Here is a 120203-nt window from a genome sequence, read left to right on the forward strand (position 1 = left end):
CATCATAAGCTCAGTGGTTTGAGCAGTGGCCTGCTAAACCCAGGGTTGTGAGGTCAGTCCTTGAGGAAGCCCTTTAGGGATATGGGGCAAAGAGATGTCAGGGATGGTGCTTGGTCCTGCCCAGAAGACTGGACTAGATGACCTCCTGAGGTCCCTTCCAGCTCTATGAGATGTGTGTGTGTGTGTGTGTATCTCACGGCCTCCTCAGGGGGAGTCTTCCCCACCCTCCACAGACTCTGCCATTTCCTGAGCTTCCTTACGATGTTCTGTGCTTTGTGGCACTTCTCTAGCTCTCTTGAGAGTGTCATTCTCTCATCACAGCAGGCTAGCCACTGCCCTTGAGGGCCAAGCAATCCCTTCCAGGCCCCACTCTGGCACTTACTAGCTGTGCAACACAAGCATTGATACCCCCTTGCTGGCATTCTGTGAAAACCAAATGCAGCCCTAGCATTAGGGGTTGCAGTTCCCCTGGGAGTTGCATCTGTTTGTCAGGCCTCTGTTTGCTGCCCAAGGATGTGGGGGCAGAGCCGAAGTAAATTAAAATAATGGGACTGCTTTATATTACATGTGCCTGCCAGTTGTTTCTTGACAATATCCCATTTTCCTCCCTCTGAGCATGTAAATCACACTTATTTTGCACCCTCACTGAACTCCCAGGAAGTTACATTCTTTACCACTTACGCCCACCTGCACCGGTTGGCTGATCACTGTATTCCTGAGGTGTAACTTACATCAATTTACATCACTGCCCAATTTCTCTAGGAGATTGTGTGGGAGATTTACACTTACTGACTACAGACTGAGCGTGACTGCATTTGCTCCTGTATCTAACTGAGATAGTAAAGGCCTAAGTCTGCACTCAGAGGTGTGCATATATTAATAATAGCAATAATACCTAGATTTTATGGAGTGGTTTTCATCATTAGTGCTCAATATCCCATTTTACAGATGGGAAAACTGAGGCACAGAGCTGGGGCAGTGGCTTGCCTAAAGTCACCCAGCCAGGCCAGGATAGAAACAGGAATAGAACAAAGGTTTCTTGAACCCCAGTCCCACACTCAAGCCATTAGGCCATACATTCATCTGACAAAAGGTGCCTTTGCCCACAAAAGCATACGCTCCAAAAAAATCTGCTAGTCTATAAGATGCCAAAGGACTTCTCATTGTTTAGGCCACACATGCAAACATCATTGATTTTGCTGGGACTTTTGCTTGTGTCTCTGAGGGCAGGTTTGTTCTTTCTAGTCTCTGCTGATTGTTTTCTGCCAGATTTTGCACTGTTGGTGTTCATTAAACAAGGGATAGTAATGAAAGTGGTATATTTTATCAGGCTAAAGAAATTAAGCCTGATGGATCCCAGCTTCCTAGTTGTTTGACACACTCTGACCAAGGGTTGCAGGCAATAATGCATAAGGAAGACATAAGGGTTTGACTGGTAGTCTAGGCAGGACAAGATTTTAAATGTCTTGTTAAAACCAATTGCACTGAAGCCAAAATGGGTGAGAGTTTGCAGGTCTGGAGCTGGAGCCTGGGGAAGAAAGGATGGCAGAGGAAAAAGCTGTATGAGAAGACTGAGCTGCAAATGCCTTATCTTTCCTGGGAGCAGCAACAGCAGCTGTCTAAAAGCCTGCGGAAGCCAAAGCAGCAGTGACAGATTGTTTTATAAGAATCTGGAGTGAGTCCAAAGTAATTATAGCTCCAAATTCCAGATCTACCTTGGTGACTATTTCTGAGAGCACAATACAAATGAACACCTTTCAGGAGAAAAAAAGTAGACCCACTGTTTGGTTTGGGTGGCATCTGGAATTTTTTTTAGCAGCAGAAGTTTTAGAAGGCTGTACCTTTTCTTTTAAGTTTGCTCCACATGGAGGCTTGCAGGGATGGGGGGTTGCTGCCAAGCTGTGACAGTGTGAGAGGTTTAAATCATTCATGACTCAGTTTCTTAAAGGGCTCATTGAGGCCTTTTGCCAGTGCCTTCATCAGCACCAGCCAAATGAGAGCAAACAGATGTGAGCGAGCCTTCAGTATGCAGGTAGGGGAGTGAAATTGCTGCTACAGGTCTTTGGGTGCAAGAGAAAGAGGAGGCTTGAAGAGATGGGATTCCTTTTAGCATAAAGGGGAGAGGGGTCATGTGGCACCATCACTGTCAGAGGAAAAAGGTACATTACACAGAAATGGGACCTGGGATCTCCTGCCTCCTAATCCTCCAGGCTCTCACATTGACTCAGTGAGGTATGACTGCACCACAAACTGTGATTGATTCAAGTCGTGTGGCCACACAGCGGACAACTTTTGTATATGGACCAGGCACACACACACTTGATTGCTTGCACTGGTGCTACACATACAAGGAATGTTTGTGCTGCTGCAAAGTGCATCTGACAAAGTGGGTCTTTGCACACGAAAGCTCATGCTCCAAAATATCTGTTAGCCTATAAGGTGCCACAGGACTTCTTGTTGTTTCTCCAGGTTGTCCAGATCATTCTGAATTAGAATCCTATTCCCCTCCCAGCTTGGTATCATCCACAAATTTTATAAGCGTACTCTCTGCAGCTGCTGAAGACATTAAACAGAATTTGTCCCAAAACTGATTCTTGTGGAACCCAACCCATTATGACCTTCCAGCGTGAGCCATTGATAACCCCTCTCTGGGAACTGCTTTCCAACCAGTTGTGCGCCTATTGTCTTGTACTTTCACCTAGGTTGTATTTCTCCAGTTAATGGGAAGGTCATGCAAGACTGTATCAAATATCTTACTAAAGTTTAGATATACCACATCTGCCACTTCCCCCTTAGCCACAAGGCTTGTTATCCTCATGATTTGTTCTTGACCAGTCCATGCTGACTATTACTTGTCACTTTATTTTCTTTTAAAATTATGTTTGCAAATGGATGTCTTAATTATTTGTTCCATTTTTACTGGTTAAAGTTAAGCTGGTTGTTTTTGCAAAGTGTGGTGCACCACAGGGCCATATGCTGCCATCCAGTGCAATGCCCTTTGGGAAATTTTTGCAATGGATTGTGGGATAGAAATGTCTCTCCCAGGGCTCTGTGAGCTCTAAGAATTAAACTCCCATCATGAAAACTTTCTCCATCCCATAATACCATCTGTACTGCAGAATTTTCACACCTCTTTTTAAAAATCCAACAAACCTGTAGAGCACTTTTCTGTGTCTGCCATGTCTGACAGAAGCAAGGAGCCCGCAGAGTTCTGGGCTGTTGTAATGAATGTTGCAAAGACAGGGAGCGTGATTTTCCTGTAGTTCCACATCCGCAGAAACAGGGCCATCCTCACAGTTGATAGGGCTCTATGTAAGTTACCTGAGGCCACTTTCCTTCCTCTCCTACCAAGCTTCTGCTGCGTCTCAGCTCCACTTTGCATGCTCCCTTTACCCTGTTAGCTTCTTCTGCAGCTCAGGGCTTCCTTAGGGATGAAGCAGAGCTGCAGAGGCTGATGGCTTCTCCCTGCCCCCAGTCTGGCAAGAGGGAGCTTTGAGCCTAGTACCCGGCTGACAAATAGGAGCACGGGGAGCAGGCAGAGAGGTGGGAGAAGGCAGCCTTGCTGTCAGTGGCCAAGAGAGCAGCCAGGGGAGGGGCTAGGCCAGAGATGAGCTAGCGGCTGGTGGTCAGGGTCGTCCTTAGGCACATGAGCACACATGGCTGCATATGCCTAAGGGTGGCTCTGCACGGTATGCATTGCAACAAAGGGGGTCATGGTGATTTCTTGGAGGACAGTTCGTTGATGCACACAGACCAGTCAACTTAACTTTAACCAGTAAAGATAATGGAGTGAATAATTAAGACATCCATTTGCAAACATAATTTTAGAAGAAAATAAAGTGACAAGTAATAGTCAGCATGGACTGGTCAAGAACAAGTCATGAGGATAACAAGCCTTGTGGGTAAGGGGGAAGTGGTAGATGTGGTATATCTAAACTTTAGTAAGATATTTGATACAGTCTCGCGTGACCTTCCCATTAACAAACTGAGAAGTACAACCTAGGTGAAAGTACAAGACAATGGGTCCACAAGTGGTTGGAAAGCAGTTCCCAGAGAGTAGTTATCAATGGCTCATGCTGGAAGATCATAATGAATGAAGTTCCACAAGAATCAGTTTTTGGACAAATTCTGTTCAATGTCTTCATGAGCAACTGAGATAGTGGCACAGAGAGTATGCTTATAAAGTTTGTTGATGATACCAAGCTGGGAGGAGAATAGGATTCTAATTCAGAATGATCTGGACAATCTGGAGAAATGGTGTGAAAGAAATAGGATGAAATTCAATAAGGGTGAATGCAAAGTGCTCCACTTAGGAAGGAACAATCAGTACCACAAATAAAAAATAGAAAATAGCAAACTAGGAAAGAGTACAGCAGAACAGGATCTAGGGGTCATAGTGGACGGCAAGCTAAACACGAGTCATCAGTGTGATGCAGTTGCCAAAAAAAAAAAATGGAATAATTCTGGGGTGTATTTTCAGGACTGCTATAAAGCAAGGCACAACAAAGTAATTCTTCTGCTCTGTTCTGCGTTGATCGGACCTCAACTGGAGTATTATGTTCAGTTCTGGGCACCATATTTCTCAAAAGATGTGGACAAATTAAAAAAAGTCCAGAGAAGAGCAACAAAAATTATTAAAGTTATAATAAACATGACCTGTGAAGGAAGACTGAAAGAACTGGCTTTGTTTACTTTGGAAAAGAGAAGACTGAGAGGGGACATCACATCATAACTTTCAAGTACCTAAAAGGTTATTATAGTTATTCTCCTTAACCTCTGATGATAGGACAAGAAGCAATGGGCTTAACATTACAGCAATCAAGGGTTAGGTTAGACACTAGGAAAACTTCCTAACTGTCCAGGTGGTTAACTGCTAGAAAAAATTGCCTAGGGAGGTTGTGGAATTTTCATCACGGATGATTTTAAGAGCAGTTTAGACAAACACCTCTCAGGGATGGTCTGGATGTTGCTTGGTCCTGCCATGAGGGCAGGAGATTGGGCATGGTGAGCTCTTGAGGTTTCTTCCAGATCTGTGATTCTATAAAAAATTAGTTCCAGCTTGTTAGTGACCCAGCATCGTTAAGAACCCTGGATTGTTATAGATTCCTTCCTGTCCAGTGGATTACCATTGGTAATGTAGAAATGCCAAGTGATTCTGGGGGACCCAGCGTATCCTTTGCTCCTCTGACTTATGGAGCTGTACCCTGGCCACCTCAAAAGCACCAGTGAAAGCTTCAGCAGGCGCAGAATGATTGTTGGATGTTCATTTGGTAGGGGAAGTTGGCAGGTTTACTCACTAGACTGGATCTCCTTGAGCAAAATATCCCAATGGTTAGCTACTCCCTGTCCTCTGAACAGCTAGGCACAAGAGCCATTACAAGAGCCCAGCCACAGGAAATGGGTAAAGGCTCAGCTGGGGGAGGCAAGCCTCAGCCCTGCCCCTTCTGACCTGAACCCCCAACCCCTTCAGCAACCTTCTGCCCCTTCCCTCACCATGAAGCCAAGCCCTCCCAGACCCCAGGCTGATCCTTTCTGGCCACTTGAAGGTCCAGGGCTGCTGGAGTGAAGTCAAAGCCTTACTGAGTTGCTGGGGATCCAGGCTGTCCTGCTGAGAACCTAGCCTTCCCCGGCAACTGGAAGTGTAGGAAGTTGTGGGAAGACAAAGCTTTCCCTTGCCTACATCACCTGCCAGCCATGAGCACAGCATAGGACTATGTGGTTAAGGGAGATTTTGAAAGAGCACTTTAACAGTCTGCCCCATTGGTGTTCTGTGTGGGACTGTTCTCGGGCCCTGGCGCGTTGGGTGCTGTTAGAAATCATGTGGTGCGTGCTGTAGATTTATAAATATGACTATTTGTTTTTCTGAGCCAATATACTGGGGTGGGCAATAAGCTGCAGGCGATTCACCAGGCTTAGCCCCAGGTGGGCCACGGACACTTCATTTACCGGTGCAGGTACATCCACTTGCAGCTTCCATTGGCTGCGGATTGCTGTATTCTTCCCAGCAAATAGGAGTGGCTCCGGCCTGCTTCCCACCCAGACCTGGCTGCCCGGAAGAGCAGTCAAACATGCCTGGGGAGCAGGTTTGGGACTAACCTAGGTAGAGCAGTGCTGCTCCGACTTTGTTACTGTCACCCCAAGAACCCCTCTATGCTGGCGGGTAAAGGGTTCACTGTTCTGTAGGGTTCTGACAGGCCAGACAGACTCCTTACACCTCTCATCCTGCTTTCATCGTATATATCCAGAAAGGCCACACGAGGTGCAAGGGATTATGTAAATGTTCTGAAAATATCTCTCAGGGTAGGGGTCAGCTACCTTGCCGAGGCGGAGTGCCAGAATTTGACCTTTTGATCCCTATGTAGGGTCCAAGTGCCCGAGATACTTTTTAAAGTCACTAATAGTCCTACTTACAACAGCTTCCTTAATACATAAATAAAGATGCAGAGTTTTACTGTGGAGGTGGCGGTTGGTTGCACTAGCTGGTCTTTTGTTAATCTGCAAGTGGTCTGGCTTTGAGCAAGCTCCCAGATGCATGGGGACGGAGGGGACAGGTCTGAGCTAACGCCTTGTGTGCCAATAAAAATAGGCTATGTGCCACAGGATCCTGAGCCCTGTCTTAGGGCATGTGTCCCAGCAGGTTTGTCACACAGGTTTTGCCAGCCAAAGGGATGCAGATGCATCTATCTGACTAGGTTAATATGTAAATTAAGCATCCAGAATGAACATAGGAGAAGCCCATTTTTCACATGGAGTCAGCAGGGGGACGTGAAGACAGCTTGAAGCCTGTACCTCCTGAAAGGAACTTCAAAAGTCAGCCTGGTTCTAAGGACAAATACAATGGACTTTGGGATAGATGAGGAAGGTCAAAATCCTCCTATGATTCTCCAAAGAAACAAAAAGCTTTTTGCATTCATGAAGAAGGAATCCCAGCCATGTTGGCTGATGAAACTCAGACATTATGTTAGGTGAGAAACTGCTTGTTTAGATCATAAGAAAGGTGTTATACTATTGTTTTATTTGTAAACATTTTTTTCTCCTCTTATTCTCACCTGGGAAGTTAAGAAACCTATTGATAAAGCCAGGCAAATACTCAGAAATCACCTTCTACAGACCAAACAAAGAAGACAACAGAATACCACTAGCCATTACCTACAGCCACCAGCTAAAACCTCTCCAACACATCAAGAATCTACAACCTGTCATAGATGACAATCCCTCACTTTCACAGTCCTTGGGAGGCAGGCTTGTTCCCATAATATAAGAACTGGAGGACACCAAATGAAATTAATGGGTAGCAGGTTCAAAATTAATAAAAGAAAGTTTTTCTTCACACAGCGCACAGTCAACCCGTGGAACTCTTTACCAGAGGACGCTGTGAAGACCAGGACTCTAACAGAGTTTAAAAAAGAGCTCGATAAATATTTGGAGGTTAGGTCCATAGATGGCTATTAGCAAGGGGTAAGGTATGGTGCCTAGCCTTTTGTCAAAGGCGGAGATGGATGGCAGGAGACAAATCGCTTGACCATTGTCTTCGGTTCACCTCCTCTGGGGCACCCGGCACTGGCTACTGTTGGCAGACAGGGTACTGGGCTAAATGGACCTTTGTTCTGAGCCAGTATGGCCATTCTTTTGTTCTTATGCTCTTGCTTACTGACATCCCCCCAGCTTGAGGCAAATTCTCACCAACTTCACACCCCACAACAATAACTCTAATCCAGGAACCTATTTCTGCAACAAACCCCACTACCAGCTCTATTCACACATCTACACAAGTGACACCATCACGGGACTTAACCACATCAACTATTCTACCAAATATTGGAGGGGTAGCTGTGTTAGTCTGGATCTGTAACAGCAACGAAGGGTCCTGTGGCACCTTATAGACTAAGAGAAAAGTTTTGAACATGAGATTTCGTGAGCACAGACTCACTTCATCAGATGCTGGTCTTGGAATCTGATGAAGTGAGTCTGTGCTCACGAAAGCTCATGCTCAAAACTTTTCTCTTAGTCTATAAGGTGCCACAGGACCCTTTGTTGCTATTCTAGCAAAGGCTCATTCACATGCACGTCTACTAATGAGCCATCATTTGTCAACAGTGGCCACATACATTGGACAAACAGACTGTCTCTAGCCAAAGAATAAATGGACTCAAATCAGGCATTAAGAATGGCAACATTCAAAAGTCAGTGGGAGAGCATTTTAATTTTGTGGTGAATTACAAGCTGATAGACCTGGCAAATTCATGTCAAATTTACTACATGCAGCTCAGGGTCAGGTGTATTTTTGTCCTTCCTAGTCTTTTAAAGTAACATGACACTCTAGTGTCCTGTGGGCTGTAATACTTTGGTCTCATTTTGGCTGATGGGTTTAGTGTTTGGGTGCTGGCTGGTGGCCTGTGATGTGTAGGGAGTGAGCCTGGATCATCTGCTGGGCCTTTCTGGCCTTATACTTTATGGGTATAAATTCACTGTTCACAAATAACCTATTTACCCAAAAAATGTGCCTCTTTGTAGTGTGGAGGGGCTATTATTAATCATGGATAGATACAGCTCTTCTCAAAGGCATGGCACAGCTAGACAACTTAAAAGATTTTGGGTGGCAGAGCTCCACAAACCAGAAAACCTTGACAGCAGCCAACTGCCCAGCTCCCTCCCCAGCCAGGAGCTACCACTGAAGGTAGTAGCAGCAGCCGAAACAGGCGGAGGCAAAGGGAGCATTTGGCCAGGGGGCCAGGTGATTTAAAAGACTGGCAGGGGACACTTGCAGTGGCAGCACAGTGGGCTAAGGCAGCCTCCCTTCTCGCCCTCAGTGTGCACCACTCTCCAAAGCAGCCAGCACAAGCCCCTGGGGTCTCGTGGATATGTCTCCATGCGCTGTCCCTACCTTTAGCATTGACTGTACGACTCCCTTTGGCCAGGAATGGCAGCCAATGGGCGTTGTGGGGGCAATGGCTGCAGCTGATGAGATGCTCTCTCTTAGGAGCCACTGCCAGATGAGTGTGCTGGTCGCTTTCAGGAGCTGCCCAAGGTAAACACTGCCCCACTCTTCTCCTCGTACACCCGAGCCCATTGCCCCATTCCAAAGGCTGCACCCCCACTCCCTCCTCCCTCTACTCAGCCCAGAACCTGCACCTCGCACTCCTCCCAGTTTGACACCTCACTTTGCTCCCACCTGCAAACTCCTTCCAGGAACCTCACCCCGCATCCCTCCATGAGTCTGACCCTGCACTGCTTCCAGCACCCAAACTCCCTCCCTCAGCCAGCATGGTCCAAACGTCAGGCATGGCTTGTGTGTGGGTAGGGAGCACAATTACTCTTCTGCCCGGGCTGAGTCGCTGCTGGGGCTTAACAGTGAACTCGCTACCAGGCTTGACAGGGGCCCTCCCTCGTTAGGTTCCAGAGTTAACGCCCTAGCCCGGGACGGGAAAGAGCTCCGCCCCCAGAGTTCCACCCCGCCGCCACACTCCGCATGGCCCCCGGCGCGCGCTGCCGCCTCCCTCTCCCTGCCCGCTGATTGGGCGGGGCGCCGGGGTGCGCGCGCCGACTGGAGCAGCAGGCTAGGTTGCGCCGTGTGCCTAGCGAGCGGTTGCGCCGCGCTCTCTCCGGTGGTAATCGGTAGGAGGGGCGGCGGGGACCGTCTGCCGCTGCCAGCAGCCCCGGAGCACCTGCCCGGCCCCAGCCTCCCTCCCTCCCTCCCTCCCTGCCGGCCGCCGAGCGCGTCAGCGGAGCAGCGCAGGGCGGCGGCGGCGGCGGCGGCGGCTCCGGCTCCATCATGTCGGCGGGCGGGGACTTCGGCAACCCGCTGCGGAAATTCAAGCTGGTTTTCCTGGGCGAGCAGAGCGGTGAGTGACCCGGCCCGGAGGTCCGGCTTCCCGCTCGGGGCGGGGCTCGGCCCCGTGCCCCCCCCCCCGGTGCTCCCCCAGCGCGTCGGGCCCCGCCTGCTGCTGAGCGGGCTCGGGTCGCTACCCCCCTGCCTGGGCCAGACACTCCCTTGTGTCCCCGTCCCGTCCCGTCCCCCTCCCAACGGCCACCGCCCCCGGTGCACCGTCGGGCCCCGCCCGCCTGTCTGAAGGGGCCTCGTCTCCCTTCCCCCCGAGCCGGAGACCCACGTCTCCCACTCCCTCAATCCCATCGGGCCCCGCCTGCCTCGGGCGGGGTCGGTCCCCAGCCCGGCTCGGTACCCCGCAGGCCTTGGCCTCTCCCTCGGCGGTGCAGCGCTGGCTCCCCTCGCCTGGCCGTGGCCCCCGTGTCCGTGGGGCCTGTACGCGCCCCTGCGGGAGTGGAGTTTGTGGGGCCCCCGCCCCGCTAATCGGCCTGTGGGGCAGGGCTCGGTGCCAGCCCGGGGGCTTCTCGCTCTGGGCCTTGCTGCTGGGCCCAGCCCCATGGGGAAAAGTCACCCGGGTGCCTCTTCCTGGTGGTTTGCTTCGAGTGCGGAGGAGGAGGATGGGCTGGGCTGGGAAGTTGCCCTCTGCCTCCTGCTACCTCCTTCCTGAGTGGTGATCCCTGCCCCGTTTCAAAGGGGGTTGCTGTCTGAGAGAACATGCTGGGTTATGTTTCATATTTGGCTGTGATTTTAATACCTTATCTTCATTCCCCTCTCCTTTATAAAGTAATGCAGTTAGTGTTTGCTCGAGAGTGGGAAGTGAAGGAGAGAATGAGAATGGCCAGTATTCCTCTGAATCTGTTTTAATACATTCATTCTGTTTGGTAGCGATAGGGAGAGATTGCAAACAGTAGTAGAGACAGTTGCTGATTCATATGAGCTGCGTGTGGTTAGTTTCCTGGGGACCGTGGAAGCAGAGATTCATAAAATTAGTAAATACTGATTTTTTTTTTGTTTAAAGAAAATTGCTAATTACGTTCCAGCAGTGCGTCTAACATGTTGCTTATCTAATCCAATAAATGAGAATTCCCTCCTTCTCTTTGGTGGCAGAAATCATAATGCCCACTTCCTTCTCAGCAAAAGGCCCTTGCTCGCTCACTAGTTTAGTACAAAATCCTATCTTCACTTCACTGTGAGTGGATTGCTTCATTAAAATGTATTGTCAGCATTTGTAAGATGTACTGTCGTGAGACACTTTAACTTGGGGGGCAGGTGAGAGCAGAATAGGCTCTGTCCGTGGGTGGGGTGGAACTGGCATCTGCTGCCATAGCCAGCCAGCGCTAATGCGGTTTGACATCTGCCTGGAAAAGGATGATGTTCATCCATGAAGGATTCCATTTACCTTCTCTGAAATGACTTACATTTTGGTGTTGCTTCAGGCTACTTAAACTGTCTCGGTAGTGGGAGACTGCCCTTAAAACAAATGGAGCCATGTATGTGGTCAGTTCTCTGCTCCTTTCCTTTGTTGGGAGAGATCTCTCCATATTATGCTCCTGGAGTGAACATCATACACCCAACTTGTCTGTCTTTTTGGGTAGGTAGCTGATGCAGAAAGTGAGGTGCTGCCTTGCCAGCCATTTTATGACAATTTCAGGGGGGAGTGTTGAGTAAAGACACCGTTCTTACCAAGTGAATATTGATAAAAACGAATCTAAAGGGCTTGCTGCACACCCCTGGGATGCTGCTGCCTGTTTTATTGTGTAGCTGATACCGAGTTTGAAAGTAGCCTTTTAGCAGGGGTCTCCAAGGAAGATTTTTAGCTTTTAGTACTGTTCAATAGATCTCAGTAGTCAGCTGTTTAGTTGACAAATTAATTTCTCACATTTCAGTTCTAGTCAACATGCTGCAGATCACCTAGTATCTAAATCCTCTAATCCTATTCATTATTTTTTTTAACTAGAGCTAATCATATTTGTACCAGACAGGTTTACATGAGTCTCATTGCTAATATCAGATGTATATTTTGGAGAGATGATCATGGGTGCAGTGTAGCAGAATGCTACCAACTAACTCATGCTTCTGACGTACTTGATTAAATGAGGTCCTCATGCACAGTGGAAAAATCACTACTTTTTCCATGCTGTCAAAGTGAGATTCAGGCAGCTCCACGCCATCTTGAGGTAATTGTGTATGAATTATAATTTTTTGTTTGTAGTCTGTTTGACTCTTCAAGCGCCATATGTAATGGTAAATAGATAAATGTGCCCATAGGGGTGTTCTGTGCAATGAAGGCATGCATCTTTCATTATGCAGTAACCCAGTACTGTGAATTTTAATATTGGATTTTGCTATCTTTTAGCTCATTCTCCTTGTCCTTTCAGTGAGCAAAGGTGCAGAGAAATATAGAAAGAAACAAACCCTTGTATAACAGCAGCATTTACAAATCAAAGCATCTGTTTAAAAAACACAGTTGCAGCTGGACTATCTTTTTCATTCCTGTTCAGCTACATCAATGTCTGTCTTGTTGTAAGGCCATATTTAAAGGTATCCTAGGCTGCTCAGCGGAGAACAGACTGCTGCTTTTTTGCATTGGTTTCTTTCAGTCATTTCAGAATGGCAAATTAAATGTTATGGAGGGCTCTGCTGCTGATTATCCAGAGCAGCATGTCAGGGCTAAGATCAAGCCTCTTGTGTGTGCTTCATTCACTCTTTTCAATAAAAGTATGTTCTTCTATTTGGTGATTCTTAATTGGAATTTGTTAAAGGCTTTAACAGCTTGCACAGTCGGTGTAGCAATGTGATACCTTTCCATATTAAAATGGATATGTTTGTGGAGATTTTGGTTTTAGATGAGACACAGTGAAGGAAGTTGGCATCATTTACTGTTAAATCACATTTGTTGTATTAAACAATATTACAGAAGCTTTCTCCCAAGGCATGTTTGCTTGGACTGCAGTGATTCTTCCTGATTATGCTATTTATTCCTTCTCTGCCGCAGCTTCTCCTGCTGTAGCAACATGCTAGTGCTGATTTTTTTTTTTCTTTAAAAGATGATAAACTTCCATCTTCTCCTCACTTCCCGTCTCTTCCTTACATATGTTGCCTGCCATTCAGGCTTTAGTTGAATCAACACCATGAGAGCTCTGCATGCTGTAGTGTAGAAGAAAAAGCTGCTGCAGTCTTTGCCAGTGCTGATCAGTCTACTGATGGTGTGTGTTGGCTGGATGACATAAGGTCACTTGCAGCTTCTTTCAGGTTCTATTACACATTGCTGGTTCTGATCTGAAATACATTTTGTTTCCAAACTAGATTAGCAGTAGTTGGTGCAGATGCTGTGGATTTGTCACAAGCTTGCAGTTTGTTCCTTGTGCAGCTAAAAAAGACCTTGTCTTGTACTGATTAGGATATAGAGACACTCTTATTAGGATGATTAACAATGAGCAAAATTTAACTGATGCTAGTGTTAATTGAATCTTTCCATGATTGTAGTTTACATAGCATTCCGGAGTGTTAAGTATGTTAATCTGCCCTGAAAAGACAGAGCTTTGTGCTGAGGGCTTAGATGCAGTACAGTAAAATATATATGGTATCTGGATTTTTGTTGTTGTTGTTTGTTTAGAGAGATCTTAGTACCTTTTTAAGCTTGCTTTCTTTCAGGTGATTTCCAGACGCCTTCAGGTCTTAATTTAATACTTGTTATTTCTGGGTCAGGTTGCCAGTGAAAGTGGCAAAAGCCTCCCTTATTAAAATAATTATAAATAAAGTTGTGGTGTGTTTGAAAACTACAGAAAATGTTCAGTATTTTTCGTCTTCGTTTTTGTCTTTCTTGTATGCCCCTTCTTTTGTTCTTGTAAGTCTCCAGTTCCCTCCCGGCTTGCTCAGATGGAACTGTATGCCAGTGGCAGGTAATAGAAGTATAACTCTTGCTGATTTCATTGCATGTATTTATACTGAGAGATTATTAGAAGTGAAACCCGGAGGGCATCAATATAGGGATAGCAAACTCAAAGCAAGAAATCACTTGCTTTGGTATGTCTCATGGGGTGGGGAGAGAATGTCTGTCTGCCTGGATGCTGCCCTGCAATGGAGGACCTGAAAAATCAACTGTATTCATCTGTATCTGTCTTCTAAAACACTTTATCACCACAGCAGGGAATTGGTGTGCAACAACTAAGGCCTTGTTTTCAGCAGCAAATATACTTAACTGTTTCGAAATGGCTTAACAGTTGGGTTAGTTGATATGGTGCCAGTCAGGGTAGAGCAGGTTGTGTTGTGGCTTCTGTATCAGCTAGCCTTAGGACTGGAGGCCTGATTATGACTACCTGATAAACTGCTGATCACAGGTGTCCACCAGCTGCTGAAGACAGTATTGCATGTAACTTGATTCTTTCCGTATGGTTAAGCTTCCAGTGAAGACAAGTCTGAAGCTCAATGAGCTTGCCTACCAAGTATTAAAATCCTGTTTTCATCTCTCCCATGTTTATTCTGTTTTAATCAGGTACAGAGGAAGGGTGGTTCAGCAGTTGGGGCAGAAGTCTGAGATGCAGATGACCCAAGTTCAGTTCTTTATTCTGCCACAGACTACTTATGTGACCTTGGCCAAGTCATTTTAAACCACTTGTGGTTCAATTCCCCATCTTTCAAATTGGATAATAGTACTTCCCTACAGGTGTGTTGTCAACCAAGGGCTGGTTTCTATTTAAACGGATACAGCTGCCTCATTCAGTAGAGTTAAATAGTTGAGCTTTCCATAACCCTAGTGTAGACACTGCTAGGCTGAACGAAGAATTCTTTCACTAACCACCTCTTGAGGCAGTGGATTAACTACTGTGATAAATTAACTTTCTGAAGCAGTAGCAAATGTCTACATAACAGTATAGCTGCAGCTGTGCAACTGTAGTGTTTGTAGTAAAGACATATCCTAAGGACTTTGAAGTAGTCTGATTCTGCTGCAATGAGGGCCATGTATACTATATATAATCTATTGGGAGGCTTCATTGGGAAATTGATCTAGTGTTTGGATCCAAAGTCAGTTGCAGTATTTATTGAAATGCTCACTACAGAAAGGATAGCGATTAAGTAGACTTCCCTGTCCCTAAAGGGGAACTTAATTGTTCTTAAAAATATAATTGTTCAAGTTTACTTTTGTTCAAAGCATGGTGTAGACCATGGGTGTCCAACCTTTTGGCTTGCCTGGGCCACATTGAGTGAAGATAGTCTTGGGCTGCGTACAAAATATATACTATAGTTAATGAATATAAATCACATAATAATGTTAAAAGTTTACGATCTTGTGGGGCCGCATGCGGCCCGCAGGCAGCAGGTTGGACACGCCTGGTGTAGACTATTTAGAAGCCTAATCTTTGCCCCATTGCTGTAGGCAGTGGGAATATGTTATCCTCATTTTGTAGGTAGAGAAATTAAACATAAGAGAAGTATTTTGTCTAAACTTACTTGGCTAATGGCAGAACCAGGATTAGAATTAGGGCCCATAGCATGCTAATTGCTTGCTTTTTCTTCCAGACTATAATGACTATTAAACTCCTTAAGGATGATAGGTAACATTACATCTGAACACAAGAATAAACAGTCTCTTTTTCACTTGCCTACTAAGACCTGGCTTTGCCATTCCTTCTTACTTCTAAAAACTGACCTTACAAGCACCTGAGTTGCCTTATCCTCATATGTGGGCCAGGTCCTGCGATGTGTCCCATTGCAGGAAGAGTGCATCATCTGGCCCAAATGGAGTTTTTCTGCTCGCCTTTTACATGTGACTGCATCCTTCTTTAACCCTGTAATATCCGAAAGTCTGTTGTGGTCTCTATCTCTACAACCCTTACCTTTGAGGAGAAGTTAGCTAGTGGCAGTTGGTTTGATGCTGGGAATATTTATTCCAAGGGGAAGGTGAAAGCCCCTGAAAACACCTTTCCTAGTATAAAAGAGCCTAGTGAGTGTCCAAGTAACTACCTGAACCTACTTCATTATTTGAGCCCCCTGCAGATCTGCTTATGTTCGCAACTGGACTTGGAGCCTACTATTCCTGTGTCACGCTTTTGGCTCAGTGACATGCCTCTCAGCTTCTAAACTGAGGAAAAATTATTTGACTGCAGGTCTTCACCAGGATAATGGCCCATGTTTTAAATTGTGATGAATTTTGAACACTTGAATACAATAGGACCCCCTCTCCCCCGAGTGACATGTGGGTTGTGTTCCTCACAACCCCTGCATAACTCATCTTTCACACAAGTCAGGGGAGACAGGAACCTGGGGAGACTGTTGCTTAGAACTGTTGATGGGAACCCCGGGGGAGACTGCTGCCTGGGTCTTGTCTTCCCTGGGCTTGCAGGAGGTGGGAAACTGATCAGCCCCTGAGGGCTGGTCAGTTTCCTGACTCAGAGTAGTGGGGAGGGGGAACCAGGTGCCTGTGCAGGGTAGCTGGGAACCAGGCTGGTCAGTTTCCTGGGCCCTGCAAGCAGCAGGGACCTGGAAGCCAAGCAGCCGCTTGGTTCCCCTCTCCCTGATGCGGGCCAGAGCTGGGGTGGGCTGGTCAATTTCCTGACTCTCCACCACTCTGGGAGCCAGGTGCCCTTTCTCTCTGGCTTCCCCCAGTGGTGTGGCTGTCTGCCTGCCTGCCTGGCTTCCCTCAGCTGGGGGAGCCTGTAGGGCAGACAGCCACAGAGCGGCTTTGAGTTGTGCTTCATTCGTGTTAATGGGAGTTGAGTGCAACTTGAAGTCATGCATTTTGAGGGTTTACTGTAGTCTGATTGTATGGCTCTTTAAGGGCATTATAAAGTGCGTGATCTATGTTTTGTTCTGCATACCATTCTGAATTCTGCTTCGCTGCTGGTCAATGTTCCCTCCAATTTTTTTCCATATTGTGCTCACCAAGGCCTGTGGGAATGTGCACCATCAGTAGAAACACATGCTGCCAGTCGTGGGAGCCCTGCTAATCAGCTGGGTGGCATTTGAATATTTTCTGGGTAGCTGCCCAAGCATACAGTGTACAAGGAACACTGGTGCTGGCTGATTGTTCACCCCACCAAATCACTGCTATAGCCAGAAGTTCAGCCTGTGCTGAACCAAGCTTCCAGACAGTTAAATCTTTTCAAAGCTTATGCCCAGCCATAGCTTACACTCACATAAAACGGCCTTGGGAAAGTTCCTTCCTCACTGCCATTCCGAACATGTGGTTGCACAAAGGAAGTTGATACTTGTTTTGGAATGTTAAAAATAGCCAGTCAACAAAAAGGAAAGCAAATCTAGGGCCGGTCAAAACTTACTGGTTCAAAGTCTGTTGTACCACTAAGGGGAGGGAATCCCAAAAGAACCCCAGAGTGTTAACCCAGTGACTCTACAGCAAGAGCATCTCAGTCTGCATCATCTGGAAGACAGGCTAAGGATTTTGTCTCTGACCATTGAGAGAAGCAGATAACTAGTAACTTGAAATGCACCTGTGACTGATCAGAAGGCTAATGGAGAGCTCTGAACTCCAAAGTTCCATGCTTACGGCAGTCACTTGTCACTGCACAGTCTTTGGCTGGCCTTCAAGAAATAGCTCTTGGTAGAGTGCTGGATAATAGTCTGTCTTGGAAGAGGCATATAAATGGATGGTCAATGTGAAGTTTATACCAGAGATGAGCAGTTGCAGCTTCCTGAGTCAGAATGCTCAGGGCCACTGATACCAAGTATTTAGAAACTTTGATAACTCTAATAAGCTATACTCCAGGCTGTAGAATAACTTAGGCATTTGCCATATTGTAGGCTTTGCGTAAACAATGCAAAATGAAGTCAGGAAACAGAGGTTAATGATGGACAGAGCATAAACTCAAGCGGCCCTGTAAATAACATGTAGTTAGTACATGTAGAAAGAAGGAATTGTGTGATAAGCCTGCAGCTGCAGCTTTTCTTACTGACAGTCTTTACAGTTTATGGACAGTTCATAATCTGTGCTGTAGTTTTTGTAACCAGTCCTAACTAGATCAGGACCCCCCTCTTTAAATACCCGTCTGAACCCCCGTCCCCTCACTCATGCACCTGATGAAGCAGGTCTTTGCCCACGAAAGCTTATGCTCCAAAATATCTGTTAGTCTATAAAGTGCCACAGGACTTCTTGTTGTTCTTGAAGATACAGACTATCATGGCTACCTCTCTGATATAGATCAAAGTGCATGAAATGCTTAATACTATTGATTTGTGACTATGTACAGTGGATATGTAGTATGCCCAGTACCCATCACGTAGTTCGATTGAATGCTAATAAAAAAATCTTGCAGTCTGGGCTTGAACTGATTTCTTGGATTCTCAGAACTGGAAGATGGGTTCAGGGTAAACCATGTGGAAGACTGCTTAGAGCAAAACCCAACACATGCCAGGTTAACCATGCAGGCTGATAGCCTGTCTTCATCCATGGGTAGAGTCCTCTGCTTCAGAAGTATGTGCAAGAAACTCTACAGTAGGAAGTTATGGGATAATCCATCCCACAGAGAAAACTTCTTCAGAACGTTCCTTCATTCAGAGGTTGGTTGTACTCTGAAACATACCGATCTTTCACCGTCTTGCTGCTTTTATTTTGGATGTTATTGCCAATGTCCAGTTATTTTTTTTGTCCTACTGTGCCTTTTTAACAGTGTGTTTTGTGCAAATGAATTCCACAAACTGGACCACTGTATCAAAAGATGGGGGAACTCTGTAGCTGGCATAGATGCCAGCAGAGCTCATTCCTCTAAATGGTTCCCCTTGGCAGCAAGCACAGTTTGCATCCAGTTAGGTTTGAGTTGCAGCCAATTTACTTTCTCTCTCGAGCACTAGGAAAGTAGTTGAAGCTATAGAGTCTGTATTAGATGAAGAACGTATGAACTCTCCCAAAGGAATAACCTTATTGGCAAAGCAGTGAGCACAGGGACAAGCAGTCAGTAGTAGAATAAAACTGTTGTGATCCATATCAGTTTCCTTGCTTCCAACAAGATCCTGGATAGCTGTTGTGGAAACTGCACCTCTGATCAGTTTTCTTTTCCAGAGGTTGAGAAAGCTCTGAGTTGCAGAAGCAGTGGAGCCATTTGCCATCATGGGAAGACAGTACTGTCTCAATTTATTCTTGGAAGACTTTTGTTGTGGCTAAGAGGACAAAGTAGGGTTGGGTCCCACTTTTTTTCCCTGCAATTAAGAGACCCCCAACCCATCTAATGTGATCCAAACCAACAGAAATTTCAGCTATGTTCATAGGAAGAAAAAAAACAACCAGCTTTCAGCGTGTGTAAGAAAATAGTTAGAACGTAAACACTTTATTAATTGGTATATAAATGTGAATAAAAGACTGAATCAATGAAAAATGCTGACGTTCTTAAGCCTTTTCTTGAAGGAAAAACACAAGGCACGTGAATAACATAAAGAACCCATCTCAAAGCACAAGAGAGCGACTTCGACATGCAAGATCTGTTCTTCTGAGAGAATCTCAAGCAGTGTGTGAACAAGTATTGGGCTGATATATGTTCTAATATTCAAAAGGAGTCTGATTTGGGCAACGTGAAAACTATGTATGATGGACTGAAGAAAGCACTCGGACCAAACATTACCAAAGTTGCCCCACTGAGGCATTTAAATGGATGGGTGATCACAGGCAAAAAGCTGCAGATGTCCAGATGGGTGGAACACTACTCATGTCTTTATTTCCATGAACGTACAGTACAATGTGAACTTGACAACCTCCTCCCAACCCTTCCAGAAATGTCTGAGCTAGATGCAGAACCTATGGAGGAGGAGCTGTCCAAGCTCTTGATGCTCTCTCCAGTGGAAAAACACCAGGAAACAACAGAATCCCAGCTGAAGCCCTGAAAGCAAAAAAGGCTGTGCTCATCCAGTTCCTCTGTGGTTTATTCCTAAAATATTGGAGAGCAGGAGATGTCCCACATGACACGAAGGATGCAAACATCATCACTCTCTATAAAAACAAAGTCGACAAGGGTGACAGTAACAAGATGCCTCTGTGGTTGTTGCAGAGCATTACAGGAAAAGCATTTGCTCGTGTCATTCTCAAACACCTGCAAAAACTCGCAGATCGAGCCTATCCAGAGAAACAGTGTGGGTTCAGGGCTGGCAGGTGGTCAGTGGACATGATTTTCTCACTTTGACAACTATAGGAATAACGCAGAGAACAAGGAAAGCCGTTATTCATAGCATTTGTGGACTTGACAAAGGCGTTTGACACAGTTAGTAGATAGAACTGTACAGAATGTTAACCAAGATTGACTACCCACTGACCCTACTCAAGCTCATAACATCCTTTCATGAAAACATGAAAACAGTGCAATATGATGGATCTACATCAGAACCATCTGCAGTAAACAGCAAGTCAAACAAGGGTGTGTTCTTGCCCCTACTCTCTTTGGCATATTCTCAATTCTACTAAATTGCACATTTCAGAACTTACGTGGTGATGTATTTCTCCACACAAGATTAGATGGCTCTCTCTACAACATGGTAAGACTCCAGGCCAAAACTGAAGTCAAGGAATTCCTCATTAGGGAACTCCTCTTCGCAGATGATGCGGCTCTTGTCACTCATAAGGAACACACGATACAGTCACTGAAGGATTCTCTGTCCAGAGCCTGCAAGTTGTTTTCCCTTTACATAAGCATGAAGAAAACTGTTATAGTCACCCAAGGGATACCTCAGCGACCCAATGTCATTCTGGATAACAGCCCATTAGATGCGGTTCAACAGTTCTGTTACCTTGGGTCTGCTGTCACCACAAACCTACCTATGGATGAAGAACTGGCCATCATGTACAAAACATGCATGGAAGAATCCTAAGCTGACAGTGAAAACAAAGATACTAACCTACCAGGCATGTGTACCGAGTATCCTGCTATATGGTTCTGAGGCATGGACGGCCTACTTGAACCAGGAATAAAAACTGAACAGCTTCCATCTTTGCTGACGCCACATGTTTGAGTATCAATTGGCAAGGTAGTTTCAAATGTAGATGTCCTGTCAAGATCTGGCATACCCAGCCTCATAGCGATCCTCAACAGCAGAAGAGTACTTTGGCTTGTTCATGTGAGAAGAATGGGTGGTGAATGTCTTCCCAGAGAAATCCTCTTTGGTGAACTGTCCTGTGGGTTGAGAACAAGAGGAAGACCAAAGCTAAGATTCAAGGATACATGCAAAAAAACACCATGGAAAAAATTTAACATTGATCCAGAATCCTGGGAACCTACATCATCAGATCAAAATACCTGGCAACGATTGCTACGACAGAGCACATCATCCTTCTGATAGCATATGTGCAAGCCACGTAGAAGAACTTTGTCTTAGAGGGAAAAGATGTCAGACTCAAGAATATAGAAATAGACTGACATGTGGTTATTGCAGTTGACCGTGCAAATCTAATATTAGATGGGTAAGCCATGAGAGAAGCTGTAGACTCACACTGCCCATAGATCCTCACTGCCGCTGCTAATCACCCTTTCTCGAGACGAAAAGGAGCCATATTATTATAAATGTGACTTCACATACATTAAAACAATAATATATTTCAACATGTTTAATTATATGGATGAGCCTGAGACCAGCAGCCAATCATGCTGTGCCCCTCTTTTGAAATTTCATGCCTTCCGGAGGAGGTGAGCCCCCAGCTTTGATCTTCCCTCATCTTGTGGATGTCTGTGGTGGAGGCAGGAAAGAGAGAATAAAATTTATTGTAAATGTGAAGAGTGTATTCTGCACAAGGTTTGAGTCTCATTGAGAGAAGCTTGCGGTCTGTATCTAGCAGAGGACATTAGAAATGCAAGTAACTGGAAAACGCTTTCTATTACAGGGACAACTGCATCACTCAGTAGCCTAGTCCCTTATACATAGGCAGTTCTGAGGAAATGCGGCTGGTCAATTTGTTTGTGTTTAGCAGCATTAGTCGGCTTTGTCTGTGGCATGTAGTCCACAGCACGTTCTACGTCTTCTTTCTTGTAGCAGATCACAGTGGACAAGTCCCAATACTGGAGGTTTGGTAGCTTCTTTTGGTATGTCCCGAGAGCTGCGGTCACGGACTTGTTCTGGCTTCGCATTACTGAGTTTGCAGCAGCAGCTTTTAAATAAAATGTGTCCACAGCTCACTCAAAATGGCTGAAAGTGAGTAAATCAAATGCTTCCTTCTGCAGAACTGCTCTGGAGACTTCTGGGGTAGCTTTACCTTAGCTTTGCCTGCTGCTACAGCAGATCATCCCCATGCACTTTTGGCCACCTCAGGCAAGCTGTGAAGCAAAAGAAGGCTCCAATTAAAAAGGCTGAACAGACCAACAATCCCAAATAGGTCTGACACACAACCTCAGTTAGACCCAGAGCTTTCATCTCTGACCTCATGAAAGCCTTGCATTGAGCTTTCTCAGGGCACGCTCCTCTCATTTCCAGACCAATCCATCAGTGAAGTACTGAATTTAGGAATGAGTGCTGAAAGTTGAGGCCACTGGCTGGAGAGCTGTGGACACATGAATTACTCATAAAACTTCCTTAGCTTCCTTTATTTCAAATTTTGCTGCTAGTGCCTTTCACTTCGGATCATAAGTTTTCCCTGGTAAAATTATTGCTCCATCCTGGCTTAAGAACATAACATAACATGCAATCAACCAGTGGAACTCTTAGAGGATGCTGTGAAGGCCAAGGTTTCAAGAGCTAAATAAATTCATGGAGGATAGGTCCAGCAATGGCTATTCGTCAAGATGGGCCAGGATGGTGTCCTAGCCTCTGTTTTGCCTGAAACAGGGAATGGGTGACAGGATAGCTCACTTGGTGATTACCTGTTCTGTTCATTCTCTCTGAAGCACCTGGCATTGGCCACTGTTGGAAGACGTGATGCTGGGCTAGGTGGGGGGAAGGATAGTTTAGTTATTAGAGCATTGGGCTTGTAAAAAAAGGGTTGTGAGTTCAATCCTTGAGGGGGCCTTTCAAGGGTCTGGGGCAGGCTAGAGTTTAAAAAACCATCAGGGATGGTGATAGGTCCTACTCTGAATGTAGGGGACTGGACTTGATGACCTCTTAAGGTCCCTTTCCATTCTATGAGATATACATATTGCCATGTATAAATGGACCTTTGGTCTGACCCAGTATGGCCATTCTTCTCTTCATTTGAGAAGGAGCTTCTGAACCCATAGGAGTACTTAGAAAAACATGAAGGAGCAGACTAGAGTACTGTACTAAATGAGAAGATCCAAGATATTTCCCTCAGTTTGAAAATGCCTTGTTGTATTGTAGGGAAATTACTACAATATTTGTGATGTGGTTTTGTAGGGGCCCTAGACACAGACTGGGACTCTGTTGTACTAGTCACAGCACAAGTACCTTAGCTACACCTACACTACCAGAGCTCAGAGAGCTACTCATGAAACCACTCGCAGCAGCTGAGGTGGCTGTGGGAGAACTTGGAGGGAATCCCATGGTGTGGGTCTGCCCTCCCATAATGCTGCTCTGAGGGATACATACCCACAGCACATTGCTGAGCCTGTCCATGCTGATGCCACAATCTGCCCCTCTCCCTCCTCCACGTGTGGACATGATCTGTTGGAACTTGTAATCCAGAGAAGTCTGTTCCTGGTCAACTTAGTGCCCTATTTGCTAATTTTGTTGTGTGTTATGGAAATGTGCTCTAAAAAGTGCTTTGAAAATTATTTGGAGATCCTGTTCTGTGGTATTTGGATAAAGTTAGCCCTTTGCCCTGGAAGGAAATGGACTCCAGAAGGACACTCTGGATAAAATCAGTGGAGTATCTTTAAACAGGCAGCTCAGCCTTTGACTGACTCTCATAATTGAGTTTTTTTGCACACAACTTGTGTGAGAACCAGTGAAACATTCCAGATCAGCTGCTAGCCATGGCTGCCTGATTCCTGGTTTCAGTGTGTTAGCCTCTGTCTTTGCATTTCTCTCTGTGTTCATGAGATAGCACAACAGCCCTTAAGGGCCTCAGCTGACTGCCCTTTGCGCTACTTTTTAGGTCTGTGACGGTTGTGCGGAATGCAAGCTGCTTGCATTACCTTGGCAGAGAAAGGGAGGGGGAGGAAAGAGTTAGTTGAGTGCCTACCTGAGACCCCTCTGAGGGGTGTCAGAAGTGCTTGCTGTGGTGGGTAATACTTTTTGACTAGGGGGCACTCCAAGAACTTTGAAAGTGGTCAAGGGCTGCACTCTTCTGTGATACAAATGGAGGAGTTGGAGGGTCTGGATGGATGTTGGGTGCAAAGGGAGTTTGGGTAAGGGAATGGGGTAGCTCAAGGGGGTGTGGGGTCTGAAAGAGGCCATTGTTACCCAGGACATGGGTTTGGGTTGTGACCTACGGCAGGAAGGGGTTGTGGTCTAGGGCAGGGGTTTGAGCTGTGACCCGGGGGAGGAGAGTATTGTGACCTGGGGCAGGGTCTTGGAGGGGGTATGGGTGCGGGAGGAGGGGCAGAAGGTTTGGTTTATGCAAGGTAGGGGGCAAGGGGTGGGGGGAGAGGGAGTATGTGAGGAGCCAGAAGCAGGCTCTGGCTGGGAGTCTTACCCGTGTGACTCTCAGCATGTAACCCAGCATGTTCCTGAGGCAGGCTGTCTACCTTCTGCGGCTCCGATAGTTAGCAACTGCTGCCTGCTCCATGTGGCTCTCTGTTCCAGATGCCAAGGGGAGAGGAAGGCTTTGTACACTAATCCTGCCCTCAGCAAAATCTCTCAGGTCCTATTGGTCAAAAACTAGCCAGTACAAGAGGGCAGGAGCAGTGCATGAAGCTGCCCTCTCCTCCCAGCTTCCAGAGCAGTGAGCTACGCGGAGCAAGAAGCTGCTTAGAGCAGTGACTGGCTGCTCTGTGCGTCTGAGCCAGATCCAGTGGCTTGGCGGGTTGAATCTGCCCTGCTCCACTGCAGTATAGAATATTTCAGTGATTAATGCGGAGTAGGTGCTTATCTGAAATCTGGACTCAGGTAGGTGAGTCTGCTTTTGTTTGCTCTGTCCAGACTACTTGCTTTCAAGGAAGCATTTGTTTTTCATTTCAAGACCGCGTGCTGAGAGAAGGTTATGTCAACACTGCCCTTCTAACACCCTCTCCCCCACAAAAAAGTACAGCTTGGGTTAGCTCACCTAGCTTAACAGGATTTTGGAGCATAAGCTTTTGTGGGCAAAGACCCACTTCATCAGATGTGCGTAGTGGAATTCCAGAGGTGTGAACGCCAAGAGAAGAGAAACTGTCCAAAGACTCTGCCTTTGCTGAAAGTGGCCTGGAAAAATGAATAGCGCAGGAGGGTTGCTTTGTGCCTTCTAGGATGCACTATAGCAAACAGTGTCTTAATCTTTTTTTCTCTTATCAAAGGGAGTCCATTTTAAGATTGCTATGAATATTCATTGAGCCAAATGCCATCCAGCCCTTATGACTCTGGAGTTCCATGAGGCACGTGTAGACCTTGCTTATTCCAAGAATCTCTGGATCGGTTGTAGGACCCAGTGGTGAGAAATTGACAGAGGTACACACTGTGCAAACTGTGACCGCTTTTCTTAGCTGCATGGTTATGAAGTCACAGCTTACTACTCTGAGGGCAACATCATCTGGGCACAATGACATTGGATCTACAGGGAAGAGGTTTGTGCCAGCTATTAAATAGACCAAGGAGGTGTCTGGGGAACGTGGGTAAATGGGTTTAAAAGGAAGCAACCCTCCCCCTGTGTAATTAAGCTTTACTTTAGCTTCCCTTTCTGGAAAGGCTGCATTTTGGCGGCTTTTAACAAGTGTTTTAGTCTGTGCTTAGTTACGCTGGTGTAGCATTAACTGGTCTAATTGATTTTTCTGTGTTGCTGTGGAATTGCATCATCTAAGTTAAATATCTCTGTGTGGCTTGTAGCTGAAGACAGAATTGTGTGCAACTGTGGTTTTTTCAGTGCAGTCCCAGGGTGCTCTCACAGTTATCTGTCGCCGGTTTGGCTCCGTGAATGCTATCCAAGGTTTCCTGGCATTGTATATGGTAAATGGCACTGAACGTTCATTCTGCGCAATCTTCTTGCCTGTCCTCTTCTGAAACTCCAGTCCAAATACATCATAAGACAAAGCTAATGCAAATGTTATTCTGAATACGTCTCATGTCCTTCCTGCCCAGCCCATAAGTAGTCTGTGGCTGTAGCAAGGGTTGGAGAGAAAAGAACCACTGTGGCTATGTCTGTAGTTACAACGGTTTTGGGTTGTCCATTTCACCTATGCTAATGAACCAGTGAAAGATAAGCTGTGATTTGTACACTTCTGTACTTCCACAGGTATCAGAGCATGCGTACGTTTGCAGCACTTCAGTCTCCACCGAGAGCAGTGCCTCTAGGACAGGTATTCTATGGTTCAGCTCTTCCCCATTTTGATGACGAGCCTTGGGATTGAGAGGGAGAGAGCGTGTATGTGTGTGTTGGACATCCTGCATAGCCCTTCTGTCTCACCCCAAACACTGAGCAGCTCCTATAGCTCAGCATTGCTCCTAGCAGGGAAGTGTTTGCTCCCTGGAGCAACCATTGTCATCTGGCCAGAGAACTGAGCACTTGCCACGAAAACAGGAAGGGGAGGGGAGCTTCACAGCTATCTGGGCTTTATGGGAGGAGGGGGGGACATCTGTTTACCTGGTGTTAGAGCAGCAGAGCTGCTGGTCAGAGTGGTCACCTAGACACTATGGGATATCCTCCAGAGGTTAAAAGCTATGGAGATGGAAAGAGTATGTCTTCACTTGCATGGCACAGCAAAAGCATGGAGGTGAAACTCAGAAGCTTTACTGTAAAAAGTAATTGGCACATGTAGACGTTCCCAGGGATGGGGGGAGGCTGAATTGGGAAATTCTGCAGAGGAAGGGTTAAGATCAAATGCTTGTCTTTCCATAATTGGCTAGTGAGTGGTAGGTTGTATAAATTGGAGGCTGGGATTTAGAAAGGAAGTGGATGCTTATATAGCTATCAACATCCAGAGTGATCAGAGTTAATGATGGCAAGACTTTTTTACCTGGTGGGAGCTGGAGGTTCTCAGGCCTGTTTTTCAAGCAGGAGGAAAACTGCTGCAGGGTAAGAGGAAGGCAGTTGGTTGCTCGTGAATAGGGATGGTTGGCAATGACCAGCCATGGTGGGAGTGAATTTTAATTGCTGGTAGCAAGAAGAGCAATTTGCTTTGTACAGGGAATATCAAGAAAAGATTGCACACGAATTATAGAACAAGTATGAGTCCTGGTGCCAGAATAGTCTTTCATGGTACCTGTCAGAGTATCTTTTATCACCTTTCTGAAATATTCTGGTATTGCCACAATACTCACTTTGGGTACGAGATATAGTTAAGTGATTTGCACATTGTTGCTCAAGTCAATAGCAAAGCCTTACTTTCCTCTTGTGCTTTCCACCTGCAAGACTGCTGAGCATGCTTTCAATTTGCGTTCAGAAAGTGCTAAAGAAAAGGCTGAACAGATACAGCTGTGATTTACTGATTTCACTTGGAAATTTGCAAGGTGGTGAAAAAGGGGGATAATGACCAGATACCTCATTTATGTTAAGGTAAAACAGCAAAGCTGTGGGTGAAGTTGTCTGGGAGAATAACCTTAATAACAAAGCAAAAGAATGGAAACAACTGCTAAATGTTTTGCTTCCGAAATGCCACCCACACGTCTGTCTGCAAGTTCATCCTGATGGTTCTCTGCCTCTGGACATTCCCGTCTTCTAAAATCACTTTCAGGGCCTGTGGAAAGTCCTTGCATGTCAAATACCATGATGTTATGAGGAAGGAATTTCTCCCAGGAGACAGATTTAATCTGCTGTGTCTCAACTGTTGCCACTGGACAAATGCTTGATAATGACCAGCCTTGAGGAGCAAGGGGTTCTGCCAAGCTATTTTTCTCATATAACTTTTGAGATGCAATTGTGGGTATTCCTTTATGAGGCCTTATTTCTGCACCATCTATCAGATAAAATGAACTCTAGCTCATTAAATTATGTAAATGAAGTTATCTGTTGTTCACATTCAAAAAGAGAAAATGGAGCACAAAAAAGGGTATGGCTGCTTTTTGCCAGCCCATCCACTTGAGAGCAGGAAGGAGGTGAAAGGGTGGCAAATATAAGCCTTCTAAATTGTGTTTTTCACAGTCAGCTTATCTACAGTCCACAGCTTCACCATGTATCGGAGGGGTAGCCATCTTAGTCTGGATCTGTAACAGCAACGAAGTGTCCTGTGGCACCTTACAGACTAACAGAAAAGTTTTGAGCATGAGCTTTCATGAGCACAGACTCGCTTCATTAGATGCTGGTCTTGGAAATCTGCAGGGCTAGGTATAAATAAGCCAGAGCAAGGGTGGGGATAACAAAGTTAGCTCAGTCAGCAAGGGTGAGGCTTACTACCAGCAGTTAGTCTGGAGGTGTGAACACCAAGGGAGGGGAAGGTGCTTTTGTATTTAGCCAGCCATTCGCAGTCTTTGTTTAAGCCTGAGCTGAGGGTGTCGAATTTGCAGATGAATTGTAGCTCAGAAATTTCTCTTTGGAGTCTGGTCCTGAAATTTCTTTGCTGTAGGATAGCTACTTTTAAGTCTGCTGCTGTGTGGCCTGGGAGGTTGAAGTGCTCTCCTGCGGGTTTTTGTATATTGCCATTTCTGATGTCTGATTTGTGTGCGTTTATTCTTGTACGTAGAGACTGTCCAGTTTGTCCAATGTATATAGCAGAGGGGCATTGCTGGCACATGATGGCATAAATTATATTGGTAGATGTGCAGCTGAATGAACCCATGATGGTGTGGCTGATCTGGTTAGGTCCTGTAATGGTGTTGCTGGTGTAGATATGTGGGCAGAGCTGGCAATGAGGTTTGTTGCATGGATGGGTCCCTGAGTTAGAGTGACTGTGGTGCAGTGTATAGTTGCTACTTAGGATTTGCTTCAGGTTGGCAGGTTGTCTGTGGGCAAGGACTGGTCTGCCTTCCACAGCCTGTGAAAGTGGGGGATCGTTGTCGAGGATGGGTTGTAGATCCCTGATGATGCGCTGTAGAGGTTTTAGCTGAGGACTGTAGATGATGGCTAGTGGTGTTCTGTTGGTTTCTCTCTTGGGCTTGTCCTGTAGTAAGAGGCTTCGTGACACATGTCTGGCTCTGTTGCTTCACCATGGTGACAATGATCTCTGCCTGGAGATTGGTGTTTGAAAATTTTACCTTTAGAGCTGAAATGTCTCTAAGACATGGATAGCTTGGTCTGTATTGGAAACGAAATTGATCTGAAGAAGTGGGTTTGTCCCAAGAAAGCTCATCAAGGAATAAATTATTTTGGTTAGTCTTTAAAGTGCTACATTTCTGCTGCTTTGTCTTGTTGTGTTTTACACTAAACTCTTCTCTTGAAGCACTTGCCAGTAAGACTTCAGAAGAAGCCTCAACCTCCTGTTAATGTCAGTAGTGCCTGAGGACCAACCAAGAGTGGACCTCTGGGCTATGTGCTGTACAAGCACACAGTAGTAGGCAGGCCCTACCCCAGAGAGCTTACAATTGAAAGAGACAAGACATGCCCTAGGGGGAAAGGGATACCTCACAAGCAGTGTGGTGGCTGTGAATTTCATGCTACAGGTTGAACCTTTCTAATCTGGCATCCTCAGGATCCAACTGCTGACAGATGAAATTTTACTGGACCGCAGGAGGGTAAGTATTGTCTAGCAGCGTAACCAACACTTCCACTGTTTGCTGGGCTCTTAAAAGACAGTTGGGGTAAATTGCAGCTAAATAACAGCACAGAACACTGAGAACCAGGACTGGTGGCTGTAAACAACCTTTATGGGATCATGGGAAACTTGGCCACACCTGTTTAGTGGTCATCCGGCTAACTAAAATCATGCCAGATTACAGATGTTGCCAGATGAGAGCATTCCAGATTAGAGTTTCAACCTGTAATTCCATGACTCTTGGGACAGGGCTTAGTTCAGAGGCATAAGATGAAGGGAAGAAGGAGGGTGATTGGGCAGGGTAGGGGAGGAGTGCAGCTGAAGTGAAGAGAGTGAGGAGGTAAGATAGAAGGTTGGAAGAGACAGACCGTTAGCACAGGGCAGAGTTAGGTTGAGAACTGTAGAAAGTTCTCTGTCCAAAAGTGGCTGTGTCTGCAGCTGCTCTGACCAGCTGGAGTCTCTGATTGGCTCTTCTGCATATAGTTTTCACCAGGGCTATGTGTCTGGAGGTAAAGGAGATGACATTGGATCTCATTCCTGCCCTTCTCCCCCAGTGGAGTTGGTTGGAGGGAGTCTTAAATACAAACTACCCCAATTGCAGTGAATGCTCCTTGTGCTATTTTAGAGAGGCAGGCCAGGGAGAAAAGGTGGATTTTCATGTGAGATTTACAGTTAGCCTTTTCCACGTGGCAGGAGGGACGGAAGAAACCGGTATGCGAACAGTGATCAGATGAGGAGGAATGGAGTGGAGGCCAATACTAGTGAACAGGAAAGCAAAGTCTATGAGTGATGCTGGAGTGAATCATGAAAGGCTTGAAAAACCAAAGACCGCTCTCAGATCCTGGCACAGACTAGTGAGCCACTGGGATTAGAAATGGGGTGTTGCGGCCATGCTGTGCTCTTTAAGTGAGCAGGATTCTGCATGTGCTGTAGTCTGCTTTGTTCACCAGGATCTTTGCCTTTAAAGATGAACTGCAGGGCTAAAAATGAACCATAGATGTCCTGGTTTTTAAGAACATAATGTAAGAACATAAGAATGGCCATTACTGGGTCAGTCCAAAGGTCCATCTAGCCCAGCATGCTGTCGGCCGACAGTGGCCAGTACCAGGTACCCCAGAGGGGGTGGACCAAAGACAATGATCAAGTGACTTGTTTCCTGCCATCCATCTCCAGCCTCTGACAGAGGCCAGGGACACGATTCCTACCCTGTGGCTAATAGCCTTCTGTGGACCTAACCTCCATGAATTTATCTAGCTTTTCTTTGAACTCTGTAGTCCTAACCAGGAAGAAGTAAATATTAGTGCTTACCCTGTCTCAGTGAAATCTTACAGAAAATAAGACTAGAGGTATCATCAGTAATCCAGGGCATGGCTCGTAAAAAAGATGGCCATTTGCAGCCTTCACTGTCATTTTTGGCCATCAGTGTGCTGTGCAGTCACCCAACCAAATACATTGATCTGTGTTTCAGGGGTCCCTTGAGGCTCATAGCCAGGATCAAGGATCCGTTGTGCTGTACAAACAAAGCATGACAGTATTTTCTTTGGTGAGCTCAGCCTAGTATTGTACCAAGATTTCTGTGCTTCATATTGTTCAGAGTGTTCTGTTTCCGCTGGCCACAAGATTAAATGATCGTTAATCCATATTTAGTAATAACTTCATTTTCATTTAGGTAGAGATGAGAAATCCTAGAAACTGGACATGAGGAAGGTTGGCAGAGAAGACCTAGGCAGAGGCCATGGCCTTTTGCTCATGCTTGGCATTAGAAATGGCCAGGGTCAGGGGAAGGATATTCTAACGGGTAATGTGCTAGCCTGGGACTTGGGAGGCCAAGATAGGTTCCTTGATCTGCTCTTCATGTGTGACCTTAAGTCATTTTAGTTTGTAGAATGGGGCTAATGCCACACTTTCCCTGGGAAGTAGGGAAGGGATAAAGATAAATACACTAAAGATTATAATGTGGTCATGTGCTGTGGTAATGGAGATCACATAGGTACCTCAGAGATAGGGTCTTCATCCTACCTTCTAGGAATCCCCAGATGGATTTGTTGCTTTTGTTCCATACTTTAGAATAGATCTTCAAATCTGGTGGATGATAATCACAAGGCACCTTCACAAATGGCTGGTCAGATTAAACCGATTTATAGAACAAATGCAACCTAAACATCTTTCATTGGTAGCCACCATTTATTTCCATTGGTTCAACTCGTTGGAAGATGCAACCCAACAATTCCTGGCATATTCCAGTCAATTGTGACTTTTCCCATGTTGTTGTTAGTCCTGCTTTCTTGCATGCTTGCAGCAAAGATGCCTTCATTTGTTTAAAAGTACAGCACTGTGTATTATCACTAACAAGCAGTACCTGAGAAAACTATTCAGTATTGGAGGCAACATGCTCCATTCTTTCAGGGACTTAAAGGTGAGAGTTTCCAAGAGCTGGAAGGAACAAACAGAAATCTGTAACGTAACAAAGCTGTTGAAATCTGTGGGTGTAATGTGAAGGAAAGCCATACTATTTTAGGATTCCTGCAGTATTTTAATTGTACAGAATCAGCCTCTGATTTAATCTTCAGCATAAGTTGCACAGCCTCCCCTATGAGTCCAATACCGGATGTACATGAGTTCTGACTGCCCTATTAACCCCTAAATTACCAGAAAAAAGGTTATAGCTATTTTTGGTGACATAAGGAGGTATGTTTACTCGTTTTCTCCTCAAGTTTTATGTTGATGCCAAAAGTGAATGGGATGGCTTAAATGAGATACAAACCTGAACCAAACACCTGAGCTTTAGGTGAGCGAGTCATCAGGCGTAACAATCTATGCAAGGCCTTATCTCAGCTGGGAGAAGAACTAGGCTGGCTCCTGCAGTGATTACACACTAGCTTTTGCAACTTCTCTCATGCTTTTTATTCCCCGCTTAGCATGAGGGGGTGTTGTCTTTTAGCCACTCGTGCTCCAGAACTTGATTGTCCTGTCTTAACTGGGGAAGTTTGAAATTCCCCTTGCATCATCACCTTTGGCATTTTTTCTACATAATTTTCCAAATAAAAGGTGATGCCTTAAGAGCTTGCTGTGCAATTTAAAAAAAAAAACCAAACCACTCTTTGGGCTTGTATCCTATTTTGGGTGTCCTGGGAGTACAAGAGGCCTGAAAAAAATTTCCAGAACAAACTGTTAGGTTTTGTCTAGCCTTTAAAAGGTCTAGTAATAAGTGACATAATGGTAGAAAATTAAACAAGTAAAAAGAAGAGAGGATGGGATTTTATGGTCACTGTCCAGAGCAAGGTGCCCCCCCCCCCCCCCCAAAAAAAAATCCTAAATTGTTTATGCTCCTCTTCAATGATGGACAAAGATGTCTTCTTGCCAAAACATTAGTGAGTCATTGGAGCGAAATAAGCAGTGGCGAAGTTTTTTGAACAGTCTCATTTTTTTCCCCTTCTTAGTTTCTCATGTTTGCTCATTTGACTTTGCAAGCGCCTCATCATGTCACTTGTTTTCCAGTCATAGCATAGCGTTTGAGGCTAAATAGGCTGTTGGAATGCTATTTGGCTCATACAAATTTACACAAGTGAATTTAGATCTCTTTCAAGTCTTTAGGGTGGAAGCCAAAACCAAATCCAGTTCAACTTGGATGGCTTGTGTAATGTGCACTTATCATTTGTATGCACCATAATTAACAAATTGCTTCCCTTCTTATCAAGAGCTTACCAGAAGAGGAGGGTTAGGCAGTGGTTAGGTTTCTGGTCAGGACTAGGGAGGCTTAGCTTCAAGTCCCAGTTCCACCAAACTTGCTGTGTGACCTTGGGCAAAACACTTAATCTCTCTGTTCCTCAGTTCCCGTCAGTGAAATAGGGATTCTAGTAACATTCTTCTGAATTAAAGCATTATGAGAATAAATTAAAGATTGCGAGATGCTCAACTATGATGCTGTTGAGGGCAATATAGGCAGACCAATCTTAAACCTAGCTACAAATGACCTTTGAAATATCAAATTCTAAGGTGAAAAATAAAATGTCAAGTGAGCTTGCTAAAAATCCTTCAGTTACAATGGAAAAGGTAAAGTATGTTGGAGGGAAAAATGCACCTATTGGGCTAACAATTTTATTTGTGAATGCTCTCGTATTTGAGACTAGAAAGCTTCCAAATTCCCACATGAAGAGGGGGTGTTCCAGAATTGTTTTCCTCTCCTGCTCCTGTAGCTTCCCCTGCTGTCTGGAAGCAAAAGCCATGGTCTGGGTGCTGTTGAAATCATGTGTTGGCTTTGGTGTTTTTTTGCAGGGGGTGGGGGGGTTGCATTCCTGGTAAATGTGTAGGAGAGCAAATCGTGTGGCTGAGGAAGATAAGATTTAAGTTTTCCTCTCTGATGGAAAAACTAAGTTGCACTACACATCTGGTTTAACAGTGATGCAGTATTTTCTGCATTTTCAAGCTTGTCCTGAGTCACAAGGGATGAATTGGGCCTTTTCATTTAATGGGAGTTTCTAAATCCTGTATTTTGAATGATTTTAATTTTTACACCATGAAGCTGTACATCAGCATATGGCCTCGAGCAGTAAACCTATGGGATCTTCAATGAGAAGAAGACAATCTGTTGGTTCTGCATTTTTTATGATACATAAAGGAGACCTACCCATTTCTTCCCCTTTGTGTCTTGAAGAAAAAAAAGAGCTCCTTTTCCACTTCAGAAATTATCAAGGATATCACATCTTCTCATCTTTTTGTCACTGGAGGCTTCCTTCAAGGGCGACAGAACTGGATTGGGAGTTTATTTATCTATCAGTTGTAGACCTGGGGCACGGTGGAGTGGTGGTGAAGGATGTTTGAATCCTCCACAAGGAGAGATTTTTCTCTTTCCTCTTTGTCTGGCATATGAGTTAAATAGATGGTCAGTGAATAAAGAGAAATATAAAGCTTTGTAAACAGTTGAAATAATGATTAGTCCTCTTCTCTTGGAGTTGTTTCTATTGAGGATTCTGATTCAGCCTGGAACCTAAACACCTCACCTAATTGAAAGAACACACGTAGTTCCACTGAAGAATATGGAACTACTCATAGGATTAACGTTTGGCCTGTACTTGAACTCTTGGCGGAATTAGGGCCTAGGTCAGTCTGTGGAGGGACACCATTCCTTAGAGCTTTGCCACAATGATGCCATGATGATAGATGGGATTATGTGGGCTGGTGGGCTAAGTTTCCTAAAGCTGTACGGCCTCATAGCAACCTTTTAAGCACTGTGCAGGTGCTCAGGGAACCCACCATGCCTAGACCTGCTTCAGGTGGGGGGCGCACCTGTCCCATTTCCCCAGACTCAGAGCTGCTGCAGTTGGAAGAAGCGCCTCTCCCTTATCCCCAGCCCAGATGCTGCTGTGGAAAGAGATGGGAGAAGTCCTTTCTCCTCACTGTAGCCCCAGGGCAGCTTGCTCCCCAGACAGCTTATCCCTGGCCCCACACCCTCACTCCTCACACCCCATCCCTGTGCCCATCATCTCTGCTCCACACCAAAGCCCACATCTCCAATCTTCTTACCCCCTGCACACCAACCTTCTCTTCCAGGCCTGACACCTCTCCCACACTCCAAATCCCTCAGTCCCATCCCCACCACATGAATTTTGTTATGTGCACTAATATGGAGATGATGTATGTGACATCACCCTCCATATTAGTTCACCTTAACAAAATTCATTCTGCACATGTGATGGGAAAAATTAGAGGAACACTTTTGGGTGCTGTGAATTTGACTGGGGGTAATGATTGAGCAATTAAGGCACTGGGTTTGGTGATGAGTCCTGGTTTGCTCTTATATATCCCAGGAAAAAGTTGCCAGAATGTGTCAACTGCAAGGAAATCCTAGGGGTGGGGTGGGAGTATAGTCACTTTGGTCTCATTTCCCTACATTTAGATTACTGCTCGTACTCCCTACCCCCAGGGGGTGCACTAAATTTCAAAACAGTCTAGTTCAGTATTTCTTAACCTTTTTATAAAATTATCCCAAGTTCCTACAATTTTCAGACACACAATTTTTTTACCACTGCAACACATTTGTTTTAAACAACTTAATCATAACTAGTTGGTTGGAAGAAGTTGCCTATAGGCAATAAACTTGCCACCATACTTAAGACTGTGCAAAAAGGATAAATAAAAAAAAATCAGGAGTATAAAATACATCCAGTTTTTTCAGTCATAAAGGTTGAGGAGCACTGAGTTAATGTATCCTTTGGAAGAGCTCTCTGTGTACCGTTTGAGAACGACTGGTCTAGTTGACTCAATAGATTTTAGAGCAGTTAAAACAGTAAAGCTTCTGAACAGTGACTTTGACTATTTGCAGAAAGGGAACTAAGGATCAGGTACACTCATCCCTCCCTATATGAGCAGTTGGTTCTCAAATTTCTGCTTGTAGGCAAAAACTCATAAGAGCAATACTAAATTCCCATTAAAATATGTGTAAAAGTCTCCCATTTGTTCCAAGTGCTTGTAACTTGACATAAACCACTTGAGTTTAGGTACTTTTCTTATGTATTTGAATATCTTGGCACCAGAAATAGGATGCATAGTGTATGTATGTAGAGCAGGGATTCCCAGCCTATGGGTCGGGACCCAAACATGAGTCACCATTAGGTTTGTTAAGGTCGCCAGCTGAGCAGTTCCAAGCTGCATGTGGCTGTCATGAGAAGCCTCAGGCAGATCTCTCTCACTAGAGGTAGCAATTACCTTATGCTTAGGTGCTGAACGCTTAACACTTGAGTTAATTATCAGAACAAAAAAGCAGTCCAGTAGTACTTTAAAGACTAACAAAATAATTTATTAAGTGATGAGCTTTCGTGGGACAGACCCACGTCTACAGACCATAGTAGGCATCCTTCAGTCTTCATAGACTATGGATCGCGCCCTTGAAAGTTTCAATTGAGGACTTCATTTACAGCATCTATTGTGACTATAAAGACCCACAAGAGAGTGACAGTCCTTGCTGCATCTCTTGCAGATGTAGTGGGTGTCTGGCAAGTCCTTATTGTGCTTTCTGTGCGCTCGCTTCTCCTCTGCTAGCTGTCTGATCTTCAACTCGCCCTTCTGAAGGCCCTTGTGTAACCCCTGCCTCCATCTGCTGCGGTCGCCTGCTAGTTCTTCCCAGTTGTCCAGCTCGATGTCTACCTCTCTGAGGTCTCTCTTGCAGACATCTTTGTAACGCAACTGGGGGCGTCCGGGAGGTCTTTCGCCAGAGGCTAGCTCACCATACAGGGTGTCTTTCAGACCATAGCCATACCAGAACAGACTCAATATTTAAGGCACAGAGAACCAAAAACAGTAATCAAAGTTGACAAATCAGAAAAAAAGATCAAGGTGAGCAAATCAGAGAGCAGAGGGGTGGGGGGGTAGTCAAGAATTAGATTCAGCCAAGTATGCCAAAGAGCCCCTATAATGTCCCAGAAAATTTGCATCCCAGTTCAAACCATGTGTTAATGTGTCAAATTTGAATGTGAAAGAGAGTTCAGCAGCTTCTCTTTCTAAAGCAGACTGAAAATTCTTCTTCAATAAGACACAAACTCTTAAGTTATTAACAGAATGGCCCACTCCATTAAAATGTAGACTAACTGGTTTGTGGATCCAGGAATGTTTTGATGTCTGTTTTGCGCCCATTAACTCTTTGTCTTCAGACTCTCCCAGACAGAGTTTATGGGCACAAAACAGACATCAAAACATTCCTGGATCCACAACCAGTTAGTCTACATTTTAATGGAGTGGGCCTGTCCCATGAAAGCTCATCACCTAATAAATTATTTTGTTAGTCTTTAAAGTGCTACTGGACTGCTTTTTTGTTTTGATAGTATATAGACTAGCACGGCTCCCTCTCTTTCTTACTTACATAATTGGTTTTGACAGGGATTGAAATGGCTGGCTCACTACAAAACCAATTTTCCCTCCTTTGGTTTTCACACTTCCTTATCAACTGTTGGAGTGGGCCACATGAACTGACAATTGGCCTCGTTAGCACTGGTCCTCCACTTCTTTTCATGTGTTAGTATAGTTATGGCTGCCTCTAATTTCCACTCCACACATCTGCAAAGTGGATTTTTGCTCAGGAACACTTACGCCCAAATAAACCTGTTAGTCTTTAAGGTGCCATAGCACTTGTTTTTGTGGATACAGACTAGCATGGCTACCTGTGATACTTTTCATTAAATTACGCATAGCTAAGTACCTCATTTCCAGATTGGTTTCTGTAACCCAGAATATTAAATTCCTAATCTATATGGCAAATAGAATTCAGACTAGAAAATGAGCCACAGATGGTAATAGGACAGAAAAAGTGATATACAATCTTGCCTAGATGTATTCATCTCTGCTTCAGTCAGCCATTCTGGAAAAAAAAAAAAAGCTGGTGAAGAAAATCTGCCCTTCCTCAAATAGCAGCACATAGTTTAAGGGTAACCCAACTTAAATATAGGATTTATTCAGTAAGGAAAGACTTGCATCTTTTGGTGCCAGGGTGTCTATAGTAATGGAATTAAAATGCAAGTCGAAGAAGCTACTCAGCAATTTTATTAGGGAAAGACTAAAAGTGGATTTCACATTCCTAATGGAACTGGGAATGTGAGTTAATTCAAGAAGCATGTGCATGTTTGGTCAAAATTTCCAAGACTGGTGAAAATGCAAATCTACCTTTGCATTGTCATCCAAATGTCATAAAGAAATCAGGTTAGACTTTACTTAAATTGCACCAGGTAGCAATTAGAAATCCAAACAGTCAAAACAGGTTATGCATCTAATTTCATCCTCATAATTAGAAACTCTGATTCCAATTGTTTTGAATAATTTGCCAGCCATTTTCCTCCCCAAGTTTCCTTAGCTATGTAAAAACTTCAAATAAAGCAATTCTGATCATTTGCGCGATCTGAGTAGCATTGTACAATGCACGTAGCATTGACCTAGCTCTGCTTCTATTTTAGTTAGTCGTAAAACTGGTGACTTCAATGCGAGCAGAATTTGACCAAACGATCGCTTTTTTTTTAAAAAAAAAAAAAATCCCATGCTCTACACCCATGCAGATGCTTTTAGCTTCACAACACAAAATCCCCCATCTCTTTCTAAATTAGCTTTCACACAAGAACCTTCCTCAAAATGAGGATTGTACTTTATTCACACATCTTGAGGCAATGTTAGAATAGTAAACCTTTCCTGGTTTGCTCTCTATCAGTTTAGTCATGCTTACATACCACTGGGAGCTACATTACAAGTATTTGGAATTGAGCAACAGATTCTGTGTTCAAAATTGCCTTTATACTTTCTCCACACTGTTTCTGTCAGATTAAATATACTCAGCAATAGATTTTTGAAGAGGCCAGAGGTAATAAGGAAGGGGATGAGTGTGTTTCTTACCTTATTGTAGGTGTGACTAAAACCCTGTGTTATAAAGGACATGAAATGTACAGAATAAATAAGATAAAATAAAATTGCACCAGCCGAAGATGTTTCTTTGTTACATATTTTCATACTGCAGTGGTTTGACTCTGATCCTCTTAACCAGTGATGTGGCAGGTTTTTCAACCCCCTCTTTTCCATTATAGGCACAGCTGATTTTTGTTAAACCTCTCAACATAACTGATGAATGACGGTGTTTATCTACAATCTGGACAATGGAACAATGCCACTGCTGCATGCAGGTTCTTGTACTTGACTAAAAAGGACTAAGCAGCAGAAATGTAGCACTTTAAAGACTAGAAAAATGATTTATTCGACAATGAGCTTTCGTGGGACAGACCCACTGTTTAAATCAATCTGGTGGTGGTTTTGATTTAATTCAAAATATGCAAAGATGGGAATTTCTGTTCACTAGACTGTGGTCCAAGTCTGTGTTTGCTCCTTGGAAGGTTAGGCACTGCTGTACTGATGTTACCCGTTGTCTTATCAGAATCATCTATCATGTTCTTGGATTTCAGTCATTCAGTCGCTACGTCCACATCCTACAGTCCTTTTGTTGGAATGTCGTGCTGCAGATCACCATCTTGTGCTCTGTAGCAAACTCCAGTAGTTTCTCACCTCGTACGTTTTTTTCTCCATATCCAAACCTTCCCATGACTCTCTCCCAACCTTCATTATCTGTTCCAACCTTCACATTCCAATTTCCTCTGACGATCAACACATCTTTGTTCAGTATCTCCTCCACTGTCTTTGTCAAGTCTTTATAGAATAGCCCAATCTCTTCCTCTGTACTGTCCGACGTGGGTTCGTACACCTGAATGAGATGTTGAATGGTTTTGTTTCAGATCTCTCTACCATCGTTCTTGCACTCACCGGTTTGTATCCTAATAAGGCTCCTCTAGCTGTTTGCTTAGAAGGAATCTGACTCCTTCATGCTTCATTTTGTTTCCCGACCAAATGACTTTGCAACTGCACATCTCTCCCGATGCCATCCAACGCATCTCTGCCAGCCCAAGTATATTGCATCGGTATCTCTCCATCTCCTTCTGAAGCATCTCTAATATTCCAGTTGCCTGCGGTGTTCAGACATTCCATGTTTTAGTTGTAATTTTCTTTTGGTAGCCAGCTTATCGACCCAACCCCGATTGCTTGATTGGTGTAGCGGACCTTGTTTATCTGGGTGACATCTGAGCCGGCATCTTTTATCATTTAGTCGTAGTGGCATCAGCTTTCATTTGTATTATTGTTTCACGGTCAGTGCATCGACACTCTGCACAGCTAGTCTACAGAAACTAAGCCACTCTGCACTGGACAGAGAAAGATGGAAAGGAACAGTGAGAGAGGCATTAGACACCAAAGGGTGTTGAGCCCACGGTTATTGATGGTGGTGGTGGTGAATTTCTGTTGAGACTTCACTCTAACCCATGTAAAAGAACCTGAATGGGAGTTGAGATACTCTGGGTTTGATTACTGAGCACAATACTAATTAACCTCTTTACTAAGCTTTCAAATGTTCCTTATTTTTAATAAAAATACAGCTCGTTACTGATAACTTAATAAAATCTTGTTTTCTATTTATCACAATGTATTTTTGAGAGAGCAAAAAGGCCTGTTGTATCCCCAGGCAGACCTAGGCATGCATTAGTAAGTAGAGCCTCAGTGTTTTGCCTGCAGTAACTGGCAGTATTTGTTGTGATTTTAATTCGTGGTGAAAGGTGTTGACTCTTGAGCTTAACTCATGCAGTTTCTAAAGCATTTGCATTTGGGCAATAAGACTGTTTAGATGTTGAAGTACAAAGATCTGTCTTTGTGATGTCTAGCTTTACATGTAGCTTCTCCATGTCTTCTAAGTTGGGCTGTGCTAAGCCACTATTACCCAGCCTTGGTGTGTAGTGTTAGATTTTGATATATCCCACATCCATTTTTCAGCATGGTTATCGCTAACTTTCACTTACGCTGTTTTTGTTATTTATGCCCGTTATACATAAGTTGCAAATTTTTGAAACTGTCTTATCTGTTTGTGAAATGGATCTGGTACAGGTGGTGGTTCTGCTCATATCTAAAGGATAGAATACAGTGGGTGAAGTCCAGAGACTGAGGCTAAAAAGGGACCAATAGTTACAAAATTTGTAAACACCTGTCTTTTTCCTTTGGTTTTCTAGTGATCAGTGTTGTGGTGATCACACTTCCCAGCCTTACCCAGTCACTACAGTGTCATTAAATGAATCTGAGTTGGACAGAACTGAATTTCTACTTGTGAAAATCTTTAAGGTCTGGGAATATCTCCTTCTCAGGCAGGTGGGCTGAAACTGTGGGCACAATCAGCAGCTGAAAGCGTTGCTTTTTCTAGCTCTTCGCTCCTATGACATGCAGAAGTATACGCTAGTGGTGTTGCAGCTCTGGTACCTGTGCTCACCAGGCTTAGGCTAGCTTCTGTATGTCTTGTTCAGCAGCAGTCATATTCTTTGACTGCAATGTAGACATCCCCCCACAGGGGTGATACTGTATCAATTACACTATGCTTTGGAAAGCTCTCTTCACAGCTGTGTGAAATTTGTCTAAGTACAACAGAATAGACTGTTGCTCTTTTAAAATGGTCAGCTGTTGATATTCATCAAATTTAAGCTCCCAACTTCTGCAGTTCAGTATCTAATAGGCTGTTGAGGAACTCCTTGAAATCCTGCAGTAGAAAAAAATTGCAGCTGGTCACAGAGGGCTGTCCATTACAACCACAATAGCTAGCATGTATCTGTACCCAGTGTGGACACACAATATTGATCTCATATTGTCTACAGAGAAACTACCATCCTAGTGATCACGGAATAACTTCTGTGCTGTAGCCTAGCATTTCAGAAAGAATATGTTTTCATTGTGAATCTCAGCTCCCAGCTGTGATTTTTGACTGCTTGCATTACCAGAGCTGTGGCCTTATGGATTAAACATGTAGTATGAGCAAAGTGATCAGTATTGTCACTACTTTCAAGCATTGCATAAAGTACAAAATAAGCTTGCTTTGAATGTGTATAAAATGTGACATTTACTGAATCAAATACAAAAGAAAGCAAGTCTTAAAAGCTTCACAGGTGGTAAACGGTCTTGCGTCTAGAAGAGATCTAAATAAAATTAGCTTTTCCCACCTTTTGGCAATAGATAAACTTTAAATACAGGCACCTATTTTTTCTTCTCTCTGCCAGTCCTGAAATACCTAGAAACAATATTAAAATGCACTTAAGTGGCATTGAGCTCTGCTGTGTCTCAGATTTAAGACCTTTATCCAGTCACCCCCTTCAATATGTAGCTGTCAGCTATAGAAATCAATTTTTTTTTTATTTTGTGGCATTTGAATCTTAGTGGGTTGATTAGATAAAGGGGATCCTTGAGAAGAATTCAATTACTGTGCTTGGTAAGGCAATTACATGTGTATTTGGTGCCATTTAAAAGATTGGGTTTGGAGTTCAATGCTTTGGGTCATTGACCTTTCCTAAATGCTCTGTGAGCAGGTAGCTGTTTACTCTAAAGTGGTCTTGCAGCAAGACAGTGTTTTGAAAGCAGAGACTTGCTCTTGTGAAACTCCTTATTGTGTTCTTTTTCAAAGTGATTAATGAAGTGCTTTCTGAGGGTGCTCTAGGTGCTGTGCAGAGGTGCACTGGTGCCAGTAAGTCTGACACTTTCTGTTTAGAAAAGGTGATCAGGTCCTCCTTTGAGCTCTAGGGAGAACCTTTGTTTTTTAGTTTTCATATGCTAAAAAATATCATGTTCTGGCCTTTCCCATGAGATCAGAGCTGTTTTGTCCTTGGTGTCCTGGGTTTTGAGAGACCCTGTCATCCCTTCTTGTTAGTTTCTGTTACGTATTCCTCTAAAGCAGGCGTGTCCAGCCCATGGGCCGCATGCGGCCCTGGACAGCTAGTAATGCGGCCCCACAAGATTGTAAACTTTTTAACATTATGTGATTTATATACATTAACTATATTATATATTTTATATGCGGCCCAGGCAAGCCAAAAGGTTGGACACCTATGCTCTGAAGAGTATACCTGGAATACAGATGCCATGAATTTGGGCTGAACTTGAATCCCTCTGTTGGCAGACAATGAAAGTGCAACATTTTCACAAATATAGCTATCTTCTGGGATGTTTCTCCCAGTGCATGTCCTGTCTCAGATGGGAGTGACCAGTTTCATAAGCAACTCTACAGATTGGCCTCTGCTTTTTGCTCCTTCTACAAGTTGCACAATATGCAGTCTTGCCATCTAACACCCATAAGCAGATCTTCCTGTAGTGTTGTACAAAATGGGAGTTCAGTGAAAAGCCTGGCATATGTGCTGTGCTGGTTCTTCTAGGCGTGGATGTGACAGACCTCACCTTCCTCCCATACCCGTACACGCAAAGCACTTTGTTGTTGTTAATGTGGTCTCTGCAACAGAACATCTTGAAGATCAGCAGAAGCTAGTTCAGGTCACTAAGCAGGCTGTGAAAACTCTAAATGTATTGCTTGCTCCTTCCCAAGGATGGTATGGAAATACGCTGTTTCTAAAGCGTGTGGAGATCTTTTCCTTGTCATGTACCAAAATAAGCACCTGCCAAAGGCAGTTCACTAGATGGACTAGGGCAAGGACTTCATACTGAAGGAACCTTTCACTAAAATCCAAACTAGCTGGTAGTTTTCACTTTTCTGTTGTAGATCAGCCTAGATTTTCCCAGGGCCTGGTAAAAACCCACTCAGAGAACTGGTTCTCTGCTCTAACTTCCCTTTTATGCTTGTTGCAAGCAGAATTGCTTCCTTCTGAGGAAACCTGGGTTTAAATGATGATCTAGAATTGAGATCAGTGTCTTGAGGGTCAGTACAAGCTTCAAAGATCTGTTGATAGAGAATGTACCCTTAAATTGGCATGATAAAAGTATGTCAAACAGTAGGTAGAGAAGAGCAATTGGGTAACTTGATGGAGTCAGCATGGACACTACATTGCTTACATCAACATTTTCTGCCTTTCGGCGCTCCAATCAGGCAGTTAAATTGGTTCAAGCGCTCATGGTGGGAACGCATACCAATGACCCACGAAGCACCGTGTAAAATAGATTCAATTAGTGCAGTGGCTATACGTTGACATAACTTAGGTTGACTTAATTATGTAATGTAGACTTGCTCATGGCCCTGAGACTGCATCTTCAAGCTTAATTCAGCTGGGGCAATGGCAGTCTTTTGAGCTGGTGTGCAAGAAGAACTTGTTGCAGAACAGGGAGCTCACTGGATGGTCACACTTTCACAAATGCCAATGTGTCTTACTACACTAGGCTTCTAAAATTGCTCATTCTTCTCCCCCCTCCCCGATTATCTGTTTCCCAAAGGAGCTACTGGAGTGTTAATCACTTGAATACTCATTAATGCAGATAAGGGAGTAAGTGATCTCTTTCCGTGAATTATTGGAAATGTTTAACAAGAAAAAGCAATCGGCTAACTAACAGTCATGAAAATGGTTTACCTTGGTTATTGACTGGAACTGACTGCTTCAGTCTGCACAGGTGACAGCCAGATTGTGATAGGAAAACAGAGTGCTTATTTGCTCCTGGCTTATTGGTGATTATAGTATGCTTGGGCGCTAGCTCTAAAATCCGTGTTATTTCTTGTGTATGTTGATAAACACAGGGCTCCCATATCAATTTACAGTACAAATCAGCCGCTTGAACAGTTTTTCAAGTTAGGGGGAAAATGCTTGTAATCTATATAGTGATTTACAAATGGCTTTGAAATGGTACCCACCTTACTTTTTTTTTAAAGCTGTTTACCTGTATGCAGTGTATTTGAGCAGTCTTAAGTTTCGCTGTCTTCTTGTGGCAGCAATAGAAACACGTTACACAACTGGTAAAATGGAAAAAATGTATAACAAAGGTCTTTAAAAGAGAATTTTGATTCTCATGTGCATCTGTATCACTTGTTGAGAGAAACACAACTTGTCAGAAAAATAAATGTTAAAGACAGGCCCTTTAATTTCTTCAGTTGATGCTGTTCTCATTTTCACACTCAAAATGGAACCATTACCTAAATTCTTGGCCTTCCTTTCTGCACTGTCCCTTTTAGTATAGCATTTGAATATGATCAATTGTAGCTTATCCCAATCACTGACATAAAGTAAATAGCTTTCTCTTTTTTAGAAGTGTGTTCATCTTCTAGGTAGATGTCATCCCTTGTTATTTTGTGCCATTTCACTCCACTCTGCTTCCCCTCCTGCTTGTTCTGCACTAGACATCATAAATATTCATGTGGACTTTCTGCCATCCATTTACTCCTGTACACTTATCTGACAGTCTGTTCCTTAAAAAGACAAAACACCCTCAGGCTTTATCTTGGCATGTAAGTGCTGAAGGCTTTCAAGCATTAGCAGCTAAGAGGTTAATGTTTAAACCTGGTTTTGCAGAGTTGCTGGGATACAGGAAGGTCTCTAGAGGTTTAGGACATTGCTTTTGGTTGAAGGATCTTCTCAGTTTCTTTAAAATTCTGCCCTATTTATTTTTTTAACCTCTTGAAAGTCAGTTGGTTAACTTAGGAATTTCAAATATTCTAGCTGCTTTACTGTGTTTATTTGTATCCAGATTCAGTGAGTAAGTTGCCTGTTACTTGTTTTTTTAAATTGACCTTGGATCAGTTGATTTCTCATTTTTCTGAACTCTAAAATAGTTGTTCTGACTTGCCAAGCAAAGTACATTTTGGGTTGAACCTTAAGGGCTGAGGGACGATTAATTACAGTGTCGAGACAGACTTTAAAGATTGGTCTATACTAAAACTGTAAGTCAACCTAAGTTATGCCACATAATTTAAGTCAAGTTTCAGTGGTGTCTGCATTGTGCTGTGTCAATTGGTGACACTCTGCTGCTGACTTGTCTTATTCTTCTTAGAGAAGAGGAGTAAGCAGTTGATGGGAGAACACTCCGTCATTGGCTTAGCTTGTCTTCACCAGAGCCAGTAAATTGAGACGGCAGCAGTGGGTGTCAGTTTAGGTGGAAGTGTAGACCTGGTCTAAGATATGAAGGAAAATGTTTGCTAGGTTCTGCCTTATGTCAGTCAAGACTGAATGATAAACTCTGCAATTGTGGGAAGGAGGTGAGGCATAGGGCATGGATTCTTGAAGCAGCATACAGCACTGGCTGTTTCATTCATTCTTTGATCATATGGTGCATTTTGCTTGACTGTGATGCTGGAAGAGGCAGTTCTGCTATGTTCTTTCCCCACATGAGAAATATTAATGCGCGTAAGAGGTAACAGGTTGTGAGCACTGGGAGATGATGGATGGATAATGTGTTTGAGAGCCAGTGCAGCTTCAGATGGTGGATTCACAGATAGAAGGTTATATATTTTAACTACTTTTCTCAAGTCAAATAGGTCTTGTTTTCACTAGCTTCTGTAGACGACCTGATCATGGAAGTAATGAAAATCCAAGCACAAAACAATTAAATGGGTCTTTTCCTGTAGATCAGAGCCTCAGAAAGGCTACCGAGGGGTCTGCATTTTGATGGGAGTGCTCAGCTGAGAAATCTTTTAACACTTGGTAGAATTAACACTTTACTTCCCTAAGCAAGGGCAGGTCTACATGAGAGTGGAAGGTTGAATTAAGGTATGCAGTTCTAGCTACGTTAGTTACCTAGTTAGAGTCTAGAGTTGACATACCTTAATTCAGGCTTCCCAGTTGTCTCCACTAAGGGAGGCTGACAGGAGCATTTGTCTTCCCTTATGCCTAACGGGGGCAGGAATACTGACACCAACACAGATGCCCCATAAGTTCAATTCAGCACATCCCTACTAGGTGTGCTAAATTGAACTCCAGAAGATCGATCAACTGTGTGTTGATCTTCCCTGTAGTAAAAATGTTGTACCTCAAGCACTACTCAGCCAATGTCAGCTGCCACAATGAAGTGTTAGGTGAAAGTACCTGGGGCCCAGGTCATTTATGACTCTGAAGACCATTACCAGCACTTTAAATTACATTGAATTATTGAGTTCATTCTGAGCCCCCTAGGGAGGCATTTCCATGTGGATTTTGTGGGTTGCCCCTAGAAGCTCATTGAAGGAGTTCAGCCTAAGGCAACAGATACATGAATGACTGAGGTCTGCATAATAGCAATGAAGTCATCCAGAATTAAAGGGGACTTTTCAGATGCTTGGAGCACCTGCAGCTACAGGACCAGGGCAGGAAATAGAGCACATGAATGGAATGGGATGGAACAGAGCATAGAGAAGGGCACAGCTCTGGCCTGTGAAAGGAGAAGGCGTGTTTGGAAGAAACAAAGGCAAGGGAACAACAAGAAGTCCTGTGGCACTTTATAGACTAACAGATATTTTGGAGCATAAGCTTTCATGGGCAAAGACCCGCTTCATCAGGTGCAAAGGAAGAGAACCTATGGGGAAAAATGTTCAAAGTAGAAAAACATGACACCAGTTTTAGGCTGGTGATTTTTTAATAGACCTGCCACTTAGACTGTACTGTCTAGTTCTGACAACTCTGTTTTAATTTTAGGGGATGAAAAGGTGGGGAGAAAGCAAGTTGGGAGGGTATCAAACTGCTGCTCTTAGGGACTTGAGCCTGCCTATTCCTTGCATGCAGAATTTTAAGAAGCGATTCAGCTGGAGCAAGTTTCTTCCTTTTGGAGTGACATTCCAAATGGGCAATGATCCTTCACTCTCCCATTCCTGTGGATTTGAATTTGTGTGGACCCACCATTATCTCATTGCGAAGTCATAGAGTTTGACACTTTTATGCCTTTCTGCTGTGCTACTGTGTCTGAAATAGTTGATGAGTCTGGTGAGAAATGCAATGGATTTAAGCTGCTTGAAATACTGTCACAACAGAACACAGATTTCTTTGTGTGCAAGCATGCATTGCACCAATATGTGAATTGGTATGACTGCCATTAATATTTACAGGTATAAAATTCAGGCTGTTGGATAGACAAGTAAACCTCTGATTTATCCTCTGGCTCTTTTTGTAGCCTTTATTCATCTTGGATGCTGCAGTGATGAAGTGATACAGAAGTATCTGTGCACTGATTTGTCTAATTCCAAGGCCTTGTTTATGCAGGATATTAGCCTGGAATAACTACTTAGCATTAGCTTAAAGTAAAATGCACAAAAACACTCTTTCTTCAGAATGAGTGTACACTCCAGGAGTTAGTGTGGAATAGCTATTGCACTTCCAATTCGCTCCCCGACGTAATTTGCAATGGTTTCCCTCTGTAGACAAGCTCTAACTCCATTTCTGGGCAGGACATAGCTTTCAAACTCTAGGCCAGTATCTCATGTTTCCACTACAGTATAGTAATCTCCTTGTCTCCAGCCTGATGGCAGGTTATAAAACTCCAATAGCAAAGTATATTCAAAATACCGCTTTCAATATCTGTTTTCATGGCTGTTTTTTTGTGCAGCCCCTCCCCTCAAACAGGGCCTTTCAGTCCCTCTTGAGGCTTCCCTTTTTCCACTGCATCACAGGTAAACTTCAAGCCTTTACTTTACAAGAGTTTCCCAAATTTAGTGCTCTTATGCTTACCTATTTTCTTATCACTCTGGATTGTGACTCTACCCCTTGCTCTGTTATCGCTAGTAGTCTTGTCTTACTCCCATGAGCATCTCCATGGCTTCTTCCCCTCTGCCACTTCGCCATGCATTGATCCCCCAAATTGGTTCACTCAGACACCCTCTATCCTTCATATCCCTGATGAACCACTTTTTAAGCAGGAGGACTTACAGATATTTTAGAGTAAGGTAATGGTGTTTCTAAAAGTTCTTGGTCATTTGGTAAAAGTACACCAGACTAAGGCAAGATAAAAAATGTGTTGCATCAGCAAGCTTCAGCTCTGCAAATTCTGGTTGGCCCACAGTTCCATACAGGAGTATACCTGTTAATTACATCTGTCAGAGTGCATCACAGTATCAGCAGCACCAGAAAATTGTCATGCTGCCAAAAGGACAATATCAATGTATACTCTGTGCAAAGCCTGTCTTTGCTAGACTTTTTTTAACCTTGAATTAGTTGATTGTCAATTAAGGCTAACATGCTTGTGAAGTCTAGTGGGGACACTCCCTGTATGTTTGATACAGGCTATAAAATTGTTCTTCAACATTGGATAATCCTGCTTAATATGGGTATCAGAAAGTGAAATCAACTAAATTATGAAACTGACTAGTCTGTTTTCATTGTCTGGGATGAATGAAATACAAAATTTTGCAAACTGCAAATGATCATCTTTTATAGATCTTCAAATTTTGTAATCATACATTGAGTAATACAAGAGGGAAGTATCTGATTTTTCTGAACCTCAAATTCCTTTAACTTCCTGTATATTTGAAACTTACTGACTAATTGACAAGGATCTTAACTTCTGGGGTGGCGGGTAGGAGGAGCAAATGTTTTCACAGGAACCAGATATAGGTTTAAACAGATATTTAACTTGCCTGGGGGATGAATTCGCTGGGGGAAGATCCCTCCATCTCCTTTATTTTGTGTGTACCTGTACAAGTTCAGCAGAATGCAAGAACTACTGCTGTGACCTGTACATTTCTCTCCAGTGGCAACAGCACACAGTGTTCCCACCTCCTGGAATCAGTAGGAACCCCAGTTTACGTCTAGATAATAGGCTGGAAGACATTACTATATTGATTACGCCCTGGGTAGCCAAAAAGTGCTGCTGTTAACTGATACTTAGCCATTCAGGATGGCTCTTTCCTGTCCAAGGAAATAAACACTAGCTTGAGTTTGTCCAAGGATTTGTTACAGGTTATCTTGAAACGTATGAATTTTTTGTTAAACACAAGACACATACTTAAATGTGTGGGAAAACCACAAATTGACAGGGGTTAGGAATACACTTGTCAAAGTTTAATTCATAATTCTTCACTGCAGGGCTTTTCCTTTCTCTGAAGCTTGTGCTGCTGACCACTATTGGAGACAAGATACTGGATTAGATGGCAATGGAACAACAGTTCAGTTACATCGATGAAAAATGGCTTAAGGATGAACATTTCTATAGGCAAAGCCTATAAGTAGTAGAAAGGGGAGAACTATGCAAGCTGAAAGTTCCCTTTCACTGTTGTCTCTGATGGACTGGTTGGATGTGCTCCATCTTCTTCATTCTTGACATTCCAAAGCATTACTTTCATCTTGAGTAAAGTCAGAAGCAATAGCCAGCTTCCTGTAATTAAGTAAATAAATGAATATTGGTTGCTGCTGGCTCTGTCACATCCACAAGAGAATAAGCAAGCTCTGCTTACTGCTGTGGGCAGTGAGGCAGAATTTCTGTTGCTTGACAGTTGAGAATACCTGGGAGGATTTAAAAAAGAAAAAAACTGCTTTAATCCCTCTCATACTCCTGTTCTGTAGTGGAAGAGTGGGTTGGCATATCTAAAAATAAACTTCCTTGATGACTGGCTCACATGGATCATTTAAGTCAAGTATGAGCATGCCCACCTTTGAGGTTTCTTTTTAAATGAGCCTAAAAAAGGCTTTCATGCATCATCCTCCAATATGCTATATCTTTCTGCTCAGCTATTCATCTTCTCCTTCTGTTGCTTTTATTTTGAGCTTTGCCATAGCGTGTCCCTTGTGTTTCCATGCTCTCCTCTTTCTGATCTTTGAGATCCCATGCATGTCTTATATATGGAAGACTTAATATTGATTTGAAACCAACAATTAGAAAAACTCTAGGTCTTGTAATTGACCATCGTGCTGCTTTATCAGTGGTAGCTATAGTGCAGTGTAAGGTCATGCACATGGTAAAATGACTATTAAAAATGTCTGAGCTGCCTTCTGAAGCTGTCATTAGTGAAGTGCACCATAGTGAATTACTAGACCTAGTATATAGAAAAGCTGGTAGCAACAGCTTTAGAAACCCACCTTGCAGATGCTACACAGAGCTCCCTTAGGTGGGATGGGTAACTTTGTAGCTTCTGAAGTATCCACGCCAACTGTCTTTCCTTAAAGGATGCCAGTGAATTGTGTAGGGGTGGACAGAAGGACTTGGATCTGTACTCTTTTCTGTTTCCTTACAAAGCACACTTGATGGCTTTCAAAGTTCGATTAGTTTTTCACCTTTAGAAACAACAAGAATTTCAAGCCTTAGTTTTGCTAGAGGAGTTCCTAGAGGAACCTGAAAAGTGGATTGGAAGCTTCCTCATTCTTCTGTTGGAGAAGACAGGGGCTGTCAGGATTTTCAATAGGTCCTTTTTTATGGTCTCCCAGTTTTTCTTCAAGGCTGGGATTGTCAACACTGAATGCTGAAAAAGAAATCCCTTCCACTGTGTCAGGTTTCACTGCTGTCTATCTCTAAGATCTTAACATTTGCCATTCCTCTTTTTCCTGGAAGACTTTATGTAGGAAGCCTGAATTTCTAATGTAAAACAAGCAAGTCCATAAAAGAGACAGGAGGAGTGCCTGTCTTCATATGTCGTAAAGAAGCAGAAGTGACACAATCCCAATTCCTTTTTTGTTTGTGGGTGACTTTTAATTACTCAGCCTGAACTCCTTACAAACTGCCTGGCAACAAATATCCTAATACTGCCTTGGCAGGAAGATGATTTACCTGATCTAATGGGTCTTTTCCATCTGACTTCTGAGAGCCTCCGTAGTAACTCATTATAACACGAAACACAGAGCTCTTTTTGTTGTACTGTTTTTAGTGGCCAATAGCACATACCGTTAGTTCTGGCACAAGGGAATAGTAAAGACCTGCTATTATTAATCAGTTTTATTAGTGGATGGCTGATGTATCTACAGTATTCGGTGCAATGGAAGCAGTACAATGCAATGTCTTTCAGGAAGCAAAAAAAAATTAAATTTAGCTGGTAATTTATCTTATCAAAACAGTTACAACCAGAAGCTAAGCACCATGAGTTTGGTTGTATACAAGTACCTTAAGATAGGCAAACAAAAAAGCAGTCCAGTAGCGCTTCAAAGACTAACAAAATAATTTATTAGGTGATGTGCTTTTGTGAGACAGACCCACTTCTTCAGACCATAGCCCTACCAGAACAGACTCAATATTTAAGGTACAGAGAACCAAAAATAGTAATCAAGGTTGACAAAACAGAAAAATTATCAAGGTGAGCACATCAGAGAGTAGGGGGGCAGAAGTGGGGAGGACAGTTTGGTTCTCTGTGCCTTAAATATTGAGTCTGTTCTGGTATGGCTATGATCTGAAGAAGTGGGTCTATCCCACGAAAGCTCATCACCTAATAAATTATTTTGTTAGTGTTTAAAGCGCTACTGGACTGCTTTTTTGTTTTCATAATATATAGACTAGCATGGTTATCTCTGTTACTTAAGACAGAGGTTCTCAAACTTCATTGCATCCCGACCCCCTTCTGACAAATAAACATTACTCTCCCTCGCCTGTGTCACAAAACCCTGTACCCACCCAAGGCCTGCTACACCAGCTGGGGGTGGGGGGGGGCAAAGCTGAAGCTCATGGGCTTCAGCCCCATGTAGCAGCTTGTAACTTCTGTCCCACTGCCCAGGACTGAAGCCCTTGGGCTTTGTCTTCATATCTGGACAGTGGGGCTTGGGCTTCGTTCCTGGGACCCAGTGGGTTGAAGCCAGCTGTGGAGACCCCATTCAGAGGGGATTGTGACCCACTTTGGGGTCCCAAACCACAATTTGAAAACAGCTGCTCTATGAAATGCATGTCATCAGCTTCTACCCTTCCTAACGCAGGGTGTTCATCAGATTGACTTGATCAGTTTCTATGTGCTTTGATTTCAGAATGCTGATTTTTTTGTAAGAAAGTGGCCCGTTGAGGGGGATCAATTTACAAAGTACTGTATAGAACAATTGGTGGGGTTTTTTTTCCCCCTAAGTTGCGGGGGGGAGGGGGGAGGAGAGACTTGATATTTAAAAAAAGCAATATAACATATGGGGCTAAATGACTTAGAGGAATGGGTGCAATAGAGCCTGAGTCAGATCTAGCCTTAGTTAATAATGACCCAAGGACTGATTCAGAAAGTTATTTATGTATCTGTGAGTATAGGTAGTCACTCAGTGTGGCTTATAAAAGCACCAAACTCTTTGATATCGCTGAGTTAGGTCCTCTGTAAAATGCCCCAAGGTGCCTCTTCACGTCTTTAGATGCCTCGATACCATTGTAAACCCGGCCTCAAAATACTCCCATCTTAGCCTTCTGGCCTGTGTGACAAGAAGTGGTGGTCTCAAACCGCCCCTGCTGTTGGTACCCTGCCGGTCAGCCTTAGCAGAGATCATGCTCTGGGATATGGAGATGTCCATCCCACACAGCTGATTTCTTTAGGTCAGAATTAAGACATATATGTGGTCTGAGAGGGGAGCTTGCATTGTTGTTGTTTCTCCATACTGTATTTGTGAAAGCCCTGCCTCCAGCACCCTTTGTTAACCATACATTGCCTTAATCCCTTCCTACAAAGCATGCCTTTCACCTTTATATATTGCAGGGATGGGGACCTTTTTTAGGTTGGGGGCCACTGACCCTCAGAAAAATCTGTTAGGGCCACATCATGGTGAGAAGCAAAACAAACAAGAAATCTTTGGTGATGTGGCCACTGATGGAGATACCTCACTCCCCTCCTGCTCCAGCCCTATGGGCAGAGGGTGGAGAAGTGGGACACAAGGTTCAGGGCTTCCCCCAAGCCAGATTAACACTTCTGGGGCCCGAGGGGGACCAAAAATGCAGAGCTCAGTGTGCAAGAGGGGGCTGCCGGGGAGCAGGGGTGGGATCTGGAAGGCGGGAAGGTACAGGAGCAGGCTGAGATTAGTGGGGCTGAGCAGGATGGAGAGTGCAGGAGCAGGCTAAGGATCGGGGCGTCTGGGCAGAAGGAGCAGGCTGCTGGTATAGGGGCAGGTGCAGTAACAGGGTGGGAGTGGGGGGTCTTTGCAGGAGGAGGTGGAAAAACAGGCTGCAGGGGTTTAGGCAGGAGGGGTTGCAGAAGGAGGGTGGGAGTTGAGGATCTGGGCAATGGGGGGGGCACTTAATCCACCTGCTGCAGCCCCCTCCCCCAGCTGGGGGAATGGCAGAATGGAGAGAGGCTCTCTGCTCCCAGGCGTACCCTTGCCACCCTGATTAGCCTGAATTCCAGCCAGTCAGAGTGGCAGGGGAAGCCTCTGTCCAGGGCCCACTATGCTACTGTCCCCCCAGCTGAGGGAGGCGGGAGGAGGAGCAGTGATAGCAGCACCAGTTCCTGCCCCCACCAGGCAGAGCCTGTAGACCAGGTCCAACCCTGGCTTGCCTGACTCCGTCCCACAAGGCTTGGGGCTCCATGCCCCCCCACCTGCTGTGGGTTTGATGGTAGAAAAGGGACCCTGAGCCTTGGGCTGTATCTATGCAAGCCACAGTCCACACCGCAGGCCAGAAGTTTGCCACCCCAATATACTGTAACGTGCAATGTTGAGGCTGCACAGAGTCCTGCACGATTGGGCCACCGAACTCCCTATCTTGGAGTTGAGGGCTTCCAGCAGCTCCTGTGATCCTGCCCTTCGACTGGTATGTTGTGTAGAATAGTCAGTGTAGCACTGTGCTTCTAAGAAGGCGTGCACCAGTTCTCCCTGCAAGCAGTCTTGTTTAACGTGCTGTGGGGAGCTGGGTGTGTATGAGCAAGGACGGGGAGTTGTCCAAGTCCTGCCTGCTTGAGTGGGAAGGTATGACAGCACTATTGCAGGCAGTACAGATGAGAGCTGCTTTAGGGTGATCAGCATCTGCTTTTAAAAGCCCTGTGGGAGCTTCATTCTTTTTTATTGGCATAGGCTGTGTATGCCTCTTTCCTTTGGGGGCCAGGGGCACAGAGAATTGCTGCTAATGGAAGTGGCTCCTGGGGCTGGGAAATCTTCATTCTACCTCCTTTAAATAATTGCTGTGAGAAGCAGAGGGAATGTCTGAATCTCTCTAGTGCCTTTAGCTTAAGTATTTTTTAAAAAGATGAAAATTTAGTGCTCTTCAGAAGGTGTCAGACTGAATGTGAAGTCTTCTAGGCCCATGGAAAATCTAGCATGACTATAGAGGTTCTGAAAGCTGCTAGTGATCCCTCAGTCCTGATGCCTTCTAGTCTCCTTGCCCATGTGATCCTGGGCCTCTGCAGAAACAGTCCACTTGGGCTCCAAATGGCGGTGTAAGAAGACATGAACACTTCTTACAATATGAATTACGTGTCTTCAGTGGCAGGTGACCAAGATTCGTTACCAGATTTGGTCTGCTGGTTGGATAATTTGCTTCCCTGACTCAGGCTAGGTTCTGATGGGAAGTGCAACATGTACATGGCTCCAGTCTACTGACAACTTCACTAGAAACTGAACTTCAGCCATCAGATCATTTCATGTATATCACCATATTGGACTGGCTGCCACGTACCTCGCAGTAGTATCTCCTACTCCCAGTCATGGAGATGTGAGCGGGGAGGGAGGAAGTTCAAATTTCTGCCAGGATTTATATGTTCTGGACTGAACCCCGCTGTATGTCACCAAGACCTTTAAAGCCTCTGCCCAGTAAGACTGTCATAGAATCATAGAAGAGTAGGATTGGAAGAGACCTCAGAAGGTCATCTGTCTGTACCTCCTGCTCAAAGCAAGACCAACCCTAACTAAATCATTCCAGCCAGGACTCTGTCAAGCCTGATGTTAAAAACCTTTAAGAATGGAGATTCTACCATCTCTCTGCACAGTGCAGTCCTGTGTTTCACCTAGTTTTTCTTTGAGTGCTTGCTTGTATCTATTCAAATTCAGTGTGTGCGCTCCATGTGCATGCTTGTCAGGAAGTTTTACCTTCGCTGCTACCCATTGGGTTGGCTCTGGAGCCCCCTGAAACAGTGCTGGCACGGACCCATATATATGACCAACCTGGCCACCGTGCAATTCCTTCTTACCACTCTTGTGGACTGTCCGAACTGTGGCTGAGTACTTGCTGCTATGCCACATCTCCCCAGCTCTTTGTTGTGTAAGTAGTTGTAAATAATGATACTATTCCCGTTATTTCCTAGTCCCGAAGGCAAAAGGGGACCTTCAGCCTATTCTGGACCCCAAGGAACTCCACAAGTTCTGTATGGTTTCCCTAGGCACCATCATTCCCCCATGGATCCAGGGGACTAGGATGCCAATCTCAATTTAAAGGACTCATATTTCCATACTGCAGTCCAGCCTTCTTATTGGTGCTACCTTCATTTTCCTATGGGCCACTTGCACCTTCAGCTTGTGGCTCTTCAGGCTCTCCATGACTCTGAGTGTTTACCAAATACATGACAGTGGTGGTAGCTCTCCTTCTTTACAACGGTGTTCACATTTACCTCTTCCTGGACAATTGGCTGCCGCAGGGTTGTTTGTTACATCAGAGAAACTCCGGACAAACTGGTGCTTGTGCTCAATCTGGCAAAGTCCTCAATGATCGTGACTCAACACATAGAGTTCATTGGGGTGGTTCTCAGTGCCACCAAGGTGAGGGCATTTCTTCCTGATCAATTCCAGGTTCTCGTCCAGCTTGTATGCTCCGTGTTTTGAGTTTCCAGTCACCGTGGTCAAGATGTGCCTCCACCTGCTGGGCCATATGGCGGTATGCAATTATGTGGTCCTGTTTGACAGGCTACACCTTCACTCCTGCCATGTGTGGCTGGTGTTGACATATTGCCCTGGCCAGGACAGCATGGACATGGTTGTCATGGTGCTGCAATGTGTCTCCAAAGCACTCCACTGATGACTAAATCTCTAAAACATGCTGTGCGGCATTCCCTTTTGTGCCTTCCAACCTACCATGTCTCTGGGACAACTCACCACTCGGGCAATGTGGTCTGCAAAGGAGTTCTGTTATCAATGCGAGCCCCCAGGCCATTCACCTTTCTCATGTAGCCATCCTACTGCACCTCTGCTTCTGCTGTGTCGCAGTCCAAACAGACAATTCTGTGGCCATGTAGTACATCAACAACCAGGGCGTGGGGGTGTACATGCTCCTCTCAGCTCTGCTTGGACGTTCATGTATAGGGCTCCACAGCTGACCTAATGGGTAGCAGCTAGGGTAAAACTTTCCAACAATCATGCACGTAGCATGCTCATACCTAACTTGAATAGATATGAGCAACGAGTCTTGAGGAATAGTTAAAATGGGGAGTAATCATTCTTTCTCTACTAGCCAACCTAGGTCTCCCCCATTGCTGCTTGTTCTGTCATCTGCTACCACAGAGAATAGTCTGGCTCCATCCTCTTTGGAACCCCCTTCAGGTAGCTGAAAGCTGCTGTCAAATCCCCCTTCATGCTTCTCTTCTGCAGAGTAAATAAGTCCAGTTCCCTCAGCCTCTCCTCATAAATCATGTGCTCCAGTCCCTTAATCATTTGTGTTGTCCTCTGCAGACGTGGAGGGTCTCCAGCACTCTTTCTGTGGTGGGAACCCCAAAACTGGATACAGTGCTCCAGATGTGGCCTCACAAGTGCTGAACAGAGAGGAATAATGAATTCCTTTGATCTGCTGGCAGTGCTTTTGCTAATGCAGCTGAATAAGCCATTAGCCTTTTTGGCAACAAGGACACGCTGTTGACTGATCCAGCTTCTTGTCTACTGTAATCCCCAGGTTCTTTTCTGTAGAGTTGCTGCTTAGCCAGGTCTCCGCCCTTGTCATTGTTGACCTCCTCAGATTTCTTTTGGCCCAGTCACCCAATTTGTCTAGGTCACTCTGGACCCATCCTTATGCTCTAGCATATCTACCTCTTCCCACCAAGATTAGTGTCATTTGCTGAGGATGCAATCCAGCCCATCATCCTGATCATTAATGAAGACGTTGAACAAAACTAGCTCCAGGAGCAGCCCCTAGGGCACCCTGCTTGATACTGGCTGCCAGTTACACATTGAGCCATTGATTGCTACCCGTTGATCTTGATGATCTAGTCAGCTTTCTGTCCACCTTATAGTCCATTCATCCAAGCCATACCACTTTAACTTGCTTTAACTTATAAAAGCCTCCGAGGTGATAACTTACTATTAATGCTTTCACTTGTGAATTTTGTAAACTCTTTTTAGAGTAGCTTTTTCCCCCAAACCAGGGCGCATATTAACCCCTGTGTTGCTCCAGTTTAATAGAAAGCAGTGTGGATTCTAGTGACCGCCCTTAGAAGCGCTAGAGAGCTATGGGTACAAATGTTCATGGAGCTCCTCACAGCTGGAGAAAGTCGCCTGAGTAAGCCTGAAAAGGGAGATACCTACATTTGAGAGCTGAAAGGCAACTGTCTCCAACTGAGGATTTTAAGGGTAATTGACTTACCACAATGTGGACTCCCTCAGGCAGAGGTGTTTGAGCTATAGCCAAATCAATAGAACCTGGTTAGTATTTACCTTTCGTTGCATTTTTCAAAACAGGGCTAACCTTGTGACCAACATGCAGGGGCAGAAAAAAAAATCCAACCACTGATTTTTAGCTACCTTAATGTTTTTCTGTCTCATGCAGGTCAAACGAGTTCCCAGAGTCTGGGTCTGATGCTTTGTATAAGCACAAATCTTGGCTTTTTTAAAATAAGTTTTTATTTGCTAGCCTTTCATCATTTCCAAAAAACTCTCTGTTGAGATGTCTCTTACCTCATATGGTTCAACATGTGATTGCTGAATATGTCAGGTTTTCCTTGTTTTGGACAGTTGCTAAAAATTAAAGCTATGCAGCTATTTTGGCTTTCAAATATGCTGTTGATAACTAAAGATTTTTTTCCCCACTAACTGCCAGCTCACTGTACCATAGCGGTGTAGGCACTGCAGTCTTGGCAGGAGTAAAAAAGTAGCAAAACAGTCAGCTGATTGGACTCGGAATACATGCAGTGAATATGTTAACAAGGTGCCATTTTGTTTAGTCAATTGTCTGATCAGACCCTTCTCCTTTCTAATTGAATGTTTGTTATATGTATATGCTTTGACGAGTGTGTTAGCTCTGGAGTTCAGAGAATTTAAGGCCAAAAGGATTCAGTGTATCATCTAGTGTGGCAGGCCATAGAATATCATTCGTTAATTTATGAGCCCAATAATTTGTCTCACTAAATTATATTGTCCAAAAAGGTATCCAGTCCTAAAATGAAGCCAACAAGAGATGCAGAATCTGTTACTTCCCTTGCTGGTTTGTTCCAGTGGTTAACAACCCACATTATTAAAAGTGTGTGCCTTATTTCTTATTGGAATTCATCTGGCATCAATTTCCAGCCCACTGGTTCTTGCAGTATTCCTCTACTGGATGAAAAAGACCTTTTCTCCTCTTGAAAGCACTTATCGTCTGTAATCAAGTCACAGCTCTCTTCAACAAGCTTAACCACTTTGAGCTCTTTAAATCTCTCAGTGTAAGGCATTTTTTCCAGCCCTTAATCACTTTTGTGGCCCTTTCCTGCATTCGCTCCAATTTTTCGATATCCATTTTAAAAAGTGGATACCCGAACTATGGGTTCTGCTGTGTGTATGTAACTATATGTAGTTATTTCACTATCTGTCTCACCAGTACCACATACAGAGGTAGAAAATCACCTCCCTCTTTTTTCTCTCTACTGCTCTGACTATACATCCAGGGCTGGCCTTAGCCCCTTTTGCCACAGCCTTGCACTGGAAGCTTGATTTTTTTTCACTGGGGCCTCTAGAGGGCACAGTGGGGGTTTGTTGAATCAGCTCCTCACCTGAGTGGCTAGACCAAATCCCCTGCTTACCCACATTTTAGCCTCTGCAAACTTCGATGGAGGAAGGGTGGTATTCTGTGCTGTTGCAACCACCTGATAGACCCTCAGATAGTGGCTCTGCCCCAGCGTCTATAGGTGCTGGAGGGGATCTTACAGTGAAGTTAATCTGAGCCTTGCAGTGTCTCTAGGCCTGTGACTAACCTCTGCTTTATGTGTGCTCTGCACCAGTCTCCCTGTTTGACACACATTTGTGGTCTGTTACATATGGTTCCCAGGACAAATCTGAATAAGTTCGGGGCCACTCCTACTGAATCTCACATGTGCTTCCTGAAGCTACACCTTAAACAAAATATTTGTTACATTTCTACAAAGGCAGCCTTTGAGCTTCCTGTGAAATTTGAATATGCTTGCAGGGTGGGAGTGTTTACAAATTCATGGAGGTATTCACATCTGGACTCGAGCTCTGGCTCAGAGGCTGCTTGTTGGAGGCTGCAGGCTTCATTTCTTAGTGCAGAGCTGGATTCAAAAGGTAACAATAATGAAAGCCACTGGTGCTGGAAATGGATTCAAATGCTCTGTTTGGGTGGCCTTAGAGAGGTTTAGATGTTGTCAAAAAGACCAGTGAGCTACGGTGCTTTTTAGCTTCTCCCTCATCTCCTCCACCCCAGCTCCTGGCAGAACACACAGGTGCTGCTTTATGGGTGGCATCTAGTGGTTTTGAGTGCAGCAGGAGCAGAGAAGCTATGGCTTCAGCCCTGTACAAATCAAACTGCCACATCTGCAGTGGCCTTGTGTGGGTGGACACTATAGATGTAATGCAGCTTTCCTTTCACTTGTATGCTGCACTCCTTGAACAAGCCGAAATGGAAATCGCTGCACTGGTGCTTGTGGAAGGCATTGTGGTGGTGCAGAATACAACAGCAAAGCACAGTGCGTGATGGTGACTTTCAGTGAAAGTACCATGCAAGCATTTTAAAACACCAGACTGCAATGGAGCCCATGCAGGGATTTGGTTTCACCCACATCACAATCGTGGGGCCAGGTCCTGTGTTTCTTGTCTGGCTCCTTCTAGCCTCAACTGTCACAGGAATAAGAACATGTGGAAGACTTGATAGAAAAGGAATTTGAGAGTTAAGGCACTTGTGTTCTCATCCCAGCTCAACCATGTGTCACTCAGAGGATAGCTGATCTCAGTGTTCCTGATTTACAATGTTACTAGTACTCATCTGCCTCTCTGGGGACACAAGATTGCACAGAGACCTTTGAAATCTCTGGTAAACGCTATTGAAACTCCCAATATTACTGCACGTAGTGATGGAGAGCTATTAATCATGGCATGATACAGGGTCCAAGTTAAGTGATCCTTGTCTCCTTCCAGTCCTGAAACACAGCCACCACCTGGTGCAATGTGAGATCTGTTCAACACTGCACATACCTATATATGTTGCCGGGGTAATACTTATGTTGTCTGCAAGGGTAGATCAAAGCTCATTTGGTGGTGAGGGACATAAACTAGGTCCTGTCCAGATGTTTTGTGGGCAGGGGACCTCTATCCTGTCTTTTGTTACCACGTGTACTACTGCCTTCTCCTGCAGCGTCTGCTACTTATGCCAAGTATGTGTGTAGTGTGGGCTAATGGAGATCAGAGGTAAAAATTTCAAAAGTAAGACTCAAATTCACACAGATGTTTTGGCTCGTAACTCCCAATGAAATTTAGGCAGGAACCTAAATACTGCACTTTCTAGAATGATGCCCAACTGGCCAAGGTTTAAAATAAAACAACAATTTCAAGTTAATGTTGTAGTTAGAACTGTTACATTTGCTTGCCCTTTTTGTGTATTTAACTTAATTTCTTAAATATCTGGGTAGCTTTCAGAAAATCTTAATGACTGTTGGCAACCGATCAACGGACTTCCCTTTTTGCATTTGGCAGTTTTATTGGACGGTATTGATTGGTGGAGCATCAGTTAAGCCTGGAAGGCAGTGTTTGGTCACTTGTTCAAATCTCACACTAAAACTGTTCCTTGAACCTGTTTTTCCTTCTCTTCTAGTGGGGAAGACCTCCTTGATCACCAGATTCATGTACGACAGCTTTGACAACACCTATCAGGTAAATGTAATCCGACTTAGCTTCTTGCCAAATCGTTGTTCGCATGATGACTCTACTTAGCTCTAGTGAGTGAGAGTGTGCTGATCAACCAGTATCCTAAATATTTGTTTTTAAAGCTTTACACTTACAAAAATCATCCCCCAGCCCCGAACTCTTCATATAACGTTAGAATTTGTTTTGAGTAGCTGATCAGCATTCCAACTTTTCCAGCAGTGGCTGTGTTGATCCCTCAGTCTCCTCGAGAAATGGCTGTTCGAGTGTTGAAATAACTGCCATTCCTTTCCTCGCTTGCTGACAAAACTTCATGGACCTTATTCACCTCTAACATAACGAGTGATGGTCATGGAATTACCGAAGGAATGACTCTGGAACACCCATTATGTACTAGGCACATTCCAAACACAGTCCCTGTCCTGAAGACTGTCGGCTTCATGTATTTTTAAAAAACATTACTGAGGAGGTTTTCCCGTTAAATTTGTAAAAATATTTTGGGAGATCCTGTCTAATGCTCTTTTCCCCTTTATGGTTGGTTTCTTTAGTATCTCTGCACAACAGCCCATCAGAGCTGCTAGGCAAGTTGGACAGACCTAAATGCAGGCTGCCATTAAATCAGAAGCTTTGCTAACACTGCTATGGTGTAAGGCTATTAAAGTACACATTACCTTCTCCTAGGAGCAAACATCCTTACAGATTCTGCCCACTGTAATTACATAGAATTAAAGCAATTCTCTTATTTAATCATCTCTCTTCCCCACAGTACTTTTCTCTTTCAGTTGTTTTCTTTTCTCTGTGGAGCCTGTGTCCTAGTTTTACTTGGAGAGCTTTGACCCTCAATGCTTTGTTCTAGTGCAGCTGTCACCATGGGAAGATGGTCTGATATGATCAACTGAGTGATTGTAAAATGAATGAGTGTAACTTAGAGATGTCTTGGGGGCTTATCAAATAATCATCTTCAATTTAGCTGTCTTGCATGCCTACCTTAAATCTTATAATACTTGCATGGCACCATTCACCTGGGGATCTGTAGTTTTACAAACATGATCATGACTCAGAGGTAGAGTGCTGCTATTCTTGATTTTACATAACAGAAAGGGGAAGTAAAGTTCCAAGGGGTTAAGTGACTTGCCCAGGATAACACAGTGGCAGAGTCAGAACCCAGATTCCATGCAGCTCAGTACCAAGTTCTGAAGAAAGGATTCCTGATTCGGGAAATCAGTTGTACAGACTTACAAATCAGCAGAGGTTTCTCTGCTGTGCATTGGGGTATTTGTGGAACAAAAACCAGGAATAAAAATGACATGTTCAGAATAGATGTGATGGGTTTGGTCACAGAGCTCCCCTTGACTGCCACCTGATGGGCTGATTATACCCCTTGGGCCCACCTGCCTGCCCTCTGGAGCACTGCACCACCCTGTCTTGCTGAGCCAGAATCTTTGGTCTCCCCCAGCAAAGGCACAGATTGGGGGTCACAGTCCCGGGCAAAGCAACACAAACACTGAGAGCAGCTCAGATATGGAAGGTAGAGTGTTAAGGACTTGACATAGCACTCCTGTGCACAGCCACAGTGAGGCCAGAACCCTAGGTAAGTCCATCTAACTCTGCATAAAAGATTTATACGGAGCGAGTTCATAAGTTGTTCACTCTCATCATCTATGAATGAGATGCACAGCTGTTTTCCCTCCCTCCCACCTACAGGCAATTATTATTTACACTGGGTTTAATACAAAGTTATTTTATTAAGTATAAAAAGTAGGATTTAAATGGTTGCAATTGATAACAGATCAAAGTTAGTTACTAAGCTAAATAAAACAAAACACTCAGCCTAGCTTAATACTTGGAGAAACTTGTCATATGCAGTTCCTTACCCTAACAGTAGTTCTAATCATCCTTTTCTCCCAGCCTCCTAGCATGGGCCCAATCCTTCCCCTCTTCAGTCTTAGATGTTTCCAGTGGTCATCTGGGTGGCCAGCAGGGGCTGTCTTGGTGTCCGGAAACTGCTCCTATTTGGTTTCCTGCCCATCAATAACAACAAGAAGTCTTGTGGCACCTGATCGATGCAGCTGGTGAAGCTGGTCTTTGCCCACGAAAGCTTATGCTCCAAAATATCTGTTAGTCTATCAGGTGCCACAAGACTTCTTGTTGTTCTCGACGCTACAGACTAACACAGCTGCCTCTCTGGTACTTGCCCATCAGTAGATTTTGCTCAAAGTGGGAACCCATTGTATTCAGTTTCCACCCTTTCTCCCTCCCATGGGAAAAATAATCACATCCAAAAGGGGTTCCAGTATAAGTGACCTGGCCATGTCCCTTGACAGGATCAACCACAGTCCAGGCTTACAGGAAAAGCAGGACTATTCACAGATTGTTGTTACGAGTACTGGGCTGTTAAATTCCTGCAGTACTGCTAATGGCCTTCATTAGCACTTCTAGATCTATAAACAGGTGTATACTTCATATTTCTAGCTTCAACTACAGGACTGATACAGACACACATTGAAGAGACACATTCAGGGGATTATAAGCTTTTCAATGGCAAGTTACATACCACATTTTGCATAGAGTATATTAGAGTTAGGCATATTTGTATGCAAAAGCATATTTCCTTAAAGAGCATGGAGGCGCAATGTCACAACAGGAATGAACCCTTAGCTTGAAGGTTGGCTTGGGAGCAAGTCTGCATTTTAGGTAACAAGCAGTGCTGGAGAACAAGGGGAGGCCAGACTGGTCTATCCTCAGGTCTCTGGTAGCAATCTCTGATGGTGGTACGGGGGCGGCGGGGGGTTCTCCCTGTGTGTGCTGGTTCCACACCTGTCCCAGAAGCAGCCACTGTGGCCAAGTGGCCCTAGGTGTGTTGTGGGGGTAGGTGTGTCAGCACATTGCTCGTACCTGCAAGCAGCACCCCGTGGCTCATGCTGGCTGGGAACAGAGAATTGTGGCTAGTTGGAGCTGAGGCGGCAGCGGCAGCAGAGAGGGCAGTGTGTGGAGCTACATGCCTCCTACCCCTAGGGACCACAGGTATGTCTTGCCCCTTCTTGGAGCAGCATAGATCTGGGGCAGGCAGGAAGCCAGCCGTAGCTTCATTGGGATGCTCACAGTAAGTGCTGCCCAGCGGGATCCAGCACTCCACACTCCCCTCTGAGCCAGCTCCCCATGCTCCTTTCTGTACCCTAAGCCTGAGTCCTGAGCCCCCTCTCAGAACCCGCACCATCTCCTGCATCCCAGTACTTTGCCCCAGCACAGAGCCCCTTCATGCACCCAAACTCCCTCCCAGGGCTTGCACCTGTCATCCCCTTCCAGACCCCAACTCCCTGCCCCTGGCTAAGCCTGGAGCCCCCTCCCAAACTGTGGAACCCCTTGGCCTCAGCCCAGAGCCTGCATCCCGTCCTGAAACCCAGCCCTTTGCCATAGCGCAGTGGCAGTGAGGGGATGGAGTCAGTGGGGCAGGGCTTCAGGGAGGGGACAGGGTCTTGGGGAAGGGGCAGGATAGATCGTGGGTTGCCCTTAAATTCAAAGTGATCTTGGATGTAAAAATGTTGGAAACTACTGCCCTGGCACATTCAAACAGTCAAGTAGCAAGTAACTGACAACTTGCTCTTCTGTTTTCGTGCTCATTCTTTGCACATGGCCTTTCTAAACAGCACGTGATAGCTCAACCATAAGGTATGGGCTTTGATGCAATACACTCATCCCTCATTATACAAGCACAATTGGTTCCCAGCTTTCTGCTCATAGGTGAAAAGTCATAAGAGGGGCACTAAATTCCCATTAAATACACATTAAAGTCTCTGACTGGTTCCTGGTGCTCCTAACTCGGGGAAGGAGTGGCAGCAGACAGTGCTGCTTTTGCAAGGTAAGTGAACCTTGGGTTGGGGGGTTAGAGAGGGTTAAAGGCTGGGGGCAGACTGGGGCTGTGAGTGGGAGGGGGAGTTAAAACCTGGTGGTGGCTCGTTCCTCTGGGCTGCACCAGCAGTACCTGGGGGGTGCGGTGGGCCAGGGGGTTTGGGGACGGGGACAGGAAGGATGTTGGGAGTGGGCTGGAGGGTGTGGAGGGGGGAGCTGTGAACCAGGGGTGTAGGGAGGTGGTGTTGAGAGCAGGCCAGGCCGGGGGGGGGGGGCGTGGCGCGCGGGGCTGAGGAGTGTGGCTGGAGCCACATGCTGTGGGCACCCTGCTGCGCAGCTAGAGCCTCTTCACAGCACACGGCAGGAGCCACTTTGACATGTGCAGCTGAAGGTACCAGCAGCTCCTCTGGGCTGCACCAGTGGTAAGTCCCTAATTTACCCGGGGGGGTGGGTTAGGGGACCAGGCCGGGTGGGTGTTGGGAACTTGCTGGGGGGCAGCTGCGGGCTGGCAGGGGGCTCAGGCTGCGGCAGGGTGAAGCCATTGGGAGGGGGTTAGGCTCGTATTAGCGGAGGGAGTTCACTCATCTAGTGAACAAAGGTAGGTATGTGTCTCTCATTTAAGCGAGTACTTATAAGTAAAGAAGTCATTTAATGAGGGATGAGTGTAATTACTTAGTGTAAATTTTATGGCTGTCGCACACAAACTCACACAGAAAAATGATGAAGGGGAACCCACCCCACCCTCCTTTTCAGTTCTGTGACTACAGAGGGGTTAGGGGCCTACTTCACCTTGAATGGTCTTAGAACATGTTAACTACTGTGGATAAATAATCTGTTCCATCTTGTATTTATCCATGACATTTGCGGTAGATTTCCCAGGCACAGCGTAGAGCTCCGTGTAGCTTGAAAGCTTGTTCCTCTCACCAGCAGAAGCTGGACATTAACTCATCCTTTGTCTTTCTGCTCTACAAGAGGACAGACTAGATTATTGTAATGGGCCCTTCTGGCTTTAAAGCCTGTGAACCTGTAAGTGTGTAGAAATGGAGGGAGAATGGTCTTGAGGTAAAGGTACTGGCCTGGGACTCGGAAGACTCAGGCTCAAGTCCTTGCTCTGACACATACTTTGTCTGTTACCTTGGGAAGGTCTCTTAGGTTCTGTCTATTTCTCATCTATAAAATGGGGATAACGTTGCCCTGCCTCCCAGAGCTGTTGAGGCATGTAAATACCAGACCAGTACTTACAGCAGCTGCAGCACATCGTTCCATTTGGGTCTGTCATCCTTTAAATTGGCAGTTGTGCCTCACAAAGGCTACGACCACACCACAGTTTGTCGATAAAACCCGCAGAGCGTACATGTTCCCAAGGTGTTCTGTTGACCGAAAAGCGACAGAACGCAGCATTTCTATTGAGTGTTCTGCTGCTGCCCTGTGAAGCAGAAAGCCAGTCTAGACATTCTGGGGGGACTTCTGTCTAGGGACAGGGCTTCCAGGACACTGGGCAACCCTGTCAGCTGTGCTTCCAGTTAGTCATTTTGTTCAGAGTGCGGCCAGGCAGTCCAGCCACTCTGTCCACAGAGCATATTGCTCCTTTGATCCACTTGACAGATTGCCTACAATCTGTCAACAGGAGCTCTCGTGTAGACGTAGCCAGTGTATTTTACCTACAGAGTCTGCAAGGTGCCCAGACTTCCCTCATGCTTGATCTACTTCACAGTTTCAGGTCCAGTTTCATAATTTCAGTATAATTTGAGGCTCGGTTACTTTTGTCTGACAGTAAACAGTGTGTCTTTACTTGCCTAAGTAGTGCTGCATCATCTGACCTGCTGTTTGTATCCATACTAATGGAGTATGGGTACCCCACATACCACTGCAAGTATAGACTTATCCCTAGACTGCCTGTATTCTTGCTTGCTCTCTGTTACAAAATACTTGGCTTCGAATTGCATATAACCCTCTTTAACGTGAGTTAAGCACGACTTGAAGCTGCTCTGCGGCTATCATCCTGCTTAGTTACTTGCTAAGAGCCCTTACCCCAGCCATGCGGTGGGGCGCAGGGGGAATGCAGGGAGAAGCAGCAAGGAAACTGACCAGCCCTGGTGGGCTATTCATTTTCTCACCTTCTGCAAGCAGCAGGGGTCTGGGAACCAAGCAGAGCTGGGAAACTGACCAGGGCAGCAGCTGGAGCCAGGAAAGTGACCAAGGCTGCTGCCCTGGTTAGTTTTCCAGTTCTGCAAGGGGAGAGGAGCCAGGAGCCAGGCTTCTGCCTGGTTCCCAGCTCCCCGCAGCTTGTGGGACCTGAGAAACTGACCAGCCATGACCAGTTGGTCAGTTTCCTGGGTCCCCCAAGTGGCAGGGAGCTGGGAACCAAGTGGCAGCCTGTTTCCCAGCTGCCCTGCGCTGGCAGGAACCAGCCATGAGCTGGTCAGTTTCCTGGGTTACACAAGCAGCAGGGAGCTGGGAACCAGACTGCTGCTTGGTTCCCAGGTCCCGCAAGCAGTGTGGAGACAGGAACCAGGCTGCCCCCTTGTTCCCAGCTCCCCAACATTCTGGAAGCCAGGAAACTGACCAGCTCCCAGTTCCTACAAGCCCAGGGGAGCTGGGAACCAGGCTGCCTGGTTCCCAGCTCCCCATTACGCCCAACTTGTGCAAAAGTGAGAGTTACACAGGTGTTCCAGGAACATAATCCCCTTGTAACTTGATGGTTTATTGTACTGTGCAGGTGGCCAAATTTCATTCATGGCACCCTGCTCAATGTCAATATCAGATCTTTATGCTTATTATGCACAGATATTTTTATATTACTCTGACCTGGTTTTAATGAAAATGGAAACTTTCACGTATAAAGGACATTTTGCTTAAAAATCTTAAGTGCAGTGTATCCTATCGTCAGCCTGCTGGCCATTACTGAGGTGGGATTAGGGCGCAAAGGAATCACTATACTTTATGGGGAGGTTTGTTGCTTTGGATCAGTTTTAAATTGTTTCGAAACTTCATGGTTGGAAAGGGCTTAGACTTCAGTTTTAAATGACAATGTTAACTGAACGTCTTCCACAAGAACAGAGACTTGATATTTATTTATTTATATATAATAAAAAAATATGATGTTGTGACCCTAGACAGGTGAGGTGCAAGCGCTTAAGGCTTTTGTCTATAAAACACCAAATGAAATTAATGGGTAGCAGGTTCAAACCTAATAAAAGGAAGTTTTTCTTCACACAGCGCACAGTCAACCTGTGGAACTCCTTACCAGAGGATGCTGTGAAGGCCAGCACTCTAACAGAGTTTAAAAAAGAGCTCGATAAATATTTGGAGGTTAGGTCCATAGCTGGCTATTAGCAAGGGGTAGGGTATGGTGCCTAGCCTTTTGTCGAAGGCGGGAGATGGATGGCAGGAGACAAATCGCTTGATCATTGTCTTCGGTTCACCTCCTCTGGGGCACCTGGCATTGGCTACTGTCGGCAGACAGGATACTGGGCTAGATGGACCTTTGTTCTGACCCAGTATGGCCGTTCTTATGTACCATTTAATTGCACAAGGAAACCTCTGAGAGATGCAGGAGAATGGAAACTTCCTTGAGGCAAACGTTAAAGTAGTTTGTTTATGAAATCACTGTATGTAACCTGTTTAATGTACATTTCATCTGCTGACCTCTAAACTTCACAGTTACTGATTATGGAAAATCTTGTGGATTATCCGTGTTGGAAATGAGCCTTGTTTGTTTCATATTCTCCCCCTGGCTTCCTCCCAAACACTGCTTTTCTCTAGTCAGGAACAGTCTTGTGCATCAAACACTCTGCAGAGGGAAACTGAGTTGGATTATGCGGCGCTAGTCAGTTTCCCTTTGCAGCTGGCTTTGTGTACTAACAGGTTGCAAGAATTTACTGTCCCTCCATCTGTTGGCAAGTGTGGTAAGCAGGCAGTAAAATGCCTACAATCAAAAGAGATCTTGTGGTGCAGAAGCATTTTTTGGGATTAGGAGTTCCCTTGGTTGTCAGAACCAAGCCACCTACACCAACTTTAGGAAGATTAGATCAGTGGTTCCCAACCTCTGGGGTATTGCAGTGGGTCTGCAGGATAAAAAGATAAAAATTATAATAGAAAGTAGAATTGGCTTTGATGGGGGTTCGTGAACATTTTTGGTGGCGACTGGGGGTCTGCACTAGTGAAAAGGTTGGGAACCACTGGATTAGACCCTTAATGGTTATGTTTCAGTTGATACCAGGTTTCTGGGATTCAGGTCATCTTCTGGGCTTCATTTGATACTGTTTAATTGCACTGCCACATCAAGGATCACACTGTTAAAGCCTTACTCAGTGTTGTTAACCCTGGTCTCAGATCAGTCATGCACCTGCAGTACACAAAGGTGCAACAATGATCTTGCAGAAAATAGTCAGTGCAGCATCAGCAAGGGAGTGAAGACTTGGGATCAGTGATACAAGAGGGAGGTGTAGCTCAGTGGTTTGAGCATTAGCTTGCTAAACTCAGGGTTGTGAGCTCAATCCTTGAGGGGGCCATTTAGGGATCTGGGGCAATACATTTAAAAAAAATCTGCTAGGGATGGTGATAGGCCCTGCTGTGAGTGCAGGGGACTGGACTTTATGACCTCTGAAGATCCCTTTCAGTTCTATGAGAGAGCCCTAAAAATAATATATATGAAGATATACTTGTTTTTAACACTGTACCCCTCTTTCACCCCCCACATTTTGGTTAAAATGGTATCTGGATTTCTGTTGCTAAGCTCCAGTAATGTCTAAAGGTGCACGTTCTCACAAAAACATCTACAACAATGCAGGTATCAATGGCATAAATTACCAAAGTAGTGCACAAACTGTTTGTCTTAATTAGAAATGTACCTTTTTATGCTGAAATCTTATGCTACTAAAGGGCACTAATTTTTCCAATATTTTTCACCTGATTTAGGTACATACTCAAGAGTCTGGAGTACCTTAGTTACAAATACCATTGAAGGAAAGCAGTGTCCCATAACTATGGCCCTCATTTCAGCTCATGCCAGTTCTAGTCTGGGATAATGATTATTCAATACCCTTGAAAGGAGCAAATTACACTGGTTTGGGTTTTATACTGAAATCTAATGTAATTTTTTTACAGGCAACAATTGGCATTGACTTTTTATCGAAAACCATGTACCTGGAGGATCGGACAGTGAGTAAGACTTTGAGTGATTTTCTGTAGTCAGTTGGAAAGAAGCTGCTATTCTTGGTATGTTCTGTAACCTGTCATAATGTGGGCATGCTACAGAGTTTGAAGTGGACTGGAGATCTAGGAATAACCTATCCTGCTACTGTACAGAAGATCCTTGTCAGACCCAGGCTTAACTCTATATGCTAGATTCTAACCTGTGCTATGGAGTCAACTGAGAATGTAGAGAAACAAGCGTTTACCTGTTGGATGCTTTTCACAAGTTTTGAAACAAACCATATTCAGTGGTTCTTGATTTGACCAGTCAGTGTGATGCAGAGTTTGGGGAGTGTGGAAAAAAAAAAACAACACATACATTCCTACATGTTTGCTCTGTTCAGTACTGTCTCTGAAATTAAGCCAGTGTTCCACAGAAATTTACATTCTGCAACATTAGCTCACATCCTTAATTAAGAAATGCAGCATTGAGGTATATATATGTAGAACACAAATTGTGTAGCTGGTATTGGGTAAACTCTCAATAAATGGGATTGTGTTTTAAGTGATCTGACAAATTACCCTGCTTTTTATAAAGCAGTTTAGTCCCTTAAATGTTTTTTCTTTATATATGTGTCCTGGTTTCTTAGAGCATCTTGTATTTTCTTTCAGAATCTAAGTGGTAAGAGAATTTCATCCTCGTCATCAGTATTTATCTCTGTTACTTTGTATTATGGCTAAAACTGTACATGCAGCTGAATGACTAGCATTCATCCTCCTTAAAAAAGCATGTTAGTAGCCGCTCCAGTGGCTTGGCAGCAGCTGAAGACTCGTGTTTAGAAGGGATCAGAAATGCGCTTTTTCTAGCCCCCGGTCATACAGGCCTCTGTGGTAGTGACGCTCTTTGGCCCCAGGAAGAGTGACCGCAGAGCATGAATGCTTTCTCTGGGTGTATCGGCTGATTGGTACATGTCTCCAATTTTCTGCCATCTGCGCTGTCTGAACAACTCAGCCTTCCTATTGCCTACCCTCTGGAAGTGGGAGGGGGCTTTTGAAATGCAGAGGTAGGAAGTGAGGGTGAAATATGGATTCCTCTGGACTTTTTTACACCATCTTAGGCAAAGAACACACTAGCTTGGGCTGTGTCTATACTACCACCTACATCCACACAAGTTCTGTTGCTCAGGGGTGTGAATGTGCCACGTACCCCCAATGACATAAGTTGCGTAAGCACTAGTGTGTGTGGTGCTATATCAGCAGCAGAACTTTTCCTGAGAACATAACTTCGCAGCTCTTGGAGAAGGGAGGGAGGGGGTTATGCCGATGGGAGCTCTTCCCTTTGGCTTAGAGCAGGGCGGGCAGCCCGCAGGCTGGATCCAGCCCACTAAACTGCCAAATCTAGCACACCACTGTCTCATAGCCCAGCATGAGCCTTGAGTAGGCTTCCTGCTCTCTGCACTGCGCTCAAAGTGGCCAGCTGCCAGGGCCATGTGCTCTGTGCGTTGCAAGCCTGGGTGGTGGGTGGGGGCTTACACATTGCCCCCCACCATCTCAGTACAAAACTGCCCTCAGTACAATCTCACAGCTCCCATTGGCCAGAAACAGGCCAATGGGAGCTGCCTGGGTTGTGCTTGTGGTGCAGGCAGCATATGACATACCCCACTCCCAGGGACACACACACAGCACAAGATCCCACAGCTGGCCACTTTGAGCAGCATGTGGAGGTGTGGTAGCTAGGGAGTAAGTCTGAGGCTTCCCCGGGCTGCTAGATGGGACCCAGCTGGGTAAGCACCCTCCACTTTGCACCTAAACCCCTTCTTCTCCCCAACCCCCCTGCTTCTCCTCGTGCATCCCTGACCCAGGTCACAGCCTAAACCTTCTGCACCTTTGTTCCTGCACCCATATCCCCTCCCAAATCCTGCATCCCAATCCCTTGCTCCAGGTATGAAGCCAAACCCTTGTACCCCCTCTGTCTCCAGATCCTCTTCTGCAGCAGTACCCCCTCCCAGCCCTGCACCCCAATCCCCTGCCCCAGATCACAACCCCCTCCTTCGCCCAAACTGCCTCCCAGATCCACATCCCCTCCTGAATCTCAATCCCCTACACCAACCTCCCTTCTGCTCCCAAACTCCACCCCAGAACCCCACGCTTTCTCCATTAATATCATGGAAGAACGTGGCACCTGACCACTTACCAATTTCTTGGAGTGGCCATCAAAAATTGTCCACCCTGCCATAGAGCATGTTCACCACATGTGTTGCAGGAGTGCAGCTGTAAGTGCAGACATGGCCTGAGAGACTACTGAGAATGCAGGGCTGCTAGGAGAAGAGGCAGTTTGCTACTTATCCCCTTTCCAAACAATCTCCTGCATGAGTTATACTTTTATTTAGCTTTTTTTTTTTTCTAAAGCAATAAAATTATTTACTCTTTATTTTTAGTGGCAGTTTGGCTTTTTTTTTTTAATTTTCTCCCATCCCACAGATCAGGTTGCAGCTGTGGGATACTGCGGGTCAGGAACGTTTCCGTAGCCTCATTCCCAGTTACATCCGTGACTCTGCTGCTGCTGTAGTAGTTTACGATATCACAAGTAGGTATATTGCACTGGGTTTGACCTTTTTCTTATTTTTCTTGCTTGTTTGACTGATTTTGTTAGGTACGGTTGCAATTATGGGACACAGCAGGTCAAGAGCGATTCAGGAGCTTGATTCCTAGCTACATTCGTGACTCCACTGTCGCAGTTGTTGTTTATGATATCACAAGTGAGTGGGGGGGATTCTGCATTTCTGATACTCTGCACTGTCATTCTTTACTTTAGCTCTGCATGCCATATCACGGTTTTGTGCTGCTTCTTCATACTGGCATGAAAAGTGTTTCTTTTTCTGTTGTCACGTTTTTAAACCAGGCACTTCTGATCTGATCAGTGTATAAATGGACTTCTGAAGTTCCCTTGCCAAGATAATATATGTCCTACCCTTTCCTATCAGATGGTTTATTCCGAAAACCTAAGCACCAGCTGGTCTTGTCTCATCTGTTCTTTTCGGTGCCATCTCCATGTTTGACTTGGTCTCAGACATGTAAATCACTTGCTTACGTATCTTTGAACTTCCAGATTAGAGCTTTTCCCACAGAGACCATTTGAGAACTTCAGCTTGCATCACTCCACTGTCCCCCAACATCTGGGCCAGAGCTGGTGAAGGACATACCATGTTCTTACCTTAACAGTTGCTTTCATTTTCTGGTATTTATCGGTTCATGCCTAAGCATTTAGCCTTTTATTAAAAATTAAAGCAAATTATTAAGGTAGGTACGTTTTTGAGGATTAAAATGTTAGTGTTGTCTCTCCTCCACCCCCAAAGACTGGTTTAAAAGGCCAGAGCAGCCCTCATTTATTGGCTTTTAATTTTTGAACAGCAATAATTTGGTTGAAGGAGAATTAAACCTTCAGAGGTTCTCTACATTTTAAATCAATAGTGACTGAATGGAGTGGTCTTATTCTACCCAAATCCAAAAGGGTCTTATCCTTTTATTAATAAATACTTAACACAGTTAGAGCAAGAATAACAGGTTTTCTTGTAAACTTATTTTAATTGTTGTAAACAGGCATTTTAAATTGAGCTAAAATTACAGGGTTAGCTGTGAAATTTGGACTTCTCTGCTGACCTAATGATTATTGCTAAGTACTGAAGCAAAGCTTTATACCATTAAGCAGTTGGCAAGTGATCAAGTCTTAACTCTCTAAATTGCACACTATTTCAGAGTACCATTACACAGTCAACTCTTTGCCCACAATTATCAGAGAGCTCTCCCTATTTAAGTGTAGGCAAATACTTTGGCATCTCAGATACACCTGAGCGATTGTAGCTAACATACTAAATCGAATGGTAGAGCAGTTTACTATTGGGAATTCAGCTTTGCAAACAAGGTGATTTTACATTATATAGTTAATGCTGATTTCCTATAGTCATGTTTTGCTACTCAGATATTCGTTACCTGTTTTGCTAAAGCTGCTATAATCTGAAGAGTGTTTAGTTAAAAAAGTACCAAAGGATTCATTTAGGTTTGTGTTATAATCTAAACAGTTCTGAAAATCTTTTGAGGTCAAAGGTCAGTGATCAATCCAACAAAAGTTGCTAATAATTGCATGAGCCAAATATTATTAGAACAAACATGAACCTAGTGATCGCAAAATGATTAAGCAATACAAAGTGTATACTTGCTATTAAATGCTTTTTAAAAGCCTTGAAACAGTTGGGCCCTCTTACTGACGCATATATTCAATGTTTTTCAAACCTTGAGAGTAGTACAGATTAAATAGAAAAGTTATTTGGGTCCCCAGTCTGCAAATAAAATGTGTCCAACTACAGCGTGGTCTACGCTGGAGTTAGATTGGCGTAAAACAGCTTATGTTAACCTAACCCTGTAAGTGTCTATGCTACAGTGTTTCACCTGCTGATGTAAGTTGGTGACTAAATCCACTTAACTCCAACTGTGCGATAAGCATAGCGCTTAAGTGGGTGTAGTTAGGGCAACACAGTGTCTAAGTAGACACTGTCTTACTTACATCACCTGTTGGCTGCCAGTCCCCTGGAGCCTGAGAACTGTGAAGCTCCAGCTGTCAGGGCTCTGATTCAGTTAATGGAAGCTCCTGATGATGATGAGCACCGCTGACAGGAGTTAGGTATGGATGTGAATCTTCACTTTAGTTTCCAATTTGTACATCGGCTTAACTTTTAGTAGAGACGAGCCCTTAGTTCAATGAAGTAATAATAACACTACTTAAAAAATAATGGCAAAAAACTTCTTTGTAATTTGAAGTCCGATGTTTAAGTCGGTTTATAATTGGATAGATTGAGTTCAATTGCAGGTACATTTAAAGCCAAAGCATAAAATCCAAGACCCAATGAAATAAGTAATAAAACTCCTGTCGACGTCAGTGGGCTCGGGATTGCATCCTTTGATTCTGCATTATCTTAATGTACCAATTACCAGAGAATGTGAGGCTTTTATTCATGATTTATGGCTGTATTGACAGTGATCTGGGAAGAACATTTTAGAGTAACACTCCTCTCTTTTTCCACTCTGCTTTACTAGATGTAAACTCATTCCAGCAAACCACAAAATGGATTGATGATGTCAGAACGGAAAGGGGCAGCGATGTCATCATTATGCTAGTGGGAAATAAAACAGATCTAGCAGATAAGAGGTATGGTGAAATAATTCTTCTTTGTACATTTTTCTTAATCATGACACCAATCTGCTGTTGATTTTGCTGAGAAAGCTCTGTTTAAAGGAAGACTTATTTTAGGCCCAAAATCTGTTTTAAATTACACTGAAACTTGATGTGAAATAGAAATTTCTTGATTTTAAAAAAGTGGAAACTTGTTTAAACACTTCCTGGCTTGATTGTGAGCTCGCAGGATGGCATTGTATGTAACAACCAAAACCAGTGCTGGACATGAGAACCAGGAAGTGAAACTGACCAATCTAGCTCCAAAGCCCAAGCTGAGTGAAATGTAAAAAATTGATAGTATCAGTGAAGTAGTAAATTATATTTAAAATATTTGTATTCCGTAACCTAGGTTTGGTACAGGTGACTATTTTAAATTGGTTATCTTGAATATTCCTTTAAACATTATTTGTTTGTAATGTAAAAATTAAAATGTAAAGCACATCTAGAATTTTATTTAAATGAGCAGCTTCTGTTGAACTGAGTGATCTTTTTTCCTCCTTCCTTCCCCCTGGTTCCCACTGTAATATTTTAGGAGGAATTTTTTTCAGATGTGCTAATGCAAAATTCCACTGGCATTTGGACATTCTGCTGCCTTGTAGTGAATTATGCTAGTCTCAGTACAAAATAGCATCTTTTAAAGCATAAACATGCAATGGCAGTGTGTTTTTATGCATGTGACAATAGTATATAATCAGACTTGGATTAAAGACTAATTTTCGTAGCATTAGCTTCCCATATACCAGAATAGGATATTATAAAAGCAGGTTTTTTGGTACTTTTGGGTTACCTGCAATCATTTTAAAGACGTTAAATAGCAATGTTAAGATTCAGCTAAGCAGGGCAATAGTTACTAGTTAGCACAGACTGAGGGGACTAGTTGGTCTCAAGACAGACAAGCGTAGTTTCCTGGCAAGCGATTAGGAAATGGCGAGTGGCTACCTTGTCTTTATTCATGGAAAAACAGGAAGTATTGTTCCAGAGACTCATAGAAATGTAGGCCTGGAAGGGATCTTGAGAGGTCGTCTAATCCATCCCGTGCGCTCTGGGATAGGATTGAGTGCACCTAGAGCAGTGTTTCCCAAAGTGTAATACGTGTACTGCTGGTGGTACGCGAAAGGATTTCAAGGGGTATATGGCAGAACATAAATTACTAAAAATCAGGAGATAAGCACTGGGACAGCACTGGGAGAGGGGGTGTGCTGATAAGGCTCAAGTCCCAAAAGGGGTATACGAATGTTTAAAGTTTGGGAGACGCTGGCCTAGAGCATTCCTGCACTGTACAAACCCATCTTGCATTCTGAAAAGCTGTGCCCTTCCCATGGTGCTGGTGGTGGTCTCATGCCAGCTTGAGTACCTAGTCATTGTAAGCGTGCTGGGACTGAGAACATCTTTGGGGCTGTCAGGATGTTCATCTCTTTTGCCCTAATGTTCTTCTCTTCCCCAGGCAAGTGTCCATTGAGGAGGGAGAGAGGAAAGCCAAAGAGCTGAATGTAATGTTCATTGAAACTAGTGCAAAAGCAGGATACAATGTAAAACAGGTAAGTGACATGGGAATATTCTGTGCACTCCATTTGCTGTAATAGCGTTATCCTGGGATGAGCCAGGATACAAACTGCTCAGTGGCAGTGCAGATAAGGAAGCTGGCTAATAGCCCTAGGAACATCTATTCTTCTGTCCTCAGGCAGCATCCCTGGGGATTTTAGCTGTCATTGAAAGACCCTTATTCAGTAAAATGCTCAGAACACCATTAGCCACTTTGAAAGGGTGTCTGGGGTTGCAACCAAAGGACTCTGAGTATTCAAAAGCTGATTGGACTAGTTAGCATAGTTGAAAGCATGGAAATTCTGGGGTCTGACACTGATTTGCTTTGGACTATAGACAGGTGAGTCTACATTTAACCAAGGTAAAATGGGGAGAATAATTTAGTTTCACTGGGATGATAGTTATTTGGATCATTTTGTCACCATCAACACACCCCCTTCAAATATGGAGTGATAGACTTTCATGTGAGGGAAGGTAATCTAACAGCTTTCTGAAGTGGGGCAGCTGTGGCAGTATTCGGTTTTATGTTGCGAGATTAGTTGCTGCCTTTTAAATGCCAAATGAAGTTCTTTCTGCCTGCTTTATTGAAGATAAATTTTCTATTTGGCGCTTAGCTAATCATCCCAAGCAATAAAAGCTACGGCACTAACCTTGTGTGTTTTACATGTGATAAAATTATTTGTTTTTTTTGCCCATGTAGCCATATACCCGTAATTATGGAACGTGAACAGAGGGCTACAGCCACTTGTGTTCGCTCAGAGGCAAGTGCAAAGGTGGTATATACAATCCTTTATTGACTTGGCATTTCTCCTATATTGCCTCTTGCCTCTGAGATACTCACCAAAGCAGATCTGTGATGGACAGTGAGGTGTTCAAACTTGTGGAACTCTCCCACTGAGACATCTGGGAATGCAACTGAAATGCAGCTAATATATGAAGCACAGAATAATCCATGTACATCCTCTTACTGCACAACTGTATATGCTGGTTTTGTGTATCCCGTGTCTCCAAATTAACACATCAGATACTAAGTACTGCCTACATATCAAAAGATAACTGACACCATAATCTTTTATACATGTTGCTAGCTTGCTGCATGACTTCAGTGTTAAAAACGTAAGAAATCAAATTTTTGTATTCTAAATCTGACTTGACATGGTCTTGCCAAACAAACAATGCTTAAATAAAATAAAATACAAGTCACCAGCTGGGGACAACCAAACATTTATGCTGCAGACAGTTTTGTTTCTGACTAGAGGCTTGAGGAAGACTGTAAAAGAAGCCTTGAATGTTCTGAACTGGTTATTTAGGAAGGGGTCTCCTATGGGAGGATACAGGATTCACTGATAATGAGGAGTGGTGGTGACTACATATTACTGCACTGTATATGTGTCTCCAAGAGCTAGCTAATGCTGCTTTTGATATTGGCTGGAACAGTGCCAGATGGGGCATCTGGATTCTCAGTGTAGTTCTGATAACTTAGAGAAGCCATTGGATAAACAGGTCTTTTACAAATGTGTCTGGGCTTCATCTGTGCATAGATCTCACACGAGCAAATGACAAGGTGCAACTAAAATATGCACTTACTGTGGGGACCGCAGTGTATGTCATTAAGGTGGCGGTAGAGCCATTTAATGCATTATGTCAGGGCAAGCTTTCACTTTTTTTGTACTGTTCTGAATATTCAGAATCGCACTGTCAGCACAAAAGCTGTTTCGGTGGGTGTAGTGTCTTCCCTAAAAGAGAATTTTAAGAAACATATCAAAGGTTGTATACAATCAAATGCCTTTAATTTCTTAATTGTGAGACATCTATAAAACTAACTGTGCTAGATCTAGAGCAGTTTTGTTCTGTTTTATTTTCTGAAAAAGAAATTCAAAGGAATATCAATAGAATGTTTTCTTTTAACTGTTGAGTAAAGATTTCTGGGTACAGTAGACTTACCATTGTATGTAGCAGATCACAGCGGATGTTTTTAAATCACTGGAGGCTATTACATGACATTGGGTTCCATCATAATAGAAATGATTTAATAATTCATATACCTGTCAAGTCTTGTGAAAATGGACAAAGGAAGTCTTAAGTGAGCTCTACTCTGAGTGAGGTCTGTATAAGCAAGCACAGTCCAAGGGGCACTTGACGTGCACTTAGGAGGACTTGTTCTTTTTGAAGCAGATAAGGTTTAGATTTTCAGAATCTTCATAACAAAGTTACTGGTGGCATGTCAACAAAGCACGCCCAGAAACACTCATTTAAAGTCCGGTAAATAGCTTGCTGAAGCAAGTCCTGAAGGACAGAGATGAAAAAATTACATTAGTCATTCAGTTTTCCATTTTCTTTCTTGCTGCTTTCATTGAATGATTACAGATTTATCTCACTGATGTATCAAAGAAATTTTTCCCCAGACAAAATGGGAAAGGTTATGAATAGCACCTCAGTATGGGTGCAATCCCTATGATTTTCTGCGTAAGTCACCGTTTTTATTAAGATGCTATGAATGGAGGCAATGAAGGTTGACCTTCCCATGGCTGATAACTTCTGTACATAATAATGTGATATGAGCTAGCTCTGCAGAATAATTACTGTCTCACTTAATCTTCATACAGGAAGTTGATTCAAGTGTTAAATTACTTTAGTCCTGAAATGCATATTTTGGACATATATAATGAATGTTTTTAATTTGAAATTCTAGGTCGGTCAGTACTAATATGAAGGTTGAAGTAAAAATGAAGCCTAGAATAATGGCAAGCTGTTAATTTGCCCATTTTAGGATGGAAATTCAGAGATTTTTAACAGTATATTTAGTATGAAAGTTTGGTGCAAAATATCGTGGTCAGTTGCATTGATTAGTGAATTTTAACTAATGTTTGTCTACTGAAACAATTGTAACATAAGGCAGTTTTTAACCCCGTTCCAGTTTTGAATGTAAATTGTCAGTACCTCCTTCACAAACCTGTGTGTCTGCCACCATCATCATTGTTGAAGGCCTGACAGATTACTCTTGCCTCCAACCTGTCATTTCAAGGCAAAGTCCTGTTCCAATATCTAAACTCTTCAGTCTGGCTTCAGGCTTAATGTTTAGTTTAATACTGGTACTGCAGATCACCTTGGAACACAGCTTTGTAAACAAGGCTTTTTTGGACACAAGCTTCCATTCTTGCACGAGGAGATCTTTCATTGCTTCCCATACCTTTGACTGTGAGGTGCTATAGATACGATAAAGATATAAAAGGAGCAATCAAGGAAGACAGTGCCATTGCGGAGCGATTAAATGATTTCTTTGCTTCAGTCTTCACGGCTGAGGATGTTACAGAGGTTCCTAAATCTGAGCCAGCCTTTTTAGGTGACAAATCTGAGGAACTCACTCAGATTGAAGTGACATTAGAGGAGGTTTTGGAGTTAATTGATAAGCTGAATAGTAACAAGTCTCCAGGACCAGACGGTATTCACCCAAGGGTTCTGAAAGAACTCAAATGTGAAATTGCGGCGTTATTAACAGTGGTTTGTAACCTATCCTTTAAATCCACTTTGGTACCAAATGACTGGAAGACAGCCAATATAACGCCAATATTTAAAAAAGGCTCTAGAGGAGACCCTGGCAATTATAGACCGATAAGTTTAACATCAGTACCAGGCAAATTAGTAGAAACACTAGTAAAGAATAAAATTGCAAGACACATAGAAGAGCACGAATTGTTGGGCAAAAGTCAGCATGGTTTCTGCAGAGGGAAGTCGTGTCTAACTAATCTATTAGAATTCTTTGAAGGGGTTAATAAACATGCGGACAAGGGGCACCCAGTGGACATAATATACCTAGATTTCCAGAAAGCCTTTGACATGGTCCCATACCAAAGGCTTTTATGTAAATTAGGTGGTCATGGGATAGGAGGAAAGATCCTTTCATGGATCGGGAATTAGTTAAAAGACAGAAAACAAAGGGTGGGAATAAATGGTAAATTTTCACAATGGAGGAGGGTAACTAGTGGTGTTCCCCAGGGGTCAGTCCTGGGACCGATCCTGTTCAACTTGTTCATCAATGATCTAGAAAATGAGGTAAGCAGTGAGGTGGCAAAGTTTGCAGATGACACCAAGTTGTTCAGGACAGTCAAAACCAAAAGGGATTGTGAAGAACTACAAAAAGATCTCAGCAAACTGAGTGATTGGGCAGCAAAATGGCAAATGAAATTTAATGTGGGTAAGTGTAAGGTAATGCATGTTGGAAAAAATAACCCAAATTACACGTACTACATGATGGGGTCAAATTTAGCTACGACAGATCAGGAAAGGGATCTTGGAGTTATAGTGGATAGTTCTCTGAAGACATCCATGCAGTGTGCAGCGGCAGTTAGTAAGGCAAATAGGAATTATTAAAAAAGGGATCGATAATAAGACAAAAGATATCATACTTCCCCTATATAAAACTATGGTACGCCCACATCTTGAGTACTGCGTGCAGATGTGGTCTCCTCACCTCAAAAAAGATATATTGGCATTAGAAAAGGTTCAGAAAAGGGTGACTAAGATGATTAGGGGCTTGGAACGGGTCCCATATGGGGAGAGGCTAGAGAGACTGGGACTTTTCAGTTTGGAAAAGAGGCGATTGAGGGGCGATATGATAGAGGTATATAAAATCATGAATGGTGTGGAGAAAGTGAATATAGAAAAATTATTTACCTTTTCCCATAATACAAGAACTAGGGGACACCAAATGAAATTGATGGGTAGTAGGTTCAAAACTAATAAAAGGAAATTTTTCTTCACACAGCGCACAGTCAACCTGTGGAACTCCTTGCCCGAGGAGGCTGTGAAGGCCAGGACTCTATTGGGGTTTAAAAAAGAGCTTGATAAATTTTTGCAGGTTAGGTCCATAAATGACTATTAGCCAGGGATGAAGTATGGTGCCCTAGCCTTCAGAACAAGGGCAGGAGATGGATGGCAGGAGATAAATCACTTGATCATTGTCTTCTGTTCTCCTTCTCTGGGGCATCTGGCATTGGCCACCGTCGGCAGATGGGATGCTGGGCTGGATGGACCTTTGGTCTGACCCAGTATGGCCATTCTTATGTTCTTATGACATATTGACGTGAATGGAAGGGTAGATAGGGGAGTCATCTTGTCTTTTCATATCCCCTGAAATTCGTTATGGGCACCTGCTTCTATTCCATAAGGCCTTACTGTGTAGCACTCCACAGGTTGAGTACTTTTATCCTTTCTCTCCAGCATATACATCACACTGAGACACCATGAACTCCAGTGTCACTGCTATATGTGGAAGGCATTGAGCTCTGAGTTCTCTCAAAGCACCCATCCTCCAGTCTCCTTGATGTTACTGGGGACCGAGTGGCTGGAAGAGACAGCTGGCACAAACTTAATCTTTTTAGAATGAGTGAGGGTAAGCAGGAAATATTTTGAAGTTTTCCGATACAGTAAACTCATTGGCCAAGGTCATTAGCCTCTGGTTGTCAAGAAGAGGGTGTCACATCAGTCATGATGAATTTTAATCCTGTCAAAATTTTGTTCTCAGTGCCTGTGTCGGGTCATAGATGCCTTACAAACCTCTACAACAGGGGTGGCCAACCAGTTACAGGTTAAGAGCCAAAATAGCCATGAATAGAGTGGAAAGAGCCAGGTATTTTACATTTATTTTTATATATATCTATATATAGGTATATATATATATAATGTGTAGCTCAATGCCCTTCCCCAGAGCCAAGTAGTCTGACTCCCTGCCCTAACCAATCCTCCTCCCAGAGCCAGACACTCCCAGCTCCTCTGCTTTAACCCAGTCTGTCTGTGTCTCCCGACACCCCCCCCCCCCCGCCCCTCCCCAAGATTCAGGCACTCCCAGCTCCCCTGCTGTTACCCAATCTCCCTTTCCCCTGCCACTCTAACCAAATGCCCATTCTGCCTGGGACTCACCGGAGCCACTGCCACCATGTGCTTCTCCCTTCACATGTCCCAGAGCAGGGATAAGCAATCCTGGCACACAACTCCAAGCAGAAGATGCATTTCATTGGTCAAAGAGGTACATGCAGCTCAAGAGCCATGGGTTGGCCATCCCTGCTCCAAAAATCTATCGTATATTTGAGAGTGTTTGTCTGAGTGTGTCTGTCCATCTGCCTGTTCAGGAACTTCTAAATAAGAGCTAGGATCACCACATTTCGTATGCAGCTTCCTCCTTTTGTAACTTAAACCAAGGTGAGCATTTGGTTGTACCAAGGCAATGGGATGTGCCTGGAATGCAGTTGTTTTTCATACGGTGGAAAGGGGGGCTCTGCTAGCAGGAACAGTTATACTGTATAACGACGCCAGGGAGGCAGCAAGGGATCAGAGATGGGGACCAGGATAAGAGTGGATGAAAGGACAGCTCTCTACTATATATTTCAGAGAGTTTAAATGTTCATGTGTGTCTGTCCCTCAGCTGGGGAACATGCATCCCTCCCCTGGCTGTGCTCACAGCAGCTGCAGTGGCCATGGGCAGGTGCTTCTCACCTGGCCCCTACCTCCAGCAGTGAGAGACTTGCTGGGGTTTTCCTGTCCCGTGCAGCAGCCTGAAAACTGAACCCCTTCTCTCTAGCTCCACCTCAGAGCAATGATTTAACTGAAGAAAAACAATGTGTTCTGGTTAAAAGCCTCAGCAATGCTGAATATATCTTCTAGTAGTTTCATAAATGATATTTGCCCTGTATGTTTTGAAATATAGTGTGCGAGAAGCTTAATCTCTTATTCCATGGGGGCAGATGGCATGATGATGACCTCAGACAGGAGACAGTGACCCTGACACTTGACTCTTAGCTTCCGTCACTCCTGTGCTAGCCCTGCCTTGGTGTACCTGCTTTCATTCTTTGACCCTCACGTTTGTTCAGCATGGCTGGAAAGCCATGAAGAGATGTAAAGGGGGCACCCTGCAGCTATGGAGCTCTCTGGCTCTAGAGTGGCTGTTTTCTGGGACTGAGCTCATTGCCTTGTTTGCCAGAGGAGACAGAGAAGAGTGGGTCCTCTGGACCTGAGCATGGCAGTCTGGCTCAACTGCACTTATGTCAAACTCAAGAGAAGAACAAAATTGACCTCCTGGCTTCTCCTTCTCAAGGAGACTTTGTGGGGCTCTGTTCCCAAGGTAGTGACTCTCCCTCTTCGGACCCTGAAACCCCATTTGGTCTCCAGGAAAAGACAGAATACATGAGTCCATAGGAAAATAGATGACATAACCAAGTTCTCCTTGTCTTTAGAAGGCTGCTGGAAGGCATCTTAGTTAAGCAGAAAGGGTTTGTTCTCCAGTGGTTCATAAGTAATCAAGTACCTGATTTGATTCAGAGGTGCAACTGTTGAAGTCAAGTCAAACACTGGAAAAGGTTTCACCAGTAGATAAACTAGCTTGGAAATCTGGCCACTTGAGGCTTTTTCAGTTGTCTTGGTGGTTCCAGCTGGCATTTGCATTTCCCTGTCCTCTCCCTAGGCATGCCTCTAATTATTTAAAAAAAAAAAAAAACTGATGGAACAAGACTCATCACTTCTAACTGCAGAATCTGCCAAGACTGGTACATGACAGTGTTTCTGGCTGGTTTCTGTGCTGCTCCCAGATCTGTTAGTTTAGGGCCCCCCACCAGGTATGCAGGTGCAGTTTTCTAAAGGCATTTAGTCATTTAACCCCAGTTAAAAATCAATGGACTGTAGACTATACTGGTCTGAGCTCTAGTTCATGTGCATGTGACATTCCTCCTGGCTTCGAAAAGGAGAATCCTTGAAGGAGAGCAGATTTTCAGGTACCTTTCTGGCTTGATAGATGGTCTGTTCCAGTAGCATGTTAAGAAGTTGGTAGTTACAGCGGAACAAAATTATCTCTTGTGCTGGCCTAGAATTCCTCCGAGTATCAGCAGAGCCCCTCAAGTTTCCTGTAGATTTAAGGGGCCCCTTGAGGATTAAGGCAAAGCTGGATTGCTTGCTTAGGTTTACTTAACAATTCTGCCTTACTGCAAAATTTTCTTTATTTGGGCAGTTTGCTGGTCCAGTCAAGGCTCTAAAAGGCTATCTAGGGTGTGTTCCAGCGTCTTAGAAATCCATAAGCCAACTGAGCTCAGAGCAAATTAGAGTTCAGCCCACCGGGTCTCTTGAAGTCTTGGCAGAGAAAGTGGAGGTATTAGAGCAGAGGTCTGCAGCCAACTTAGCAAGACACCATTTTTTCAAATTTAGTCACAAAATCACTGCATCAAGAGCCACAATGCATGTGAATACAAGACAGTCCTTAATAAATACCATCAAACCGTACTTTTGGTCACCCCTATTTTAAGAACAGCGCACAATGATTTGCACCAGTTAGGCAGTTGTTACCCGTGTCTCCAGACTTTACCCCTCTCAGCCCCCAGATCTGCCCCCCCATCCCCAGGTTTGAGCCCTCTCAGCCCCAAACCGCACCCCCTGCATCCCCAGGCTTAACCCCCTCAGCCCCAGACCTGCCCCCTTTCTCTAGGCTTTACCTGCCTCATTCCACTGAGTGCCCCCATGCTCAGGATTAACCTGTCTTAGCTGATAAACTCCTCCAGCTACACACCTCTCTCCCCCCACTGCTTCTCCCCTTCACCGCCTCCTCAGCAGGGCTGTGCAGCTCCAGCAGGGGCAGACTTGGCCACCCCTGCCTCCAGCTCTCCTGCTCACTTCCCCCACCTGCAGTGTGGGTGGCTCCCTGCCCTGGCACGCTGAAATAATGGAACTAAATTTAATTGGCTTAGTGGCCGGATGCTTCCCGCCACCCTGCCGGCCATTAAACCAATTAAATTTAGTTGTATTATTTCAGCCACGGCAGGGCAGGAGCCACAAGAGGAGTGGCAGCATCCAGAGCCAAACGTGACTCCTTAGAACAACTCTTACAACAGTGATCTCTGGTATGTTTCACATCTGTTTTATAAGCCGCGAAGTGCATGGCAGGATGAGTTTCTTGTAGCAATAGTTCGAGACCCACAGCTCCATGAGGTAACCCTGTTCTGTAACCTGGACTTAAGTGAACACTTCGACACTTGCTCATCTCTGATTTTTGCCTGTCTCTAATAGGTAAGAATTGCTACATCTCTCATCACTGTCTCTGTACAATGAAACTTCTTCCTAATCGCTGTTCTCCTGGGGTAGCCCCTTTCTCTCATGTCTTGCGCATGGGTTTTCCACGAGGACAATAACCAGCCTACCTCTCCCATGTTGAGATGGACAGTGAGAGAGGGGAGGAATGGGTATGGAAAGGGTCGAGGGCCCCTGGTTCAGGGAGAGGTCCATTTTAATGTTCGGGTTGTGATTTCCTTTTGGGTTGATCACTACTCCGAGCTGTACTCACGCGAGAATGTTGTGGTTGACGCAGCCCTCGATGCTGTCGAGCTCCTACCAGTAATGGATGAACTGGACCAAGAGCCGACTGTGGATGAACTGAAGACAGCCATCGACAGCATTGCAGCTGGAAAGGCCCCTGGCCAGGATGGTATACCACCAGAGGTAATCAGATGTGCCGCGGACACACTCCTGGAACCCCTGCATGAGCTACTGTGCCTGTGCTGGAAAGAGGGTGAGGTTCCACAGGATATGCGTGACGCTAACATTGTAACGTTGTATAAGAACAAAGGAGACAGAAGCGACTGCAACTACTACCGTGGAATCTCCGTCCTAAGTGTCACTGGTAAACTGTTCACTCGTGTCATCCTTGGCAGACTCCAGAAGATTGCTGAGAGGGTGTACCCCGAATCGCAGTGCGGATTCCACGCAGAGAGGTCTACCGTTGACATGGTCTTCTCTCTAAGGCAGCTGCAGGAGAAGTGCAGGGAGCAGAGAAAGCCACTCTACATAGCCTTCATCGACCTGACCAAGGCTTTTGACTTGGTCAGCAGGGATGGTCTGTTCAAACTGCTCCACAAGATAGGCTGTCCTCCACGGTTGCTGAAGATGATCCAGTCGTTCCACGAAAACATGAGAGGAACCATCCAATATGACGGCGCATTATCGGATGCTTTCAGAATCAGGAGCGGTGTCAAACAAGGATGCGTGCTTGCTCCAACATTGTTCGGGATCTTCTTCGCACTCCTCCTGAAGCATGCCTTTGGATCTTCAACAGAGGGCATCTTGCTGCACACAAGATCTGATGGGAAACTGTTTAACCTTGGAAGGCTGAAAGCTAAGTCTAAGGTGCGAGAAGTCCTCATCAGAGACATGCTGTTGGCAGACGATGCTGCTGTAGTGTCTCACACAGAAGACCAGCTTCAAAAACTGCTGGATCGGTTCTCCAAAGCGTGCAAGGACTTTGGGCTTACCATCAGCCTAAAGAAGACAAACGTACTCGGTCAGGATGTTGCTGAATCCCCATCAATCAGCATTGACACCTATACGTTAGAGGTTGTCCATGAGTTCGTTTACCTCGGGTCCACCATCACTGACACCCTGTGGTTGGACACTGAGCTAAATAGGAGGATCGGAAAAGCGGCCACAACTCTGTCCAGACTCAGCAAGAGAGTGTGGAATAACAACAAGCTGTACACTCACACCAAAATGCAAGTCTACAGAGCCTGCATCCTCAGCACCCTCCTTTATGGCAGCGAGACTTGGACCCTGTATGCCCGCCAGGAAAAGAGGCTGAACGTCTTCCACTTGCGCTGCCTCAGGTGCATCCTTGGAATATCATGGAAGGACAGAGTGACCAACGTTGCCGTCCTCGAGCAAGCTGGAATCCCAGCCATGCACACCCTCCTCAGGCAGCGTCGACTCCGCTGGCTTGGCCATGTCCACAGGATGAACGATGGAAGGATTCCAAAAGACATCCTGTATGGTGAGCTAGCCTCTGGCAAAAGACCTCCCGGATGCCCCCAGTTGCGTTACAAAGATGTCTGCAAGAGAGACCTCAGAGAAGTAGACATCGAGCTGGACAACTGGGAAGATCTAGCAGACGACCGCAGCAGATGGAGGCAGGGGTTACACAAGGGCCTTCAGAAGGGCGAGTTGAAGATCAGACAGCTAGCAGAGGAGAAGCGAGCGCACAGAAAGCACAATAAGGACTTGCCAGACATCCACTACATCTGCAAGAGATGCAGCAAGGACTGTCTCTCTCGTGTGGGTCTTTATAGTCACAACGGACGCTGTAAATGAAGTCCTCAGTTGAAACTTTAAAGGGCGCGATCCATAGTCCATGCAGACTGAAGGATGCCTACTACATTAAGCTGTTAGATCCCCAGCTTGGTTGGACCAATTATCTGGCATAGGAAATTGTAGTGTACCTGGACTTTCCTGAACTGGCTGTTTTGCCTGAGGTAAGTGGAGGAGGAGTGACCCATTAGTCTGTTGTGGCAGAGCGAGATGTGAAAATTGCCTGGTGGAAGTCTCCTTGTGCCTATTGCTCTGACATGCTTCTGCATTTCACCCTCCGCCTTGAAAAGGTGCCAAGCGGGTGCAGCTGCCTGTGAAATTCCGAAGTCAGTGAGATAAAATACACTGACTGCTGAAGTAGTGTGAAAGGGATAAGGTCTCTGAATGAGGCTGCTTTCCAGCCATCCTGCTTTCCCTAATTGGATTTATTCACACATGTGCTGGCTCATAAGCACATGGCTCATAAAAGAGAAAATAGCTTTTCTTAGCTGCCGATTCCCTTTTCTGTCCAATAATGTTGGTTGAAAATCTAGTGAAAGGCATAAATTTTGTTCCTTGCCTGACTGTAAAGAAGGAATTGCTGTATTACATTTATCCTCTCTGTCAACAGCTGGTTTTAAATGCCATAATCTCATCAGGTCCCATCAACAGGTTCATTTTTTAAAAATGTGAATTTTTGGCTGAGCTTGTGACCTTGACTTGAAGTGCTGGTTGAGTGTAGCCAGCCAGCCGGGCGGGGAAGGGGTATGTGGCTCATGTTCCTCACTTCTGTAATATCATCCTTCCAGGGATTTCAAAGCACTTTAAACAAATCAACAGAGCATGCTGTGAAAAAGGCCTCCTAAAAACTGTGGCACAGAGAGGTGGCGTGATTTCACCCTCCTCTGCCCATTAACATATAAGAAGTCGGAAACTAGCAGCTTTTTTAGTGTTCTCCCTAGATCTTATTGTGGTCTGGCCAGATTTTCTAAAGAGCACCACCTCCCCAGCTGGGTCAGACTTTGAGACTCCTATTTAGGGACTGGAATAAGTGGATGGATTTTCACTGTTGCGGCCTGTTGGGTGCTGAGCCAGCCTGGGGTCATCAGCTGTGCTCTACCTACAGTTGTCCTTCGTCCTTGCATTCTGTTTCTGTTCGGATATCACAGGTGAACTCAGACCTGGTTTCATGTCTCTCAATGGCTAACAAAGCCACACGTTGTTCTAGGAACCGTAGTGAGTAAATGTTTGTGAGCCTGTTAAGTCATGGTTTACCTGACTGCGTCGCTCCTCATAGTTCCAGTGCCTCCATTCATCTTTCTCAGCACTTCCATGTAGAATTTCCTCTTAAAATCCCCACTGAAGTATAAAGCTACTTCTGCTCCTCCCTTTCTTTACCCAAGTTTGCATGTGGGGAGCTTCCAGTGGCTTGTTTTGTCTCCTTATGGGCTCTTTCCCCGTGGCTGGGTATTTAGAGGTTCCAGAGAGGAGACAAGAGAGGATGATTATCCAATGGTAAGGACACCAGCCTGGGCCTTTGGGGAAACCCAAGCTCAGTTCCCAATTCTGCCACAGACTTCCCTATGCCAGAGGAAGTGACTATGGCCAGGTCTACCCTAGACCTTACAGTCAATTGTAGATGCGCAGTTCCAGCTGCAGCAGTTGCGTGGCTGGAAGCAACTTATCTACAATTGATTTATCTGGCCATCCTCACAGAGGGAGGTCGCTGGGAGAAACTCTTCCATCGACCTCCGTTACTACTTATGAGATTTAGGTGTTGACCCCCGATAGTTCAGTTTTGTGCACATGCCTATTAGGCGTGCAAATTCGAACCCTGAAGACATACCCTAGGTGTTGTGCCTCAGATCCCTATCATCCAGCTAGGGAAAATAGCACTACCCCGCTTGCCAGGGGTGCTGGGAGGATACTTAGAGGGTGAAGTAATCATACTACAGTAACATGGTCTATAGTACAAGCACCGAGAATAGATAACTAGGAGACTGCATTGATGATATCTTTGAATTTTCTTCCTCAGTAGTATGTACAGTACATGGGCCTGGATGGTAAAATAGCCCTGGGAGGGTACTTGAGCTTTTTTGCTTTGCATGTCCCCTCCCCTGCTCTGTGTGCACCCTAATGCTTTTGAGTGCTGCTGTGCATCTAGCAGATGCTTTATTGAGCTGGCTGTCACCTGCAAATTTGCTTGAGTACTTGATATTCTTTTGCTAATGTGCATTAACTTGCATTTGTCAGCAGTGAATTTCATCTGCCAGTGCACATCTCATTTGGCTAGCTTGACATCCCTGTGGAGTTATTCGGGTTAGATGAAGCAGCAGATGCGTGCTTGTCTGCGAATCTTGCTAGCTGGGTAACCCCCCTGCTCCTCCCGCTTTCTCCAGATTGTTCAAGAAATACATTTATATCTCACTACAAATCCTTGAGGCTGCCAGCTCTTTGCCTTGTTGAAAATCAACATTTTGTTCCTTGTTTTTCCTCTGAGTCAGTTTCTCATGCTTAGCAGAACTTTATCCCTCTGCTCTTGGCCTCTTACATTTCCATAATAACTTCTTGGAGGATTGAAAGTCTGAATTATATTTTTCAGTTGTCTGTGCTTTTATTGACATCCTTGAATAATTCTAACAGCTTTTCTGTCCTAGAAGTCAGGTAGAGATGTGGAAAATCCCGTTTTTAAGGTTTAATTGTGTAAATCTCAGGGTCTGCCCCTACTGACTTTCATAAAGACAGAAAAACAATGCATGTGCAGCAGAACAGCTGCCTGTGACCCAGAGGAATAGTGTAGCTCGGTCTGTTTGCATGTGGAATCTAGCTGAATATACGTGATGTGGAGGAATAGGGCTTGAGCTTTGCCTAGGGAAGCCTCATTTTGGGCGCTCAGGTGGGAGGCTTTTCCCTCAGCGTGAGTCCTGTTCCCAGGTCTAAAGCCAGAGCAGGCTTTTCTTTGTGACTGACAAGAAAATGAGAGCAGGAAAAGCCTAGGGAATGGGCTGTCGTATCTGTGAATCTGGATTAAATGTGCCTGAAGTGAAAGCATCCTTGAAGTTCTAAAGGAATCGTACTATTTTTGTAACATTTGATGCATGTCTTTCACAAATGAAATGCTTCAGCTTGGAACTGGGTGATAGTCCAACTTCCCTCCACATCAGTTTGTCACCCTCAGCTACAGTAGGAGAGTTTAATGGTTGCTGTGGCTAATGTACATTTTCTTCTGTTGGTAGTTCAGGGCGCTCTTCATTCTTAAATTCCTGCACTCTTGGCTCAATACTGTTGGTCCTGGTGACTTTCTGCTTTGTAGTTATATTGTGCCAGCACCTTTTTTTGGCCCCCCCAAGTCTGACCTTCTGATCTCGCCTATGTCTTTCCAGGCTTGAAAATGATGAAAGCTTCCTTTTGAACAGAAATGATCACTCGGCTACGTTGCTCTGCAGTGCAGTTTATACAGCCATCATAAATGGTCATGGTGCTTTAAATAAAATTTTCCCGCACTGAAAATCTTACCATCTCTGTTCAGTTTCTCATATGCAAGGTTTAGAGGTGAGCATGCTTTCAGCTCCAACAAGCACATTCTGTGCCTGAGACAGACCTACAGGACTTGTTTCAGCAGTGATCAGGCCCTGCAGACTGCAAGCCCAGAGAGAGCCAGCTTCTAAGACCCCCGCGGTGGGAAAGCTGCCCTTTCTCCTAGCAATGGGCTGGTGCTGACAAGAGACTTGTGGACTTTTGGAAAAAGTTGCCAGATATTATGAGTATGACGTCAGTTTTTTGTTGTAATGCGGCAATGAAAGAGCCCTGCCTTGGGCAAGTCTATATTATTTTGCAGGAAGGATTATTCTGCATCCAGAGATTAGATGTGAAGGGGACAAACTGCCTCCCTCCAGCCAGGAACGCAATTCCTGAATAGGACTCAAGTGAAAAAGTACTTTGGTGCTTTAAGTGTAAAACGTGAGCAGCTGGGGTAGTGAATGTTTGAAGGAGAGATGAAGTGGTAGGCAGGCCAGGCTGAGCTGGTAAAGAGGGAATTTGGATACTGCCAATAATGCGTTTGGCTTGTCCCAAAGTTACTACCAAAAGAGAACAAGGCATTTCTATTCTGGAAGTGTGGTTGGCATGAGTATAATGCTGGACTCTTAGGATCTGCAGTAGCTTCTTGTACTGTTGGCTGTAAAGATTTTGCCTTTGAAGGCAGATGATCAGTATTATATTGAGAGAGCCGATGTGAAGACCAGGATTTTCAGTGTTTTAAAAGAGAGCGAGATAAATTCATGGAGGTTGGGTCCATCAATGGCTGTTAGCCCAGATGGGTAGGAACAGTGCCCCTAGCCTCTGTTTGTCAGAGGCTGGAAGGGGATAGTAGGAGCCGGATCAGTCAATGATTACCTGCTCTATTCACTTCCTCTGGGGCGTCCAGCATTGGCCACTATTGGAAGACAGGATACTGAGCTAGATGGACTTTTGATCTGACCCACTATGGCCATTCTTATGTTGAAATCCTCCTTTTAAACATGAATGGAAGGAAAGCAGTTGACTGGGCTGTCTGCAAATGATGTGATGACAATGGCCATGAGAATCTTGCAGACCAGCTGAAAAAGAAGGGGAAGCTGGTCCTGTCTCCCTGACTTCCTCTTGTGATCCGAGCAAAGTGCCAGCGTCTTTCCAATTTAAAAGAACTTTGTCTTAAAAAATGCTTTGGAGGCAGTGCTGCTTTTCCTAGCAGTTGTATGACGTATGCTGGCAAGAATCTGCCTCAGGGAGCATAGGTGGGGGTAATGAACTCAAGCTCCCCCTCTGTACACTGACTTGCCAAATTAGTGTAGCTATTTCCTGATCAACAAACCCTTCCCGCCATTCATACTTTGGAAGAACAGGCATTTACCCTGTAGATTTTCATGCCTTCCCCTTCGTCTCCTCCAACCTCCATCCACAACTGAGGAACAGTAAAGTTAAATATCTGAGAAGCTGGTGTGCTTTGCTGGTATTTCTTGTCAGTGGCTGTTCATTATTGCTTTTTTGTAGCTGGTGTATGAGAAGTCGGTTAAATCTTTCAAAGAGGTTGGACTGTGTGGATGGCTCAAAGGAACTGCTGGAGGACATGGAGACCAGCAGTGGGATACAAACTTTTGTTCTTCTAGGTCAATGCTTCACATCCATCCCATATTGGTACTTGAGCTGTCCCAGAGTCTGGGCTGTACCGTGTTCTGGTCTCAGGTCACATCCTGGTACACATTGCACATGTGGTGGTTTCCTTGGCTAAGGACGGATTGGACATAAAGAAGGGAGATGATTGGGGATTTCTAAGCTGGTACTTTCTTATTGAATGCTTTAGATGACACATGACCAAGATTCATTACCAGGTGTGATCATTAGCTCTCACAGTACAGACTGGATACTGGCTGGGCGTGTGGCGTAAACATCCCTCAAGAAGCGGGTGAGAGAGGTGCTATGGGGGAAACTTGCTTTGCTGAGGCCTCTGTTATGCCTCCTGTTTAGTTTTGGCATCACACCTTGTAGCAGCCCCACACACATCAGTAATGGCAAACAGACCTAGGTGAAGTTTGGGCCACCCCTCAGGTCTGTTACAGGTAGGCATGGTCGTCTTTTGTTCCAGCAACACTTGCATAGTGGCTCATGCCAACAAAGTCTTGCTCAATTTAATTTCAGCATTGTTTACAGGTGGTAAATTCATAATATGAACAGGTTCACCCCAGATGTCTGAAAACAGCCATGGAAGTTGTTCAGTTTCCGGGGGAGCTGGCTTCTTGGAGTAGGTGGAAGAGAACTTGTGTGGGTCCAGAGAGATGGGTAAAAACAGTAGGATCTCTTCCAAGGGATACTGCTGTAAGGCTGACACGGTGGCGGTGGGGTTCGGACACTTCGTGTCTGTCACCATAGCAGCAATTGTCTCAGCAGGCCTGTTGCTCTTCAGAAGCAGCCATATTTATGTGCTCCTGATTGGTAAACTCCCAGGCACCTGGACTCTTGCAGCCCAGTCCCCATGGTGCCTCTCAGCACATCGACATAGTGAGCTCAGTGTTTAGCTTATGGAAGTTTAACTCCCTCTGTGTGTGCAGCAGCTTCTTTCTTGTGCCTGCTCCCAGGCAGGAACTGCACACAGTAGCATAGCTCCAATCCTCTGCTTTTGAAAGGGTTGTTCTGTGGGGGCTCCAGACAAGAGGAAAATCACGTGCTCTCTGGCATCTCCTCTTCTCACGCGCCAGAGGAGCATACTTGAGTCGGCATGTAACTCTCAGGTGCACTGGCAAAGACCGTACGGTGTCGTGAAGGGCTGGGCAAGTCCCCTCTGCGTGATGTGGCCGGTTCTCTGGGAGAACACTGCTCAGTAAAGGCACGGTCCTTTGCAGCAGAATGCTCCCGTGGGACGATACCCGAGTGCCACAGTGTGAGGAAAACATTTCCCATGTCACACACGAGCACTGAGAACCTTGGGAAAGGTGTTACTGACAGCGAAATAATGAACAGAGTTGGTGGCACAGGTGCATAGTGGCAGCCGGCTGCAGGTTTTTGCCTAGCGGGTTGAGGAGATGCCGTCTGGCAGCCACTGCCCAAAGCTGAGCTCCATATTGCGGGAAAGATCCTCACTAATTTTAGAAGGTGCAGAAGAGGGGGAAGAAGGTAGGTTGTGATGGAGAGCCTGGCTTTAAAACACCCTGGAGCTGAACACACCAAGGAAAATGCAGTTGGGTGGGTACAAATTAGAGGCAGAAGTCTGCATAAATGGGAAAGGACTATCAAGTAACTCCCAAAGCATGGCCAGGGCCGGATTCACCCTACTTTTGGGGGTGCACGTTTTCATGCTAGAACCTGGCATCTGTCGTGCGCTGTCCGTTGCACTGAATGTGTAACCATTAACTTACACTTAGCTGTCTGTGGGGTTGGGAGGGTCTGAATCCTCACGTTATACACGGGGGAACTGTCTGGGGTGAAGAGATTTGCACGACGTCATTCTGCAAATCAGTGGCCCGGACCACAGTTGGAGCGCCGGGGTTCCTGTCTCCCCCAGTGAGTTTCTTGCTTCCAAAGACACTAATGGATTATTTAACTGTTGCTACATAGCTAGTGTGTGCAGCTAATGAAACCTCCAGTGCTAACAAGGTGGTGCACTCCCGGGTGGCCCAGATGCAAAGGTTACTCTGGGTGCTGGTCTTTTAGAGTAGCCAGTGCAGATCTAGAGCAAGTAAACAAGCACATATAAGGTCACCCTGTGGTGTCCTGCAGAGCTGGAACACGTTGTCAGAAACATCATTACACTTTTAATCCAGTTTTGTTTGCCTTTCTCTCTTGCAGCTTTTCCGACGTGTGGCAGCTGCCTTGCCTGGAATGGAGAGCACACAGGACAAAAGCAGAGAAGACAGTATCCTCTACATGTTCGAATGGCTAGGTGCTTTCCCCAATGGGGATGTGCAATCTCTGAGTAACAGGCACAGGATGGGGGAGGAAAAGCATAAATATAAAATCTGCCCCTGGTGGCCACCCACCTTGCTGTTTTAAGTTGGCTGATTGCTTATAGGTATCCCCGAAGTGTGTGCTGAGGACAGGGTACAACCCTTACAGACTAGTGAGTGGAAGTGTTCCATGCTGTAGGAGCAACCTGGAAGAAAGTGCAGGGACAATCACGGAACAGGCTGTAAGAGAATGAGGGAAGTATTGAGCTTGGCATCACGAGTGGAGCAGAGGTGTGAGGGCTGTGTGGGGACATGAATGTATAAACAGGGCTGGTCAGATGGGAAGAGCCCGGGATATGAGGGCAAGAGGCCTGAATTCAGTGTGGTGGGAAAAGGGGTTAAAAGGAGAGTGTGGTGAGAACGACGAGTAAGGGAACTCTTCACCCAGAACTTGGAACAGGTTTGATGTCCAGGAGGCTAGAAAGGAGGAGTCTGCAGGAGTCAAGAAAGGGCCCTGGAGGATTTGAGGTCCGAGATGTGTTTTACAGAGAATGGATTGCAAGATTTGAGTGCAAAAGTGACTCAAGTGTACAGGCCAGAGTAACAGGAGATCAGTGTGGTGTTAGTGGGTAAAGAAGGCAGAGGGTTCAGGAGGAGACATACACACCATGGCCAAAATCCAGCTGCTTCAGCTGAGATGGGATTGGCTGAATGGAGGCATGTTGTGTGTGTTTCCAAATAGCGTGCAGCGAAGATCACTCAGCGTAGAGTGAGAAGCAAGAGGGTGCCCTGGCGGGAGCCCCTCAAAGAGCAGTATAAGGGGATTTCCCCAAGAGCCGCTTTGCTGAGGTGGGAGAGCCAGGTGATCAAATTGTCAAGGCTTGGAGAAGTTGAGTGCAATGAGCCAACTCCACACTGCTTGCAACCAGTGTCCTCTCCAACTTTTTCCATCATCTCTGCTTCTCTTGATACTACATGTGTAACCACCACCAGGCTGCCTCACACCTCTGGAGCTCAGTGCAGGAGCATCTACAGTTTGAGCTAAAAGCCAGCTGGCTGGCTAACGCCATAGAGGAGACACATTCTTTGTCTGTGTAAGTGGTCCAGGTGCCAGTACATGAGACAGCGAACCACTCCCAGGTGTGTGAGTTACACAAAGAAGAATGGAAACAGCACAGTAACTGGAGACAGGGCTAACGGGCCTCTAAGTGGGTGGGTTGGGGGGGTTTGCGTACATGTGTGCTTTTTTCAAGGGGACAAAGCCAAAGGACAGGGTGGAGTGGAGAAAGGGTGGGACGAGGTGGTTTGTGGCTGGCGCTAGAGGAGTTGCAAGATGAGAGGAGATGGGAATTGACGTGGGTGACGAAGAAGGTGAGATCACAGCAGGTCTTGGTCTTGGAAAGAGGTGGGAGGATGGAGGGGTAGGTCGGATGGAATAATCTATTTCAAATGAGCAGCTGGCAGCATGAGCTTCCGAGCCCCTGAGAGTGCAGTGATGTGGTTCTTTTGGCAAGGAGTGAGGCGGGAATTAGAAGAGAGCACACCTGGCATGGATGACATGAGCACATCAGGTGTAACTAAAGATTCTTTAAAAGCATCGCATTTGTTTCAGAGGAAGAACCATGGATTTAGCAGTTGTGTTGCAGTTGCTAAATCCTGAGCTTCCTCCATGTGACATGTATTTGATTAATCGAGGACCTTCTCTCAGCAGCACACAGCTGCCAGGCTAATCGGGGCCTATTTTATTAATAAGGACAGGGTCAGCTCAGTCCTTGCATGTGCCAGCACCCTGCTGCCTCCACCAGGGAGTTTCATCCAGTCTCCAAATGCGAGAGCAATAAAGCCCCTTTGCGTTGAGCTTTCTGCAGGGTACAGGTAGCAAAGCAACTCACCAGTGTGTCTCCCCTCTTCCATAGAAATGAGTCAAAGCCCAGGGAGGAGGTTTTTTCCACTGCCTGTTATTGACAGAACCCTGTGGGTTCAAGGGGCTAATCATCAGGCTTTCATGCTCCGTAACTGAGCTGTGTGGTGGTGGTGGCAGAGCTGCAGCTTTAAGCCTCTTTATCAAACATCTTTCCTATTAAGTGTGAGAGGATTTAGAGAATGAAAACGACCCGACAGAACTGCGGCAAAGGCCGCTTGCTTCGTTTTCCTTCTGACCTTTCCCCATTTATTTCCTTCCATCCCTTGTAAAGACAAGCGTCCTCCCCGAGATGCTACTAGTCTCATGAATGGTGCGCCAGCCTGAGCGAACTGAGCAGAGGCCCACTGGAGACTTGTGCTGAGCTGCTACAAGCCAGTGTGTTTGGGAATCGGGGGTCTGCACTCTCCCTGGCATTTGTGGGTGCACTTGAACAATGGAGCATCAGGCTTGGGCATCCGAGCACTGCAAAGGGAGCATTTGATCATTTGCATGGCCAGGTGCCATTGCTAGCTGTGGGCTGTCATTGCAAGGGGTAGGTCTTGGGAAAGCAGCACAAGCCACTTAGTGCTACCAGGAAGTGAAAGAGAGCTTAGGGAAGGCAGTCAGGGTTACGTCCCCCACAGGCCTTCCCAGCGCCTGGGAATGCTGCCTAGCAAAAGGGTGGGAGAGAAGGTGCTCCAGCACCCCATCGTGGGGGGTGTGGTGAAGGGGAGGTGGAGCGGATTGGAACAAGCTTCTTTAGGAAGTCAGGAATGGACTGAAGCCTCACCCCTGCAGATAGTGCATTTGGTATTGGTTGCCGTGGAGTGGGTGCTGTGGGTAGAATTAACTGAATGTACCTGTCTGTGTACTTGGGAATTGCCGTTTCCTGATCCGGTCCAGTTAACTGAGTGTGTAACGGTGCCACCAGCACCCTCTGAACCTGTAGGCTGAGAGGATGTACCTTAAAATCCTAATTTTTTTACTCTCCTCTTCCCCCCCACCTGGATTCCTGACACCCAATCACCCATTTCTGGGCAAGCACGTCTGAGGGCTGGACTGCCTGCTCTTCAGGCTGTCGGACTCGTTCAAGCCAAATCCCCGTCTCTCGCTGTGACCCTGCAGTTACTGCCAATGGCTTTGAGCCCTTTTGCTTCCTCACTTTCCTCTTCTGTCTTGCCCCTTCCCTCTCACATGCAGCCCTTGGGCCCAGGGCTCTTCTGGGCAGTGATAACTGAGTGGAGCCCCTTTTTCTCGGAGGTTTCTGGAGCAGCAGGAAGCAACGAGGAGTAACTGCTCGCTTCGTCCCCTTGATGTGAGGCTCTGCAGTGGCAGTGAGAGACATCTCTAAGTTAGGGCCACCAAAGTTCTGCTTGCACAAAACCCAACACCCTGTCCCGCCCCTTCTCTGAAGGTCCACCCTTGTTCCACTCCCAACCCCACCCCAGCTCATCGTCACCAGGGTGCTTGAGGGGCTGGGGGCAAGAGGGGTCTGTGCTCCAGCTGTGGGCTCTGGGCTGAGGCCAGAAGTAAGGAGTTCAGGGTGCAGGAAGAAGCTGAGGCAATGGGTAGAGGCTCAGAGGGGGTGAGGAATGTGCCCGGACCAGTGGGCTCTGGAGTGGCAGGCAGAGAGGTTGAGTGGGTACAGGCACTGGGCATGTGAGTTCCAGGATGGCACCAGAAAGGAGACTTACAGGAGGAGGCCAAGGGTTGGGGATAGTGTGTGGAGGAGGGAGGGTTCTGGCTTGGGGAGGAGCTGAAGATGAGGGGGTTGGGATGCAGGAGGTGTTCTGGGCTGGAACCAAGGGGTTTGACACACAGGAAGGGCATCAGGGCAGGAGCAGGAGGTTGGGGCATGTGGGCCGGGTGGTGCTCGGTGCAGGCCCAGGCAGAGCTTACCTCAAGTGACTTCTAGAAGCTGTGCTGTGTTAGGCCGACTGTGTTAGGGTCCTCTGAAAATACCAGCCAAAAGCCCCACCCGGCTGCAGTGCAGAATGAGAGTGATTTTTGCCAACCATCCTTGCTGGGTCCTGTGTTCGGTGCAAGGCGGTCTGGGGCCCCAGCAGGGCCAAGGGGAGATGTGTTTGCCTTAACTTCCTCCTTCCAGTGATTGACATAAAACTGGAAAAGCCTCAAGAGCAGCCGGTCAGTGAAGGAGGTTGTTCCTGCTAATCCTACGGTGCTCCTCTCACCCTTCTCCGGAACATCACTGCTTCCCCCTCCCCCTTACTCTTCATTGACTGCGGTGTGAATATCGGCTTGAACCGTCCCCTCTCAGTAATAACGTATTGCAATTCATCGTTGCTGGCTGTCTCGTGGAGATGATCTATTAGCTTCACAAGCACACACACACACAAAAGGAAATGTCGGTGTTTTCATTATTTATAAGGAAAAAAATAAAGCCAAAATATTCCAGTGTATTCCAGTTATAAATTTAACAAGATAGGTACAGTTTCTTAATACTTGTTTTTTAATAGGTTATGATATTGCACTTTGAAATAGTGGAGATTGAATAAAGTTTGAATTGGAGTTAGACAAGAAGTAGATACAGAATAACACACCTTATCCACTTGATTTCTCTATCAAACCGAAAATGGCTAGACAGCAAAAGAAAGGCAGAGCTAGCATCGCCATAAAGGTTAGATGCTACCCTCTCACCATAAAAGGAACAAAAGTTAGAATCGGTCTCTCTGCTGGGATTCTCTGAATCTTTTTCAAACCCCAAATGTTTTGGAAACCTGAAGCTTTAGTAGGGTTGGGATGCTGAAAAAGCTGCCGAGTCTTTCGGCCTTGGCTGGGTCAATATGAACAGATTTCCCAGGAAGCATGCCTAGAAATACTAAGTGTCTTTCTGGTAAGGGGTGCTTTCGGAGAGGAGCCCGAAACACTTTTGTGGGAGACATGGTGTGGATATGCAGTTTTAAAAGCATTTTTTATGAAGAACTCCAATAAAGTAATCACTGGAAAGCTTGGAACATGACGTTTTGGCTATTGTGTCAGGGAGAAAAGCAATTTTAAAGAGGGAGTTTTGGAACAGTATAGCATCAGCCCTAAAAACAGGGGAGCTGACAGCCTCTGCAGGCCCCTAGATAATGAGTGGGAGGTGTAGGCTCTTGCTCCAGGCTCCTGGAAGAGGCGGTTCCAAGAGTAGAAGGGGTGGGGTCAAGGGCAGCCTGTCCCAGCCCTTCACACTGCTAGGCGCAGGTGGCCTGATGTTCTGGCGGTGATTTAAAGAACCTGGGGTTCCAGCTGCTGCCACTGCTGCTGCTGTGGCAGGGCTGGCAGCTGCCCCATTTCCACTCCCCTTTTGTGAGCCTGCCTGAAAATGGTTTGTCAGTTGATTGGCGTGTCCAAATTTAACAGGAAGACAAAACACCATTTAATGCAACAAGTAGGAATGTTACCATAATTTACAGTTAATACAGGGTGGATTGATTGAGGACCAGCATACGTTTTTTCTTTTCATGGTCCTAACTAAATGGAGGATATGAGAGGGGACTGCTTACTTGTGAGCTTACTGAAGTAGAATTGTAAGACCTAGGTTAAAAGAAAAAAAAGGGAATTCTAATAGGATGGAAAGAAACTTAACAATTATGCAGACACATGCCTTTAATTTTTAGCATTTTTTTATGTTGGGTCTTCCAAGTTGGTTGATTTTTTTTCATTAGATCTGTATAGTTTGATTAAATAGCTAGGAATTTAGTTTTATATTTAACTGAGCTACAGTTAACCATTTTTCTTTTATATTTATTTCTCTGCTTATTTTTTTAACTATTTTCAGTATTTTTTTGTTTTGTTTTGCTGAGGAATGCAGGTAGAGCTTTGCCAGTGTCACAAGATGTAGCTTCCCAAGAAACACAGAGAAACCAATACACTAGAAGTGCACCCTCGTAATCTTACTAGTCCTTGTGAAATTGCTGTGTCAGTTATTAAACACAATTGTAAATACATTGTTTGCAGGAAGAGTTTTGCTGAGTTCCAGTGCAGGGGAAAAAAAATCCTGGGTTTGCTTATGAGCATTACTTAATCGACAAAATCTTAAGATGGATTTGAAAACACTCACTTCCCTCCTGCCCTTCCCCCACTGAAAATGACCAACCTGGGGGAGGGGGAATCTTCCCCCCTCCCCCACTGCTGTCAGCTGGCAATATGCAGAGGTGGTGTGGAATTCTACATTCCAGAGTTGAATGTCAAATCGTGACCTGCCCTGGGTTTAGAACAACTCTGCATCCTAATCACTTAACGTTAAAGGCAGAAATGAGATGTAAAGTGCTTTTATAATGCAATATTAAAGGCGATTTTTTTTGACGTGGCATGTCTTGAAATAAACATCCATGAAATATGACAGGTCATATTCTTTATTTCAAAGTGGCTGATGCAGGGAGGAAAGCCTGGCTCCTTTTCCTGTACTGTAGTTGCCTTTATTGTGCAAAAAAAAAAAAAAAAACCATCTTGCTGCTTCTAATATTCAGTTGTCTTTGGCTTGGGTTCTTAAAGCAATTCCCTTTGTTTATAGAGTTCAGATTGCTGTAAACAACCACAGCAGTTTTGCCTTCATAAAGTACAAGGAAAACACTAAAACAGAAGGTTTTACAGCTGCTTGTTGCTCTGCAGCTTTAACCTTGAAACATTTGACAAGCCAGCCTTGGGTAAGTCAGATGGTGTCTCCAAGCAAGTAGTTCTTATTCAGCAGCCTTTGTTGTGCTTATTTTAATGGGTTTCTCATGTGAGTGAGGGTTTGCAGGATTGACCCATTGGGACTTGTTTTTGCCTGAGTGTTAGAATGTGACCTGGAGGAGCCATCTCTTGAACGTGTTAAATACTTTGTGGTGGCATAAACCGGGAGAATTTACGTGTGTAACATTTTCAGCTGGTCGTGGTCGAGTCCTGCTGAAACCAGGGCATACCTCTGCCTCACCCACATTTAGTGCGGCTTGTCCCTGCAGTCATATGTAATCTCATATTTGTTTCCATGATTCCCAACACGTTTCAATATCACCCAGTATTTTTTAGTGAAACGAAGCCCACGGAAGCAGGATGTTTGGTGTCTGTATGATGCTTCTTTCTTCCAAACCATCTACCATTCCTTTGCTCTATCCTTGCAACCAGTTGACCCACTATAACAGGCTCATTTGTAAATAGGGTTTTAAAAAACAGTCAAAGTTTCTGCTTTGTTTCTTTTCCCCTCCCCCTCTGGCTGGATAGATGTACAGTACATTCTGCAACTGTCCATATTCACTTTTTGTCTTGATGCAAAGTAGCTGAAGAAATTGTAAAATGGGGGGAAAAGGTTCTTTCTCTTCTTCATGTTGGAATGTCACTGGTACCTCAGCTCTGTTTGATAATATAAAACGACAGAAGCTCCTTAGTGCTTGAACTAAATAAATACCTGTCTCATTGGAACTCTCTTTGATGGCTCTTTTCTCCAAGAACATCCATTAATATACATGGTGGGTTGAAGGCTGGAAGGGCCTCCATGATCTATATACATTGTAGAAGGCTTAGATCTGTTTTCCCTTGGAACAAGAAAATAGATCAAGCTACCTCCTCCTCCGAAGTAATCTTAATGTGTCCATGAGAGACTCTCCAATGTAAGCCACCATGCCCTGTTCTGAAGCTTTAAGTCCACAGAGAGGATCGCCTCATGTCATGTCGGACAAACTGGAGCAAACTTTACGATGTTGGCTCTTGGCTGCAGCAGTCACTCTTTCTCTGCAGCTGGTGACCAATTCAACCTTGGACATCAGTAATCTCCCCTTTTCTGTTTTAAAACCCCCTGTAAACAGCAGTCCCACAAGCAGGGAAGCTGGTGGCCAACCTCAGTGTTCAACCCCGTGCTGTTGGCACTGCCTGTTTTCCTGTTGGTCATACTCGGACATCCCAGAGTCAGCTTCAAGATATAGGGGTGGCATAACTTGTATTGTGAAGGCATGTGCAAAAAGGAGTGGAAGCCGCAACAGCTTGTGAAGATCCTGCTGGCGGGCTCCAGCTTAATCAATAATAGAGATGATAGTTGTGGGAATTGCTAGTGAGGCAGCAGCAGTACAAAGCTGAAGGGCTGGTGCTGGTACATGTGGCAGTGACTGGGAAGCACTAGGCAAGACCTTGGAGGGAGAAGTAGGTGAGTATTCCATCAGCGTAGAGAGACACCACTGCGTGAATCACACATGGCCCAACATCAACTCATTGGCTCACTCTCTCAAGCCACACAGCGAAGTGTGTCTAGCCACCGATTTTCCCAACAAACGAGCTCTTGGGTTCTCCGTGTGCTTTCAAGTAACACAACACAAGCCAGTGGAGCTGATGTTGGATACCCTAAGACAACGGGCAGTTGGCATATCTGTTGGCAAGGAGTGAGGCAATGTTGAATGCAACTATTAAGGGGCATAGAGCTCTAAAACCTGGTTGGCTGGAGGGAGTTGGGTGGTGCTGAAAGCTGTGCTGCGGTGCTCCCGTGACATGCGGTTTGGTTGCGCAGGGAGGCCTCTTGTACCATGAGTTATGGTCTGTTTTCTAGGGGTCGCTGAGGCCAGATTCATAGAGAAACAAACATAGGGCTGTCCCTAGGCATACACGGAGTGCGTAGCTGTGTGGGGCACCACTGCCCAGGACTGAGTAATGCCCTATGCTGTTTCTCTCTGTGCCCAGCGCAGCAAAAAGCTAGTGCTGCATTAAGCAGCCCCTGGTCTCCCCTCTGCTTCCTGGATGTGGCCACCAACCCCCTGCTCCCTCTGCCCCATGGCCTAGTTCCCCAACCCCTCAGCCTCCCTCATCTTGCTCTGATGGCCCCCAGTTCCAGTGGCCCCAGGCTCCTGCTCTGCCTCCCAACCCACAACACTGATGGGCTGCACCGCTCTCCCTTCCACCTGATCCCCATTAGCCTCCCTGACCTGCTCCTGCCCTGACAGCCCTGAGCACAGCCCCCCCATCCTGCAGAGCTGCTGCCCTGCTCCCCAGTAGGGAGGGAGGGTGCAGGTGCTCAGGGTGCATGAGGCACCCAAAATAAGGATGGCCCTGAACTTGGAGCAGGGGCTGCGAATGGTGCTCCTGGCCATCACCATTCAGAATGGTGTAGCTATAGCAGCCTGCCTAAGCCATCCTATGGACAGGATGGTTGTTTGCAGAGGGGATAATGAAGAGTTTATTCCCTGCTTGGGTTGCAGGCGTTTCCTACTGTCTTGTGGGAACACCAGGTGAGTGCCTCAGTTTCCCTAGGCAGAGCATCAGTGCATAGTTAGTGAGGGGAGTCTGTGTGACTTCTCGTACATACGCGGTTGGCCTTCGTGCTATTTGTAACCTAGGCAACCAGCTGACATCTTTTTTCCCTGGGAAACAGGACAAAGGAGGTGGGAGGGGGCTGGCTGGTCTCAGTTGGAACTGGGCAGTGGAGCTGGGGGACTCTTGGCTGACTTGAGGAGGAGGGACGAGTTCCAGGACCCCAGCTCCCAGGACCACCCTGAGGCCCCCTCTCCCCGAGCTGGATTGTACTGTCGGCTTCTAGTTTCTGTGCTGACAAGTCTGTTCTATGCTGTGTCCCTGTCACTCAATAACCCTTCTATTCTACCTGCCAAATGCGAGTCACCTCTGCCGGCGGATGGGGGGCAGGGGCTGGGGACCCCCACACTCTGTAGCAGGAATAAAGAATCCTTCCTTTTGTTTCCTTTTTAGGCTACAAGACTTTCAGGTCAGGGACTACTTTCCATTGTGTTTGCACAGGGTTTAACCCAGTGGAACGTTGTTCCCCGCTGGCACTGCCATTAGAATACGAAACAACCTGTGTCCACTTGCTTGGCCTGTGAGCTGCAGGCCCAGCTGGCAGTGGGTGCAACAGGAGATTCCCAAGTGGGGCTCTGTGAATGTGGTGCCAGCAAGCTGAAAGCAGAGTGCTCACTTCCAACATGCAGTGTACAATAAACCTGTCCCAGCATCAGGCTTTGTCTGGTAATAAATAGGTCAAAGGAGCGAAGGAGGAGCAACGTTCCTGGGGCACAAGGCTGTGGCTTGGGCCTGCGTTCATCTGTGTCCATTAGTAACTGCTCCATGTGCTGTCTGCAAGCAACCATTCCCGCCATGGGTCCTGGTGCACCTGTATCCGCATTGCAAAACCTTTGGCGTTACCTGCTGGGTGCCTCTCCCCCTCCACTCACCACTAACTGTCGTTAGTGGGCCGAGCGTCAATCCCTGCACCTGTGACCGTTGCACTGACACTAAACACCCCAGGAAAACCACCTGGCTGCAGGAGGATCCTGGATGGACTCATGTGTTTGAGCGTCGGCTGACGCCACCTCATTGAATCCAGGGGGTTTGCACTGTGCTGATGGGCTAAGCCCACCTGCAAGAGGAAGGAATTTTAGGACATCTGCAAGCTCCATCCTGTCAAGTCTCCCCTTTTGGGGCTGGACTGGGGGCTTCACGCTACCCAGCTGCACCTGGAACAGCTGTTGGGGCATTGGCTGGGTGCAGGGTTTTGATATGTCATCTTGCTGCTGCCACCTGCTGGCTGGCATTGCACCGGCAGAAGTAGCAAATACAAAGACGTAGGGGTGTGATTCTGTACTCCGAAAAAAACCAAAGCAGCGGAAATGTAGCACTTTAAAGACTAACAAAATGATTTATTTGGGGATGAGCTTTCGTGGGACTGACCCACTTCTTCAGATCAATTGATCTGGTCTGTCCCACGAAAGCTCATCCCCAAATAAATCATTTCGTTGGTCTTTAAAGTGCTACATTTCTGCTGCCTTTTTTTTTAGCAAATACAAGTGTCTGCTGCCCAAACGGAAGCCCAGGAGACTGACAGATCAAAGCACAGATGTGTAAATAGGAGTTCAGTGTTAGGCCGGACGGGACACGCCTGTCCAGGGTGCTAATCGCTGAGCTCTCCCCTGTGCCATTTTGTTTCAGGCGACAGCTTCTAGCCTAGGATTCCACGTGAAAGAACAATCTTTTGTGAGAGAGGAAAAAATTTTTCTTCCCCTTGCCCTCATATGTAGCCTGTTGGGGGCATTCACTTCACAGGGAGCTTATGCAGGTCAGTTACTGGATTGTAAAAGGAGACTGGATAATTCAGCGATCAAGAGAAATATTTAATACTCGCACAAGTTAAGTGACGGGCGTACTCAGCCCTGGCCTGGCAGAGCCCTGCGTAGATCAGAAAGTAAAAGTCCAGCAAACTAGCAACCAAACACTGCAGTGGAGTTTCCACTCACTTCACAGCACGAGACAGGCTAGGGGATGTCATGGCCTAGGGGTTCAATCCAATACAGTGGCTCCTGTGTCATCTCTGTAACAATATGGGGAGATTCTGACTCTGCTTAAGCTCGGAGCCTTTTCCCTCTCCTTGTAAGGGTGAGGTGTATTTGGAGCTGCTGGATGCCATTTCACACAATCACAGAATCGTAGGGCTGGAAGGGACCTCAGGAGGTCATCTAGTCCAGCCCCCTGCTTCAGGCAGGATCAACCCCAACTAAGTCATCCCAGCCAGGACCTTGTCAAGCCGGGACTTAAAAGCCTCAGGGGATAGAGACTCCAGCACCTCTCTAGGCAACACGTTCCAGTGCTTCACCACCCTCCTGGTGAAACAGTTTTTCCTGATCTCTAACCTACACCTCTCCCTCTTCAACTTCAGACCATTGCTCCTTGTTCTGCCATCCAACACTACTGAGAACAGTTTCTCACCCTCCCCTTCAGAGCTCCCCTTCAGGAAGTTGAAGGCTGCTATTAAATCACCCCTAAGTCTACTCTGCTGTAAACTAAACAAGCCCAAATCCCTCAGCCTATCCTCATAGGTCTTGTACTCCAGCCCCTTAATCATTTTTGTTGCCCTCCACTGAACCTGCTCCAGCAAATTCACATCCTTTTTATACTGGGGCCGGGGCCCAAAACTGGACACAATATTCAAGATGTGGCCTCACCAGTGCCGAATAGAGGGGAATAACTACTCTAGATCTCCTTGAAATGCTTCTCCTAATGCACCTTAGTATGCCGTTAGCCTTCTTAGCTACAAGGACACACTATTTACTCATGTCCAACCTTTCATCACCATGACCCCTAGGTCCCTTTCCATTGTTCTGCTGCTGAGCCAGTCGGTCTCTAGCCTGTAACAATGCTTAGGATTCTTCTACCCCAGGTGCAGGACTCTACACTTCTACTTGTTGAACCGCATCAGATTTCTTTTGGCCCAGTCCTCCAATTTATCCAAGTCACTCTGGATTCTCTCTGTACCCTCCAATGTATCTACCTCTCCCCCTAGTTTTGTGTCATCCGCCAACTTGCTGAGGGTGCAATCCAGTCCCTCATCCAGGTCATTAATAAAGATGTTGAACAACACCAGCCCCAGAACTGAGCCTTGCGTCACTCTGCTTGAAACTGACCACCATCTAGATATTGAGCCATTGACCACTACCCACTGGGCCCAACCACCAAGCCAGCTTTCTATCCACCTTATAGTCCAAGGATCCAATCCGTATTTCCTTAACTCATGGATAAGAATGTTGTGGGAGATTGTATCAAAAGCCTGCTGAAGTCAAGGCATATCACATCCACTGACTTCCCCATGTCTACAGAGCTTGTTACCTCATCATAGAAGCTAATCAGATTGGTCAGGCAGGACTTGCCCTGGTGAATCCATGTCAGCTACTTTTGATCACTTTCCCCTCTTCCAAGTGCTCCAAAATGGATTCCTTGAGGATCCCCTCCACTATTTTTCCAGGGATTGAGGTGAGGCTGACCAGTCTATAGTTCCCTGGATTGTCTTTCTTACCTTTTTTAAAAACGCACACTATGTTTGCCTTCTTCCAGTCATCTGGTATCTCCCTCCAATCTCCAAGAGTCTTCAAAGATAGTGGCCAAAGGTTCAGCAATGACCTCTGCCAATTCCCTCAGTACCCTGGGGTGCATTAAATCCAGACCCATGGACTTGTGCACATCTAGTTTTTCTAGATAACTCAGAACTTGTTCCTTCACCACAGATGGCTGCCCTCCACCTTCCCATATTGCATTGTCTAGGACCGTCACGTGGAAGTTGACTTTGCCCATGAAGACTGAGGCAAAAAAAGCATTGAGTACTTCAGCTTTTCCTACATCATCTGTCACTAAGTTACCTTCCTCATCCAGTAACGACCCGACACCTTCTCTGATAACCCGTTTATTGTTCACATGCCTGTAAAAACCCTTCTTGTTACTCTTCACATCCCTTGCCAGCTGCAGTTCCAATTGTGCTTTCGCTTTCCTGATTACTGCCCGTCATTCTCCAGCCATATGTTTATACTCCTCCTTAGTCAAGTGTCCACATTTCCATTTCTTGCGTGCGTCCTTTTTGATTTTAACCTGACTAAGGATTTCCCCTTTAAGCCAAGCTGGTTGCCTACCCTGTTTGCATTTCTAACTATGCAGTGGGATTGTTTGTTCCTGTGCCTTCAGTAAGTCTTCTTTAAAATACTTTAAAATACATTTAAGGTTCCAAACTAGTCTTTTGCAGCATTGCCACCTGTTTTCCAGGATTTGCATATAAACGAAGCCATTGTCAGCCACCCGGAGAGATGGGCTGCAGCAGCTGCTTACATAAGGCAAGAGCTTGATTAAAGTTGCCACTAATTAAAGCACCTAAATCACTCCATCTATTTAACTGGTGCATAATCTAAAATGTCAATCAGTGCCGCCCTGGTGACAGGGCTTCCCTGGCTCCAGACTATTCAGGTGGTAACACAGTATCGTGGGAAATGCTAACCATTTTTATAGCTAACAGGGCAGACGCAGGCTGACCTTTCAGTCGCTTATTGGAACTAAGGAAGGATGATTGATAGAAATAACATAGACTGATCCTAGTGAGACTGGGAGGTATTAGCTGTTACAGGCCTAGCAGCCTCTGCTGTTGAAAGAGACAAGGTTTTGCTGCTCCGAGCTCTTCAGTGGAAGCTCAGAGCTTGCCTCTCCCTCCAGTGTTACCTCACCCACCTCATCTCTTTACTATCTTCGGGCCGACACAGCTGCAACAACACCTCAGCGATTTGATCTCGGCATTTTATACTGGGCTGCTGCTGCCGCTTTACGTTCAGAGAAATGATTTTTGACCAGGTGCATTAAGTTGGCTGCATCTCACCTAATCGCTAGTCCTAGAGTGTGTCAGCTGTTTGGTTTACAAGGCTGTCTGTGTGCAGGGGAGCTGCCAGCCTTCATGGGGCCCTGGGTAGGGTGACCATATTTCCCAAGCCCAAAACTGGGACTCCCTGGGTGGGGGGGTGCGCAGCTCCCTGACTGTCCCATGCCTTGGGGCACTGGGAACAGGCCTCCCACCCCTGGAGGGGACCCTGTGGCTGCCCCATGCCTTGGGGCACCAGGAACAGGGCTGCCACATAAGAATGGCCATTACTGGGTAAGACCAAAGGGCCGTCTAGTCCAGTATCCTGTCTGCCAACTATGGCTGGTGCCAAGTGCCCCAAAGGGGGCGGACTGAAGACAATGATCAACCAACTTGTTTCCTGCCATCCATCTCCAGCCTCTGACAATCAGAGGCCAGGGACACCATTCCTACCCTCTGGCTAGTAGCCTTTTATGGACCTAACCTCCATAAATTTATCTAGCTCTTCTTTGAACTCTCTTACAGGCCTAGCCCTCACAGCCCCCTCTGGCAAGGAGTTCCACAGGTTGACTGTGGGCTGTGTGAAAAAGAACTTTTTTTTATTAGCTTTAAACCTGCTACCCATTGATTTCATTTGGTGTCCTCCAGTTCTGATATTATGGGAACAAGTACATAACTTTTCTTTAATCACCCTCTCTATACTGATCAGGATTTTATATACATCTATCATATCCCCCCTCAGTCTCCTCTTTTCTCAATTGAAAAGTCCCAGTCTCTTTAACCTCTCCTCATATGGGACCCGTTCCAAACCCCTCATCATTTTAGTTGCCCTTTTCTGAACATTTTCTAATGCCAAAATATCTCTTCTGAGGTGAGGAGACCACATCTGTGCACAGTATCCAAGATTTGGGCATATCATAGTTATATATAGGGGCTATAAAATATTCTTAGTCTTATTTTCTATCCCTTTTTTAATAATTCATAACATCCTGTTTGATTTTTTGACTGCCACTGCACACTGCTTGGATGTTTTCAGAGAACTGTCCATGATAACCCCAAGATCTCTTTCCTGATTAGTTGTAGCTAAATTAGCCCCCATCGTATTGTATGCGTACTTGGGGTGATTTTTTTCCAATGCACATTACTTTACACTTATCCACATTCGATTTCATTTGCCATTTTGTTGCCCAATCTCTCAGTTTGGTGAGATCTTTTTAAAGTTCTTCACGGTCTGCTTTTGTCTTGACTATTTTGACCAGTTTAGTATCATCCGGAAACTTTACCACCTCACTACTTACCCCTTTCTCTAGATCTTTTATGAATAAGTTAAACAGGATTGGTCCTTGGACTGACCCTTGGAGAACACTATTCGTTACCCTTGTCCATTCAGAAAATTTGCCATTTATTCCTACGCTTTGTCTCCTGTCTTTTAACGGGTTCTCAGTCCATGAAAGGACCTTCCCTCTTATTCCATGACAACCTAATTTATGCAAGAGTCTTTGGTGAGGGACTTTGTCAAAGGCTTTCTGGAAATCTAAGTATACTATATCTATTGGATCCACTTTGTCTGCATGTTTGTTAACCCCTTCAAAGAATTCTAATAGATTGGTAGACATGATTTCCCTTTACAGAAATCAGGTTGACTTTTGCCCAACAAATTATGTTCTTCTACTTGTCTGACAATTTTATTCTTTATTATTGTTTCCACTAATTTGCCCGGCACTGACATTAGACTTACCAGTCTGTAATTGCCAGGGTCTCCACTAGAGGCCTCTTTAAATATTGGCGTTATGTTAGCTGTCTTCCAGTTCTTGGGTACAGAAGCTGATTTAAAAGAGAGGTTACAAATCCTGGTTAAGAATTCTGCAATTTCACATTTGTTTTCTTTCAGAATCCTTGGGTGAATGCCATCCGCTCCTGGTCATTTCTTGTTAAGTTTTTCTGTTTGTTCCACAACCACCTCTAATGACACTTTAATCTGGGACAGTTCCTCAGATTCATGACCCACAAAGAACAGTGCAGGTTTGGGACTCTCCCCAACATCCTCAGCCATGAAGACGGAAGCAAAGAAATCGTTTAGTTTCTACACAATGACTATATCATCGTGGATTGCTCTTTTTATATCTCAATCGTCCAGGGCCCCACTGATTTTTCAGCAAGCCTTCTGCTTCTGATAAACATTTTGCTATTACTTTTTGAGTTTTTGGCTAGCTGTTCCTAAAAAATCATTTTTTTTTTTTTGGCTTTTCTTATTACATTTTTACACTTAATTTGGCAGTGTTTATGTTCCTTCCTATTTACCTCACTAGGCTTGGACTTCCACTTTTTAAAGGATACTTTTTTATCTGTCACTGCTTCTTTTACCTGGTGGTTCTTTTTAAGGTCTCTTACTATCATTTTTTAATTTGGGGTATATATTTAAGTTGGACCTCTATTATGGTGTCCTTGAAAAGTTTCCATGCAGCTTGCAGGGATTTTACTTTAGTCGCTGTACCTTTTAATTTCTGTTTAACTAACCTCCTCATTTTTGTGTAATTCCCCCTTTGGAAATGAAATGCTGGAGTGTTGGACTGCTGCGGTGTTCCTCCCACCACAGGAATGTTAAATGTTGTTATATTATGATTTATGTTGCCAAGCGGTTCTGTAATAGTGACCTCCTGGACCAGATCCTGTGCTCCACTTAGTACTAAATCGAGAATTCCCTCTCCCCGGTGGGTTCCTGTACTAGCTGCTCTAAGAAGCAGCTATATAAGGCATCAAGAGATTTTATCTCTGCATCTCATCCTGATGTGACATGTACCCAGTCAATATGGGGATAATTGAAATCCACCGTTACTACTGAGTTTTTATTTTGATAGCCTCTCTAATCTCCCTTAACATTTCAGTGTCACTATCACTGTCTTGGTCAGGTGGTGGATAGTATATCCCTACTGCTATATTCCTATTACAGCATGGAATTACTATCCATAGTGATTCTACGGAACAATTTGACTTATTTTTACCTCTCTCCTCTAAGAGGGGTTTCTGTCCGATCCACGTGCTTCTTCGCACCAATCAGCTTCCTCCCCATCTCTTAGTTTAAACACTGCTCTATGACCTTTTCAAAGTTTAGTGCCAGCAGTCTGGATCAGCCTTGGTTTAGGTGGAGCCCATCCTTCCTGTATAGGCTCCCCCTCTCCCAAAAGTGTCCCCAGTTCCTAATGAAACTAAACTCCTCCTCCCAACACCATCCTCTCATCCATGCATTGAGACTCTGAAGTTCCGCTTGCCTACCTGGCCCTGTGTGTGGAACAGGAAGCATTTCTGAGAATGCCACCTTAGAGGTCCTGGATTTCAGTCTCTTTCCTAGCAACCTAAATTTGGACTCCAAGACATCTCTCCTACCCTCGCCTATGTCCTTGAGACTTGCATGTACCATGACCTCCGGCTCCTCCCCAGCACTACACAAGTCTATCTAAATGCCTTGAGAGATCCGCAACCTTTGCACCAGGCAGGCAAGTCACCAACTATCTATTGTGACAAAGTCAGTCCTGTTCCTGGGCCTCTGGTGCCTTTGTTCAGTCCATTACGACCACTTAAGGGCGCTGTTGCCCTGATTGGGGTGAGGGCTGGTTTGGGGGGAACCAGGCCCCCGCCCACTCATGCCGGGTTCCAGCCCAGGGACCCTGTGCAGCTGCCAGTGGGAGGAGCTGATTCTCTTAGCCCTTGGCACAGCAACTCTCGTCCCTGGACCACTTCCCCAGCCAATTCCCCCGGTACCTTCTCCAGGCTGTAGCAGTCCCAGGTCCTCACTCTTGAGCTTGTAGAAGCTCCCGCTCTCCCTCTGTGATCTCTGGTGTTCCTGCTGGTCTCCTCTGCTCCTCTCAAGCCTGTTCTCTCTCCCTGTGAATGTCTATTATTAAATCAGTGGAAATATTGTGTGTGGGTTCGTGCAGCTGTACGGTGAAAGCACGTTTACTGACAAAATCAATGCCAAAGCTGGGCAAACACTCGGGCTTTCAATGTGGGCAGCTTGGAGTTGTACGGGTGTTCCCAAGCACAGAAACTGCACCATAGAAACGCACTTGGTTCCCCCAAGCCCGGGGATGGGGGACTGTAATGTGTTCCTCTAGGCACGGCGCAGCCCTTTTACTTTACTTATACTTTAGGCCGGAAAAATACCCACAAGGAAGAGCAAAAGGCTGGTCCCTAGGGGAGAGAACAGTGTGGGGGCCCTGACTAGGCTGGTGGATGTAGCTATGACACTCCAAGGTGCGAAAGGTCCGGGCATTGCCCTTCTCTCCCCACCCCGCTGTGCCCTAACCCCCTGTGTAGACACAGAGATGTTGCTAGAAGGCTCAGAAAGGTGATGTTCCTTTCTGTCAGCGTAGGCTTCATTTACCTGTGGGAGTTAATCAGTTCTGCCAGCTTAGCAACAGCACCGCAGCCAGGACAGTCCCTGGAGACATGACCTGCGTCTCCTCTGTAGCAGGCTGCACCCGCTCAGAACAATGGTGGCTGCACCGAGGGAGGGGTCTTAGCTGTTCAAAGGTGCAGCAATGCAGAAAGCTAAAGCTCCCTTTCATAGCTACGGCCGAGAGGACGCCAGCGTTGCTGTTCAGTGCATCCTTTGTTCATTTCTGAACTGCCACGCGCTGCACTCAGGGCAGGTCTGTGCTATGGGGAAGGTCGGATTCAGGTACGTCATTTCTGCTAAGTTGATTACATAGTTAATTTGGGCTTCTGCATTGTCTCCACTAAGGGAGAATGATGGCAGCTTGTGTTCCCATCAATTTCCCTTACTCCTAGCAAGGGGCAGGAGTACCAAGGGCATCAGGGGACCCCTGTGAATTTGACACAGCGCGTCCCTGCTTGGAGCACTAAATTGAACTCCGGAAGATCGGGTGTGGCAGGGTTAGTCTTCCCTGTGGTGCAGCTGTACCAACGCCCACCGGGTTCCCTCAGGATCTGGCGCACGAGGAGGGCTAGCGGACATGGGGTGGAAGGCAGAGTGTACAAGGAGGGAGCAGACCACCAGTTTTGTGTGGATGCTGCTTCTTCAGCAATGCAATCCGACTGGAGCTTATGCTTTGACCTGATTCACTGCAGGATGTAGGACCACTAAGAAGCGGACCAAACATCTATTGCAGGGCCCAAACCAAAGCTTTTTTGCTTTAATGTCAGCACATCCTTCCCCGGTGCCTGGCTCGGTCATACATGGATGCTGGAGTAGCCAGGTGAGGTGACCTGTGAGGGTGGCTGAGAAGGATTGTTCCCCTGTGCCAAGGGTTCACATGCCTGGAGTCCCACAGGGAATCTATCTGTCCCTCACTCCTGCCTGCCGCAGAAACTACACTTCCCTAAGCCATCAGTGTCACTGCGGCAGGGGGTGGGGAACAAGCAGAGATGAAATTTACAAACCGAATGAAAAACAGTCTGGGTCCGTGCTGTGAATAGGGCCGACCGCCAAGAGCCATCAAGCTGGTGAGCCCCCCTCAGTAGGGAAAATCTAATCAAGGTGTTGATTTCAAATGAAGGCACTGAACCTAGTGAGAAAATGGCTAGTCAGCCCCGCTGGTCTCGCTCAACGGCTTGAAAAGAGCTTCGCTGCCTGAGCCCTGCCTCTGGTTTTATGTTGTTTGACTGATGTACAGCATCAGGGTGCGTTTTTTTCCTATTTTGGTCCTCTTCCACTCCAGCAAGGCAGAAATAATTGCAGGTGTCCAGGGGGAAGCAGCATAAAGAGGAGAGAGAGGGGGGGGGTGTTTGATCATACATGCAGCTGAGCAGAGAAGCAAAGAGAAGAATATAAATGAGCGAATGAGATTCTGGACAGAGGATAGGAAAAACCAGAGACCTGAGAAACAACAGATGCAAATTCAGAGAGTATCAGAGAGGCAGCAGTGTTAGTCTGTAGCTTTGAGAATAACATGAAGTCTTATGGAACCTTATAGACTAACAGATGAGAAATCTGTCAGGGTGGAAGCCTTCAATCCTCCTCCTGACCCCCTTCCCTCAGGAAACCTGGGCTGTATTGGTGCAGTGAAGGATGTCACCACGAAAGGCTGTGGCCTTTGTGGAGATGTGGATGGAATTACAAGTGCTTCGCGGAGGAATGGCCAAGTGAGTCGAGCAGCATTAATGACACTTGCTCAAGAAATTCATCCCAGCAACGCTTCCGGGCTGCACCAGAGTGGGTGTTTGTCTCCAAGCCCCGGCTCCTGAAATCAAGGGATTAAATACAAAGCTCTGATATTTTCTTCTAGCCCTCACGGTTGTAAAGAAAAACATGAAAATAGGAACAATGGCTGACCTAGAGGTTCAGGCCAGGTCTACACTAGACATTAAAGTCAGTCGTAGATCTGCAAGTCCAGTTCTGACAGTTGCGTAGCTAGAATAATTTTACCTGCAATCGCCTTACCTGGGAGGTTGATGGGAGAAACTTTCCTGTCGCCCGCCCTTACTCCTCATGGTATTGAGGAGTACAGGGGTCAGCTGCTAACCCCAGATGGTTTGATTTTGCATGTCCCTACCAGCTGCAAGAAATCGAACCTTGGAAGATCGACCCTGACTGGGTCAGTCCACATCGTGAAGAGGTGCCCCCAGGAACCAGAAGGTTTAAAAAAGACAGACAGAAACTAGCACTTGTTGTTTTCTTTAAGCCAGTCATGACTGGGGAGGTTGGGGGGGGCAGACTCATGCATTATGCATCCTCAGCGTTGGCAATCCCATGACTGCTACAAGTGTCCCGAGTCTACAGCCTTTCCTAAGTTTCTTTGCTGGAACATTTCCTGGATGGAGACAGTTCATATTTCATCACAGGACAATTCTGGGTCAAATCCACAAAGACAGAGTGTCTTGTGTTGTGAGGCGTGTGTAGTATCCAGATGCACTGAGACCTCATACTAGGGTGAGTGAAGTCTCTGCTCTACAGCCTTGGCTGAGAGCCAGCTGCCCTTTAGCTCATGCGGCAGAGCACAGGGCTTTAGCTTCCATGATTGCAGGTTCAATCCCTCGTACCAGCAGTCTGAGTCTGTTGGCCTTACATGTGTCCGATAGGCTGAGCAGCTGCTATTATCTAAGCCTCGCATGGGAGCTTGGTGACAGAGGAGGCAACAGAGAGAGTCCCTGCCCCAGTGTGTTTACAGGCTGAATGGCCACACTGCACATCCAGATGGACTGTGCCATGTGAGCAAAGGCAGCGCTCAGTGTGGGGGGTGTGAGAGTTTCTAGCAGTGGCTGGCATTGGGGAAGAGATGGGAAAGTGACCCTCTCACTGCTTGTTCCACTTGTATTTGCTTGTCCGAGAAGCAATCTGCTTTGTTGTGTATTAGCACCCAGTCACTGCCTAGCCACTGCTGGGTCCAGGGTTCCTTTGTAACCTGGCCACCTAAAAGCACAAGTCAGGACTCCAAAAATCATGAGCTCAGATTAAAGAGACATAACATTTTCAAAACCATGTTGGGTTTTCTTGTCTGCCTTCTGTGTTGGGGCCTTTATAGTTTACATTTTCAAGCTTTGCTGTGCTACCAGGGGAAGCTAGAAATGCACTTTTTATTCAAGTGAGTGCCACTATTCTCATGTATTCACATGACTCCAGGAGCTGGGGCTTTAAGGAAAACATCAGACTTGCAATCAAATGGCTCGGCTTGGCAGCACTGTGTACAACTTTTTTCAAGTTTTAGTCAGATGCCTTCCTCTGTGCTGCCCTTACACCTGGTCATAGCATCGCTGGTGAGAAAAAGGACCAGACTGCTCAGCTGCTGTTAATCCCTCTCTTATGCACTTTATGCTATTCTCTGTACATGCGTCTCCTGTCCTCCTCATCCTAGCACCTGAGCACCTTCCAGGAGGGCATTAAAATGAAGAGAGTCACATCAGTTAGGTGTTTGTGCTCTCACTGCAAGGACAGAAACGTGTGTGGTGGACGGCTGGATTTGGTAGGACTGGTTCTGTGTGTATTAGAGAAGGCCAGTGGAAAAAAATGTGTCAAGCCCTTGGAGTGGCAGATGGCAGGTTTGTGATCCCTCCTGGGAAAGTGTCCTGGGAGTAGAAGTGTCACTACTGTCCTAATTGTTTTCTCTAGGGTGAATTTGCCTGAAATTGATGCCTTCCCTTTGGAGCAGCCAGCTGGGGCTTTTCTTCTCTCCATGGCACAAGAGGACCTGGTGGCTAAAAATCAGTGACTCAGTCTTTAAAGGCTGCACCAAGCTACTACAGGAAGGCAGAGAATGTACATGGCTCAGAGAACGCTCCACTGTAAAGGACTTAGACAAAAGAACACAGCCAAGCTGAAAATTCTCTTTCATTTCTTTGCCAACCACCATACAGCACAGCAGACGCACATACTGACCTCCAAAGATCCTTGTGTCCTTTTAATTCTTAACTATAGTAAAGAGTACTGCAACAATACACTAAAGCCCTGTAGTGGATGGAATCAGAACTGCACAACTCTGTGTGTGTCATAAGCCCTGTACTTCTAGGGGCTCATGGTGATTCTCCTTTAGCTTAAATACCGGGGGCTAGGACTGTACTGTTGGATAAGAAAGGTATGAACTCCATGCTTGCCCCAGGCATGAAGTTTGGAGGGACTGTGCTGTGCAGTGTGACCATAAAGGTGACATTCAAGGTGGTTATGGATGCAGAGAACCCTGCAGCCTACATTCATAGCCTACTTGCCAGCATTGGCAGACTGTGTTCCTCGTCTCAGGGCTGCTGGGTGGAGGGGGATCCACTCTGTGCAAACTCTTACATCTTTGGGGAAGCAGGTATCTCTCTCCTGCCCCTATCTACCCCAGCACCTTGATCAGCATAGCCAGAACCCTGGAGCTAGGGCAGAAAACACACCAAAGTCCCATCCCAGATGTCATCATCAGTCACAAACCACTTTCCTGTCCCCTCAGCTTGTCCCCTCAGTCCCAGGTCCCCTTTGGCTAATGGCTGATATACAGTCAGGCTCTCAGAGACCCAGGCTGCTCCCCAGGTCTGTCACCCAGCCCTGAACTCCAGCTGCATCTCCGTAGTGGCAGCACATGGCCGCGCCTGTCTCCGACACTGTCCTGCTTTTCCGTTGGGGTCAGTGGGCGAGAGGGGAGGGCTGGGAAAGAGTTGGAAAGGAGAAGGCTGAGCGGGGCCATGATCACAGCTTCTGAGTACTTAGGAGGGTTACAAGGAGGAGGAAGAAAACTTGTTCTCCTTGGTCTCAGGATAGGACAAGGGGCAATGGGCTTAAACTGCAGCAAGGGAGGTTTGGGTTGGACAACAGGAAACACTCCCTAACTGTCAGGGTGGTTAAACACTGGAATAAATTGTCTAGGGAGGTTGTGGAATGTCCATCACTGGAGATTAAGAGCAGGTTAGGCAGACACCTGTCGAGGGTGGTGCAGACAGTGCTTGGTCCTGCTGAGAGGGCAGGGGGCTGGACTTGATGACTTCTCGAGCGCCCTTCCAGTTCTACTGTTCCATGAGTCTGAGTCACCGGCCCCCTTCTCACCACCCAAGGCTCTGCGGGGTGGAGAAACCAGCTACTCCTCCCCAGCTGGGCTGGGTGCTGGGGCAGGACCAGCCTTTGTGGCACCGACCTCTGGTGCAGTGGTTGCCCTGTGCCCAGCCAGGGAGCACTAGAACGGCTTGTGCAAAGTGCTGCTCCCTGGGAAATGTAATTGGAGGGAGAGCTGCAAGGGGTAGTGCAGGGATTGGGACTTTGCCGTATGACCCTGAGCCTCACCGCTGGGCCTCCATGGTGGAGCGAGGCTGAGGATGTGCAACACGCTGTGAGAAGGTGCTATGGATGTACACGAACTCTTTAAAAATGAACTCCATGAGGTGGCCGACTCATCCCAGCCCACCTGGCCCTGCAGCTGCCAGCCAGAGCACTGCAGGCACAGACTCCATCTCTTGACAGCCTAGGGAGGAAGGGATGGGCGGCGGGGGCGGCCTAAGCCCTCAGGGTCTGCCTGGAGTCCTTTCACTCTGTCCTGACACAGGTCACAGGCTGTCTGCTCCACCACAGTGTACGCCCTCCCCCCTCTCCAGGGACCTCCCCAAGATTTCCCCTCCTGGCTTGTCACTGGCAAGTGCCCCCTTGTCCCATGCAGCTGGGTCAGTCTCTGTCTGAGCAAAGCCACTGGGCTGGCCTTGAGCAGAAGGCAAGTTCATTCTGTATCTGGGAGCACGGTGCAGTGTTACACCTCATTGAGTCCAGTCCCCTGCCCTCGTGGCAGGACTAAGCACCATCCCATTTTTAATCTCTTTGCCCCAGATCCTTAAATGGCCCTGCACAAGGGCTGGGCTCACAACCCTGGGTTTAGCAGGCCAACGCTCAAACCACTGAGCTCTCCCTCCCCTGCTCGCCTTCGACTGCTGCCCTCAGTTCTGTGCCTGATGCTCAGGC

General features: G+C 45.5%; 1 protein-coding gene across 2 annotated transcripts; it reads left to right on the plus strand.

Annotated features, from left to right (window-relative positions):
- Positions 1–9545: 9545 nt before the first annotated feature.
- On the plus strand, positions 9546–100059 carry RAB6A (RAB6A, member RAS oncogene family). Of its 2 annotated transcripts, none has more exons than XM_074979190.1 (8): positions 9546–9842; positions 61540–61598; positions 70548–70601; positions 73056–73161; positions 75666–75777; positions 77249–77342; positions 95755–95821; positions 99863–100059. In XM_074979190.1, exons 1-8 carry the CDS (start codon positions 9773–9775, stop codon positions 99925–99927), a joined length of 627 nt encoding a protein of 208 aa, XP_074835291.1. In that variant the 5' UTR covers positions 9546–9772; the 3' UTR covers positions 99928–100059. The 2 variants fall into 2 exon arrangements, with proteins under 2 accessions (XP_074835291.1, XP_074835207.1); XM_074979106.1 differs by lacking the exon at positions 73056–73161 and adding an exon at positions 73228–73333.
- Positions 100060–120203: the final 20144 nt, after the last annotated feature.

The sequence above is a fragment of the Carettochelys insculpta genome, chromosome 1, assembly GCF_033958435.1.
Source record: "Carettochelys insculpta isolate YL-2023 chromosome 1, ASM3395843v1, whole genome shotgun sequence".
Taxonomy (NCBI): Eukaryota; Metazoa; Chordata; order Testudines; family Carettochelyidae; genus Carettochelys; species Carettochelys insculpta.

What these genes read in the sequence shown, in the direction of transcription:
- RAB6A (XM_074979190.1), top strand. Translation starts at nt 9,773, where the DNA reads ATGTCGGCGGGCGGGGACTTCGGCAACCCGCTGCGGAAATTCAAGCTG. An exon ending in TTTCCTGGGCGAGCAGAGCG is followed by an intron (nt 9,843 to 61,539) that starts GTGAGTGACCCG and finishes CTTCTCTTCTAG; the next exon opens with TGGGGAAGACCTCCTTGATC. An exon ending in AGTAGTTTACGATATCACAA is followed by an intron (nt 73,162 to 75,665) that starts GTAGGTATATTG and finishes CTGCTTTACTAG; the next exon opens with ATGTAAACTCATTCCAGCAA.